Source organism: Vidua chalybeata, chromosome 1 (genome assembly GCF_026979565.1).
Source record: "Vidua chalybeata isolate OUT-0048 chromosome 1, bVidCha1 merged haplotype, whole genome shotgun sequence".
In the NCBI taxonomy this organism is placed as follows: domain Eukaryota; kingdom Metazoa; phylum Chordata; class Aves; order Passeriformes; family Viduidae; genus Vidua; species Vidua chalybeata.
The window spans coordinates 142,749,515-142,893,693 of record NC_071530.1 but is presented as its reverse complement, the minus strand read 5'-3'; the positions used below and the strand labels follow the sequence as shown (position 1 = coordinate 142,893,693).

Genomic DNA, 144,179 nt, shown 5'->3' with positions numbered 1-144,179 from the left:
GGGCATTCACAATCTCCCTGGGCAAAGGCTTCCTGTGTCTCATCACCCTCACAGTAAAGAACATATCCCAAATATTTAGCCTAAATTTCCCCTTTAGTCCTTGTTCTATCATTACAGTTCCTGATGAAGAGCCCTTCTCCAGCTTCCCTCCAGGCCCCCTTCAGATACTGAAGGCTGCTATGAGGTCTCCACATAAACCTTCTCTTCTCCAGGTTGAACAACCTCAACTTTCTCAGCCTGTCTTTGAAGGTGAGGTGCTCCAGTCCTTGTTAACTTTGTGGCATCCTCTGGACTTGGTCCAACAGTTTCACGTCCTTCTTATGCTGTGGACACCAAGGTGATGTCTCATGAGAGCAGAGTAGAGGGGGAGAATCACCTCCCTCAGCCTGCTGCCCATGGCCCTTTAACTGCAGCCCAGGATTTGTTTGGCTTTCGGAGCTGTGAATGCTCAGTGCTGGTTCAGGGTGAGTTTTTCATCAGCTATCACTCCCAAGTCTTTCTCCACAGGGTTGCCCTCAAGCACTTCTCTGCCCAGCCTGTAGGTGTGCCTGGGATTGCCACGACCCAGGTGTAGGACCGTGTGCTTTGTTTTGTTGAACTTAATGAGGTTTGCACTGGTTCATCTCTCAAGCCTGTCAAGGTCCCTCTGGTTAGACCTTGGACGGCATCCCTTTTCTCCAGCATGTTGACTGCCTCACACAGCTTGGTGCCATCAGTGAACCTGCTGAGAGTGAACTCAATTCCACTGTCCACATTGCTGACAAATATTTTATATTTCCATTTTTTCAGTCATTGGGAACTTCACTTGATTGACAAGATTTTTCAGCTGGCAACTTCATCTGCCATCTCCCTCAGGACTCTATCAGGTCCCATGGACTTTTACACAGATTCCTGAATCTTAAACCTGATCCTCTCCTGCAGTGGGCTGAGGGTCTTCATTCTCCCAGTCTCTGAGTTTGCCTTTCCCATGGCTAGGGCATTTGAAGACTGAGGCATGGGAGTGACTGAGAACCTCAGCCTTCTCTTTCAGCACAGCCAGGTCTCCCATTTCCATCTGGAGAAGACCCACATTATCCCTAGCTTTCCTTTTGTTTGCATGGAGGCCTCTATATGGAGGCCAGACTCAATTCTAACTGGGCCTTGGTTTCCCTAACCTTATCTCTAACTTCCTGTACAATTTCCATGTATTCCTCCCATGTCACCTGCCATCTTTTCTGTCTTCTGAAAGCTTCTTTTTTTTTGGTCTGAAATTGCTCAGCAGCTCCTTATCCATCCATGGAGATTTTGCCAGATATCTTCCTTGTCAGGATGTATCATTCCTGAGATAGGAGGAGGTGATCCTTTAATATCAGCCAGCATTCTTGGGCCCCTGTGCCCTCCAGGGCTCTATCCTATGGGGCTCAACTGATTATGTCTGTGTAGAGGCCAAAGTCTGCTCTCCTGGGGAAGAGGTCCAGGGTAATGAGCTCACTGCTTGCTCACTGTCCTGAGGAGCTCAAACTTCACCATCTTGTGGTCACCGCAGCCAGGGCTGCCTTGGAGCACTACATTCCCCATCAACTGCTCCCTGTTGGTGAGCAGAAGGCCCAGCATGACACTGTCTCTTGTTGGCTCCTCAACCACTTGTATAAGGAAGTTGTCATTGACACATTCAAGGAACCTTGAAGATTGCTCATGTCCTGCCATGTTGTCCCTCCAACAGATATCCCTATGACTGAAATCCCAATGAGGACCAGGGTTTGTAGGTGTGAGGCTGCCCCTAACTGCCTATAGGGGATTTAATCCACACCATCCTCCTGATTGGGTGGCTTGTAGCAGACCCCCACTATGACATCTCCTCTACATGCCCTCCCTTTAACTTGACCCACAAGCTCTTGGTAGGCTTTTTGTCCTTTCCCAGGCAGAATTCCATACTTTCCAGCTGGTCATTGACATAGAAGGCTGCACACTCTCCTTATGTCCCTACTTGTCTTTCCTAAAACTTTTTTGCTGCAGTGCTCCAGTCATTGGAGCCACGATACCTTGTCTCCATGATCCCAGTGATATCATATCCACCCAGGCATGTGCAAATCTCTAGTTCCTCTTGTTTGTTCCTCATACTACGTGTGTTTCTGTACAGGCATCTGAGCTGGGCCCCAGATAAAGCCAGCGTGTTGGCTGGAGTATCTGGAATGCCTTTGCACTGTTCCAGGCATCCATTACAGGTGTTGGCATCTCACTGGCAGGAGTGAGATAGATTGGTGCCCCCTTCCCTTGAGAAATTTAGATTAAATTTAGATTTTAGATTGTTTTCACAAGGAGCAGGGGCCACAAGATGGATAACATTTGGCAAAGCATAAATTTTCTTTTGTTTGCCACTTCCTCACCATCTACTAGTCTCTGTGATTCCACTCCTGAACATGGAAACAAACTGAGTATGGGAGGCACTGGGATCTTTATGGTCCCGGGGCCTGCAATCTGTACAGGTCCTTATCTCTTGCGGTTGGTCTAATGAAAGATACTACCTCAGCTTACAGCCCAATTGTTTACCTGATCTTTGTCACTGGCACCCAGTCACCAAATCACCAGAACGTTAATTTTTACAATACCCGAGATAGGAAAAGGTGTTTTGTCTGTGTTGAAGGAAAGAAGGTGTCACGTTGTCATTGCTACACCTCAGCTGGTGCCTAGAGTTGCCAGGAGTGCCCAAGGTGGGTGCACTGCCCCATTGCTCCCCATTGTGGCTCCAGCTGCCTAACCCAGGTGATGTGACTGCTTCTTCCCTTTCTTGGTACACAACAGGTGGCTTGAACTGCCTGGACATCATAGGTTCATGATGCTTAATCTTAGGCCCTTCTGGTGCATGGCCTGAACATGGCCCTAAATAACTGGCAAAGGTCACACAGGAAGCAAGTCTTGTTTTCCAGCTTCCCAGACAGATTTCCTAAAAATTGCATTATTTCATTTTTCATTGCTGTTGAATTATGGGTTATGGGATGAGTTATGGGATGTCAGAAAGGAAGAGATGTGATTACTGCTTATTTTCCCTTTCCACCTGGTTCTTTGTCTTTTTCAGTGCTCAGTTAACTATTTAACCAAACTGTAAACAAGAGAAAAACCAGGTCTGAAATTCAAGTGTGGAGAGGATTATTTTCTTAAGGCTGCAGATCATCAAAGACAAATAATGAAAAAGCAGAACAATCTATGTTCATCTCTAAATGTATTCTATCAAAAAAATGTTTACTTGACATTTTGATCTAAAAGCCAAAAAAAATGGAAAGGTAACTACTTGTCACTGGACAAACATAAAAGCTCAAAAGGTAAAAAACAATCAAATAGCAGTACTCAGGCAGTCTCAAGATACCCAAACTCTGTCTCATCATTCCATACATCTTGTTTATGTAGCTCCACACAGAAGAAATCATTGGCTTGGCACTCACTGGTTTAAAAATCCTTTTTTGTCAAGACGAGGTTTGCTGTAAGGAAGAATACAAAGCATGAAGTCTTAAAGACTGTTAATCTCATCTAAATGGCAAAAAACCTTTTACTGTGTGCTTGAGTAGCCCTGCTTACATCTGGAAAAATATAGACTATTATCTTGTAATTTTTAATTTCAACCTACAAGTCATAAACCAGCAAGGCTCCTATGTCAATCCCAAAAGTCCAGCTCAAGCAGAGGACCTGGGTATTGAATTGCTTGATACTACACTTGTACTACAAATTCAGTATTCATAGAAGCAGTATTATACTACAGATTCAGTATTAATAGAAGCAATATTTATTATGAGTCTTTCTTTTTCTAGAAAGTTTATACACGGATAGACCAAGAATTGTCAAATTTCTGTAGGTGAATTTTGAGAAGAGAGGGACATTTTCAATGTAATTTTGGGTTAACTTGAATTCTTTAAATTCTTGAATTCTCTTGAATTCTTTAGATAGTTCCAGTTCATTCACTTCAGGTGAGTAACAGCCTCTAACTATTTCTTTCCTGGGACCTACCTTGCTGAATGTTCAAGGTAATCAAAGTAATGACCAACTATTCAGCACTTTGTCCTGTTCTCCTTGGATTCTCTTTATCACACTATTCAGTGAAGTCTTCAGGGCTCTATACTGCAGTCTGGGAGCATGCTGACTTACTTGTTTTCCCTCTGAAGGCAATCCTTACCCTACCAGAGCCCCTGAGCTGCCTGTTCTCTCTATTGTACCAGTGAAGCTGCAGAAAGGACACTCACGTTGTACTTCCCAGAATATCAGCTGGTTTACAGAATCCCAGGATCACAGAATGGGTAAGGTTGGAAAGGACCACTGGTGGGATCATCTGGTTGAACCTCTCAGCTAAAGCAGAGTCTTCCTAGAGTACATGGCACAGGATTGTGTTCAAGTTTTTCTTGCATATCTTCAGTAAGGGAGACCCCCCCAACGTCTTCTCTAATCTGTTTCTTCTCTAGGAATTAAGCTTGGTCTTTTATTTCCACAGTTGGTTTGAGGAAAAACAGGATGCGGGAGGCAGGTGGGAAGAAATCAAGAGCAGGAGAGATGAAGTTAGCATGAGCTGATTCCTCACATTTCTCAGCTCTCATGGATGTAGCAGAGAACATGCTGTGAGGAGAAGGAAATATCTTGTCTCAGTCTTACTTGCAAGTTTCCTCGGACAGCAGTCTCTGGACTTGCAGGCTTCGTCAGCGGCCTCTAAAGGGTTGACATGATGAAATTTCAGTGTAGTGGTTGGGGGGTCCAAATATAGCCAAAGCCTTAATGTCTGGGTTTTGTGACAGTATGTTGAAAAGGGTTGTGAATTCAACTGGTACGTAAAGATTGGACACTAAAGCCCAACAGCTGTAGTTGAGCTCAGATAAGGAAGAATCTTTTATTCATTTGTATGAAGTTTTGGGGATGTTTTGTAATAATCTGGATACAAATTGCTCCTAAGCTGCATAGACACCTCTATACAAATGCTACCCTCAAAAGATGTGTCTGGGTTGTAGCTGGAGGGCTGGCTGGGGCTCAGCAAAGACAAGTGCAATGTCCAGACCTGCTGAGGAAACACTTTGGGTGAGTGGTGCAAGCCCAGATTCTCATAAAGATTAAGATTTTTTATTTTCCCTGTGCTACTTGGGAGCCCAGAATTTAAGAGACTTTGAGCTCTTGGGCCTTGTTTTGGCCTGCCTGAGCATGCCAGCAGTTGTATTTTGAGGGAGCAATATTTGTATTTTGCTTCCACATTGGGGAGGAGCAAGGGGAGTGAGGACTAAAGCTGACCAGTGTGAAGTGCCGTCATGGTGTCTCAGCAATGGTGGTGTGCATGCCATGTATAAGACTGGTGGAACTCTCTGTGATGGGAGGCGTAAACCAGTGGGCTGAAATGAATGTTGTTGGCATGACACACTGAAAGAGAACGGCGTTGATACCTGCCCTGCTCTTATTTTTCCATATCTAAGTTGTTCTCTAAATGGACTTGATGTTAATGCTCTCACACAGACAAGGCTCCACCTCAGTGGGTTATTCACATGCATAAAGGTGCTCCTGTCACCAACCTTCAGATTCTGACAGGAAAAAGTAACCCTTAAGTATGAAAGAATGTGGGTTTTTTCAATTCAGCTGAAATTCCTGCTTGAGATTTTCCAGTCTGGGGCAGGGATCTTTCCCTCTGTTTCTGTACAGTTTTGAGCACAGAGGTGCTTGGGATGGGGACTCTCAGCTATCCTGGGCTATAAAGTCTAGCCAGGTTAGAGCAACAAAACAGGTTAATGAACTGGGTTTTAAGCCTTTTCAATGCTTTCTCTCCTTAACTAACTCAGCCTATGAAGTTTGAATAGAATTAATTCTGTTTGCTCAACAAAGCAAAGGTTAGCGTGAATTGGTCTGTGGAACCAAACAAAAGAAACCAAATAAATCTAGCATGGATTTATTGCCAAGGTTAATTTGGCCCACACCCCAGATCAAAACTGATCCCATAAAGAAAAATGACAGGTCATTGTTGTAGGAGACTCCCTTCTGAAGGAAACAGAATGACCAATATGCAAACTGGACCCACTTCTTAGGGAAGTCTGTTGCCTCCCTGGAACCTGGGATAAAGATCTGAAGAGAGCAGAAATAGTCCTGCTCTGATACAGCTCTCAAATTATTGACCATTACTCTTTTTTTTAAGTAGGTGATGAAGTGGCAACAAGTAGTCTGAGGTCAGTCAAGAGAGTCTTCATTGCCTTGGGAAGACTGGACTAAGGATCAGAAGCATAAGTAGTGTTCTCCTCTGTTCGTCCAGTTCCAGGGAATGATGAGGGAGGGAAGAGGAGGACCCTGAAGATCAATACTTGGCTCCAAGCCTGATTTCACTGGCAAAATTTGCAGTTTTTTGATTGTGAGTTGGTTTAGACAGCACCAAGCCTGCTGTCAACAGATAGACTACACCTGTCTTTAAGGATTTTTGCACAGGAGATAGCAGGGCCTGTCAAAATTGCATTCAACTAGATTTGAGGGATAGAAGGGATAAAACAAGGCTCACTAGAGAAAAGCATGGGGGCACTATTTGTTTGGGGAAGTTTTACTGTCTGAGCTTCACAATGATGTTGAAAAGGTTTATGTTAATGAATAAAAATGAGAGAAACAGGCAGATATCATGGTAGGAGTCTGTTATAGATCACCCAACCAGGATGAAGAGGCAGACAAGATATTCCTTAAGCAGCTGGGAGAAGCTTTACAATCACTGGTTCTTGTTCTTGTGGTGGCCTTCAATTTAGTAGTTGTCTTATGGAAATACAGCACAGTGTAGAGGAAACAGTTCAGGAGGTTGTTGGAAGAGATCAACAAGCTGCTCTCCATTTACCAGCGGTCCTGGTTAAGCAGGGAGGTTCCAGAATGCTGAAGTTTGCCAATGTGGCATCCATCTACAAGAAGGGCAGGAAGGAAGATCTGGAAAACTACAGGCCTGTCAGCCTGGCCTTGGTGCCAGCAAAGGTTGTGGAAGCTTGGGTGCCATCACATAGCACAGGCAGGACAAGCAGGGGATCAGCCCAGCCAGCACAGGTTCTTGAAGGCAGGTCCTGCTTGATCAAAGTGTTCTCCTTCTATGACAAGGTGACCTGCTTATTGGGTGAGGGAAAGGATGTTGTCCACCTGGACTTTAGTAAAGCCTTTGACTGTTTTCCATGGCATTTTCCTGGAGAACCTGGCTGCTCGAGGCTCGGGCAGGTGCACTGTTCAGCAGCTGAATGGACAGGCCCAGAGTGGTGAAAGGTGTTGGGCAGCCACCAGGGGTGTTCTCCAGGCCTCAATATTAGCATCAGTATTTTTAGTCCAGCAGAAAGAACCTGTGAGTGCTGATCAACAACCAGCTGAACATGAGCCAGAGTGTGCCCAGGTGGCCATGAAGGCTGGCCTGTATCAGAAATAGTGTGGCCAGCAGGACCAGGGCACTGACTGTCCCCTATACTCAACACTGGTGAGACCACACCTTGAATACTGTGTCCAGTTTTGGGTCCCTCACTACAAGAAATGTTTTGAATTGCTGGAGTATGTCCGGAAAAGAGTGACAGAGCAGGTGAAGACTCAGAGACACAAGTCTTATAAGGAATGGCTGTTGTTTAGCCTGGAGAAAAGGAGGCTCAGGGGAGCCCTTATTGCTCTTTACAACTCACTGCAAGGAGGCTGTAGTCACGTGGGGGTCCGTCTCTTCTCCCAGGTAATAAGTGACAGGGCAAGAGGAAATGTCTCAAGTTACACCAAGGGAAGGTTTTGATTGGATATTAGGAAAAATTTCTTCGCCAAAAGCATTATCAAGGATTGGAACAGGCTGCTCAGGGAAGTGGCTGAGTCACTACCCTTGGATGGATTTAAAAAATGTGTACTTGAGGACATGGTTTAGTGATTACTTGGGAGTGCTGTGCTAAAGGTTGGATTCACTGATCTTAAAAGATGCTTTCCAGCCTAAACAATTCTGTGTTTCTATGATTTTAAGACCAAGTCAATTGCAGTAGCACTGAGAGTCACTTAAATGCCCTAAGAAAAGTGTCTGTTTTACTTAAGAACATAATTCAAAATGATGCCTTCATCCTCAAAGTACCATTCCTGAGGATGCAAAACTGTGGGTACAAAAAAATTTGGCAGCTATTGGAGCATTGCGTGAGCTAATAATTAAAGGAAAAAGCATATGCAGATTAAGAAAAAGCACTGCTGAAGGAGCAGACATTTTTTGGCAGCTTGTCAGGGATTATTCAAGATGCTTTTTGTGTATTTATTATCCCCTTACACACATGGTTGAACTTATGCAGCACAGAGGGTCTTGCTGAAGATCACTGAATGCTACTGTAAAAGAGAAGGAGTGGAGATCAGTGTCTCTGTGCCACTTCCTATCTCTGAGGGGAGGCAGCTGGCCCGGGTGGGAGCTCTTTATACATTTTTTGACCCACAGCCTACTTTCTTTGGTACATATAAATATGGCTATGTATCAAATTGTGTCAAAACAGTTTCCTTGTCTTTTTTTTTTTGCCAGACTTTCCCTTTTTAGACAGGGAATTAATTAATGCTACCTCTGAGTGTCCTGAACTAAGGGGAACAAATGAGAAGGCACAGATTTCTTTTTGCAGTTATGTAGTGCTTTCAGCTTGTGGTTAAACATAGATGGTTCAAGAAAAGCTTGTTAATAATAAATATGTTAAGTAGGTACCAGTGGACTGGGCTGATTGCTAAGAACAGATCTTGCAGTCATAAAACAGTTTAAAGCCTGAAGCACTTGGGCCAGAGCACTAATTATTACACATTTTCAGCCTATTGTCTTAGCTCTAGGAAATGTATTATTTTTAGTGATTTTCATTACTTGTTGGATTTAAAAATAGACTGAGTTACGGCCAGTCGCTGTTCTGCTGGAATGAATTACAGTTTGTTGAGGCAACTGCTTATTTTGTCTTGTCCCATGACATTATGTGAAGCCAGACAATAAAAAAAGGAAATATGAGTGGCATTAACCTTTTGAAATAGAAGGGAAAAGGAGCCTTAATGAAATAGAGCAATCAGGCAATTATATTGCAGCTCTTAGTTATCATATAAAAAAGGAAACTGTGTCCTATATCATTTAACCCTTTACCTCCTGCTGTGGAGATTAGGGAGATGCAGTAGACACACAGATGGTTTTTCTGCAAGTAACTGATTAGGAGGTGCTAATTAAGAAGGCTAGAAAGAGATATCTTATTTAGGGATACACAAAGGAGCAGAGTCAAGATAATACTGAGTGTCTTAATTTCTTCAGTTATTTCTGTCTGATAATGCAGCCCTGAGTTATAAAAACTGACTTTTTCCCACATTTCTCTCCCCCTACTCTGTTCTTTCTTTTTTTTCTAAAGGAAGGCAAGAGACTTTTTACTGGGGGCAATATTCTTCTCTGCCCATAGTTACTCGATTTTGACTTTTTCATTCTGACTGGGCGGTATTTTAAAGACTCAATTGTTTTTCAAGTATGTTAAGAATACAAGCTCAGAAATAGGTCCCACAGGCATTTAAAAATCCTCCTACTTCTTTTGCTGAGGGCATGATCAGATGAACTGCTCTGAAAAGTGCTGAGCCAAATGAAGCTATCTCCCTGCTGGGCCTTCCCATCCTGCTCTTTGTGAAGGCTGTCTCCAAGTTTGCAGGTTTAACCATTTGTTTGATTACTTCTCACCCAGTTCAGTAAGGAACCTGAGTTAAAAAGCAAACCCACCTCACTTTGACTTACTTGTTGTTTTTTTTTTTTTTTTAATGAGTTTTTTTTTTCCTTTTATGAGTATTTCTCTTGATTGAGAAAGTTTTACAGATCTCTGTTACTGAGTGAAGCTTGCAAAGTCCCAGTAATTACTTCTTGCTATGGCAAAAACCATCCTAGTGAATAGGGACACATATATAAACTAGGTTACCCTCTTTTTTTCTTTGTTAAAACACCACCCCTACCTTAAATTGTTCTGCAATGTGAGAATTAGGAAGCTGTAAGTCAGAGTTTCTTACCTGTTTATGACTTTGTAAAATATCCCTTTGTGTTTGACAACAATTAAATTGATAGCTACTAAGGAAACTGCTAGTCTACAGTGTTTCACTGAGGCAAAAATAATTATCTTCCCTGTGTCTCAATCCTCCCATACTCAGACTAGATGTAATTTCTATTGAGCAGAGTGGATCCAGCTTGACTTACTGCCACTGTGGTCTGGCTTGTGAAGCAAAGCTAATCTCCAGGATGCTGCTCCCCATAGTAAGTGCCACAGCTGTGGACTGAACACTGCAATCAGGCTGCATTTTTGCACTTTTGCAAAAGCTTCTCTTAATCACAGTTGTTCATGTCTTTGGTGCCCTTCCTGTGGGGAGAATGGCTCTTGGTTGAGAGGCTGAGGAACCAGCTCTTCAGGAGGAAGCTGAGAGAAAAGAGACAGGGTTTTCACTTCTAGCCTCAACTCTGATAACTCTCCAGCATGAACTGCACTGAAAGCAGATTTCTTGGCTGAGGAATGGAAATTGAGCATGAATTTGAGGTGATAATCAGTGAGTTCATGTTCAGTGAAGGAAAATGCCTTGATTTAAGTTGTTGGCCTGGCATTTCTTTTTAATAAGCAATCTTGTTTCAATTTTCAGCTCTTCTGTTTGGCCTTGGGCCTCAGTTTCATGCCAGAAAAACAAGATGGTGATTATTTCCTTTGCCTGTCTTGTAAACTGTTTGTGGCAAGACCTGACTCTCCTGTTAACACAGTGCTTGGCAGGAGAGGTTGATAATCTACGCTGGGGCCTTTCGGCATTCCTATGGTTCAACTGGAAATATGTAATTATGTACTTTAAAATGTGGATACCAGAATAAGGCCCCCTAAATCCCTGTTTAGATATCTTTGATAGATATAAGTTGTTTTGTTTCCTGAACAGACGAGTGCTTGTCTGCAGTTCCTACCACAAGGCTTCTCTTGACTCACCTGAGGTGAATGGAGAAATGGTTTCATTTTTGAGACTTTGCCTACAGCAAGCTCTTCCCATTGGAGAAGATTAGGCATCCATCCAAGACCTGTATCTGTGTGTGGATGCATGTTTCATGTGTGCTTCTTCTGGATTTGTTCCAATGCAAAGGCTTTCACAGAACAATTAAAATGCAAATGTAGATGCAAATTGTGACAGGCTAAAATGGCAAAACTCACCTGCAGAAGAATCATAATATATGTCATCTTTGGCATTTCTCTTCCTCTCTCCTTACTGTTTTTGTTTCAGCAGACTATAATTTCCCCATACAATGAGGTTCTCAAAACCTTGTCAAAACACAGGTAGCAGTCTAGTTTCACAGTGTTGATTTCCCTCTCAGACAAACATTTTCTCTCTGGAGCACAATCCAGCAGGCAAGTGTTTTGCATCTACAGCCTACTGTAAGGATGGAGGGATTTATTGGCAGCAGGTAGTAGTACCTCTCATACCTGCCTCTCACCAGGGCAAGGATCCTGTCTGGTCCCAACCACATCAATATATGAGTGATAGTGTTTGAAGGATGACTTACTCTGCCAAGTTTAACTTTGATAGTTTACTGTGTAAATTCATACTTGTTACAAGGTAAAATTATATAATTTTTGCAGCACTGGAAGAGCTGCTGTGTTTACCAGTGCGCACACACACACACACACACACATGGAAAAGAAGTGCCTGTCTGATTTCAGACAGTCTGAAGGACAGAAAGGGAAATCAGTGAACCTGCCTGATTCATCCACAAGTTGTTGAGATGAAGAGATTTGGATCCATGCATTCCTTTAGCTCTTAATTCAAAAGCCCCACTCTTATCTTCTCCCTCCCTGCCCAGACTGTGTCACTCCAGCTTTTGGGATTGCTGCAAACCACAATGGTATTCACTGTGATTCCTGATGAGCTTGACCATATCATAAAGGGGTAGCTACACTCTGGGTTTGTGGTTCTAGCATGACATTTCTTCCAAGCCTTCCTCCATCTTATCCTCCTCACTTCCTTTTCAATTATTTCTCTGGACATCCTCTAATCCTCAAAGAAAGGGATAAAAATTAAATAAGCTTGGGATCTGGTTGTGGAACTAATAGCAGACATTTGCTGTTATTGTGTTATTTGCTCTGCTTGTGTGTCTTATCCTTGCTCCTGCTTGTTTCAGGTTTCCCACTTCCCATGCTGTTTGCTTTATGGTAATTAGGAGGTCTTCTGCAATAAGGCCTGGATCTCTGCATAAATGTTCCTGGCTCTTCAGTGACCCTAGGAGACAGTAAGAGTACTGGGAGGCTCCTTGTACTTTGAGGACAAACCCCAGCAGATATGACTCAGCAGAGCAGCAAATTTGATTCTTCGTTCCCTGATAGGAATCATCAATATGTGCTTTTGTGACACAAAAGCCTATAAGCTCCTTCCTGATAGGTAGATGGTGGTAGACCACCACTTGTGGTCTAGGAGCACTGATACCGCAAACGTCAATTTTCACAGCAATCCGAGATGCTGCCTGGATCTGCAGCACCCAGGCAAGCAAAATGCCTGTGGTGAAAACATAGGTTTGTCTAAACTGCCTGTGTTTAAATGTTTCAGAAGCTAAATAATATGGAACATCTTTCTTTCTTGTATCTTGGTAATAGTGCTAGTTTTACTAATTGGGAAGGGGTTTTTTTAATTTGACCAGAGATATTCTCATGGGAGTTTGCATTACAGTATTGGAATGGGGAACAGAGATTAGATGACTGAGTGTAAAAAGGATCTTTCTGCACTTTAGACATCTTTCAGATGTCTGAAAAATAACACTTTAAAATGTCTTAGATGATTTCTTTTGTAGAACACTTTAGGAATTTAAAAATCTGAACCTGTTTTTTGCTACTGATTATTTGCTTGAGGGTCTTAGAGCATTTCCTTTGTCAAACCTTCCACTTGAGGCTTATAAAAGTGAATATAATTGCTCGTTCCCGATGCTACATCAGTCTCAAAGCTACCTCAGTATTTGGCAAAAGAACACTTGGATCTTCAGTTGTTAGAGTGGGATGAATCAAGATGAGACACTATTATCTTTAAAATCAAAAGGAGGCAGCCAACTCCCGGAGCCTCTGTGAGGATGGCAGCTTTCTGTCTGTTTTCTGAAAACAGGAAAGAAAGAAACCTAAGCTTTTATTAATAGTTTGGTTATACACAAAGGGACACAGACAAATATTTCAGCATCTACTCTACACAAATACATGAAATACACTGCACTAATTGCACCAGTCAGACACTGGTTGAAGGACAGTTAATTGGTTTTCAGAATATCTCAATCAACCCAGACAGCAAGACACACATCCAAGGATTTGAAAAGTCAGCAGTAATAGATGTCTGTGAATTCTCTGTTGCAAAGTAAACCTTTATTTTCACTACAGCGTGTTTTATAGTGCAATAAAAAAGAAGGAAGTCAATAGCTATATCTAATATAACTGTAGCTGAAAAGATACTTTACTGATTCAATATTGCTTGAAGGGCAGTGTAATATAGGTATTTGACCTTTACCAAGGGCTTACATGCAGGTGTTGGGTTCAGACTGAATTGTTGATGAAAGAATCTGAGCCCAGTTCAGACCAAGAACATATTAAAATGAGTTAGTTTTCACACTATTTTTACAAAATCATATAAGTCATCTACTAAGTTTTCTCTGCTTTTAATCTTGCTTAGGCCCATCTACTCCTAAATACCTAATACAGATATATTTTTTTTTTCTTGAACCAGGAAATTTGTTGCTTTTTGGTGAAATTCAGCCTTAAGTGTACTTGGTCTTTCAGTTTGGTTCTTTTCCTGTTGTCTTAGTTAAGGTTTTTTTGCTAATGATAAAAATACTTTATCATCTTCTGGTGAAATTATTGAAGAGAGAAAAAAAAAGGAGTGTGGGAAAATGTCTACACCTTACATTGTGGCAGACTCTTTTCTCCTCAGCTCTGAAGCAGGGATGTTCCACAAATACTCTGAAATTTCTATTAGAATTGCTGGGAACACTTGTGGTGCATAAATGCATGCATTTTACAAGACTGTTACCTGATTCATGAGCTGTTCTAGCATCACTGTGAGTTCATCAGTGCCTTCACCATGACAATCAGAATTATGTTTCCACCACTATAGCTATGTTTTGGAGAGAAAGAATAAAGTTTTACAGGTTTGCAGGTGCAACTGCATAGGTTTTCAGGTGTGACTGCATCCTCTCTTGGAGCAGTCGCTATAGTATGTCCAGACAAGTGTAAGCTTGCTCTGACTGTACTGTTAGCAAAGTGGAAGCCCTGTAGGTCTCCTCATCATGTTTCCGAAACTGAGCTGAGTTGTCTGCACATACTGACTTTGCACTGAGTTATTTTGTCCAAGAGTCAGCTTGTACCTTGGCAGAATAAGCTTATATCTGCCTGTAGAAGGTTGTACAGCTATCCCTTGAATATTTTCCTGAGGTCTCCTAGAGCTTTTTAAAGCTGCCCATGATGCTCCCACTGATTTCAGAAACAATGAAGTTAGGCCAGTGCTAAACCCCAAACTAAAAGGTCTCTCCTTTCCTTCAAGAGTGAAACAATTCCAGATCTGTGAATACAGACTGGGACTTTGTGCTCCCATTTTGAGCTCACCTAAAAGACAGCTGATGACTTGGTTGTACAAATCTACTCCAAGATCTTAGGCAATACTTAAACAAATAATTTCAGATAGTATATAAAACAGGTAAAGGGAAGTCTTAGCCTGGATCTGACCTGTGAAAAAGACTTACTGTCTCCAAAAATGTAGAAAGTAGCAACAATTCAGCAAAATATCCTGAGTATTTGCTACAAAGTTTAGTTTGTTCAGAGTTTAATTTCAGGAGTTTAATTTTGTTTTGTGTTTCTGGCCATTCCTTCCATTTGGTTTGATGCAGTTCTTCAGGTGATTATATGTTGTCCTGGTCCTGCTCAGCCAAGCACTTTCCCCATTCTTTATGAGTCGAAACTTGTTTAGTATGTTGGAAAATAACTCATTTAAAATTTGGGCAAATAATTTCAATTTTTAATGATTCTGAGGGCAAAGCATTGTTTTGGAGAATCCAGCTGTTGCTACTGACTGCTAACAGTGACTATGAAGATCATACACGAGTTTCAGTGACATTATTGATTTTCTGATTCAAAGCTTCAGGTTAAGAGTCAGCAACAAACTTAGCAAAGCATCAGGAAAATGTACCTGATGTTTCTGGCATGTCCCAGTATTCTTTTAGCTCTGCTATTCTCTTCCAGATTCTGCAGAAATTGTGATAAAGCAAGATGATTTTCCTGAAGAGCATTCTGCTTCATGGAAAAGTTTTCTTTTGGGAGAAAGCAGCAGAAATGTCATATTTCTTTCAGAGAGTGATTGTTTAGGATTAAAATTAGAAAATAATTAGTCAAGTCTTTTGTAAAATGGTGTTGACTGGACTTCCAGAGAAGAGAATCCAGGATTCAACATAATTTGAGAATAAAGTAAGGTATTTCACCCCTTTTGGGCAACTCTCTCAGACTTTCTGCACATACATCTGGATGTTGCTGTATATCAGATCTGACTTTGACTCTCAGTGTGGACTCAGTGTTAAAAAGTGGTGTGGACCTTAAGCTGGTGAAATGCAGGCTGGGAAGGTAAATGGCATAATGAGCAAACTGCAGTATTGCAAGTGTTGGGTTTTCAAAGACTGTGGATTAAGGGAAGGGCAATGGGCATGGAGTTTTGCCTTTTTCAAGTCTATGATATGAGGGTGGATTGTGAGTTTTTTTTTTTTTTTTAATTGAGGAGACACTCACCACCCCTCTAGAAAAGCAAAAAGTTCTTGGCCATGGGCCAGCTTGAACGAAAGATCAAAGATCCTTCCTCAGCGCTGTTATGCCTCTGTGTGTGTGACTGTGGTATTTTTGCTTCTTGATAGTGTCTCCTCAGGCTCTGTCTCCATGGGTTTACAGCCTGAAATACTGGTTCCTCGCTGTTCTTCCTCAGAAAGCTGTAAAGCCAGAAATGCAGCTGGCAATTATATTGTAAGCTTATGTGTTTAAAATTAATAAAGTACAACAAGATCTATTATTTATCCAGTTGGCCAAATTATTCCTTGGTATAATTATTTGGTGATTGCATTTCATGTGATGATTCCCTACAGAAAGGACTAATAATTAGCCCTAAATGTTAGAGGGCTGTCACAAAACAGGGCATTAGCAGAGGTTTGGAGACTGGAACTATGTGGTCTTCAAGGTCCTTCTCATTCCAAATAATCCTATGATTTTATGATAATTTCAGGAAAAAGCTAAACCAGCCTTTGGAAATGTGCTTTGCTGACTTTTGTCTGTGCCACAGTGTTACCCCATAATGATGCAGAAAGAAGGTGTCTGCAAACTCTGATATTGTGGGCTTTATGTGGCCCACAGAGAGATTTCCTGTCATTTACAGGCCCAAGGCTACAGAAGTATATGGTTGTCACACATGTCATCTGTTGGATCACTCAACACTTCATTCCTTATTTGCTGAAGTGGTTAGTACCACGTTTACTCTCTAGAAATCATAGATGGATTATCTTTGAGAAGTGCAATTGAATTCACAGGTCAGGCTCCAAACACAAGGAGGTCTCAGTTGTGGAAAACTGTCAGGGGGATGGAGACACTTCTGCCCAGAGGAAGCCACAGGTTCATCACAGGACACCCTGTTAGCAGCAGGATCTACCTGAATATATTGGGGTGGAGGATCAAATGCTGTGCTCCCTGGGAGGGCTCTTGACAGGAAAGTCTTCTAGAGGGAGAACAATATGTATTCATTTTATATACTGCAAGTTGAACTTCCTATGTTTTCATGGTAATTTTGGATATAAATCTTTCTGTGTTCATGTTAATAAGAGTTAGTTTTAGAGTTAAAGAAGCTTTTTGATTCTAGGGCTTTTGCTGGGAGCTGCTGAAATTACAAAAGATTAATCTCCTAATTTAATTGACTCTTTTCAATTTATCATCTTCTGAAAACATCCTGATGGCAAAGAATTCAGAAGTATTTGTGGGACTTGGAACTGAATTTACCAAGGGAACTGTAATCTCCCTGGTAATTTTGCACAGAACAGAAAGACAAAAAAACCCAAACCAACAACAAAATCCCCACATGTATGAAATTTTCAAAGAATAATAAAAAAAAAATCCTAATCAGCAGAGCACTGTACAAAAATATTTTCAATGGCTTTTGGTTAAAATATCTTGAGATTAAATTTCAAGCTGACCAGGAAAATGCTATTCTGAGAGTAATTCTTTTTATATGAGACAGCACTAATCCTCAAGTCCTGCGTGAAGACAAAAAGTCCTGTAGAAGGCTGTGGCTTGGTAAAGGTACAGAAATGACCAGTTTATTCTGAGAACAAGAGAGGATTATGCATTGTAGAATTTCAGTACATAAGAAAGGTAGCTTTGCAAGCCTGTGAAATGTGTGGCATGTGTCATGTCCCAGTAGTCTCAAAATGAAAATGAAATGTTATCAAAAGATTATACCCTGGGCCATAGGCTGTATCTTTGTGGACCTTGGGAAACATAAACCACCTTGCTATTATTGCTTCCTTAAACAGAAAAAAAAAAAAAAACAACAAGGAGCAGAGTAAGGGTTTCCCTTTGTTTGTCATGTCTCAAGAGCATAAAGGTAAAGCCATGTGAGACATCAAAGAATTCCAAAGTCTGGTCATTCTGTAAATGCCAATATTCATTACAGGTATGAGAAAAAAAAATTCCTAGGTACCCATGTATATCATTGTTCCTTTTCTTATTTACCAAACTATTATTATCAAGGTTGGTTAGAATTCAGAAGGTGAATGCATAATTTACAAATATGACAAGATTTTTAATTGTAAAATTACATCAGGCTTATGCACAGCAGATCAGTACCTGTGGTCTATTTTTTTATAACTACAACACGTGAATTGTTTCCAGAAAGACTGGAGGTGTAAGTGTTTGCAGTGCTGAGGAGAGCATGAAGTGAATGGTGTTGGAGGTATCTGGAGATCACATGTGAAACTTTAAATTTGGTACAGCTTCTCTGACTATGCTGTAAAGTCAGGATGAGTTCCTATTGAGAACAGCTTTGTAAAAAGAGTGGAAGCAAAGAGCATAATTTCCAGTAGGTCTGGACAAATATGTACAGTGTCATACAATGAAAAACAATGAATGCAGGTAGTTTCTGCAGCATGAGGACTGTCCTGGGAAAATGTAGGTCTTGGAAAGGCTTATGGGTCATATAAGATCACCCATGGACATGAACTACAGCCACTTTACCAGAAATGCTAATTTAGAAATGTAAATATGAATTGCAATGTTTTGGTATGAAGTGAAAAGCGTCATTTGCTTCTGTACTTGAATGGTCCTCTCATCATCTACAGCAATTCTATGTCCACTGCTGTATTTCAGGACTGACCAATAAATTAATAAGTATTCTGAGAAGAGAACTGAGAAACTTTGTGGAACCATGAAACATGACTTATTGAGAAAATTTTAAGGAGCATAGTCTGGTTAACTTATTGAGGGCTTTAAGGGTGATTTTGCTGGTCTGTGAGTACCTCCTTGGAGAGCAGGAACATGATTACAGAGAGTTCTTCAGTTTGACAGAAAAAGATACAGCAGATTGAATATCTGGCAGTTGAAGCAAGGTGTAATTGGACTACAGATATGGCAATTGAAACCAAGATAGCATTAAGTGACTCCTTGATGTAGAAGTGCAAAATTTCAGGTCAATACTGGGAGAAGTTAAATAGATTTGTGTTGTAGTTTTGTGTAGTAGACAGCCTGTGGTCTCAGGCTGTCTTTGATATGTGAACCCCTGTGGATTTCCCAAGGGGAATAATAGAAGCATAAAACTCTTTGGGCTGGAAGGGATCTTAAAGATCATCTAGTTTCAGCCCCACTGCCATGGACAGGGACACCTTCCACTAAACCACATTCTCAAGGTCCCATCTAACCAGGCCTTGCACATTTACAGGGATGGGACATGATACACTTTTGTAAAGTGTATTTAAAAGGTTTTTCTAATGGCAAGTTTTGTACTTTCTAGGGACACAATTCTGCAAGATCCATGGACCACAGACTGAAAAACTACCATTCAATCCTAAATCACGGGCTTGAAGCAGAAATCAGCCAAGCAAGTCCTGTGGTCTGTGGACTACAATGGTCAGGCTAAGTAATAAACATATGTTTCCTCTAACATTGTGATCTAAGAATGTAAGCCCAAAATACAGCTGCCTCCAAAGAACACTGATGCTTTAGCCCTTACTCAGCTATTCTCTCTACCCTGCAAAACCCTGGTGTGCAGAAGATGGCTTGATGGCTTTAACCATATTGCTTACAAATTTTACAGCACTGAAGCCTGAAGCCAAATCCCTTCTTCACTCAACTACTCTGGTTCAGTGGTTTTCATTGTCTCTGTTTTCTCTGTTGTGATCACACATTAAAACGAGGCAGAAAGGTGCCAAGACAGACAGGTTTTTTATTCATTTACAATAGCCTGGATTCTGAAAGCTGAATGGGCAATGGGTTGCAATATTAACAGATCTGCTCTGCACAGGCACTTGTTCTCAGTCCCATGTTATCCTCTTCTGGCAAAAGCATGAAAATAATCGGGCCACCAGCTCACAGGAAAACAATTTGAGCCTTCCTTCCTTCCTTCCTTCCTTCCTTCCTTCCTTCCTTCCTTCCTTCCTTCCTTCCTTCCTTCCTTCCTTCCTTCCTTCCTTCCTTCCTTCCTTCCTTCCTTCCTGCCTGCCTGCCTTCCTGCCTTCCTGCCTTCCTGCCTTCCTTCCTGCCTTCCTGCCTTCCTGCCTTCCTGCCTGCCTTCCTTCCTGCCTGCCTGCCTTCCTGCCTGCCTGCCTGCCTGCCTGCCTGCCTGCCTGCCTGCCTGCCTGCCTGCCTGCCTGCCTGCCTGCCTGCCTGCCTTGCCTGCCTGCCTTCCTGCCTGTAATTCCTTCCTTCCCTTTTATTATGTAAATTTCTACCATGATCAGTCCCTGAGCTGTTTCTCTCTAAGAATGCACAAATATTTGCCTACTCAACTTGGCACAAAATCGAGGGAAATTTTAGGATAGAACTGGGCATTTGGGGAATTTAATGACAAAACTAACCAAAACAAAATCAAATACAACTATGTGCTGTAGTTTAAACTTTTGCTTATCACTGTCCTCATATGGTTTTTCTTCTTTGACTTTATTCCCTGGATATTAGGAAATGTCTTGCTGATAGTTCTACGAATTTTTTTTTGTGTATAGAAGATGATGCAATCAGATATAATTTTAAAGATGCAAAATATTTAAAGTAGCTAATTATTTCCTTTAATCTTGGGTTTGACAGCTTTCACATCCAACTACTTAACTGTAACTCCCCAGTCAGTTAAACTCATTTTGATGGATTGGATTGACACTGATATCCATTTACCTCCATTTTTATTCCAGCTTCCTTTTAGCAAACAATTATGGAACAGCAATAGCTTCCCGCTGGGCAGACAAATTCTTTCTGTCTTCCTTTAACACAGCTGTGCATTTTTCCAAGTGATGAATGCAGTAGAACCAAATCATATGGATCTACGATCTGTTCCAGCTGCTGTTGGAAAGAAATGATTAAAACAACAGAAACAAAGTGGAAAGAAAACTCCCTGCTTTTTTCCCTCCAAGCCAGCGAATGTTATCATTGAGCATAAGCAGCAAAATGCATTTTTAAACTCAAGAAGCAAATGTGCATATAAGCAATAAGAGGCTAAGCAAATAATAAAGCAGAATGACATGACACCATATCACAATCCTCAACGAGTAAGTAGCACAGTTCAACCTCAAAAGCTACTGAGTAAGACGAAAATGTCTCTTTAACAGTATTAGGGGACAATTTATTATGTGTCTCCTTCGAGTGCGGCACAATGTCACTGCAGGCCCATTGCATTTGCATTATTTCCAGACAACGGCAGCAGCAGAAAAGGACACTGATTTATTTCAGAGCAGGCACAGGTGATTTTTATGTCTGTTGGGACTCAGCCAGATATGGCTTAACCCATTCTTTCCTGCTTATACGAAGAGGCGTCTTTTTGCAACATCCTTATCTTCCAGCTCAGATTTCATTTAAGTTACTCAAGGAAAAGATGGGGATTTTGAAGTCCTTTGCTCTTTCAGTTACTACAGCTTTGTTCAGTTCAGAGAGAATGAGTGCTCGGCAATAGCTTAATCTGTTTAAAATAATTCTAATGATCATTTTCACTGTTCAGCTTTTAACTTACTGTGTGACTTCCACACCCTATAGTAGCCAAAATCAAATGATTGCCTGAAAATGTTATTCCCTATTGCATGTAGCTAATTTGCCAGGATCAAAAAATAACACACAAGAAAGAAAAGTCACTGTCTGGCTGTCATAATCCAGTCAAAGATGTAAGCTTTGTTTCTGCTCAACTGGAGAGCCTGAGGACTGCCTGCACCTCAGTTTTCCAGCATTATAGAAGAGGAAAATCTGGCATCTTGCTGAAAGTGCCACCTTACAAAGAGATAAAAAACTGGGGTTGAGACCAAGTGCCATTGCTAATGGCAATTAGAGAGAAAGCAAAGATATTAATCCAAAGCAAGTATAGCTGGCTTCTGATAGTCCATCACTTTTATTTCTTCTGTTAAGCACCAGTATTTTTTCGCCCTTCTGAACAATTGCCTGGGATTGTGTGGGTATATGGCTGTAATTCTGCTGATGGCTGAAAAAGATACAGAAAGACAAAATGTGAATTCATGTCCTGAATGAAGTGACTCCTGCATAACTGCAGTGATGTACACTGTGCCTGGCACTACAGCTAAGAAAGGGGATTTTTTTCAGGAGTTAGCTACAGGAATTGTTTAATCCCAAATAGGAGTAAAACTGAGTATTCTGAAATTTTCTCAGCGGAGTTTTGCAAAAGTTTCCTTTTAGGTCCATTAAAATACTTTCAGCGTAGCTTGGGGTTGCCCCCAAGAAGAGGGATTATGAATCTGATTGAAAGCATCAGAAGAGAACAAAGGAAAACTTCCCACATGATAGAAATTTTTAAAAAGGACAGTCTTTGGAATCAAATATTTTGTAGTCTACTAAAAGAATGTTCTGGTAAATTAGCCGAGTTTTGTGAAGTTTTCATTTTCTCTGCATTCAAAGCATCTGCTGGAGCACTGCCCTGATGGACTTAGCTCTGATCTGCTCTTCTCTCCTTTCTGATCCCTCTGGCCCTGTGACTACTGAAGAAAAAAGAGATTGGTCAGTATACAAATAAGTGAGCACAGTCCAGTGAGTGCAATATATGTAAATGCAGACTTTTAAAAAATGTTATTCAGCATGTTTTGATGCCTCTGATGAGTGAGGTACTTGTAGAAGTGGAGAACATGCCCTTGATCTAGAAAAAGCAATCATGGGAGGCAGCTAAAACAAATCACTTTTGTGCTTGTGGACTTGCTGGGGAGTGATTCTTGCACTCTGTCTTCAGGATGAATTGCTGCTTTTACCTTCCTGCAGGAGGAAAACAGAGCTCAGTGGCTGTTACACACTAGAGCAGCAGCAGGTTCTAAGCCCAGCTCTGTCACTGGGCAGTCTTGGCAGGTTTCTGTGGCCCATTCCTCCCCTCAGTAACATTGTTTGCTCCTTTTTAAAGCATTTTGAAAGCTTTTGATAACATGCACTTCTGGCATGGCCGAGGGTAGTATTACAGCTCCATGATTTTGATAGCACTGAATGGACTCATGGGGAGCCTGGGTGTTGATGGGTCAGGCACTGTGCTAACTGCTAGGAAATCTTGATCCCAGATTTAAGGAGCTTGCAAAAAGAAAAAGTCACCACAACAACAACAAAAAAGCAATAACTAAAAAGAGCAAAGTAGAGGAGGAAATGATCCCAGGGACTCATACAGTCCCATAAGTTAACAATTTGCACAAACTCTTCTGAGTTTAGTTTGGCTTCTTCCTAGTCCAACAGGCTGTCAGGCCTCCTAGCTATAAATCACATATTCTGAATAGGAATTACCTGGTGTTATGGTGAATTATAGCAGATATCTGCTCTCTGCAGTGATGTTTCAAATGGGCAGCTGAAGCCTATGTAATATTAATAAAAAAGTCATTGTGTTTTGACGAAAATATAGCAATGCTGCTTCTGCTTTATAAAGAAAATAGTCTCATATTAAGCACAATATACCTAGGTGATGAATCATGTGGACTGAGGAAAAGACAGATTTTTAAAAATTAAAATAGTATTTCTTTTTCCTTTGTTCCTTCATCGACAGTTAAAATACCCTTTAAATATCAGAGGACCTGAATGCTGCCTTTGTTGATCACTCAGTTCAGACATAGCTGAAGTCAGTATTGAGAAATTTAGTAACAATCTGTACTTTTTCCTCACCTCAACTCTAATTGATGAAGAAAACAAGTAAAATATAACACAAATTCTTACAGAAAATAGATTCAAATTAGCATATGAATTAAACCAATTAAACCTATCCCCAAAGAAGCTATATAAAATAAATATGACAAAGTGCTTCTTAAATAGCTTAAATCAGTTTTTAAAGCAAAATATGCATTTCAAGGGTGATGGGTAAGGAATGACCATTCATGACTGCTGTGCTTGACACTAATCACAGAGGTACTGGGGTACAGAGATATCAACAAGCAGCATCATCAGATGCCCCCTGGAAAAATGGCAGTTCCTGATGAGAATAGGGCAGCCATCATCTGCTCATCACAGTCTTTTCCCAGCCCATGTTCCTGATCCACAGGAAGGGAGTATGACCTTCCACCAGCTACACAAGATGTGTTGTTTTATTTTTTCACTGCCACCAGAGGTAACTCCAGGTCAGCTTGTGCCTCAGGATAAACAGGGCTGTGAGTGCCATGAAGCAGGCACAGATCCTTTTGGTTTAAGGCATCCAGATTTCTCAAAGGGTCTTCACAGGGCTGGCAAACACCATCTCTAATGTTGGTTTAGTTTGATTTTTTTCTCTTCCTCTCTTGTACCTACAAAACTTGCTCTGCTGTCTTTCAGCTTAAGCCTTGCAGAAATAGCTGCCAATAAGTGTCATCTGGGAATCATGATGTGTACGTGTCCTGATGAAGCACCTCCTTTTGTGCATTGTTCTTAATACTACATTTGATTTTGGTACTGAGTGTAATATTGGTTCCATCTGGCAGTACATACCCAGCTCCTGATCTGTGAGGAGGACAGGCAGGGCACTAGGGACTGGCCTTAAATTGGCCCAGGACATCTGATACCTAATTGATAAAAGATAGTTTTAGAACCAATGACACACCAATGCTTTAACTGACATCACCAAGCATAGTTGTGGCCTTAATGATATGTATTTAGTGAAACTAATGCAAATACACAAGTAGAAGGGGATAAAGCAGATGATGTTAGAACCTGTAGAAGGCTGCAAAAGAAATAGATTCCGTTGTGCATCATGCCTTTCTACCACATTAATATTACACTTTTACTGCCCTTACCATGCACAACCTGGATGTAACCTAGTGACAGCAGCCAAATGTTTCTTCCAAACAACAAAGCAGAAGTTTGGTTGCACAACTGCTTTTTATAATAGAGCAAAAACATTGCTCACATAATTAACTGTAACTCATGTCTCCAGGCCAGAGCTGAAATGGGGGAAGTGATGCTATCAAGAAGCATCTTAATCCCTTTTCTAGGAGCCATTAGGATGTCCTTTTCAAAAACAGGTGACTGATGTGGGGCACAGTAAAACATCCCAGCAGGCCCTTATTTGCTGTGGTTGGAGGCTACTGCAGCTTTCTGCATCCATGCCCTGCTCATAAGGACTCCTTGCTCTAATGAGTGCTTGGTTGTTTCAGTGGGAGCTGCTGCCAGGGGATTCAGGGAATCTGCTGGCTGAGGGTGACATTCACCCCACAGCCTCTGCTGGCTCTGCCGTGGGGTATCAGCTCTTACTATGTGGGGTCATGAGTAGATGGGACTTTCACACCTTGAAGAGCTCCAGCCTTTTCCAAAGCTGAGTTTTCTGCCATGAGATCAGCCACTTCCAAAAACATCTTTGACACTAGAAAGACAAAACTTCATAGATTTTCAGGTGTGATTTCAAAAAGGCAATAGCTGTTTTTTCCCTCCTCACTCCAAGGAATGCCACTTCTGATTTTAAGATGTCCAAGCTAATAGTTAAATCTCTAAAGCACTAGTATTCACTGTTGTTAAGAGTACATTAAATTTTCAACCCTGTTGTTTATTTTCAAAGGTATATTCTGGTGACACCTGTTGAATTGGATTTTATTACTGGGTTGAACCAAGGCATTTAATGTTCAGAGAATTATAAGGATTACCTAGGAGCAATCACCAGAGGTATGTTTTCTTGAATAATAGAGAGAGACTAAACCTAGGGCTAGTCTTACAAATCTGTTTTTAAGAAAGTAAATAAATCTGGGGGGAAAAAAAGTCTGAACTTGTAACTTTCCCAAAATCACTCTGTTGTTACTATTATTCATCAGGTCCCTCAAACATTCCCTGATCTCATGCAAAATCATTCCCGCCTACCTCAAAGGACACATTACCAAAATGGGCAACAAAAAGTCAGGGAAGGGTCCTATCAGTCTTACAGTCTGTGCCAGCCCAGCTCGTCACGTGCCTGTTCAGTTCCCTTCTGCTCAGGCCTTGGCTCCCCTCCTGGCACTGCAGCACTCCAGCAGTGCAGGGTCAGGGATGGGCTCAGCTGCAGTAGGAAGGAGTCACAGAGTTTCTGGCTAAGTAAGACAGAGCAAATAAAGTTCTTTTCACCATTGGTGGCAACATAATCAGCTGCTGCATGCATTCTGTTGGTGTAGCACTGTGAGCTGGCATGTGGAAAAGCAAAGCCACTTATTTATAACCTGAGAACTGATAATGTGCATGGTTTCAGCTGAGGAGCAGCAGCAGTAGGAACCAGCCCTTGCACATCCAATTGGTAGTGACTAAGCAGTTTGACTTAGTTTTTGTTTATCACCTAAAAGGAAATGGTTAATTATTTGGGAGGGAAGATTGTTATATAAATCTCTGTGTAAGCCTCTGTGTGTCTGTACAAATTCATACGTACAGTAACAAGTCATTAAAGGAAGTAATAACTTTTTGTTTATTTTGAACAGTGAAATTCATAGATGTTATTTTTTTGTGGGTATTGTTAGATGGTATTCTACTGGATGGCAAAACTCAATACCAAATCAGGGTGAAAAATCAAGCAGAAAAATCTACAGTGTCATTCTACTCACATATATTCAGTTTAGGCAATAAAGATCCAAAAAGCTGATGAAGTCAAGCAGCATTAACAGGCCTGTTAGTTTTGTTGTATGTCTTTGATATGAAATGAACTGGTTAAAAATGTTCTTGCAAATGATCACTGGACATTAAAGGAAATGAAGAACTGTGAAGAGAGTTTTGATGCATAGGCTCAAGACTTTGGGGTTCTGCTTAACATTTTAGGCATGGAGAGACTATTCTGTCTTCTGCACTAGGAAAATTCAAACAATGAGCAAGAAGGTTGTAGAACTACATGCCATATTTGCAGATATACTTTTCTGTTTGCTTCCTTACAGTTTAATGGACTTAACAATGCATGTTGAATATCATTGGGCACAGAGGATGCTAGTTCTAAAGATGTGCCCTAACTTTGTACAGTCCAAATCCCTGCTTTATGGACTGCTTTTCCCAGAACCATGCAATGATCTCAGCTAAAAAAACCAATCAACCAACTAACCAACCAACTAACCAACCAACTAACTAACCAATCAAACAAACAAACAAACAAACAAACAAACAATGACTCCCTCTGACATTAAAGGATCCCAATAAACTAAACTTGGATATGCAATTCACCACCACACCAAGATGTCATCTCCATGGCAGTCTAGAAAGGCTGTGTATGGCACAGGAAAGCTCTTCGGTGGATAAATGCAGGTAGGAGAGTAGATGATGAATTACCCAATTTTCTGGTCAGCAGATTTTTTTTTTGTTTTTTTTTGTTTTTTTTTTTGCTCCTGGTATAGGCACAGAACAGAGATCTGTGTTGTTCCTCATTTGTGCATTTCTTCCATGTTTTTGAGCTCATGTGGCTCTTCAGAAGTTCTGTATACATGGACTGAGATGCAGTTGTTCACATCTGGGATCACATGCAAGGTTTACTTTTTCCCCAGCTATCAAGAAGTCAGGGAAAAAAACATGATTTGGGAAGTGCCAAACTCTTCCCCAACTTCCTCCAACTTTACTGACTTGCAGAAAATAATGAATTAAGAAAGTGTGATTTTTTAAATAATATTTTTTGGGTGACAGTTTCAACATGCTCTTATTTCTCTTGAAGCACAATGATTTCTCATTAAGAAATGTTCTTAAATTTTATTAGAAAAGCTGCTTGCTACCAGAATGAATTTGGGTTGGAAGATATCTGGGAAAAAATTACTTCTGTGGTGACTTCAGAAATGCTAGTGAACTAAAAAATATTTGCACAGTGGTAGTGATCAGACCAAGATGCTTTGTTCTCAAGGAAGTTGTAGAAAACCCTTGCAATATGCTGATGTGAAATAATCTGCACTGTCAGCTGCATGCTACAAAAATGAAGACACAAAGAACTTCTCTGCTCTTAAAGAAGAGATTAGCTTCATCTTAAAACCAGGCCATTCAATTGTCTTTCTAAAATTTGCTGCTCCTTAATCTTATGAAGTTCCAATCATTGTTGTTAGTCATATAAATGTCCAAGCAAGTGGGGCTTTTGCATTTTAGGTCTCAAGGCAGACCTGCAGACTTGGACCCCATGGTTTGATTGCCCATATGATATGAAAAGAGGTAGTTCTCTGGGTGGTTTTGAATATCTTACCTTTTAATTTAGTTGAGTGCCCTTTGTTCTTTTCCTTTCTCAAGCACGTGCTCATTTCAATCTCTTTTCGCATGAAAGGTTTTCCATCCCTTTCTTTTGTCACCTCCCTTTCCTGAAAATAGATCTGTCTTTACCAGCATTTGCAAATTATCCCAGTCAAAGGCTTCAGTCTTTTGGCTATCTTTGTTTATTTCCAAGAGAGATATTTTCTTCCAAGATTATCCTCCTGTGCCTAAAATCTTTAGGCAAAACAGAGCCTTTGTAGCAACTTCTGTATGTCTTCTTTACTCCTTTACTCTTGTGGCTGCTTCTGGCAGGGCTTATTTTGGCATTTTTATCCTTTGAGTGTGAGACTCAAGGAAACCTGCCTTTTTCTCAGTTGGGTAAACATACCTCTCATGAGACTTAGAAAAGCACAACACAGAGCTGTGGTTTGTTCTAATTTCTACAAATAAAAGAGCTTAGCTGTTTCAATTCAGGTTTAATTTATTTAGTTGGAAAACATAGTTTTGTCACTGTTTGTGATAATATCAGTATTATTATTGATTCAGGCATCCTTAATTTGCACGGGGAAGTGCTGAAGAGCTGAGGTGAAAATGTGCATAGAAAATGTGCAGACAAACAGATAGCTTCCATGGACAGCTGGTTTCTGAAGAAAGAATTGGCCACTTTTGAAGCTGTTTGCTTGTATGAAAGATAACATTATCATGATATTTTCTCAGCTGTGCTTAAGCAAAAGGAAACCACTGGCCTTTGCCTTATGGACATTGATTTCCTCCATTAGCCCACCTCCTGATTCTTCCTGGTGGTGAATGGTGTCACCAGTCGTTTTAAATTTAGTTCAATTCAAAGTAACAGGGCAGAAATTTTTATGTGTTTCCTTTAATTCTTTAGCCTGGAAGTACTTCCTTGTGTGTTTGGATATTTTTGTTAACCATAAGCACCACTCTACTACTTGCTTATTTTACATAAAATTCACACTGGAGGACTATTTTTTGGGGTAAAATTCCCTCTTAGACATAAAGAGCAATAGGCCAGCACATCACCTGAGGTGTTGTCTCACAGGTCATGCAGTTGGTCACCTTTTGGTGTTAATTTGTCTTACCCCCTGATTTGTCTATCTTGATGACCCAGAAGCTCCCTTTTAGCCTTCACCTGAACAGTTCTGTCATATTTAATTTACAGTTGACAATTCCTGGCAAATACATATTTTAAAGCCAGAGGGGACCTTTATATATAATTTAATATAATATATATAATTAAATATATATCTATTACATATATATATAATTATATATATTAAAGATATAATTTATATATAGTATATATAATATATATAATATATATATATATATTATATAATTTAATCTGATTGTGCAATCTGCTCTTTGCCAAAGGCTTTCATGTGAACTCTGCAAAATTTTTTAATTCCATGGAAAGCAATCACATTGAAACCTCCCACCCATGATTTTAAATTGAAAAAAAAAAAAAACAGATGAAGCTTATATTCAGTGCTAAAAGACTAAACAAGCGGTTTCCAGAATCTGGGAGTGAGAACACCTTGGTTTTGTAGGATACCATGATATACCTTGGTTTTGTTGATACCATGATAAGTGGTTTAAGGTACAAGTGCCTTGCACCTCTCTCTTGGATAAACTGACAGCCACTCAAAACAAAAAACATCTAAGATTGGTGTGTAATAAGTTTTAAGACTGTTTCAATATCATGGTTGGATTGATGGAAGTATTTCAAGTCTTGAAAAAGGAACTGATATGTAAGAAGAAATCCCTGCTAGGCTAAGCGTGATCCCTGATGTCCTGTCATGATTTTCCAATAAAAGAGTCACACTAGATACTAGAAATTAAATACTAGAAATTACAACCTTAGAACTGCTTTGTTTTTGTTATGAATTACAGGAGGAATTTGCACCAGCTTAGGCTTGTCTTCTTACAGAAGTAGTAAGAAGAGGAGGCAGAGACATTATTTGGTTAACATTGCAATTTTGTGCAAACATGTCCCAGCTGTCACTTAGACACTAAAGAGGTGAGCACTGCTGCTCTTCAGTAGCAATATACTGGACATCCTCACAGAATCATTTGTGTAAATAATGCTAACTTCAGCCTCTGTTTCCACACCTTAACCCTCTTTGGTGAATACTTCTTATACCATCCCATCTGCTCTCTCTAGATGAATTCTTTTGGTTTTGCTGTAGGTCTGAAAAGCAGGGAGTGGAAATGCCTTATGTGTTTGATAAGGAGAAGGAAACCTTGATTTACAGATTTCAGAACAATAAATAAATCTGACAACCTGCATGGGTACAAAGCCAACACTGGAAAATTTTATGGATGACTGCTTGTAGCTATGGAAGTTATATAGGTATATAAGCTATAATCCCCAGTTTTAGAAAAGGAAATAAGTAAGACTCAGGGAATTACAGGCCTGTCAGTCTCACCTAAATGCTTATAAAAGATCATGGAACAGATCCTCCTGGGAACTATAGTAAGGCACATGGATAATAAAGAGGAGATTGGTGACAGCCAAATTGTGCCTCACAAATTTGGTGTCCCATCACAGGTGTACAGCAGTGGTAGATGAGGGAACAGACATCATCTGCTTGAGCTTGTGCAAAGCATTTGGCACTGTCCTGCACAACATCCTTGTCTCTAAACTGGAGAGACATGGATTTGACAGACGGACCACTTGGTGGATAAGGAATGGTATGGATGGTTGCAGTCAGAGTGTAGTGGTCAATGGCTCAATACCCAATTGGAGACAAGTGATGAATAGTGATCTTCTGGGGTCAGTACTGGGACTGGTGCTGTTTAAAATCTCTGTTGGTGACAGGGACAGTGGAATCAAGTGCACCCTCAACAAGTTTGCTGATGACACCAAGCTCTGTGAGGCAGTAGACTCACTGGATGAAAACCATCCAGAGGGACCTGGACAGGCTTGAGAGGTGGGACCTGTGAAGCTCATGAAGTTCAGTAAGGCCAAGTGCAAGGTTTTGCATCTTGCTCAGGGCAATCCCAAGCACAAACACAGGCTGGGTAGAGTATGGACTGAGAGTAGCCCTGATGAGAAGGACTTTAGACTTTAGTTGATGAGAAAGAGGGCCACAAAGATGATCAGGAGGCTGAAACATCTCTGCTGTGAAGACAGACTGAAACACTTGGGGCTGTTCAGCCTGGAGAACAGAAGGCTCTGAGGAGCCCTTATAGCACTTTAAAGCACCTAAAGGGCACCTACAAGAAAGCCAGAGAAGGACTTGTTTTAATAGGGCATGGAGTGACATCTAGATCCCTCTGAAGTCTCATCAGCTTGCACAAATCAGGATTCAAAATCAGGAATCAAATTGAAGCGAGTTATCTTTCTCTGTGTCCAAGGATGCAGGGACTGTGTGCTGATGGTCAGTATTGGAAGTTTGGTTCACAAAGGCCAAATCATTTTTATCACGTGCATATAGTCCTGGGGTGACAGTTATTATACTCTAATATTTTTTTTCAGCTGTTTAAACAATAGGGTTTTCCTTGAAGATGGCAATCAGAAGGGAAATGTCACCATGAATACATCCTGAAAAAAAAAAGGTGGGTTGAGTGAAACCAAACCATGTTCAGTCTTGGTTATATTCAAACCCATAAAACTTTTGCCTCTGGATGTTAGATCAGATTATAGAGAGAAAAGCTATATAATCTGGAATAAATCCTCCAGCAATGGGTGCATTAAAAATAAAAGAGATATCTTAAATAGATTTATCCATCTATTTCAGACAGTAGGAAAAAGTAGATATTAGTAACAGAGGAACTGTTGGGGCAAGAGGGCATATGGACACTGAACTGCCTTGAACACTATGCAGCATCTATGGAAAACAACATTGAAGAAGACTCTGCAAGACTGGATTGGTCCTGAGTTTCTATCAGACAAATCATTGAAGGCATGCCAATTATTCTGTTTCAACATGAACATCAGTAAAACCTCACTTTTGGTCACAAATTCTATTTGAAGATGCTTCATTTGCTCAGTGACCAGTTCTTCCAGCTTTGGTGCCCAAGAGTTGCTCTGAGTTGTCACTCTAATTCATTGAAAGTCAGAGGAGGAGAGGAGGCATGATAAAAATTGACAAAGTAGGCATGACTAAGTAAAACCCTTTATTTCTAAATTACTTTCCAAACTCCAATGGTAGCAGTCCCAGGCACCCCTTCATCTTTGCTCTGCATCCCACAGGACACAATATCCTCCAGTGTCAGCAGATATTGAGTAAACAAGATATGGTAATATAGACTTCTTATCCGTACCTCTCCATCAGCCTAGAGCTAAATATCCCCCTCCAAACCTTCCAGAGAGCCATCTCTGCTTTGCCTGTTTGCAGATGGTCTGCCTTGATCAGGAGGGTCTCAAATACAGAAAGGAGCCTAGCACTGGAATTTGGCAGCTCTGTTCATGATTTCTGTTTTCCTCTTCCTTTTTCTGTAACATCTTTCCGAACCGCTTGCCAGAAAAGATGCATTTTGGGGTTGGTTGCTGTTCTTCATATTAAGCTCTGTGCGGTTCAGAGGAAGGACTCTGGCTTTTTTTTTTGTTTTTTTTTTTTTTTTTTTTTGTTTTTTTTTTTTTTTTTTTTTGTTTTGTTTTTGGTTTTTTGTTTTTGTTTTTGTTTTTGGTTTTGGTTTTGGTTTTGGTTTTTTGTTTATTTACAGCATACACAACAATATCTATAGGTGTAAACAACTACAAGGTAATAATAAAGTTCATGGTGAAAACAACATATTTATGGTTCCTTGTCCCACTTTTCAATCTACCCTAAAACAATCCTCTTCTGAGAAAAATAATGAAAAAGTCTGGAGGGGATGTGATTTCTCTGTTAAAATCATGTTGCCTCCACTGACTAATCACTCAGAGGTTTGTGTTGGTACTCTTGTCTCACACTGTTGTTCTCCTCTGTAGGTTTTTTGTGGGCTCAGATTATAGAGTTAAACTTCTGTTTTAACAAGTTGCTGCACCTTTGCCCAAGGCTGTGATTGAAGAAGTGGGCAGTCACTGTAGTTCAACTGACATTTGAGAACTAATTATGCTGTGTTGACTTGATTCTGAATTTGCATCTTGGGGGGTTTATTTAACACAAATACTCATTTTTGTGGTGCCAAACTGAATCAAAAGCTCCAAATTTCATACGAGAAGAAAAATCCAAATCTATGGAAATTCCATCACAAATTGATAGTGCTAGGCAGTAGGTAGGAATGCTTTTAAAAGCTCTGAAGGTTTTAGTGTAACTGTTGGGAAACAGTGTCTAAATGCCAAGCTTGTATAGAATTAGAATATTAGAAAATTTATTGGAATTTTATGTTATGTGGCATATATTTCACAGCAGTTCTGTGCCATCCTGGCTCTGTCTACCAAAGACAGTTTCATTTATTTTCTTGGTCTACCAAAATGCTTGTGGGAGGACCAGAGTATGAAAGAATTTCTAAAACATCTTTGGTGCTGGTCATTGCTGACAGAATGTCTCTGGTCTGATCTGGTCAGTCTGTTTTAATACTCTCCATGAGCATTTTCCCTGGCTGGGTGGCAGGTTGTGATCCTCCTAATCCTTGTGAGAAGGGTCCCATGTCTGATGGCACAGCTCCACTGATGAAAGATAAAGACTCAAATGCTCATTCTGCATTTTAAAGAATTCCAGCTGTTGAAAATATAGCAAATATTTTTAGAGATTATGTGCTTTTCTTCTAACAGTGACACCTTTGAAATCACTACTGTTTTACCTAAAAACATTGTCATCACTGCTCTAACATTTAAGTGATGACTCTCAACAATATGGAACAAACAAAAACACAAATCCAGGATTTTATCTGTTTGATCAAGGGCCCTAATTGCCTCACAGCCTTTGGCTTAGCCAAGGAAGTGTCATAAAAAATCCACTGTGACAGCATAGGCCATAGCTAGAACTATAAATATTTTCAGAACCAGCACTGTAATTATCTCTGGCTACTAAATACTTTCCCTGCCAAAGAAAGAGAACATTTTTGAAAAAAAGGAGTAAAAATAGCTGTGAACATTCTGATGCCAGATCTCCATCATTAGAACAGGCCATACAGACATACAAAACAGAAGGCTTTGATAGGAAAGGTGGGAGTAGCTCTCAGCCGCAAGGCTAGAACAGACATGGTCCTTCCCTCAGGCTGTCTGGGGTGAGGCTGCAGCATCCTTTAGCTCCTTCCCCCATCAATCTGCCCCTGAGAGATAATATTTTCCCTTCCCCCAAAGCACTTTTAATCTGAAAAGTGAGTGGGTGACGCAGGAGTGGAACGTGGAGGGCAGATGAATTAATAGTGGCAAGGGCATGTTTTCACATACACTAACGTATGTGTACAATTTGTAGGAGTAATAAGTCAATCTCTGTCTAGTGGGACAGAGGGTTTTAAAGGCATCATGGCTGAGACAGAGCACAGAGGTAGAGAATGTGGAGGGAGTCCACATTCCAGCACTTCTTGTAGAATCTATTATTAGATTTCTCTCTTGCCTAAAAATGTTAAAAATAAGGTGGTCCTGCCTGGTAAAGAACGGGGTGCAGTGAAAGATTAATTATGCTGCTCTGGATTTAATTTTGGTATCCTTACACACCTCATTCTTATGTAACACTCTTACCCTACAAAAGAGAAATGTGAGGGGTTTTAAAGCTTAATATGTTTTGATTTCTCATGAAATCCAGTTCTTGATGGTTGAATAGGGAAAATTCATGTTCTGGAAAGCCACTTGCTGTGTGTAAGGAAAGCAGCATTGCACCATATTGTGACATGAAGGTATCTGGACCAGGCACATGCCCAGAAAGGGCATGCCACAGCTTCTTGATGACATGAAATACATGGGAACTCAAAGCCTCTGATTATCAGCTGATGTAAATTACCAGAACTTCTCTGGCTTTACTATAAAGTTAACTTGATTTCAGTGAAGATTTGTCCATTTGTGTTCAAATTATTACATGCCAATATCTGAAGAATAACAGTAAAAAATCCCTGCTGGACCTCAGGCAACAAAAGATGAGAGGACACAAACACTGGTAGGATACACCTCAGCATTTAGAAAGTATTCTGAAAAATTAGAAAGAAAAATCACAAAGTATGGAGGCTGGAAAATTCAGAATGTATTTACAGGTTCCTTCAATTTAATGTCATTTCATTGCATTGCCAAAATTAATCACTTTCTTCAGCTTCAGTCTTGGCTTCTTATTTATTGCCAGATTGATCTCCTTGGTGAATTTTATTGCTCCCAACCATGCTCCTTTAACATAAGATCCAATACAGATTGCAAGGAAAGGAATAATGTGGGAACTGAGCAAATGGGAACTTATAGATCACATGTGACTCTGTCAAATGATACACCTATTCCATTAACTACATAGTATATGTACATGCTCAGATGGTTATGTATAAAATAATTGGATTATGTGTTGTTAACTACCAAGAACAAGAAGCATAGATGTAACGGGTAAGTGATGTTCTTTATCAAAACAACAATCTGAAGAAGCCAGTGGTTTGCCCTCAAGCCTTCCTGCAAACACAGCACCGACAGCGGCTCCCAGCTGTTCCCTGCTCTGCCACTGACAAGTGGCACAGAGTTGGTTTAAGTTTGAGAAAAGCCACCCCATTGTGTCACTTGGGGAGAGCTGAGTGAACTCTTTTTCATTCAAAACATTGAATTGGTTTGGATTAGGCCTCTGAGGTGCTATATAACTGCAAAATACTCCAATACTCCTTACTGTGTTGAACCTCTTCCCTTCCATGACCTTTTTTTTTTTTGTTACTCCATTACAGTTTCTGAAGGATGAGAAAACTGTAATTAGTTTGTGTATATGGTGTCTAGCACAATGGGGCCCTGACCCTAGCTGGATCCTTTGAGCTGAAGTCCATGTTTCTTAGAGGATCTCTCTAATAAAATGCTAGGATGTAATAAGGGCAAATGCCCCAAATGTCACTCCTTCCTTGACCTTTGGAAGATCAGACTAAGCCCAGCTCATTAAATGAAAAAAAAAAAAAAAAATCATCAAAACCCCCTTGATGAAATTAATAAGAATTCAAAATACTTTGAAGTATTTTGAAATAGATTGTGCATGTGAAAAATGTGCCAGTTGCTTCTGCATGTCTTGACTAGACATATCACACTGGTAAGAAAAATGCTCACACAAGGAGGAAGAGTTGTAGTGAATGAAAGCCATATGGCTGAATCCTTCAGAAAATACCCTCCAGTGCATCAATGGGAAAATGGGAGTTAACCTGGCTTAGGCAGAGAACTTGTTTTGATATCATAACAGAATGGCTAATGATATTTAATCTCTTTCTTTCCCCATGTCAGCACTACTCCCTCAACAACTTCATTGCCTCTGATTAACAGCAACCCACTTTAATCGGATAGTGATGATGAGCCCCTCTGACATAAATAGGTGCAGCTCCAAAGAGCAGTAAGTTTGTTACTATTCCTTTTCCATACCACAATCAGAGCTGTGTGTATAATTGAGTTTGGGACAGTGTCATTCTAGGTACTAGAAATGTCATATAATAAAAGATAATTCTCTGTCCTGGAGGACAGGCCTAGATGAGAAAGCTCAAACAGAAGTGTTTTTTTCAATGCTAGAGAGGAAAGATATGGAGATAGATCTTTGAAACCTCAGTTGTGTCCTTTGCACTCAGTTCAAAGTCAGCTTGCAGGCATTAGGGTCTTCTGCAGGAGCTTTGAGATCCTTCAAAGACAGTCTATGGAGGAAGGCCAGTGAAAATACTCACACTGCAGGTTTTAAAGGGAGGGCACTATTGGAGGGACTGTTACAGTGTGAGCCACCTGATAGCAATCTTAGAAGATATACTTTGGGATGATAGGTACCACCAATCAGGTCATGCAAGAGCATATAATTATTGTGTAATAATTTCCCATTTGTCATGTAAGGTTACATGCTTTCATAAGGCGTGGAGTTGCTTTTTACACAGCAACCACATAGCTTGGGGCACCTAATCCCAAGTGAAATTGCTGCACTGTAGAATACAGTGATCTCTGAGTAGACAAATGCTTCATTTCTGTTACCATGCAATGATCTTTTTTATTGTCTATGTATCTTAGGTCCCGGAAAGCTCATGAAGATGCTAATTTTGCCCTTTCATTCTGCAAGTGAACTCAAGCAATTAGGAGAAAAGTGTGTCTCATAGTTGGATATTTTAACATTCTGCTGATTGTAACATGTAGAAGATGGTAGCTCAAAGTTCCACAAGTAGCAGACCAATGAAGTGGCCTTTGATTGAGCCATGATACCTTTTTCTCAATTTCATTTTTCTTTTCTGCAAAAAACAACAGATGTTACAAATAATCAAGATCTTTATGGGTGACTGAGCAGCCAACACTTTAGAAAACAAGCTAAAATAAATGCCATGTTCCTCTGAAAGTGGTGGACTGAAAAAGTGGCTTTCCAGGCTACATGCAACCTCAATACATGTTTTGTACAGGCCTCTTGTAAAAAGTAATTTCCATTAAGAGCTATACCCTACTATCAGATTTGGGTGAAGCTGGACAAAATCATAGAATCATAGAATTGTCATCAAAATGCATTCAAAAAGTTAGCACAAATCTTGTTTCCCAGCAAAAAAAAACAGGAAAAGCAAAAATCTCTAAATTGTATGTGAAGTTTTCTTCAGTCTTCTTGAAAAACTTGCACCAAATCAAATGTTTCAACAAAGGAAGAGGATTAAGGAAGGTGTTTGGGAAGAAGGACTTGGTTACTCACATGGGCAGCTGATTCAGCTTTAGGACATCAGAGAACTCTTAAACAGCTCCTGGTGCCAAAACCAAACCTGTGATCTTCCTGCCCTATTTCTACTCAATGTAAAACCTTCCACTGCTGTTACTGCTTTACTGTACTCCCCTGCCTCACCAGGGCAGCTGCCATTTGTCCACTTTGTGACATTTCAATTTTCTCTTCAAGGCCAGGATGCTGAAATTCTGCAGGAGGTAAGAATCTTACATTTCTAAATATGGTTCAGGTTTTTGGTTTGGGGTATTCTATAGAAAACATCTTGACAATATAGCTCAAATCAATCCTAAAACTTCAAACATAAGTAGTAAGGTAAAAGGCCCTTGAATGCATTTGGAGTTGAAGGAGTTATTTTCAGCTGGTAATGCTGAAACCTGAATGTTCATAACACCTGGTTTGCTGGTGTTATATACTTACTGACTGAGATTCTTGGCATATACAGTTTTGGGTAAAAAAGTAAAAATCAACAGAAATGCATTGACTTGCACCCACTGGTGCAATGGGCTTGCTGTCTCTTTTATTGTCATCTGCTGACATACCTTCTGGTTTGCCTAAACAGAACAAATGAAGAACAAAGAAACTCTAAAGCCATTATGCTTCTCAGCTTTGAAAGAATGGAGTAAATATTGGATGCTCCATTTCTTCTAGATACATCTGGGCTATAACCCTAACATCATGGAACGCTGTGTCTGAACACTTTGACTTCAATGGACTTTGTTCCTACAGTCTCACCCTTTCTGTTCCTGTCCAGTATGGCCCTGCAAGTCACATCTTTGCTATGCTCTACTCCCACAACTATGTTTGCCTTGTCTGTTTACATTGCCATTTATTTTCAAAAGGCTACAGCTTTTCTGTGTTTGTATGTAGGCTGTCAGCTGGGCTTTGAACTGGTGCTGCCATAGTTAGCAGTGTTACCTTGAAGATTCTTTCTAACATAAAAGTATATGCAAAAGAGATATTTGCTCCATTTTTAATGTAAAAAGTAAATGTAAAACTCTTATGGCATTGAATAACTGTCACTGGAATGTAATTTGGATAAACACCCTACGGTGAAGCTTTCATCTGAATTAGAGGTGAGTCTGAACTTATTAGGAGCAGTATCACAGTTTTGAGAGCTCCATATTTGCATCCATGAGCCTATCTGTGATCTTTAGAGTCTGCACATTTTGGCTGGAGACTTTCCAGGAAAGAGGCATTGCACCTCCCACTGTAAATTTTGCAGGAAAATCTTGCTCTTGAGACTTTGGAGGGAAGGTCTATTCAAATTCCACAGAATTTGGGCTGGATCTTATTCTGAAGGCAAAGGGAAGTGTTGAAAGCTCAGTTGGGTATGTCTGCATGCACTTCCATCATACTTTTGATTAGGATGAGATACAACCTGAGCGTTTGGCCTGTCATAGCCTGTGGTTTCTAGTCAAACAAGTCACACCTTTGTGCAATGCAGACACATATCCCTACAAGGATAACTCCACTGTGGTTCAGCAGTGCTGAGTTCCCCTCTGGGCACAAGCTAATGAAGGTGAATCACAGTTTCACGCTGACTTGAAATGTGCTAACAAACCTTTCCAGACAATGGGCTACCTTCTTTGCAAATGGCTTCTTCTAGTTCTGTCTATGTGTCCAGTGTACCAGAGATGCCCAAAGTTCCTTCTGTATTTTCATCTGGTGCATCTGCATGCCATTCTGGGAACCCTTCCTCATGCTGAGCTTGCAGAAAAGGTGTCCAATATGGAAAAGGTAGGCTTTGCAATAACAACAACAAATTCCATTTGGTTACAGGATAATCACCTAAAGGTACTGTTGATACACAAGATCCATACTAAAAACAATTAACTCCAGAAAGAGAGAAACACAGTGAGGAAGCATCATGTCACCTTATCACATCATGAAGCAAGATACTATAATAAGAGAAAAAACAACTGTTACTCCATTTGTTTTCAGTGAATTTGTGTACATATTTCTGTGTATTTTCTGGTATGTTTAATTATTCCTGTGCAGCTGTCATGGGAAGGAAGTGCCATTCAGTGCTAGATGTCTGAGACATATAATAAGGATTAAAAATAAATTAATTCCTTCAACTTTGCCAAGCCAAAGTCTAAAAAGGTATAGTTCATTCTGTAATGAATGTTGTACTCTGCATCAAATTAATCTTTCAGAGCTCCCTAACCATAAGGAAGTCAAGATCATCTGTCATGATACACTTTTCTTTCATTATCTTCAAACACAGAGCAACTAAATATAAAGGCCTAATGCTGACTCATTAAACAAAAGGATGCTTATTTCCACAGTCACTGTTCTGTTCAAATTGAATGAGTTTTAACAGAAAAATAATGTAAGTAACTTAGTCTTCATCAGACAGGAATATTTTGCAGACATACACAAGTTTGGCAACACTGTAAATCTGGGGCAGAGCAAAAAGCAGAAAATAATGATACAGATGACAGAATTAAACAACAAAAGAAGGGGGTCCTGGTAGCTCTTGTGAGGACAATCTGGAAGATTCTGTCTGTAACATCTAGAGCACATGAAAAATATTTTTTGTCTGTTCTGGAAAAGAAAAAAAAACAAAAAAAACAGAAAGACAATTACTGCTGAACTAAAATGTGACATTTCCAAGACAAGGGCAGATACACCAATGATGATTGCATTTGGCTTTTTTCTCCTCAAAACTCAGATTTTATAAAGTCAGCCATAATATTGTCATTTAATGATTCAAGACAGTTTTCTCTCCTCATTAGCTGATGGCATACTGCAAATTGCTTCAACCCATTTGTATGGGGGAGAGGGAGATGGGGTCTTTTCTCATCAGTCATTCTGGCATACAGAAGTTGTGACTTCCTTGGAGCCAGTTGCAGTAAAGCAGGAGCACAGAGATAATGAAGACAGCTGCTTCTGATCCATGAATCAGATTCCTGGTCTCCAGCTCCCCTCCTAACACTCCATCCTTCAGAGATCTGAGCTCTCCCTCCTACATCAGGCACATCAGGCACATCATGGATTGTGGGGTGTTTGTGTGTATGTGTCTTCTCTCTCATTTGCTGCAACATTGCTACACATCCAAGTGTAAAACAAGCTCCTTGCTTCCTCTGCCTGGTCACTGCGTTTACCTACCTTAGAGATATCTTAATGTCTATAATTCCCAAGGTGAAAAATATGAAAATAGCCACTTATTTTCAGATATAGAAGAATTGTTAAGATGTCTATTGCATCACATTAAATTCACTTGTGTCTGGGATGAAATATCCAGGAAAAGGTCCACAGATTTAAATGGAATCCTGTCAAAATGAAGAAGGCTTGGGAAATCATAGGTCCTGATGGAAGTAAAATCTGGCTGTCTAGAAAGCATGAGAGAAAGACATTGGTGTAGGGGTAATTTGGGGCACAGAAAGAGACTGGGAATTATTCTATATCAAAACTCTAAAATGGAGTAAAAATAAAAAACACCTCCAGATTTAAGGGTGATGTTATTTTCTTTTTCTAGAAAAGAACCTAGTCCACTATGAGCAGGAAGTGAAAAATTCTGTGTATTTTAAAATTCTTTTACAACCCAAAAACTTGCACGGAAGTGAAACAGAAGTCAACAGTGACAGGCATTTACAGAGCAGCTACATCAGTGGCAGAATATTTTACTACAGCTTTATTAAATGGGTATTATCACACTTTTAAGAAATAGTATAGGACCATAGATAGGTTTGTGTTGGAAATGATCTTAAAGACCATCTAGTTTCAACTTCCCGGCCATAGGCAGCAACTTCTTCTACTGGACCAGCTTGTTGAAAATGCCATCCAAATTTGCCTTGAACTCTTCCAGGGATGGGTCTACAATTACTCTAGGCAGCCTGTTCCAGTGCCCCAACACCTCTGGGTAAATAATTTCTTTGTAATATCTAATCTAAATCCTCTCACTTTCACTTTGAAGCCATTATCCCTTGTCTATCACCATATAACCTTGTAAAAAGTAGATACATATAAACAGAGAATCAGCTTTTGTTTTCACATTGTAAAGTTGAGAAAACTTCTAGAGACCAAATAAAATTTGGATTTTTTTTTGTGAGAGCATCTCAGCATTTTTTTAAAGGTGGCCATTGCCAGGTCCAGTGGTTTTTTTTAATGAATTCCCTTTTGTTTAAGGATTGTGACTCTTTGCTTTCCAGGAATACTTTAGCAGCTGATTTTTACCGGCAGAGACATTTTTGAAAGTCAATTTTGGTTATGGAACTATCTGAGGAACTCAAATTTAAAGTGTGTATGTGTGCCAAGGGGTTCTTGTATGCATCTTCAATCAGGGAAAAAGCAGAGTCCCATCAGATTTATCTGGCCAACCCAGTTCTTACCCATGCAGCTCCACTGTATGTTGGGATTTTCTCAGCAAACTGCTGCAGATCTCCTGGGACTGCATTTTCTGCCAGGTCAGACTCTTTGGAAATTCCTTGGAGTGTGTATTTTCCAAGGCATAATTACAGACTATTAGCTGTGCTTGCTCTACACCCATACACACAGATGTGCGTAACTGTGTTATGCAAATGTTGACCGTAACACAAATCACGTACTTTGCTTCATGCCTATTTGCATTTCCTGGTAGCTTCAAAAAGTCTAATTTAGAAATAGGCCTCCAATTGACACCCTTGCTGTGGACCTACCTCCTGCCTCCAATCCCATCAGAAATTTGGACAGAGTTTAGATACTTTTCCAAATGTTGGAGGTCGGTCCTAGCACTGATTGGACTCCTCATTTGCTTTCATTATCTGATGGGTGACAAGCCTGAACGGCTCACCGTGTGTAACTAAATCCACCACAGGAGCTCACAAATCCCAGCCTTTTGGAAGTGAAAGCTTCCTTTGGCTGCAGTTCAAGCTTTCCTGTCAGGACATTTCAAACACTCCCATCACAGGAGTTATTGCTCATATGGAAACAGGTATGTTAACACATTCTTGGCAAACTACCAAGCAATGGAGCACAAGACTCAGTAAAGTTATGGATGTATTTGTGTCCAGTGTTTTTTTGAAAACCCCTTTTAATAATGGGTGATCAGTAGCTATTGAGCACATTTTATGTCTTGCACATTTCATGTCTTGCACATTTCATCTGTTTATACATGGAAGGTTACATTAAGGATTGATCACATGCATATTGGTGGTGACGAACATGGGGAGCAGTTATTTGAAAACAAAGGGCTTTTCAATCCAGCATTCAAATGTTTAATGGGGTTTGAAGCCTGAATGTTGAAGCTAGACACATTTAAAACTGAATATAATGAACACATTTCTAACAATGATGGTAATTCAATAAGAGAAAAAGCTTCCTAAAATTGTTGTGGATAGCCCATCATTAGGAAGCTTTTAATTAAAATAGGAGATATAGAATTATTGAATGTTTTGGGTTGGAAGAAACCTTAAAAAACATCTAGTTCTAACCCCACTGTCATGGGCAGGGAATCTGCCACTAAACCAGGTCATTCAGAGCCCCATGCAGTCTGGTCCTGTACACTTCCTGAAATAGGGAATCCACAATCTCTCTGGGCAACCTGTTCCAGTCCCTCACCATCTTCATAGTAAAGCATTTCCTCTTAATATCTAATCTAAACCTGCCCTTCTTCAGCTTGAGGACATTGCCCCTTGTCCTATCACTGCAAGCCCTTGTGGAAAGTCCCTCTTCCATCTTCTTGTTAACACCCTTTGACACAGTTTATTAGTTTTTTCCTCCTGGATTTGAATGACTGCTGCAGGTAAATGGGCTGCTTCAAGAACATTACAAAAAAAGCTGATCTAGCAGTTGCTCTGATTTTCTTCTATTTAGAGGACTACTCCTGGGAACTTTTAAATGATTTTCAAATAATGATAAAGCATATTTAAAACAGTTGTGAACAGCTCTACTTTCACAAATGGACATCAAGCAGAAATTATTCTAGAGAAGTCCTGTGGTGTGTAAAGGGTGTGTTCATGTGATTGCAGCTAAACTCTTGTCCCCTTAAAAGCTAGAATTTACAAATTTGTCCGAGCATGAAACCTAGAATTTTGTTTTCTTCCTTTTTGTTCATGATTTTGACCATAACATGTCTGTTCTGGTGAAGAAAAAAAACATGTAATTTGTATAAGGAGCTGGAGGTGTTTGTCAGTTTTCAGGACTGGGAACCTACTCAAGGTTTATTTACTATATTTAGTTACATATTCTTTGTTTCTACACGAGTGACAGCACAACATGAAAGTGTGAGTGTCTCTACCTACAATTATTATGAAGTTCTTCAGTTCTGGCAGTCCAAAAATTATCTATAATGATCTTTCGGTGCTCCAAACCTGGTTTTCTCCCTCATATAGTTAATCCCCTATTTCTGCATTAAAATTTTGCCATTTTTTTGTTGAGAAAGTCCTATTTGAATGAGATGATATGCTATTACTGCATGGGTGGAATAGTAAATGATAATAAAACAGTGTAGTCCATATCAAGACACATTAAATGCACTGAAAGATCATCATCAAACACAAACTCAAACAGTAAATGAGACCAGTAGTAAGTGGAGCCACCTCATGTATGTAGCAGCACTGAAACAGGTGCTGCATAAACAGAGAACAAAGGGGTCTGTCCCCACCCTTAAAAGAAATTTATTGTTTCAAGGAAATAGCTTAAAAGCAAATGTGAAAACAGCATTTTTTCCTATTCATTTAAGTCTTTTGAATGTTCCATAAGTCAGACAGAATCACAGACCAATGCATGAAATTCTCGAGGGACCAGTTTGTCTCAGGAACCATCACTGTCTGTCAGGACTATCTACTTCTAGCTACGTGACATAAAAAAATAATGCAGAACAGATGACTGAAATGGTTGTAAAATATCAAAATTACTACCTAAGGTGTTTTTATGTTTTTATTTCAAAGGATGTCATTTCTGTGTGGAGACTACTGAAGTCCTCTTTGAAGCCTGCTCCAGGCTTGTGATGACAGAGGTAATTTTGTTCTAGCTGAGCATTGAAACATATTGGAGTTTTTAAACTCAATGTTTTATTTCAGGTTCAGGAAGAGTGACAGGAGGAAGAAGCACAGGAAGGTCTGGGCTTGCCTCCTCTGTCCCCAGGGACTCTCAGGCAGTAGGTGGGCTGAGTGACTGCAAAGAAAACCTTGGGATATTTGTATCCTCCTTGGATTGTCCCAGGTGATTAGGTCTTGGTGAATCTTGGAGAGCTGCATCCAAGCTTCCAGGAGACAGGGAGGCTGGCTGCCACCTGCAGAAACCACAGTGCTGTTGCAGGTTTGACATTAACAGTGAAATTAGGTGATTTTCCCCTTGCTGAAGTTCAGAGTGTTCCTCGGGTTCCCGTGGTAAACATGTGACATGCTGACATCAGTGCCAGGTGAGAGATGCCATGTTTAATTTTAGAAGATAATTCAGAACTCATTGCGAAATGTAGGCATTTATAAAAGCAATGGTCAGGAGAAAGAAGAGGCTTGTACCGTCATGCTCTTTCTTCAGAAACAGGAATCTGCCCAAACACCACACCAGGGATGGGTCTGGCCAGCTGCTCTCGCTGCATGGAGAGAAATCCTGAGGGCTGCAGCACACAGTGATGGGACCTGGGAGTTGCTGCTTCATGGACCAGGCACCAACGGGGAGCTACCAGCTGCTCCAAGCCCTTCCCACCCTTCAGCTGTCTCACACCCTTAAGGCTGCGCCATCTCCAAAGCCCTCAGGGGCACAGATGGGACTGCACAGGATGGCTTGTGGACCTGTCCCCTAAAAATACAGCTTGCTGCAGAGTTACAGAAATTATTTTAAAATTAAATCTGCTGATTAGTTTCAGCTGAACAAGAAAGCAAAGAGATTTAGGCAAGATTGATACATTTGAATTTTTCAGTTTAAAACAAATGAAAATTAGAAAATTGGAAAAAATGTAAAACTAAGAACATAAAATAAAATGTAAGTAAAATATTAGCAAAATGAAGTAAGAAGTTTTGTTTCAAGTAGAACATGATGTCTTAGTTGTGCAACTCCTCTCCTCCCACTGATACTTCATTATTTGATTTTATTAAGCAATTACACAGGCAAATATACTTGGGGTTCATGTGAGACAACTGTGCAAAACATTAAAGTTCAGCCTTTGAATCAAAAAGAATTAAAAAGTCCACAGTCTACACAGTTCTGAGTGCAACTAACTGTTCTTTAACACAGTTATCTGGAAGGACATAGAGACAGACAAGAATCCTGCCCTAAATTATTGTAAGCATTTTTAGTAACCACCCAGATTTAACAAAATGACCGAGTTCCCTATGTGCTGTGTCAAATCCTGTTGTATAATGTTACTTACCCTGATACATATCAGTCGCAATTACTGTCTGCTTTCAGGTAGATGTTACTATGTCACTTGGAACAATAACAAAGAAAACAAATTCCTCTTCCTCTTTGAGTGAAGATTGCATCTTCCCAGCATGGGAAATGAGTCTATCATATGCTTCAGGACATTCATCTTCTTCATTTAGGGAGGTATCCTGGGCACGTTTTGCCACATTCAGAGAGGCAGTTTTAAATCCATGAACTCTTTCTATGCTTGCTACTGATATTAAAGAGACCAGACCAATGTCTGTTGATGAAAATTGCTTTTCAGATGAAAATACTATAATGAAGGTACTAATGGGTGCTAAAAGTGAGAAGCTGACTGCTAGTTACTCAACTGAGTAACTAGCCAATGGGAAAAAATAAACCTTGTATTGTTGTGTGTTTTCTGCTTCACATTTTATGCAGCTTGGAGGAATACAGCAGTTGTGTATTTTACTCTCTTGAAATGCAACATGTGGTTGGCTTCATACAAGAAACTGGATTTGAGACATCTCTGATGTCTGTGTGAGGTAACCCCACACTGTGGCAGTCCCTGCATAGCTCACAAAGCCTTCCTGGCCAGCTCCCAAGCACTGTGCTCCTTCTCATCCCTTCTTCCACTTGTATATCCAATTATTTATTTATTCAGTGGCCCTCTATAGAAGGAGCTGTATTATATTTTTTCATTGCTAAGCTGAGTGATTCTGCCTGTCATCTCTCAGCCATGGGATTCCTTGAGATCCTTAGAGTCCTCTGGGAAGCTGTGATGGACTAAATCATCTGCTCTATAAATAAGATTTTGGCCCTGCAGGCCAATGAAAACCCTCTTGAAAATCAGGATATGTAATTTCCTGCCAAGGTAAGTGTAGGTACCTGGATTTTCGAAACTACTGCTTTCTGTTCCTTTCTGAGACTCCACTCCTGGACTTTAAATATGTGTTAAAATTTTCTTTCTTCTATGCAAGGTAGAAATAAGTACTTTTTTGCTGTTACCCTTAAGAAATTTTTCACCTCAAATTTTCATAAAGGCTTAGGGAAAAGACTCCTCTATCGACTAAAAAGGTCTTGGATAAGTACCTATGAAAGAGTTAACAAGGTCACTTTCCCTGTGTTGCTCATTAGCTTTGTATCTGTCACAGCCATAAATTGTGAAAAACACTGCTTAAAATACTTCCAGGATTCCTCAATGTTGCCCACAAGCTCTGTTGCATATGTAATAACACACCACTCAGTACAGAAGAGTAATTCAGACTGTGGTTTTAAGCTGTCCATCCTTACTGGCAGCATTGCATGTGGGGCAGCCTCTGCAATTGTGTCCTTCCAAGGCAATATCTGTTCATCTTGAGTTTCCACCCTTTTCATTTTAAAAGGACACATTGCAATGATCTCTTTTTCATCAGTTCTCTACTGCGTGGCTGTTTCATAGGCACAGAAAATTGCTGCAATCCAGCACGTGAAATTTATTTTGAAGAGCCATCTGTAAATTAAGAGATATTAGAACACAGCTGAACTGGAGCCTGTTTAAGAACAGAGTTTCTGTCTCTTCAGAGACAACCTAATAATTGTTTGTGCAGTGCCTTGCACACTGAAACTCCTGCTGGAAACATCTCTAGCACTAAAATCCTGCCTACAACCATTGTCTGGCATGGATCCCCTGTTATTAAACTATTTTCCATTCTGAAAGGGGGGGTGGTTGCATCCAGGCTGCCTGTTGGAAGTAGGCAGTGGGCTCTACTAAATCTCAGAATGTTTTACTTGTCACAGGCCAGAAATGTGCCAGGAGTTGTTCCATAATCAAATGATAAAGATGATGGCTTCTGGTGTCCAGCAATGCTCCATGGGATTGTTTAATTTACTGGCATAGACACAGGCTTTTTGTCTGGTACCATTTGGAGTTAATATAAATGCTAAATGCTAATAGGCAGACTAGTGGTAGCCTTACTTACCTTGCAATATATTTTACTCCATGAACATTTAACTGGGCTTGTTAAGATTAACTAACTTACAGCCTAGATTATTCATGGGTTTTATTGACAGACTACCCAATAGAAAGCAGGGTCAGAACATAATGAGCCCAAATCAGTTTTTTCTTCTCCCAACAGCACACTTCAGAGAATCATAGGATGGTTTGGGTTCGAAGGAACCATGAAGATCATCTACGTCCCACACCACTGTCATGGGCAGTGACATCTTCCACTAGACCAGATTGTTCAAAACCCCATCCAGCCTCACCTTGAATACTTCCAGGGATTCCACAACTCATCCACATGGTTGCAAAGTCACAGTCTTTCTTGTTTATTCATTTCATGCTGCCAATTTGGATGAGCCATCTGGGCTACATGGACAGGAGATATGCAAGCCATCAGTTTGCTTGGGAGGCTGGTGATCAGATCATGCCTTCGAGAGGTGGGAGAAGAAGGCCTGATGCCCCTCAAATTGAAGAAGGTCTGGGACCCTCCATTCCTAAGAGTGTACTTGAAACATTAAACTACCATACAAAAAAAATGGATGGAATCTTTTCTGCAGGATGTTTTGTTATTGTTTTGGGATTTGTGGGGTTTGTTGGTATTTTCCTTTTTAATTGTTTTTATTTCTTCTTCTTTTTCTTTACTCTCAGAAGATGAGTCTGTACTCTAAAACTTTTGCTTTTTTTTTTTTTTTTTTTTTTTTTTTTTTTTTTTTTTTTTTTTTTTGGCCTGGAATAAGGCCTCCTTGTCCCCACATTGGAACCATTTCCTATTTCCTGTCCAGGAGCTCAAGCAAACTACTCTTGGCTTAGCATGTAGGAGTCCTGAATTGCCCTCAGGTGGTGTCTGATCTCGTTCTTGCTTGTGTTGGGAAGTCTGGGCATCTGAGCTATTCTACTAGAGCCAATTACCTACTTAGACATCAGGGGAGATAAATCAGGCACCTGAAGATGGATGGTGTAACTCAGAACCCACTTCAGACTTTACCTTCCACCTATACAGGTTTTTGTTAGACCTGCATTAGAACACCAGTGGTATAAACTGACAGACCCTGCTCTGAAGGATTTATTCTGCCCTGGATTCAGATGGATATGAGTGAACATGGCTGTGGGCGAAGCCTGATATCACCTCTAAATCATGCTGGTTTCCATGACTTCATACAGGCCATCAGTAAACGTGCCCTCAGACCTGCAGCTCCCAAACTGACCTGTCAGGCAGTCAGTGGGCCTGCAAATTAAATGTAAAGACAGTCCTAAAAATAAGGATCATAAATGTTTCAAGCTAATTTATTCTGTAAATCTAGATTAATAAAAAGCTTCTTCTCTGTTAAAACATCATCTGCTATGGAGCAGCCCACAAAGAATTACAACAGGCGATTTTTATCTCTTTCCCACTCCTTCTCATTCCACCAAAAAGAAGGATTCATGCAGGAAAGTGCTGACACATCCTTAATCAAAGCTGTGTGAATTGCTCACATCAGTGTAATTTTATTATTCTGTTGCCTGGATACTTTAATAATAATTATAATAATAATAATGGTGATGATGATGCAAAATCCTATTAAATCATTGAAGAATAATGCTTTGTTTTTCTACATTTATTTTTTTAATTTATTGAGGAAGCCTGTTAACACTACAAGAAGAGACAGTATATGTATTCTATAAATGGGCAGGGAAATTCATAACAAAAATATCCCTGTGGTTGGTACATTAAATGCCCTGTGGTTCCAGAAAGGATCCAAATGCTATGAGCACCTTGGAAAACATCAAACAGAGACTAGAAGGAAGGGAGTGTGTTACAAGAACATCACTGACTGTTGGAATATGGTGATAGATCAAAATCTAGCCTGCCCTGTGGAGCCAGGTTTGGGAGGGTTTTTGTATGCCATTCTCTGTCAAGGCTCAAATTTGGCAATTATTAGTTTGAATAAATAAACACAGAAAAATACCACTGTTCAGGAATGGGACATCATGTAATTTTGGCTTCAAATGCATTGCCCAAAGTGGTTTTGGATCAGTTGACTCCTAAGGCCTTTTCTTCCCTATTTCTGTTGTGATAAAACAGCAGTGCTCCTGCTCATGGCCTCTGCAAAATTATGATGTTTAATCTGTTTGTTCATGTAAATTGACTTTTGCCTGCATATAAAAAAGCTGTCTGGAACTATTTTTATCCCATTGACAGCCAGCCTCATAATTACTTCCTAAAGTTGCTACCCAAAGCAGCCTCTTTCACCATGTCACAATTCAGGTGTTAAAAAAAACCCATTTAGAACCCAAATTAAATAATCTCAATGTGATATTGCAGAGGTTAACCCTTGTTCTCTAGATATTCTCTAGACATGAGCTAGTGTGGGATTAATGAACATTGATGACCAAACTTCAAAACCATGTATGTCAGGTTTAAGTGAGTGTAGCTATATTGGGAATTTCATCTTTAAAGTACTTTGTGATCCCATACATGGGCAGTTATGGGGACAAACTCTGTAGAAATAAATCATCTCTCATGAGGAGCAATTTGAATTGGGTCAGAGGAAGAAGTAAAGCTGGCTGGATATCAAATGCTACAAGGAGGACAAGCATAGTGAGAGAAATAATCCTAATGGCAAAATCAAGTATTTTGCAGCTGAAATGGAAACGCTTTGGAAAGAGAGAAGATAATTAGAGAAGTTTAGAGAGGTTGATATCTTTGTATCTGCAATCAAAGGCTCAAAGAAAATGAAACTGATGAAAACAAACCAGGGTATCTGTCATGGTTTGACATGGAAGTGAATTTTTTTCCAGGAAGTTGGGTCAAACCAATCAGTGGTCAGGTTTGGATATTGGCACCTGGAGTGACCACTGAAAGTATGGACACGCCTCTGAGAACACAGGGGGTTAAAAGCAAGGACTCTCAGGAGATCTGTCTCTTTGGTTCCGATCATCAGAGAGTGCAGTGCAGACTCTCCCCTGCCCAGCCATGGGCTAGGTGGGGGAGGGGAAGCCACGCGGCCTTGTCCAGGTAGGCCGAGGGGGCTGAGGGTCTGGAACCCAGCCAGCTCCTGTGGACGGAAGGGTGGAGAGAAGCGGAGATGCCTTTGTCCCCCGCCAAGAGGGAAAGAGACAGAGAGCCTGACAGCACCTGGAAATTTGCCGGCAGAGGAGAAGCAGAAAAGGGGGGGATGATGCCCAGCGTGGGAGATGGCATGCTGGACAGAGATTTCAGCTGTCCAGGGAGTCTGAACTTTTAACCCTTTCCGGGAAATGAGGGCTTTGTAAAATATTACTCCTCCTTGATGTAGTGGAAGAGAGACAGTCCGGGACCTGAGATGTTAGAAGAAGAAATATTTAGGTGGGAGGAGATGATGGAGTAGCTTTTGGCTGGACTTTTCTTGTTAGCCATAGACTGAACCAAAATCTCCTGCAATAGAGACTGCATTTTAGGGGGATGCAGTGGTGACCCAAGGAGACCTGCTTCAGCAACCACCAGCGAAGGAATGGCAAGAACAGAGGAAAGTTGAGGAGGGAATGGTGATGCCCTCTGTCTTCAGGAAGAAGATGATCTCTGTTCTTGGACCCTTGGCCCCAGGGGAAAATGGGGGGGGACTGTAGTCCCAAGATGAGAAGCTGAACTGTTGTATCTTTGGGTCCGTGGCAAAGCATCCTTAAAGGAGGCCTATGAGCAGTCTATCCATGCACGGTGGTGAGAGCACTGTGACATGGAATGAAGAGTGTCAACTGGCAGATTTTCTCCGGGTGGTTGCCATGTGTGACAGGGAAACACAGGAGGTGGCAACTGTGTTTCCTGGGGGGTCTGTGGTGCAAGAGAGACTTCTCTCTCCCTTGATAGCTTGAGTATTGATTATCTGAAGGGTGGTAATTTGATCAGGAATCCCGGGTGATGTTTCATGGTGGGTGTTTTGGAAGGAGGAGGGGTGTTTTGAAAGGTCTTCATCCTGGATTTAGTTCATGTGTTTTCTGTAGTAGTAGTTTAATAAAGTTTTTTTTCCCTTCGTTATTAAGCTTGGGCCTGCTCTGCTCTGTTCCTGATAACATCTCACAGCATTTATTTGGGAAGGTGTATTTTCATGGGGGCGCTGGCATTGTGCCAGTGTCAAACCATGACAGTATCCTTGCCACATTTAATGCTTTTGGTTAATTCAAGTGGAGGAGTATAGGTATGAAATTGTACCATAAAAAATGTAAGTGTATAGAATTCAAACCCCAAAAATTGAATTCAGAGAAAAAGAGTTTTTAGCATTTGACTGACAAAGGAAAATTTAATTTTTAAATTTTTAAATTTTAATTTAAACAGATTGTGACTTTAATGCTGAAAACCTGTTTGGGGGGAAGCTTCAGTGGAACTCATTGTAAGAAACCAAGATACACTGAAGTCATAGTAAAACTTTGACAGAGACTAATAAGAGATCCAGAATTAAACCAACAAGGCTGTTTTGAATTTGCCAGCCAAATGAAATTGAGTCCACTGTGACTTTTATAGTGAGCAGGTGGTGATCTGGTGGCCTGAATCTGATGGAGAAGGCAATATGCCTCTAAATAGTTCAGAGGCAGGAAAACATGTGAATTTGACTCAGGGCAGACTATCCCCAGACATTCTTCATGAACTTCAATGCAGCAGAACACTCCAGGGGTGTCTACCTAACACAGTCCATTGATTAACTAAATTTTCACTAGGCACCAGTACATGAGCTGTGGCTTTGCTGAAAAGACTGCATTAAAATAGGAGGTGTTGTGGTGAAAAGTGTTTATCTTTATTGCAGTATATATTTGCATTTCATGTGTAAGAAAAAAAAATAATCTTTAAATTGAAACACTTTTAACAGTGGTGTGAAAACAAGTGCCAGGTTAGAAGTATGTCAAGCACTTAATTTTCCAAAGAAGGTGCTTTGTTGGAAGAAGCAGGAACGAAAATCCTTTAGGACATGCCTAAAGACATATTTCAGGGGATGCAGAAGCTCCCTACAGGATACAGGTGTCAGGGAATTTACCATAAATCTGGTTTCTTTCAAAAACTAAAAGAAAAGATAGATAGATAGATAGATAGATAGATAGATAGATAGATAGATAGATGATAGATAGATAGATCAGTCTGTTAAGCAGTAGAAAGAGTAAAAGAACATAAATGGTAGAAATGAAAGCTAAAATCCTCTCCTTGTGTACAGACACGTAAGACAGGAGCATTTGCTATTGCCAACAAAGAGAAATGTGTTTATTTGTATGATAATAATTTTTTACAGAATAACAAGGTATTTTTCTGGGTGGATATTCTGGCAGACTGTGTTGCAAGAAAAGAGAACATATCTATGCTCTTGGAAGACAATACATTTTGAGAGCACTGTTTACATACTGAAATGCTTTACCAGTAACCAAAACATAATTTTCTCTGTATATGGAGTGTAAACATTTATAGAGATGACATTTTGTTTGGGAAAGAGGAGTGAGAGTTCACAGACAAAGACTCTAGGCAAGAAAGAAATTCTGGAGCTGACAAAAGCTAACAAAAAAAAAAAAAAAAAGTGTACTACACAGTAGAAATAACACTTCCTTGGGAGAAATTGAGGGGTAGGTTATGGGGTATAGACAACTAGACTACTGCCAACATGACTGTCCCAGTAAAGAAGGGGGTAAAAAGGCTGTACAGAGCTTTGCAACTATCTATAGATGCATCTTTTCTCCTCAAACCATCACCCTGAGAGTATTTACTACAGCATTGGCCACAGGAGAAATTTCCACATGTATAATTTTGGCCTACTTGTAATATATAAATAAAAACATTCAAACCAAAAGATCCTCTTTAGGTTGGTAGCAACATACATAATAGATGCATAACAAAACAAGTTTACCCAGAACTGGCTCTGTACCAGATAATCTCCCTCCTCTGGCCCCCATGCTGGGTAGGTGTCCTACCTCTGACCCCCTTCTCTCACTCAATTTGTTCTTGCTCCTCTCAGTCTCTCCTCCTGTGCTGATCCACCTCTAATTTTGTGCCAGATACCTCTGGGTGCAAACCCCCCAGCATTTATTTTTGAGGCACAATATCTCTGAGGTATATGGGTAAACTGCACAAGAGATTAAACTGAGGATTAAAAAAGGATGCAGCCCTGAGTTACTGCCATAATGACCCTGAAAGCCAGGAATCTGGGGGACTTCCAAAAGAGAATTTCACGCACTTGTCAGATCAGTATAGTCAAAACTGGAGGCCGCTGGCTGGCAAAAATAGTAATGAGTTTTCAAAACTTCTATAAACTTAAAACTGATTTTGAAATTAGTAATCCTGGAGACAGAAAAGGACTAGAACAGTTTATTTTCTCCGCCTTAAGATTTTTTTCCCTTTTCATTCATATTGGGTTTTTTTTCTTTTTTTTTTTTTTCTATTTATTTTATTCTTTCCTTGTTGTTTCCTTTATTCCTTTGTTCCCCTTGTTTTCTTTGTCTTCTTTCCAAAGCTCAGTCTGAATTTTGAATACTAACTCAAAGGGATTTTTTATTTTCTGAATACTGTCTCTAGAATATTTGCTGACTAGTCTCTAGAACATTTTGCTGAGTTCAGTAAGACTTAGGCACCATATGTGTCAAAGTTATTTTAAAAGAACCTTGTCTGCTTGCACGAGAAGTGTAGGCTGGAATTATTGTATCTGTAGTTTGGGCTGAGGGCCTATAGTAAATATGTAGGTGATTAGCATACAGTGGCCCGAATAAATATGCTCAGGTATCTGAGAAATGTGTTGGAATCACATTATGCCATCTAAACACACCCTAAGAAATCCTGGCAAAACCACTCCTTAAGCCATTCTGTCTTGTGGTTGCACTATGCAGCTCACAGACACAAGTTGTCCAGAACTCAATACATTTTCTGACTCTTTGAGCATCCTACTTTTATTTGTTTCCTCCTGGAAGAAGTTCCTTTTTATTTTCTCATGGTTCTCCTCAAGATTTACTATCAATATTTTGCCTACTCTTTCTACTGTTTTCTCACAAATCCTGTTATGTGGAACAAAGTAAATTTTAGGTAGAAAAAAAAGCAATAATATCTGCAGGGAATCTCTTGAAATTAAACAAATGTCCTTCTGCCCCAAAGTCTTCTCTGTGCACTGGCCTTTGCTATCACCATGTCCTTGTCTACACCAGTCTACATCTCTGGGACTCTTGCTTGCCATTGCCCTGGGTTTCCCCAGCTTTTTACTTGCAGTATTTATATAACACCATTATTATATATAATTATATCTTATTAATGATTAGTCTGCTAAGTATTAACATTTACCATCCAAGGAGGAAGGAGCTCTTAAAAATGTACCTTTCATCTAGCTAAAATTAATCTGACATATATGTATTACACCTCAGAAAAAGCTGACTCCATTGAAGTTATCTTATGCAACTCCATCATGCAATCTGTATGACACTTCATGACTCTACAAATATTACCTTGATCCGACAATGCTAGGGAGGTATTTTGTTCTAGGATAAATCTAGGTTACACCAGGATGACGAAAAGATATATCCGCTCTCTTCAATTTACCACGGGATCATAACTTTACAGGCTCAGTTGGCTGAACGTTCCTCTTACTTGCACAATCAAAATCCTGTGAATTCATTGTGATTTGTTATACATCTCCAATTTCTTCTCCTCTTAAACAGGTAGTGCCTGTCGAGGGCCCAGTACAAATGATGTGGGGAATTTGAGGCCTCAGGCACCAGGGTGAAAAAAACAGTCCAAGAGTAATGGTGTCAAGGAGAAGGTAGTGGAGAGGAAGCAAGGAGAGCAAAAAGGCCAAAAATCTTGTTGGGAACAGAAGGAAAAGGTCTTCACAGCCCCTCTATGCTGCATAGAGATTCTGCAGGGTTGGTACAGTCAGCAGGCAAAGGCTGTGACAAAATCACACAGAATCATGGAACCATGGAATCACAGAATCACAGAATTAACTAGGTTGGAAAAGACCTTTGAGCCTAGCCCTGGGTCAGAACCCTCTGCTCCTCTCAGGACTCTCTTTTCTTTCTTCATTACATGCCTCTGATATTTTCAAGTTTCCCTCTTCCACCCATTTATTCATCCTGTGGCCAAATCCCTTGATAGTAGTTAACAGTCTTCTCTGAGGCTTTGCTAGACAACCTGCCTTACCATGGAGTGGGCTGCTGCAGAGTTTAAAAGGGCTCTTTGTTAAAAGGCTCTGTGCAGATTTTAGGTGTGTTGTAAGGAAAGCTGAGGTGTGAACAGGATGAAGAGCCTGGAAAAATGGAGAATCAGTTCTCCGGACAAACCTATGCTCTGTCCTTCTAGGCAAAGGGGAATCTCTTGGCTAAGAGAGGTAATTTTGAACCTCAGTTTGCAAGGAAGACATCTCAGCATAATCTTCCTCTTTGTCCTGATTACTGTAGGATCTCCTGCCTGGAACTTGGTGTTGGGTGAGAATTTGGTGGATAATTTGTTTGGTAGTAAGTTTATAAAATAGATGATGACATAGAGGCAGTTAGACACCACAGCTCATGTGAGGGCAAATTGTAGAAAAACTAAATAGTCCACAATCTAGTAGATGAATTTGTGCTCTGTAGGCATGTGCAACATTTTTCACACTGCAAATTTGTAGCCAGTCAATAATGTATTCTTGTGAGTTAAGTATTTCACTATTGACTCCACCAGGCAGGATCAAATCCCACTAATGCATGAACATGTTAATACAGTGGATTGTTGATTACCACTGATGCACTTTCAGATGGAAGTGCTTTACTCTGAATATTAAGGATGAGAGTCTATGTCTCAAAGTAAACACTTTCTTAGTAGACTGACTGCTGTGAGAAGTATTAGCTGGAGGAAGAGCAAGTTTCAATAAATGAGAGGTCTACTTTGCACAGTAGCCTTGGGAGACAGAAAGATTTTTAAGCCTACTTGTTCTGAAATCTTTTTGTCTCTGAACGCTTTGTTCCTAGTACTAAATAAACAATAGTTTGCATAAATAGGTTTCTGATCACTGCCTACACCATTGATCACAACTTGCTTCAGGGAGAAACTGTGGGTGCTGGAACTGAGTCACATCTCGGGGCTAAGCACACCTGGTAACCAGGCTCTTGTGGCCTCTGGGGCTCAGCTTTTGAGCAATAGGAGCAGCAGTGACTCAAAGCCTGATGGCTGAAGGAGTACAGAATAGGCAGGGATGTGGGAAGAGAGAAGGCTGTCCCCCACACTATCATGTCCAGAAACGTCTTTGGTTGTGGTTCACTGGTGTTGCTGATTGTGCTATGGGTGAGGGAAAATGATGAGTGCAGTTGCTCATGAGGCTGCTCATGTAAATGTTTAAAATGTTGGCATTAAATATTGTAGTTACTAATTAATAATATGCATTTATATAGCACCATAAATGTCCATGGCACTTTACAGATAACAATATTTCTAACTGTTGGGAATATTAAGTCTAAGTACTTGGAACAAAGCCAAACAATATAAGGAGATAAGGTCTACTGTTTGTATCTGTAATTTGGTGCATTCTTTTGATTTTCCTTCTAGATGGAAAACACTAAGGGCAGTGCTTGCTTGCTTCCTATTTCTAGGACCTTTGAGTGACTGAAGTAAATGCATATAAACACACTAGGGACATTGTTTTTAAAACAATTATGGATGATTTTGTGTTAGCCTGATTCTGGGTATCACTACAATCCTTGTGCACAGTGGGAAAAGTACCAGTGGGAAAGTGCTTAGCTCTAGTGATTTTGAATGAAGAGAAAAGTAAAAATATCTGTCTCTTGTGGTGCTATAGGTAAATATGCTCATTTATGTAACAGATCTATCCAAGGGAAAACAAATTTTGGTGAGAGGAAAACTAACTCTTTAAACACCATTGAGCTCGAACAATAGTCCATACTGAATAAAACACTGTATTAGCCAGGAGGTGTAACTTTCTACTATGTCTATGGCCCCTGGAGCAAAGGAATGCATTTTTGGCAAGAACAGCAGCTAGCTCTGGCTTAATGACCCTAGACTACCTGGGGCATAGGAGTGAAACAGGCTTAATTAGGCAGCAGGTTTAGGGAAGTTGGGAGATATGGCACTGCACATAGATGCTGCTTTTCTGAGTTCTTGGAGACTTGGTGCAAGAAAAAGACATGTCCTTTGCCAAGCCCAAAGGGGAGAGAGCTTAGCACAGGGGTGGAGACTTGGTCTCCCCACAGGTGGCAAAGATTCAGGAGCACATGGCATCTGTGCAAATCCCATATCAGACACACACACTCAAATCACAGGGAGAGAGGTGAGCTGGTTACTCCTGTCCACCCTCTTGCATTTCAGTGGGCAGAGGACCTGCTGAATACAACATACAGAACACCTTGAATTGTCCTCTTCATCCCTCCTACAGATTAACTGCCAAGGGTGTGATGACTTGGTAAGCTCCTGGAGAAGAATTTCATGGTGAGCAGGACTGTTCCTAAAGCTAAAGGAAGCTGGGAGAGCTTGGCTCTCCATCTGCTGCTATAAAGAAGAGAACTTTCATCCTTCTCCTTGGCGGGACTGCAAAACAGCATTGCACCATCATTTCTGATGGTTCATGAACTCTCTGGTGAGGTATCTCTCTCTTGTTCCCACCTATTTTTGCCTCTATGTTAGGCTCTTTTTCTGTTTTCTCTAGGCTGCTCCTCTTTTCTCACTGCTTCTCCTTAGAGTGTTTATTTTGAAAGCAGAATGAATTGTGCTCTTGGTGCTTATGATTTTCAGAGCAGATGCCCCATATACATGGAAAACTAGTCAGGAGATATAATGAGCTCTAAATGCTCATTATAAACTAAATGCTAGTAGAGAAAATCAATGAGGGTGTTTCTCTAAGCTTGGCCAGGTTTAGAGGCTGCTGCATCATAGGAAAGCACTTTTCTCCTTTGAAAGGCCATGTTCACCCTGGTTAGCAGATAGGATGGACCTTGACTGATGATGTGATGGGACCTGCTCTTGCTGAATTTGAACTGGGTTCCCATCTGAAATACGACCAACAGCACAGCCAAACAAACAATTTCTCACATTTCTTTGAACTTAAATCTTTGCCTTATAGACATCTAAAATGTTTGACTGTTTTTTCTTCCCATCTGGTTTTATGCTGACCATGAACCTCATGAGAAAACTTGCTCCTGTGCATTCCAGTGGTTTAAGCAACTATTTTTTAAAAAAAACCTTCTGAGGTCAGAGGAAGAATTCCAAGTCTTTTGAGGTTCTGCCTCTAAAAGGCAATTTTTAAAGAGAAGAAAATTCAAATTTGAATTTTGTCTTCAGATTCTGCTTCAGTAAGTCTCCAGGTTCAAGGCCCAGGCCCACATTAAGGGTTTTAAATACCTTTCTTGACTATAAAGAAATTATGCAAAGATATTACTTCCTTACCTTCCAGATCTGGGCTCTGTAGGTGTTCATACTGATGACTGTTTACTTTATTAGATACAAATAAAGTGGTTTTTGTTTACTGTGTTTTCCTTTTTGTATTTCTGCTGCTCTTGACATACCTCTAGAGGAACATATTGGATTTCACTCTTGTTCTCTCATCTCATCAGCAGGACCCGCAATTAAGTTTGCACATTTGTTCTGCAGAGCACACCTTCTCCTTCTCATCCTGACTGTGGTACCCCTGTGCTACAGTGCTTGTTGCACAGTGCATTTCTGCCTGCCTGAAGGTTGTACACTACCCCCAGGTAAAGGGGCTGAAGACAAAACCATAAGATCCAAGGAATCATGCGAATGGACATTGAACCTCAGGGGTTAATACAGTTATCTTGTACAGGTCTCTCCTTAGTTCTTTCATTTATACTGCATTAAGAGTGTAATGACATTTGAAATAGCACCTCTGTACCTTTGACAGGCACAATGAGCCATGGATCACTACTGAAAACCTAATATGCCTGGGAAAATAAATGGTGTAAACTGTAAACAAAATATGTTTCAATGATGCATTGATAAGAAAAAACTGGTATTGCAGCTTTCTGGGAAATAGATATCATTCCCAGTAGTGATATTTTGCATATTTCAGTCAGGACTGGGAACCACAGAAGATACAGAGCTTTCCTGTCAGGACTTGATTGTAGAATTTGTACATAGTGAAGCGTGCCAAACCCTACCCTTATTAACTGTTTGACTATTCCTACAGGCCTGTACATATAATCTATGTGGTTGCAAAACAGGAACAATTGCAGGACAAAGAACATACTGTTAAATTAAAGAGTTTCATAGTTATTGCCTGCAGTATGTAGGGGGAAAAAATGTAGCAGGAGATTGTGAAGGCATGTATATAAAGCTGAAAGAAAAGAGAATGCTGAGTTCAAGGAACTTGCCGAGTTCCTGTTCTTGACACTGAGAAAGTAAATGAACAGCTGCTTTAACCTACTTCCTAACTGAACTATATTGTGTTTACCTTATTAGTTGGCAGTATGCTTTGATTTAGAACAAAATATCCATTGAAGAAATGTTTGACATAGTTTGACGTTGTACCTGTTTGCTTACCCCAAGTCCCAGTGTTCGAATGAACTTTCGCTCCTGCCTGATGGCTAAAGAGATTCAGGGATCCCATTTTGTTCCTGTTGGTGCACAGATACCTCAAGACATGAGAAGACAGTAACCTAATTCTCTTTCCTGGATGCTTGCTATTTAGACAAGAATACTGTCTGATCAAATGCTCCATTGTCTCCATGTCTGTGATTGCACCCAGTTACAGGTAATTTTTATCACATTTGTAGCGTTTTTTTCCATATTACTTTCTACCATTTTTGTAGTGCTTTGTCTGCCTGCCTGGCTTTGGCATTAAGCAAGCAGATGATTTAGCAAGCAGGAACGAGCTTACCTCCTACCCCTGTGCTGGGAAATATTTCGGCTCTGCCCCAGCCCTATGGCAGAGTCAAAATTCCTGTTTCTCTCAATTCTCAGCTCCTTCTAAATTTGTACTGTGGTGGAATTTGGGCATTAACCACCTCTGCTGGCTCTGGTGGCTCCAAGGGATTGTGATGCACTGTGCAGCTCTCAGAAAAATGGAAATCCAAAAGGCTGGCATTGAACTCCCAAAAGCAGAACTCTAACATCAATAAGGATAATACTAGAAAATGGGAGTTTTATGAATGACCCATAAAATCTTTGTTTGATGTCAAGTTCAAGCTACATTTCTTAAAAATTTGGGCTAAACATCTAAGAGGAGAAAGCCATGTTCTCATTCCATTTAATATACACTATTATTCCTGCTTTGCATGTAGTTTATGATCTTTATCTTAAAAAACCCTACTCCTGATGTCACCAAGTAGGATTAAATCTGACCAGGTTCTGCCACTGTAACTTTGCCCTTATATCTTCAAGTAAAACAGTGCAGCTTGCACCACCAGTTTCCTATGAGGCATTTTCAGAAGACTTTGATCATCACTGATTTATTTTACATTTAGTTGCATCCGTGACATAAAGATGAAAGTCTTCTGGTCTCATTGCTGTTCTTTCAAGCTGTCTGAACTCTCACTAGCTGTGCACAGCAATTATAGTTTGGCCTTCATTTAGTGTCACCTTTGTTTGGCCGCTGATAGGCATAAACTTTATCTGCTGTGGAGGTTTACCCTAGTGGAAGAACTGGCCTGATGCACTGACAAATGCTCCAGTGGTCATCAGGAACCAGAGTCCAAACTAGAAACTTTATTATCCACTGACTCTGTTGGATAGTGGTCAGAAAGGCTCTTTCCCCCCCTTTTTTCAGCGTGGGTATTTTCTCTGAAATAATCCTGTATTGCCAAAATAGGTACCTGAGATTCTGCCAAAACACTGAACTTCAGGGAAGTCTGAAAAATTATGTATTTGGATAACACTGTTGTACATGGGTGTTAAGTTCCTAGTAGGTTCCAGCTGACTTAAAAAGAATCTCAAGAATAGGAAACCTCCTGTGTGGCAACAGGAAATTTCATTTAAGGACAGATCATATGACTGTAGCACTGTAGGAAGGAGATAGAACAATAATTAATATAGAAATTAAAATTGCAATTTTATGTCACATGATTTGATTGAGGGAAGAAATTAAGAGTAATTTGAGATCTCAAAGGCCCATCTTTTCCATTTCTTGAATTCTTATAATCTCTAGAGAAAATGGAAATATGAAAGAAACCTCCATACCATTGGATAGTCCAAAGTCCCATTTTAGATATTCAGAATTAGTAGCAAAAGGGAAGTCAATAAAAATACTTGACCTCCAGAGAAATGAAGCAGCATAGACCTATGATTGTTTATTTTGGTAAACATCTAAATATACTGCCAAATGAGAACTGTTTTTAATATAGAAAAAGGTGACCAAAAAAATGGAACTTTAAAAAATGCAGGTTTTTCCAAGAAATTAGACAGAAATGAAACAACTGCTGACATCTTGAAAAGGGATTTGATGGGTTGAGCAACCTGATCCAGATTTGCTATCAGTGCTGCTTTGAACAAGGAACTAATGGACCTCTAGAAGTCTCTCCTGACCTCAATTTTCTATGAATTTATCAACTGACCCTGTCAGGAGAGGGTACTAATACAAAACATCAGGGATTGCTCTAGACACACGTTGCCAAATTTTTCATTAGTGACCTTAACATAAACAGGAAGAACATGGTAAATTAAATTAGCTGTTGACACAAAGCTGAGAGGCATCATCAATACAGCAGAGAATCAGAATATGGAAGGCAAGGGAGAATTTTGATGAGTGAGCTAATAGAAATGGGTGTGTGTAACTACATGAGGTGCAAGGTCATGTGCTTAGTGAATAATCACAACAATTTCCATTATAAACTTTGTTTGCATCTATTGAAAATGACAGAGAACAAAATAGTGTGCACTAGTCAATCATGGGCTAATTAGGTGTAACTGTTGTGATGTGGCTGTAAAATGAGCAAATGCCACACAGCAGATAAGGCATTTTGAGTAGTGATAAGGAGGAACTGATACTATTGTTCTTAATTTAAAAAACCACAAATGCACAAACAAAAACCCTGCTCCAAAACCAAAGCAACAGCAAAACACAAAATAAGCCAGAGATGAGAACAACAAAATCTTCAAAAATAAACTTTTCAAGAAAAGGCAAATTTTGTCATGAAAACAAATGGTCATCAGCTGCCAACAGATAGAAATTCAGATTGACAAAGAACATACCTAACTTTGAGACTTCAGGATGTCATTAGGAGCAGCAAGAGCTATGGATGAGAGAACAACCAGTGTTAATGTCAGCTCCTAACTTATCCTTCTTTGTGGAGCAATGATACACTTTCTGCTCCCTCACTTCCCTATTGTTGTTATGTGTTGCTTTGTGATATTCCAAAACCTTACAGGCAATATTGAAATCAATGAGTCAAGCCTGCTAATGGTCCTTGAAAGATGGCTTAATAATTCTCTGCCTTTTGCTCACAGTTATCAAGTAAATTCAAAAGGGTTGCATGAGGTCACTGTCAATAGAGAGATCAAAACCAAAGTAAGTCCACTCCTCCAGCCACTAGACTGTATGTTTTCCCTCAAGAATGGGTATGACTGCCCATGGTTAATGGAAGTATATCAGACTTTGCCTGCAGCAGTTTGCTATCTGAAATAATTACATATCATCAAAGTGTGAGCTCTCCTTTTCCCAGATCCTTATTTTTGTATAGTACATCTGATAGTGTCTCTATGAATTATATATGCTATGGCACATCAAGGTCACATCCTGAAATGACAGGATATAGAGAGCCTGGTAGAATGCAAAGAAGCTATGGAAAAGTGAAATAATTTATTTGCAGTTAATTAATAGATGAATCTATTTGTTGGAATCAACCATTAAACTAACAGGGAAAAAAAAAAGCAGGTTGCAGTAATTTAATATCTATTAATTGCCAAAGAATATGGGTTTGTCCTAACTGAAATTTACTTATGAAATTTGAACACATTCAAGCACAGATATACAGTGTGGTCAGATCTGCAACTGTGGTGAAGAGCTATTGGCCAAAAATGTCTCTGACCCAAAGCTTCAGAGATCAATCCAAGCAATCTCAGACAAAGTGAGCAATTGGCCACAATTCTGACTTTCCAGGCTCACAGTCCATGAGAAGATTTTGGAGTCACCAATGTTTATTGTAGCCTAAAAAAAATCACATAGCCTTATGGACTTGATCAATTTTCTCATGCACAGAATTTTATCTCCATTTCATTTAAAATAAATGCAGATCAGAATGTATGTTCTATATCAGAATGTGAATAATGTCAGTAATATCCCCGTCCCTAAACCTACCATTCTTGAACATGGGTTTCCAAAATGTGGATTTAAATTTTTGTCAAGGCTGGCATATTCAGTCCCAGTTTTCACCTTTGGCCTTCTAGTATGCAGTCTGTATCATAAACTGAGGTCTATTCCAAATTTAAGTCCATATCTACTATTAGTATTATTATACATATAGAAATGCACTGATGAATTGAGCATTAATGTAGTATGAATCAGATTAATTAAGATCAATCTGAGTATGCTCACAGATCAGAATTAAAGGCTGATTGCTGGGGGCACAGAGTAATGGAACCCAAGGAATGCTGTATACCCAAATGGTACAGTCCTGTGAAATCCTGTTATTGTTGCCCAGCTAAAGGAATTTTGTATTCAATTTACTTTCTTCTACAAAATACATGAACTACTCAGCATTTCAGACTCAGCCCACATGTCACAGCTTACCTATGGCACAGTGACCTGGGCATTTACTAAAAAGAGAGATAGCCCAACTAGCCTCTCCTGTTTCAAAAACTCAAAATGTTGCTTGTGTGACAATTACGAGACATTAATCAGGATGAACAGTCTTAAGGAATGTGGAGAAACACAATTGCTTCAGTCTCTTGCCTATTCTCCTGATTACTGAACAAAGAGGTTTTCCTAATTTACAGAATATAACTGCCACTTTTGGACAGTTTTGTTCTGTAAATCTCATGTTTTCTGCATTTACTTCAACTTCCAGCTAGACTACAACCATAGGTAATATCATGAATGAAACAGTAAATAGGATTCCCCACAGCTTGGATGGAAAAATGTAAGAAAAGTAGCATGACTTCTTTTGTATGAAAATATTGTCTAAGATCCATCTTTAGGAACTATCTACTGAGTCTGCTGTAGACCGATGAAAGCAAGTCCTGGCTATGTTTCTAAGTAGCAGGGCATGAATCAGCTGTGATCCAGAAGATGTCTGACAGTGTTAGCATGGTGCTGAGTCCAAACTCACCTTGGGCTTGGCCAGACACAACTGCAGCTACCTGGTGGTATTGGACAGTGGATATATAATTACACTGAACCCATTGCATCAGATTCTTCCCTCATTTACACCAGTCCAGCTTCTTGGAGGTCAGTAACTTTGATGTGGTAAGAGAAGTATTTGGCTGAGTTCCTCGGCTTTATGCAAATGTCCTATGTAACATCAAAAAAGGAAATTTTAGAGAGGAGCTGGAATAGCATTTAAACCAGAAAATGTCTACCTGTTGTTGAAACAGGCAAACTACAGCTAGTGTAGTTTAGCTGTCAAAGGAAGTTTTCCCTAAAAGGTATTTCAGAGTCTGATGTTCAAGGAAACCATCCCAACTTTCCTGAATTTATTTACTAAGAACTGAATGCAGGAGTTTCAGTGCTTGAACAAGCTGCTACAATTTGCATAAGGGATAAAATTCATGTTCAAACTGCTTTTGTGGACATCAAATGTAAGTATGATAATGGCAGCAGTTACCCTATCCATCAGGGTGTCTCATGCCACCTAAGCTGGGCATCTAGGATTCCCCAAATGGACAGTGGGCAATTTAGGTGCTCAACAGAGGAGCCTATTGCTCTTTATTGCCAATACAGGGAGTTTACTGAACACTTATAGGTGTGATTCATTTCTGAAAGACACCGAGTGGACATCTGGCTAGGTTCTGGGAAACAGCAGGCAAAGCTATATGCCTGGACAGGCTCTGGAGTCTGGTCTTTAACGTCCTGACATATGCAGGAGTCAGAATAGCAAATGTTGTTTTTAATGCTGTCAGTATTAGGCACAGCATGAGCACATTTAATAAATCCAGCCTCTCTGAGGTAGCATGCAGAGCCTCATTGTCTGCCTCAGAGCTGCAACAATTTAGATGCTTAGTAAAGCAAACCTGACTGTTCCTAGTAGGAGAAAAGGTTGAGCACAAGAGGCTGAATTGATTTTTCACCACCTTCAATACCATATGGTCCTGAATACTGGTACAGGCCATCATTTTGAACCTAGAGGCTGTGTTCACAGATGTCCTAAATTCATTGTTTTCTCTGCACCTACTGGGTGAGAAGTGAAGTGATTCAGAAGATGTAAGCAAGGCAAAGAGGGAGAGCTGTTGACACATGTCAGTGGGAAAAGAAAGTACAAGAACTTGGGTGCAAAGGAGGTGATGAGCATGGTTCTAAGCACCCAAATTCTACCAAAGACAGATGTGGCCCAAATTTTCTGGCAAGGAGTGGTGGCACATTCCTACACCCTGTGACCTGAGCCCACTGGCACTGCAACATATGTGCTACCAGAGGTAAGGGAAGTGGTGGACTTGCAGTGACCCTGGCCAGAGGTCAAGCACTAGTACCTTCTTCCTGCCTGCCTACATACTGGGTGGTTTCACCTGACATTGAACATTACCAAAAAGGAACCCTCACAGTGCAGGGTGTGAGGCAATCAGCCAAACTGTTTCTCCTAAAATTGGATTTCATTGTACAGGTCTTTTTCATTCCTTCAGAGCTCATGCTTGAGAATTAATATGGCAATTATCGATCCCTTTTGTATGCTATGGAAAAGGAGGTTCTAATCCTCAGAAGTGGATTTGCTCTGATGACACATAAACAAAGCCCTGGAGGGAGGAAGGTAAAACATAAAGAGGTGTTGACAAGCTGAACACCACTTGGTTATGCAAACACAGATGTGGTAAAGGGCAAAGAGTAATAATTTTGCAGAAGTTGAAAGTGTGGGAACTGGCGGTTGCTCTTTAATGATTATAACACAAAGGAATGCTAGCAACTTCTCTCACTGACTTACATTATCAAACTGAGTCACTGATGAGTAATAAGATATACTATTGGAAGTATCCTTTAAAGTACCAGCTCTTCATATAAAAATGTAAGGCTTTCTATGAAATATTGTGGTGGTCCTAATACGACCAGAGAACTCTTGTTTGCAGATGCAGTGCATCATTGTTTTCAGATCAGACCCATTGGCTGCTGCCTTACTTGCTTATAAGTGAGCTGGGATTAGGAAAGTAAAATAGGAAAAAGGTAGAGATCTCATGGGTAAGCTTGTCAAAAGTGTGATTTATATAGTTTCCCTTTCATGGTTGCCCAGTTTGACACATCTGTTTTTCATCTTCTAAAAATTATGCTCTTTGAAAGGGCATTTCCAAGCTGACATCTATAGTTGTGCCTGTTTTTGTGTTTCTCAGGAAAAAAGGGAAGACTTCTAATATTTTCCCCTCTAACTTTGTGTGTTTGTGTGTCCCCAGCACTTGTGTGATGGTACAGGTCCTGTACTCACAAGCCAAAATGGTTGTTTGCCAGGCAAAAGATAAAAGATTTCTGCAGCCACTCAAACACATTCCTCATCTATTGATTTCTACCTCTGCAGGCAGATCAGAGCCTGGCATTTGTTGCAGACCCCATCAGATTTGCACAACCTATTTTTATGGCCCTTGACCTTACATGCTCCGAAGTGCTGATGCGCTAAATACACGTCCTGAACACGAGAATATTGTTAGAACAGTGCATGTGAGTACACATGGCAGAAATAACACAGGGAAAGGGTCTGAGGGAACATTTGCTGTCCTTTTATGACCTATCCAACAAAAAGAGTAGATAAGAGCTTTTGCTGTCAAATTTCCTTCAGCTCTTGGTCAGTCTGCTAGTACAGTGAAACTGGTTAGTTTAGAAAAACTTCTTTTAGAGAAACTGGAGTCAGATTTGCCTCTTCAGAGATTTAAGAGAAAAGGATTTCTCTTCCCATTTTTCTGTGACTATTCCCATGCTGGAGCTCAGTAATTCAAGCCTGGACATGCAAGGAGCATGTTCCTTGAGGTATGGTCACAACTACACAGCCTGTCAGCAAGTGAAAATCGTTGCGTTGCTACCTCCACCTGGGCAGAGAACTGGCACACAAATAGGGGGGCTTCCATGCTGCTTGCTCTCCAGATTTTTCTTTGGATGTGGCCTGGAGCTCATCCTCTCTGCTTTGCCCTGTAGTATGCAGGGACATCTAGTGGCTGAGCAATCCTGAACAGAGTTTTGGATCATGAATTACATAAGGAAGTAGAGATTCCTCATCTCCTGATGAATTTAGCATGTCCTGAGAGTTGACATCCATGGGCATCTCCTGGGAAACTGGTGGTCACTGCTGTGGGTCAGGCCTGACATGGCTAATGTTGAAGAAAGTGTGATATTTTATTAAATTCAGACCAGTTTAATCTGAGTGTGCCCTTCTTAGTCGGCCAGGCCTTTGAGCAAGGTCTATCAAACCTCTTATCTGTAGACCAAGCATACCACTTCACAAAAACTGGAGATACTTTTTGGTAGCACTTTCACTGCCTTGGATTTCATTCTTTCGTTTCTCACAGGATTAATCTAAGAGTAACTTCAACTATGTTCTATCCCATGGCTGCTCTTTCCCCTGCTGCTTTGATGGATGTTCTCCCTGCTGCATCCCAGCCTCAGAGTCCTCACTGGGACCCTTGAGAAGTCCTGAGGAAATGTGCCTCCTAATGCTCTGCTGCCTGCTCTGCTCAGTCCTGCCATGGTCTTCCTCTTGGCTCCTGCTCTGCTGTACTCCAGACCTTGGCTGAAGTCCATACCTGAGTGTGTGCTATCCAGCGAAGAGAGGACTTCAGGTTAGCCTCAAAGCTACACTATGGTGTCTGCACAGGTGCACACAAATGGCAAATAGAGTTGACATTTCTCACAAGTCTCTGCCCAAAATTGTTCCAGCTGGGGCAGTGATGAAAACATGGAATGGTGGAGCTTATGAGACCTTCAGGCTTGTGTTGGTATGATTTTTGCAAAAGCAGCAAGGGAAAGCCCAGTGGTAAGTGTCCTACCTTCTTATTTCTTTCATGCACTGCAGGAGTGATTCCCAGTTCCTAATAAAATTCCTAACGTGATTGACTTTAAAGAGCTGGGAGTCTCTATGACTAACCACAGGCAAGTGTTGAGCCAAGGCTTTAATGGCAATAATTTGAAGGCTTTTCTCATGAAGATCCAGGTAAAAGGATCTTCATCAACCTATTGGTCTGTATAATGCATATTTTTGAGATGCAACAGCTCAGCTAAAAACCATGAACTTCTAGAATTTCTTTGTGAGACCCTCACAAAAGCTTCACCAGCATCTGTTTGTCCTTTTTTTTGGGCTGGTTCTTAAGGTTTTACCCATAACATTCTTCAGTAACAGATGCTGAGACATCTCCTGAGATATTTTTTGAATAGGAACTTCCATCTGGCACTACATCCTTAGAAGCTGCGACTTGGCTTCTTTGTCTGCAGGGTGGTTAATCCTAATGAGGCAAGCACAGCAATTTGCTGAGCAGAGATATATGCTTATCAGATCCTATTACTGAGCTGATTCTCTTTTATAATTATTTATTCTGACTTCAGTAGATGAAGCAATGTGAAAACACTTAAACCCAGGGCTTTCATCAAGAAGACACAATCTCACACTCTTGTGAACAACTGAAAGCTGCCTGTATGGAAATGGCTAACTATACTGGTGTAGCTGTCCCAGTATATCCTGCCAGTCAAACTTCCCATTCTCTTCTTATCTCAAGATAAATGCCCTGATTTAAATTATATAGAGATGAGCACCATAGAAAATAAGTATTTTTTTTACAGGGACAGCAGTGTCCACAGAGAGAGAATTTTACTGGCATAGCTAAACTAGTATAATTATACTGGCATAATTATGCTGGTAATTTTCCCTGTGTATACAAGCTATGAGTCTCAAATTGTGCTTCACTGGCAGAAGAGCCTCCTTTGTTGGAGAGATTCTTTCAGTCTGAATCAGGTCATTAATAAGTGCTTCAGTACTCAAGTCAATGCCTCACATTTTATAATGAGTTTTACTCTTTGCCTCCCAGAGAATCCCAGCTCTTGTAACAGACTCTACATGAAACCTCAACCTATGCTGAGGGAAAGCCAACACAGGGGAGAAGTGTAGCAGTTACTTCCCATCAGCATTATCAGGGGTTACAAGGCCTTGTGGAGAGAGCTCACACACCATGAAATAGCAGCAGACTGCCATATGTGTGGCTTTGTTTCTTTGCCTTTCTATTTCTTCTGTTTTATATTTCCGTGGCCTGTTTTTCTCCCTGCTAATGAGATTTCTGTTCAAAGGGGGACCCCGTGTATGACTCGTAATACATATGAAAACAAAAGCTGTACATGATGGTTGATGAGAAGACATGAAAGCTCATAAAGTAACCATGTGAAATGGCTTAAGTAATTTGAACAGAAATATCTTCAATGACAATGAGTCATCAGGACCAAGAGGGGCTGTCTCATGTGAAACATAACCATGTCAAGTGAATGAGGCTGTAATACAGCCACAGCCTTTGATAAATATAGCCAGATACACTTATCAGTTGAACTGGAAGTATGCAGAACAGCAAAATAAATGGCTTAAACAACCATTAGACAATAGAAAGCTAGACAAATACGGTAATAATATTTTCTATAAATAGCAAAATAAACTCACTAATCAGTGAGTTTTCTTTATTAGCAATTATTGCAGAATGAAATGAATGAGAAATTATGATAAGTTTTACAGAATTACAGAGAAACTGATTGGAGCTAATTGAGATCAGCCTCCTCTTATACAGGACTTCTGCCAACACCTGCTGTCAGCTGTGGCTTTGTCTAGGCAAGTTGTGAAAACTCCCATGGATGGTGATTTTGCAGCATCTCTGGGCACCTCCTCCACTATTACCCTCCTAGTAAAGCCTTTCCTTATGTCCAAACTGAACCTCCCCAGCCACATCTTGTGAACATTATTCACTTCATTGTCTCCCCTTCATTAGATAAAAAAGCTTCTTGCTTTTTGTTATGTCAAAAGATAGATGTTATGTTATGTATCTTCTGGACTGTTTTGGTATCTTTCTGCTGGGTCTGCATCTCTTAATTTGGGAGTGGGGGCATCCACAGTGGAACACAGTATTCCAGGTGTGCAGAGGTGGATTGCAATTTGATCTGCTGGACACACTTCTCCTATTACTGCTCAGGATGTGGTTTGTCTTAGTTACAGGGAGAGCTTTCTGTTGGCTCCTATTCAGCCTGGTGTCTACTTGTGCTTTTCAGGGGGCTTCTCCCCAGCAGCCAGTGTTGTTTGGATGCCTGGAGCTGGCTCAGCCAAGTGCAGAATTTACACTTCATTGATATTCATAACATTTTTTGTTATCCTGTCTTCAGGTTTAACAAGGACTAGCTTGTGTGAGGCTCTGCTTTTCAGTGTGTCAACCACTCCTAATTTCCCAGCATCTTCAAAATTGCTGAGGATTTATTCTATTGTATTGTTCAGATCATTGACACAGTTTGTTACTGGCCAACAGCTGCTTGATGGCTACCAATCAAGATATTGATTGGTAGCCTTTGAGATCAACAGTCCAGGCAGCTTTCATGACTTCTGGTGGACTATAAATCCTCAGCTTCCAGATGAGAAGATTTTGGAGATGAGTCAGAAGTCTTAGTGAAATCAAGTATACTTTATTCAATATGTGTTCATTATCAAAACAAAACATTTCATCCCTGGAGGCAGTCAAGTCAGTCAGGCTAGATTTGCCCTTGGTAAACCCACACTAAATGTTGCACTTAGGACTTGTATCAACAGGACCACACTTATTTTGCAGTGCAAGAGAACACAGTGTGTCCACTAGATCTGTGAAATTATTGTTGGCCAGTCTCCCCAGCAACTGATTCTGACCCTGCAGCCCAGACTCAGGCCCTTCACTGTGGCTCTTGAGAAGAGCCAAGGAGAAGGTCTCCTGGTCCACTTTGACCTCTATGCTTAATCTTGCCAGGTTTCTCCTCTTGGCTTTTGCTCTACTGCACTCTTGACCTTGGCTTATATCCACATGGAGTGTGTGCTTATGTATCCAAACAGATCAGGAGAAGAGTTAAAATCTGAGATTAGACTCAAATCCACACTACAGTGCCTGCATAATTGCACCCACAGAGGGCAAATAAAGTTGACATTTCTCACAAATCCTTGCCAGGTGTGCTCCCAGTTGAGATTTTGAAGCCTAAGCCCACCAGGCAAACAACTTTGGAACTTATTTACTTGCAATTCATCTCCCTCCTGGTTGGGCAGAGGTTTAGCAGTTCTTAATCTTAGATTCCCAGCGGAGAAAGCCATTAACCACAGGCAGGGTCTCTGTCTTCTTCTGCCATTAGGATCTACTAGACCATTGTACATTGTAAGGACTGTACATTTCTTTCAAACTCAACAAAATCAAACTATCAGTGTATGTCATACAGGTTTATTAGATTTAAGTAGACATTCATCTGTGAATTCACTCTTGTGTTATACATAATAATAGCAACCCATCTCTGTGCCCTTAAATTCTTTTTCTCTTGTTTTTCCAAGGAGAATGTTAACACATATGGCTAAATGTAATCCCCAGTGCTTTAGGTTTTACAGCCATACAGTCCCCACAATTCTTACTTCATAAATTCCAGCATTGTTTTCTCAAGGAATTCCTGTCTAAAGGGTGTCAAAACTCTTTGTGATTCTTCATGCTACTCTTTTGTCTTTCAAGTCAGACTCCATGCATGGAGCGGATAAAAAAATGGATAAAAACAACTCTAGAGTAAATGACAACTTTGCCTCATTTTCCCATTCTGCACTGGATAAGGAGAATGGATTTCATCCTTTAAGGGTTACCTACCAGGGGAATAAAGACTTTTAATTTAGCCAGTAAATTGTCTTCCAAAGTTAATTTTTTATGCTGTGATGAGGAAAGCCATTGCACATAGCAAAATTACTTTTTTTCTCTCTCCATTTAGCCTGTTATATCTGGCTTTCCCTAGTGCTTCTTGTGATACAGAAGGCTGAACAGTCTTCTCAGATCAGGTCCAAAATGCAATTCCCACTGGGTCCTAAAGCTGCAGGAGGTGTGGCAGTACTTTAGTTAATCTGTGTGACATTACCTGAGCCAAGATTGCAGCATCTGTACTTATTAATGAAATAAAACTGTGTGAAAGGTACAACAATTGATCTTTTCCAGGGTTAGGAACAGTGTTAGAGAATTATAAGCCTCTGTAATGATGAGAGAATAGCTCCATTACCAGACCTAACTCTAGACCTTCCCAGTAAAGGAGATGCCAATTCTTCCATAATATTTAACAATAGTTTATGGTTCACTCACTGGGTCTCTTTAAGGCTTGATCATGTTCTCACAAAAGCCAGTGTTGTGTCTTTCTTCCTTGTAATGGTTCCTCACATCATTTTCATGACTTCCCAAACTGCATCTGTTCATCATTTCTGACTGCTTCATCAGAAGCAGCCAGAAGTGATGAGCTGAGCCAGTCTGTGCTGGGAAGTACCAGGTCACTACCCCAGGTCATGGGCAGGAGACCCACCACAGATCATCATTTGGATCAACTTAGCCCTATTTTAAAACTATCCTGCCTAATTTTTCTGGGGAAACATTTTTAAGTGGAGAATTTTTAGTTCAGATTAAGTCTGAACTTTCTAAGCTGAGTTTAGAAATGTAACTTGTTCTGGATAATAAACAAAAAGTCTCAGACTTTGTCCTTTTATGTATCATTTGTCAACATCTGCTCCTGTAGCCATGATCAAAAAAAGGAAGGAAAGGAAAATAAAGAGAGTTAAGAAGAAACAACTCCCTCAGAAGTCTGAGTGACCTGTTAGCCACACACCAACATGCTTTCAAAATGCACAAAATTCAGCATGTTCACATACACGTGTGTATGTACAACATTTTTACTGAGTATTAAATAAGGGGAAAGAAAATACACCTCTGGTGAAGCTGCTGCCTGTGTTTATCACACAGTATAGATCTCTCTATCCAGAGGTTTAAATGTTTGTTTCAAGTAACCAAAGAACAACCCATTTCAACAGCCACAGATTGCATTTGAGCTCTCTTTCTTCCTGTAGATCCAAGATGACCTCTCTCCTTTTCTGTTTATGTTCGCAGGCAACTATCAAAAAAGATTAAACAGACTAATACCATCAGAGCAGTGTAGCTGCACAGAATTTCTCTTGTCAGCTTAACAGAATGTGTTGATGGTGAATTTGCTTTGTAATGCTACAAGTTCACTTGATATTTCTATCCAGGATAATGATGTCCTGCCAGATCCATTGTGCTGAAGGAAAAAGTGTTCTTTGCCCTTCCAACACTTGTGATGGAACAGGACTTAGGCAAAAATAATTAGCTAATATTTGTCTAGTGGCTTATCTGCACAGAGAAACCAGGCAAAAGGGACATCATACTTCTAGGAAAAAAATGCCTGAGAAGAAAAGAAGATTTCAAGACCAGAATTGAACAAAATGTTCTCAACTCTTCAAAAAATAAAAAGTCATGGGAATCTGTTGATTTTGATAAAAGCAAAATGCTACACAACTGAAAAGAGTAATTTATATTTTTCATTTTACTTCAGTACCTCCAAAACAGTTCCTCAGTTCCTTCAATGTCAGTATGTTAAACATAAGAAGTTATAAGTTATTTAATTATGTTTACACAGTCGTGTTAAGATGAATAAATAACTGCATAGAACCATATATTATACTTCATATATATATTTATATATATATTTAAATATATATGTATATATACGTACATATATACCTACATACATATATACATATATATATATATACATATTATATATACATACATATATATATATATATTAGCCTTACACATGTTATAAAAATGTTTAGTAGCTTTTGTAACCATGTCCTACAGTCCTGTAGCCTCTGTAGCCTTCCTATGTCCAGAGGTGTCCCTGGCATATCAGGTAGAAGCTACAGCATCCTGGAATGGCCAGAAAGAAGACTGCTGCTACCAGAAAAATTGCTTAATCTTATAGACTGCTTCTGGCCCACTCCCAAGAAATGTACATGTTAATCAGCAACCCAAAATATGGGTGGATTCTTCCAGCAGGTTCTATAGCCCTTTTCTGCCTTAGTGTTCACAGTCTGAAGACATGAAAAGGTGAAGATAAGAGGGATGAGGTGACTCAGTCAGGATGGCAGATCAGTCTGGGCTAAAGCTCAGGTCTCTGGTAATCTGTGGTCCCTCTTAGTGATGCAGTGCTGGCTTTAATTCTACCTGTTGACTGCAAAGCCTGAAGCCTGCAGTACAGGTATGCTACTGGTAAGGAACTGCAATGCATGTACATAATTATTTCCTTTAGATATGGTGTTAATGACCATTGCCCATTGAGCTCTAAACAATTCTGAATTTTGAAGAGGAAATTTTGCAACATTGAGCCCGAGGCCTCTTAACCAAACTTGATTCTCATTTGGTTTGTTCGTCAAGAGAGACTTACAGGCCTCATAATGAAAAAGTGGGAGTTCAGGGTGACTTTAAGATGAAAATAGACAATATAGTCATCATCTTGGAAGCAACTGACTGAGGGTAGCCAACATTCTCACTATGAGAATAATCAGGTTAATAGTTATCCCCTGTACTTCACTTCTTTTTGAAGTGGCAAGGAAAGTCCCCAACAGATTTTTCAAGAAGATCATGGCAGTAACAACTCACTGAGTACTTGGCATGTTTCATAGATACCTTGTTCTAGATTTCAATATGTATTTTCCCTAGATAAAAACAGTAATTCCTTCAGGCTGTGCCGACCAATACTACATCTCCTAATTTTTAACTTATTTCTCTTAAATAAAGCTTAAGGACAATTAAATTATTTTCAAATAATTTTAATGTGCCATTTTTCAAAATGTAAAACTGAAGTTGGATGTATTTTCAGAGCCATAATCAGAGTGGTTTCATTTGCAAATCACTAAGGAGACTGAGACCTCCAGGTATTTAATTTATTCAAATCACCCTGAGAAGTTCATCTTCACCTGCAGTGTACTTTTTATTTTATTCTAAATCTACTACTGAATTCTCAGCAAACCCTGATAGGATTTGGCTTCTGCAGTCAACTTTAATCCCTCCAGAGCGGCCAAACCAGTGAAAATGGTCAATAGCTATTGCATTCAGCAAGGGGATCTAAAACTTATCTCCAACTTTGTGAATCTATAACTAAGAAAGAGCATAACTGAAACCTACAGTCCTAGCAGTAAAAGCAACTATACAGGTTCGGAATCTAACACGGATTCAGAATTTCATTTTTGCTATTTATTACTTAATATTTTCTTGTTCAAGTAGGAAAGCCTTGTTGTACTGAGCAATTCCATGTTGTCTCATTGTAAATGTTTCTAATACAAAGTCCATCTACCATTATTAATCCCCTTCACAACCACCAGGGAAATACAGATATTAGTGGGTGATTCAGGTAAATGTCTAAAAAAGAAGAACCTCAAACTCTGTAATTGCCAGTTTTTTCCCCATTGTTTATAAAAGGATCTTAGGAACTCACTCAGATGTAGACATCTGCATTATGGATGGCTCACTTCAGGTGAGAGAAGTTACATTTCTTTTCAGAGGAAACCAGTTCTGTTCTTTTCCTTGCCTACTGGAAAGAAGAATAAGATAGCTATTTCTCCTCTACAGGATAGCATCTGGAGATAACAGTTGAGCATGTACAGATGAACAAAAGAAACAGAGAGGCAGGAAAATTTAATTATTGCACGATATGCTGGGATCTTTTCTTCTGTCTGCCTGAATTTTTGCTGAGCAACATGGAGTCCTGCTGCTCTGGCAAGCAAACAGAGGTGAAACCCAGCCAGAAGATAAAATTGTGCTGTGTTATAATTGTGCAAACAGAGGTGGTTGGATATATCCAAAAGGGAGTATGACATTTCACCATGAAATTTTAAATGTAACTTTTGTTTTGCAACACATATTAACAATTTTAAAAATTTTAATATTTATTTTGTATAGCCACAAGTGTCAGAAATTTGAGGTATCACAAAAAATGGAAAACCTGTTCAGCACCACTTGTCTTGCACAAGGTGACTTCATTATGATTTCAGATATGTCACAGCTGAGGAATAACTTCTTACTTGTGTAAATGAACGTGTGTAGGAAGAGAATGCTATTGGTGCACTCCCACTGCAAGCAAAACAATTTGAACATATTAGCTTCAGCTGTAGTTGCTTTTTAAATTGCTTTTGTCATACAGAAGGTTGACATAGAAGGAGATTTTACAGAAAAGAATAAGAAAGGGAACAATGAAATTATACTGAAAGCAAAGAGGAAGAACAAGTATATCCAGGCAGTTTTGTATTGGAGGTGAAGCATTGTGAACAATCATGGTTGAGCAAAATAGACAATTAAAGGGATTAGGAAATTAGCCATGGAGTGATGGAATGGAAGGACAATTCAATAAGATTATAAGAATGAAAGGTTGAAACTATTTAATGCAATACTTTAATGAGGGATTGCAATAGAAAATGTTGGAGCTCTACAAAGATCAGCTGTCTCCTTCCTCCCACTTTTAATACCCAAATCTAAAATTCAGGTACTCAGGGCAGTTGAACTCTTTCCAACCAAACCTGGAATTGTCTATAGCCTCCAGGTGCCTAATCTGAGGTTTTGCTGTGAAAACCCAAGGAGCTGTTTGAATAGATATTTGAAGGAGGGCATCCTAAGAACCTCATAAGTCAGAGATTTCTTTGCCTGATACCCAGAAAACTCACAAAGTATTTCCTGCAGGTCTCTCTTGATGGTCACAATCTGGTGATCATTCTCAGTACATGGTTAAGCCTCATCTAATGTGACCTTAGAGTGGCTTTAGTTGCTCATGTTCTTCTTTGTACTAAATACCTGAATGTGAATGGGGTCTGGAAAGTGAATTCTCATTTCCCTTTCCCTAATTCACTGACCTAAACTTAACTGTGGCCCAGAGACCCATCCCTTCTCTCATCTATTTTATCTCCTTTCTCTTCCAATGAACAAATGACTTTAATTACTGTCCTTTCCAATTGCATGTGTGGAATAACCACACTGTCAGCCTTTTCCTAAGGGCATCTTATGTGACATGGGAAAGGCAAAGGCAAGTCCCATCAGAGAGGTGCAGTGGTGGGAAGGTGGGATGGGTAAGAAGCATCACAGCTTCTAGGGAACTGAATGTTTTTCCTGAGTATTTTAATGGAGTACTGAGTAGCCTGACTTGACTGTTTTTGTTTTCAAAGGACTGTGTTTATTTGGGCAATACATATGTTTGGCCTTGCAAGGACAAACAGACCATTGGAGCTGGTGAACACTCTGCATGCACAGGGCTTTTTCTAATGGACTGTGCTGGAGTGATCTGGCAGTTTTGCCACTTCGAGGGTTCTTTGCTCTCTAGGTCACCGGCACAAAGAGTATTTTTGATGTCAACATAGAACAAAGTTCCCTGTGATCAGCTGCTGTTTACTGCAAACTCACCTATGGCTAAAGCCTGTTTAGAAGTAGAAGAAACTCCAGTACAGCAGGACAGTGAACTCTCTGGAGCAAAAGTCTGTAACAAGCCTTCTCCCAGGCAGAAACAATGGCCTTGTCCACATAAAATTCTTTCTGCCAGGCTCCTAGGCACCCTGACTGCTGAATCTCCAAATGGATTGATCAAGGAGAAGACTATTTAGACTTTATTTTTATTAAGACAACAAATACTGTCTTCCTCACAAATATCTGAAAATCTGGCATGGCTTCTTACACAACTCTGCACTGTTAATTAATTTGTGTTTCACTAATGCACATATTGAATACAAAAATCAAGAAATAAAAGACCTGCCTTTTCTCTTAAGAGTGTCTTGTTGGTTAAGCTTTCCACTGTCAGGCTTTCACTGCTTGTGCTCTGTTTGAGGAAGCAACTAAGCAAGTGCAGCTCTTTCAGTGCCTCACAGCAGTATGTTTTATGTAATTTTCACATGATTTTGCTGGCTCTTCTTTTTACTCTCCATAATATTTTTTAAATATGTTTTTTTTTTTAAGTGGACATTAAAGATAGATAGGGTACCATGGCAAAATCCTTTTCATACTCCACTGCTCATGCAATACATTTTCTTTTTTTTTTTTTTTTTTCTTATCTGTAAACTTCTCCTTCTTACTATGATACAATTTCAAACTCTGTCAAATGCTGAATTGGATTCTGTTTTCTATAATTCAGAAATTTTCTTTCTCTTCATTGCACAGAAATTTTATCCATGAGAACCAGTCAAAGTATTTATAACAAATAATTATATTAGTTTAATTCTATCTCTATTTGTTGTGCATTTGTTTACAACTTTGGAACTGTTTGTTGCATATATTATGCATGAATACTTCAATCCATTTGCTGTGCACAGGCTACTTGTGCCAACTGTGTCTCTGGCTGTTCAGTTTTCTTGTTCAATCTACTTGTCATTTTTAAGTGAAAAATAGACCTTGTCATGGGATTGTGCACTGAATCAGACAGATCTTTACTCTGATCTGCTCTAATCATTCTTTTATTTGTGCATATTTATACCCCAGAAAAAGAAAAAAAAATCAGAAGTAAAACTTGTGATGTTAGATTGTTCAAAAGAATCTACAACAGTTAAAGAAAAAAATGTTGATACACTCCAAATTTTCAGTGTCCAAATGGAACACTTCTTTCTGTTATTTGCAACACAGTTTTCCACTTCAAAGCTTCAGTAAATGAAAATAAATTATTTTTAAGGGAAATCAATAATTATGGAAATTTTTGAAGATTTTTTTTTGAAAATTATGAAATTTTGAAGGGTTTTGTCATGTTTTAGGGTAGGTGTATGTACCACACAACTCCAGCTCCATTCCAGAGACATGACTGGTTATTGGAGTCTTGGTGCTTTGTTTGTATGGCCAAAACTATTGCATGCAGCAGATGAGAAACAAACTTCAGCATTAGATTTATGTGATCATCTTGGTATCCTATGGACATAAGAAAATATTCCTGAGAGCTTTCATGGAAAAAGTGAAAAGTATTAAGATTTAATAATTTTCAGTGTTTTTCTGAAAGTGGAAATAAATCAATTGAATGAATTCTTTTTTTAAAGCATTTTCCAGTTCTATTGTTAAGGCCACTGCCAGAGGTGTAAGCTTTTTTTCATAAGTAAAATTCTGCTTTCAAATATCATGATCAACACCTGGGCCTGTCTCCTGCTGTCTGGCCTTGGGGAGATCACCTAAGCTGTGTTGCTCATACTCTTTGTATACACAGTGGGTTAAAAAAATTCTATCTTCTACAGTTTTTCTCTTTTGTTATTTTACTCTACTCCCTTCTATGAGAAGGAAAGCTCAGATTTATCGTACCTATCTTTCAGCCGTTCAGGTGTCTGCACTATTTATGTACAGCCAAGGCAGAGAATCACCTCCAGAGGGCAAGTGGCTGACAAATGTCTGAAGCATCCTACATAGTGTCCCATTGTTTATAGGAGAAGTATCAAGTGATTTTGGTCTTAAATTAGATTTCTCAGGTAAATGTCGCAAGTTAGGTCAGCTGAATCCAGGCTGGACTGTCTTTCATTAATAAGCCCTACTTATCACAGAGGGTCCTGATACAGGGGCTGCAAGTAAAATATGAATACTGACAAAAAGCAGTAATGCTTTATCCAGCAAATGACAAAGCTGGTGACAAAAGTTCTTAGATATGTTTTCCTTTTTTAATAGCATCTGAACAGAGACAACAGTGCAGGTTCTTTTACCATCAAGACCTAATCTTTAAAGTACATCAAATTTACTTAAGTAAAGCCTAAAATGTCAATTTGACTGTAATCAAAGTCAAATAGACTCAGTCAAAAGGTTATTGTCCACTTGTGTTTCTAAAATGCTCTGTTCTTGGAACTGGAAAGAAAAATTATCAGGAAGGCTTCCCCAGGTGACAACAGTTTGTCAACTCTTTCCTGCCCTTTTTAGGACTGTAAATCGTATCTTTTACAAATGAGGCTTTCAAAGTTCAAAGAGCTGCTCTTCAAAATTCTGTGAAGTCAGGTCATCTTATCAGCACTCTCCTGTTTGAACCACTTCTACATGGTTTACTGTAAAGGTTGAACATGCAGGTTCACAGCACTTGATTTATTTCTCTGTCCCTGCCTGCCCTGGGCTTGCAGGACTGTACAATGAAAGAGGATGATGGCAGAGCTCTTTTCCAGAAAACGTACTTTTGAAAGTGTCCCTGTTAGGGAAAGATTCTCTTGCAAATATTTACTCTATTTTTGACTGAAAACTGAAAACAAAGGTTCCAACTGTGCAAGCTGAACTGGCCAGAGGACACCCTGAGTTATCAGCATGTGTGTACTTCTGGGAGACAGGACATTGCAATGTGAACACATTTTTACTCCAAAATTTGGCTTGAAAACTCAGTTTCTCTCTTTGTCTTGAGGAATAGGTGATTTTCCTTTCTGTTTACTTGAGGTCAGGGCAGTTTCTTCTCGCACTATGGAAAACAAGAACAGCTCCAGTCTCATACCAGACTGTCTCCCAGTGGTGGATGACAAACCATGTTGGATCATCACCTGTGGCAGAGACCTTCCCATCCCGCAGGCATTTACATCTTTGAGGTTACAAGTCCCACAGCTATATGTGAACATACATAAGAACATAAGAAAAACACATACATACATAAGCAATCTCAGCAAGGCAAAGGATGTTTGAGTTCTTGTTTAAGTTTGGCCCAGTATCAAAGAGTTTAAGAAAATGCAAATGAAGGAAATCCATAACCAAACCTAAGCCCCAGGCTCCTGAAATCTTTGAGCTGAAGTTCTCAAACTTCACATAAGGACTTGGATGTTTCCTATCTAAAATCAAATTTCTTCCATCAAATCCCTCCCATCCCACCTGTCTAGACAAGGCCCACAGAACAGAAATTCATTCTGTCCTACACAAAATTACTGTCCTGTTCTTTTCCATATACACATCAACTTGCATCTAAATTCTCTGCCATAATAGCCAGGTCATTTCCCCTTGCTATTTTCAATGTCTGTGTGTCACTACATAGAAGCACTCATGATGCAGGTGGGTAGGAGAAAGAAAACAGTGTGACTGAAATGGACTTTCCCTGAGCAGCGTTCAATCCCAACCTTTATCATAAATTGATCTACTGGTTGTAACTAAGTATCATTGTCTGGGTGTTGGAGTCCAATACTTAGGGAATAACAATAGCCTTCTTATACTTTGTCCAATATTTCTGTTCATGTTTTAAGTTTTGAGGGTTGAAGGTTGGCTTGGTGTAACGGCATTTGTATAGGAAAAATCAAAATCTAAACTTTTCAGTGACAGAAAGGTGATCTGTTAGAGCTGTTTGGATGTTTATTCCATCCTTCTTAATCCTTCTATTTTCTTCTGAAGTAATGCAAGAGTAAGAGGATGCAATTTTATGGCATCTGAATAAGGTTCTGCTGTCCTTGAAAATTATTTCTTTATGTGCAAATTGACATAATTTCAATGGCTACTTATCTCTTTTTTTCTCTCTAACTAGAAACTGAAATACTGTTTCTGTGTATTAAAGAAATTCTGTTTATTGGAAACCTAAGGTACTGTTTTTCCAGAAAGAAACCACTTTTAAACAAAAATGATGTATGAGAAAGAACTTGACCTCTGCACAAATATCCTTGTCTCCATCTAGCTTCGATAAAGCTGGTGGAAAGAGTCTAAGGAGAGCTGAGTTGGATGCTCTTGTGTGTAAACCAAGATATATGGCCTCATAACTTTTTCTCAGCATGTCTTATTTATTCAGTGAATTCCATTGTCTCTTTCCACAGGGACCCTTGCAGTCTCCTTTGTCAATAATGCCAGTCATCAAATCCCAATGGCCAAATTGCCGCAACCATAATTGTCACCTTCTTTTTGCTTTGCTGTGCTTCCTCACCTGCCAGTATCAATATATTTAAGATATAGCCTATAAAAATAACCAGGTAGCACACAGAGAATAACCAAGTACTCTTTCTGCTTCTCTTGTTTTTACTTTTGTTCTCTCTTTTTTTTAATCTGACTTTGCTACATAAAAACCCAGTGATGAATTATAGAATAGTTTGGATTGAATGGAGCCTCATTCCAAACTCCTAGCCATGGTCAGGGACAGCTTTCACTAGATCAGGTTGCTCAAAGCCCCATCCAGCCTCGCCTTGAACACTTCTGGAAATGGGGAATCCACAGCTTCTTGGGGAAATTGTGCCAATGTCTCTCAACCCTAAGAGTGAAGAATTTCTTCCTTGTATCTAACCTTACCCTCTCTAAGTTTAAAGCCATTACCTCTTGTTCTATCACCACGTGCCTTTCTATAACAAGTCCCTCTCCAGACCTCTTGTAAGACCCGTTTAGGTACTCAAAAGCTGCCCTCTGGTGCATTCTCTTCTCCAGGCTGAAAAGCCCCAACACTCTCAGCACTCTCCTCTCTCTATAGGAGAGGTGCTCCAGCGCTCTGACCATCTTTGTGACCCTCCTCTTGACTCACTCCAGCAGGTCCAACATCCTTCTTATGTTGGAGGCTCAGAGATGGATGCAGTACTTCAGGTGAATTCTCATGAGACCCCTCTCAACCTGCTGGCCACACTTCTTTTGATTCAGCCCAGGATATTGTTGGCTTTCTGGGTTGTAAGCGCACATTGCCAGATCACCTTGAACTTCTTGTCAACCAGCACCCCCAATTCCTTCCCCTCAGGGCTGCTCTTGACCCATTGTCCATCTAGCTAGTAATAGAAGCTAGGTGTCATTCAACTGAAGCAGAATCCAGTCAGTCAGTCAGGCAAGGGATTTTTTTTTTTTTTAAGTGCCCAGCATATTTTGAAGGAAGAGTTTAGGATAATGACTGTTGATGTTACCACACAGGGGAAGACGAATTGTTATCTGTGTCTTGCAGTTATTTTTTTCCACATTGCAAGCAAGAGCAAGGAATGTGTACCTATGTTGTGTGGTACAATAACTGCACAATCAATTATTTGCTCCTTGCATTTCAAATGATAGGCAATTGTTGCACACCCACTCCTTTGTGTCTGATTGCTCAATTCATTTACTCAATTAATTTAGGCAGAAGAGTCCTTCATGGTTCCAGCTGTCTGGCTTTCTAGGCTAGTGGGCAATCAATTAGCTCTACCAGTCTGAAAAGCAGAAATGCATGCATGCAGCCTTCTAACCCCACTTATAAGGGTGGTGCGAGCCATTTGCCATAGAATACTACTCCCAGCCAGACCATTCTAATCGCTTTCCAAAACCATACTTCCTGCCAGGGATCTGAGAGTTATTTCTCTGATCTGTAATAAGAACAGAGAGTGTACAGAAGCTAAGGCGAAATGACTGAAATGTGCTCTGCAAAGGTGTGTGCAGCAGCTTAGATAAGGTGGCTGTTTAGGAGCATCCTGGCTTGCAGGGTGATCCATAGAATATCTTGAATTGGAAGGGACCAACAAGGATCATCAAGTTCAACTCATGGTACTGATAAGGCAATCCCAAGAAGCACATCATGTGCCTGAGAGCATTTTCCAAATGCTTCTTGATCTCTGTCAGACTTGGTGCCATGACCACTTCCCTAGGGAGCCTGTTCCATCTCCCAATGACCCTGTTGGTGAAGAACCTTTTCCTAATATCCAACCTAAATGTCTTCTGACACAACTTCAGGCCACTCCCTTGGGTCCCGTCATTTGTTACCAGAGAGGAGATCAGCACCTGCCCCTCTGTTTCCCCTTCTGAGGAAGATGTGGACCACAATAAGATTTCCTTTCACTCTCCTCTTGAAGGAGCAAGAGGAGCTAAATTGCATTAGACTGATCCCTGAAGGGCTTTCCATCCCGAGTCACATTACCTAGCCAAGTCTGACCACACCAGGACCTGTGCTTAGAGTGACCCAGCATGACGTAGAAATTTGCCACTCCTGAATTAAAGAACGTGGAAAGTTTTTCTGAGACATATGGCAAAACATTCTGGAGATGTTGAGGAATAGCTGGTCCCAACCTAAAGAACCACTGTTAACACTCCATTTCTAAGGCTACTCCAGAGCTCTGGATAAGGATGACCACAAAAGTTTACTTGTGTGCCAGCACAGCAAGTGTATTGGGTCCATGCTGAGGGTCTGCAGTGGGGCTGCAGGGCCCTCTGTGGGGAGAGGCTGGGGATGCCCTAAGCTGGACACAGCTGGCTCCAGCCAGCTCCAGCAGCCCCTCTGCAGGGCACCGCTGAGCCCCTCGGCCAGGCTGGGACCACGGGGGAAACAGGTTCCAGAAAAGGCCAAAGGTGGCAGTGGGAGAAAGGAAGAGAGGTGAAGAGGTGAGGAGGGATAAACAGCACACAGAGACCCTGAGGAGGGTTGGAGGAGGAGGAGGACAGGAGAGGCTGCAGACTGGAGCAGAGACCCAGGGGATATTCCCTGCAGGAGCTGAGGCTGTGGAGAGTCTGGTGGGAGCAGCTGTTCCTGAAGAGCTGCAGCCTGGGCAAGGGCCCATGCCAGGGCAGGGAGACACTTTGCCGGAGTTAATCCACTGCAGAAGGAAAGTGGTAGAAAGTCTGGAAAGCAGTCTTATACTGAATACCAATTGTGTCATTACATCACAATAGGCTTGTGTCAGATGCAAGACAGTGTCATAAGAGGTCCTGATGTTGCTCTTGCTGACAAGGAAACCCTGATGGAATGAATCTCTTGCAAGTTTTCTTTGCTGCAATCTGGCTGTACACATGACAGGCTGGGGAGTGGGTGCTAAATTTATCCCACCCCATCATGATCACGTAACTGAAACGCTTCTTTTAAGCTCCAAGACTGACTTGATCTGGGGCTTGGCGATCCCAGGGTACATGAGAAGATAGTTCAGGGAATTTAGGTACCTACAGAAGGCAAGTCATCATAGGTGTGAGCTATCTTGCCCTTTGGAAATGCCTATACGTCTCCACTGATTATAGAGGACCTCCAATCTAGACAGGGTTGAATCTGGGCTACCTCTTGAAAACAGGAATGGAAGGCCATTTGGAACTTACTTTCAATAAAGGGGACCCTATGTACATCTCTTTACAGCTTTGACTGATTCATAACAACTTAGCCCCAACAGATAAAGGACTGTACAAAGACTGGAATATTCAAGAAAAAAAAAAGTATTGGAAAGTGTCAGCATTTCCACAGAGTTTCTGGCTGGCTGATGGGAAGGAGTTCTACTATAGCAACTCTGTATTGCAGACATTCATTGCATGTAACTTTACAATTTCAGCAAGAGATTTGGCATAAGAGAGTCACAGCCCTCAGACATTGTGACAAGGTAATACCTCCCACTTTGAAAAGAAAAGCCTCAGATCCTTTGTGATGCATTTTGGAGATTAATGCTTCAGAATTTCTGTAGCGGTGGGGGACCAATATCCCATGGCAATTCTTTACTTGATCAGCCCAATCTCTTTAAGTGTGTGTATTTGATAATCTTTTTTGGTTTGAGTTGGTTGCTAACAGCCCATGGCTGTGTGGAGAACACCTTACAATTATCCAGCACCTTTCATCTGGAAGCCTTAGGGCTTTGCACATATTAATATTATATTAATAATTAATTGTGTTAATAGTAATGCCTCTTGCTTTTTCAATATGGGAATTGATATTCAGAAAGGCAACTAAGTTTTTAACCAAGGATATCTAAAGCTGGGTTCTGTTTAGATGAAGGGAATCAGTGTTGCATTAATTACTGCATAATTGTATTGCTGGAGACACCCAGTGAAGACAGACAGCTCCAGGACTAAACAAAGGAATTGTTTTACTGGACTAATATAACTAATGTCAAAAAACCCCACAGGTTTCTGCCTACTTTTCCCATCTGAGTATGTGCCTAAATAGTCAGAAGTTGAGATCATTCACATGCTCCAGTGAAGCTGATAAGACAGAGCAAATTCCATAAGTCATAAGCCTAACTTGGGGCTAAGCGAGGACTGTATTAAAGTGACTGCTAATGATAGTAAAGCACCGATTACTGACACACAATTATCCTTGGATCAGTGAGGATCCCCTGCAGTGGTGACTTCTGTCTGCCTCCCTGCAAATCTGCTAGGAGTTCCAGCACAGGCACCTGAGGAAGAGGGGAATGGTGGACTTTCAGTTTATTGTTCCAAGGATAAAAGCCCTTAGGCACCTGTGAGGAAAGCTTAGCAACAAAGCATTAAGCATGCATCTAAGCACCCTTTGAATAGGCAGTCATGAATAGAAGTGTAATTTGAGGGTGAGGGGGAGAGGGTGAGGTTCCAAGTATAAACCACTGCCAAGGGCATTGCAGAAAAACCCTCAAACAAGGAAGCCAGGCTGGTCTCTTCAGCCGAGCCAAGAGGGTGCTAGTGAGAGAGAAAGTCCTGGTCATATTGCTTGATGCAATAGCACCTAGAGAATGTGAAGTGTTCCTGAAGTGCTATGCATTTATTTTTATTCCTACCCACTCATTATTGTTACTGACACCAGTTCAAACAGACATTGTGGCATGTCTTTATGCTGTCTGTCCCTTTAAGAATTTGTCTGTGCATACCCCATAATCTTCCCATTCCCAAGCAGTCCTGTGGTGTGTGTGGCTAAGCAGCACATGATTGTAATAGGCTAAAGAGAGTAATTAACAGAGACCACATCAGAGCTCTTGCAAAACATACAATGTGTTTATTCAGCATAGTGTCGGCTAATTCCTAATGAAAGGGCACTGCACAGCAGAGTGCAGGACCCCAGTGGTCAGAAATAGTTCCACTTAAATGTTATTTACCTATAAAGAGCTCAGTTCTAATTAGGGGCGTGGGAGCCAGCGAGGGTGAAATCAAATCCTTGTCCCAAGCATATCCTCCATGCTAGTGCCTAAAAAAGTCTTTGAATAGACACACAAATGCTCAGTTGCTTTTGATTTGTATGCTTTTCCGCTCATCTAAAGTTCCTGCTTTTGCCTGAGACTGGAAGTAGGACAGAATGAAAGATCATGACAGGATTTGGCTCTGTGGTATTTGTAGAAACCTCATGCATACATACAAAATTAAAAATTGCCCAATCTCACAGGATGCTGTAGAACACTGAGAGCTAACCAAACTTTGTTCCCTTGTGCTAGGCTGGAAGCAGTAGAAACCAAAACCTCCTTTGTTTTGCACAATACATTAGCAGTCTATTTATGGTACTTATATGGAGGCTGCATCATATGGAATCTCACCATTAATTTTTTTTTTTCATAAATATTTATTCCCCCAGCATTCCAGTAAATGAGAGGAATGTTATTATCTCCTATCAGAAACAGGGAACAGAGATTCATAAAAATGTTAAAATACTTTTGAGATGCAGACAACCTTAAAGGCACCCTGGTGGTCTTGAAAATTAGGTTTAGCTGGATAAAGGTTTTGACTCCCAAGAGCAGTATATTTACATGGGGACAAATAAATGGTTTTATCACCTGACTACCCCCTTGCTCCTCTGCTGGATGTGCACACTCAGACCACTGAAACAGACCAGTCTAGGGAGCACATCCCAGCTCATGTTATTGTGCTTCTGGCCCAGAGACAGTCACCCTTCAAGGAAGAACCTGGGCACGGCACATCTCTCGGGTTATTCTGTAAGAGGTGGAGAGCTGGAGAAGGGTCATGTTCCTACAGGGAACCAGGGTGGAAAGTGTTAAAAACGGGACCACACTCCTGGTACTAAAAGTGATTTCAGCATTTATTATAATAAAAAGAAAGGCCTAAAGCAAGAGGGCCCACGGGCTGAGCAGGAGCGTTCCCGTCCCGGCGCTGGATCTTCTGAGCAGCAATGTCCCCGATGTTCCAGGTGGAGCAACATCAATTCACTGGGTCAGATGCCCCCTTTTTATCCTGTTTTTTGTCCCTCTGGATTGGTTTCTGTTTGGATACTTTCATTTGCATGAAGGTTTAAGGCACCTGATTGGCCCATTACAATTCTGTCCAGGCTGGCTCGTTTCGCTTAGGGGGGTGGTGCACTTTACTTAGATGTAGTATGGTACACTGAGTGCTGTATTTCATATAACTACTCTTTTAACCCCTTTACAATGTCATAACCAAACTAACAGTACATGCTTAACAATTATCAACTATTTTATAACAGTTTCTAACCTATTTTTAACAGAAAGGAATAGGTAAGGATGCCTTCACCCCACTATTGCTTCAGTCGGTTTGGTACTGCCTGTATCCTGTTGCTGGCTGCACTGAGCCTTCTATTTCTAAGACAGACCTTCAGGGTCTAAGCATGTGATTTCTCTGGTGAATGACCTAATCAAAATGGATCCCACCTGTTACTACAGGATTTATCCGTGGAGATGAATCCTGAAAGCAGGGCAGGCTGATGAGAGTCATCTGCCAACTGCTTGTAATCCTCAGGGTGAGAATCCTTGGGCCAGACAAAAGTGGAGGGCTCTTCCAAGCTGTCTGGAAATTTGGCAGGATGATGACAGAAGTAATGAAAATGTACAAATTTGTGCTTGCACTTCAGACATATCTTTGAGCATGTTCATCAAAAGGTTCATGAACTAGGGTTTGAAGAACACTTTTTTGTCTTCTAATCTGATAATTTCCCTTTTATAAGCTTTTCATTGTGTTTCTTTTTTTTTTTTGTGCTGGAGACAGGAATGTGTGAAACCTGTCAGTTCTCCTTCCCAGGATGATGCATGAACTTTATCTTCAGTTAGTTATGAACCAGGCTGGTTCACCCTCAGGTTTCACTTTGAGTGTGAAGTTTGAACAATCCTAGAAACTCAGCACAAAGTCATATGCAAATGAAAGTGTAAACTGGTATGAGTTAGCCAGTATTTTGTTCATGCAATGACATTCATGAATGTCTGGGAGTCTGTGCATGCACTGGCTGTCCCAAACACTCTCTGTGCACTGAGGAATGCAATATCTTCTAACTCCTCCCAGTCCCTTATGACCACGGAGTCAGTTTAAACCCAGCCCAAATTGGCTACATGAAACCTGTCAAGTTGTAAACTGCAACGGGACTGCTTAGCCCTGTCGGGATCTGTCTGCTTAACCTGAGAGTTCCCAAACTCCCACTTGGAACCCTTACACGTGCTCAGGAGGATCTTTCTGAAGAGAGATGAATGACAAGCCCCCATCCAGACCTCTGTGGTGATACAGAATTAGGTGTTAGCCACCTAAATTCTTCCTACAGTCTTAAAAAATGCCGTGAAGGGAGATGAAATGTTGGTGTGACTTAGAGCCACCCCTGTAATCTCATATTCAGGTAGGGAGAGATGGGATGTGGCCTGATCTCCTCTTTACTCTGTCTCTCTTGCAAGGTTGGATGCAGAGCATCCTGACCTCAAGGAACTTTTGAAAGATGATATTACACACACACAAAAAAAACCACATTAAAAAAGTGGCAATGTCCAATTTTAGCGCTTCAAATGTTTCTCAGTTTTCTCAGACAGCAATTTGACACGTGCTCTTTTACCCTTGCCTCTAAGAAAGTCACCCCTGGACCAGAGTCCCAGACCATGAGGAAGTGCATCCATCTTCCCACACTTGCTAGTTTGCAGCAAAGTAGATTTTCTTTGGTTGCAGCAGTGAAACTTGAATGCAGCAACTTCAGCTGCAAATGCTTTGACCAGAAGGGACACAGGCAAGTTGAGGATGAGCATCTGACAGACCCACGCCAGTTTTCTGAGCATTTCCAGCACCAAACCCCTTAAACTTACCTGTTACCATTTTTTTTATTATTATTTTAAATTCCAAAATAGTTTCCATCTGATTATTAACTAGTTTGTCTTGGGTTGACAGTTTTTAATTTTTAAACATTTTATTATTTTTTTGAAGATCCCATTTATTGTAGGTAGACAAGTGGAAATCTCTCAGCAATGTGTGAGTAAGAAGGACTTCAAGAACTTGCAAATTGTAAGCCAAAGGGACAGAGGTTTGAGTGACATATAGAAAACCTCTGCCAAAGTTCTCTTATGTGAAAAATACATCTTCACACAGGACAAGAGAAATGTGTAGTTAGTCTGATAAAGGCATGGATGTGGCTGTGTGGATTCCAGGGGGATTTTGAGTGTATATCTCCAGATTCTTATGATCCTGTGCTTCAGACATTCATTTTAATTAAACTATAAATTGTAGATATTTAAAATTGTCACTTCTAAGTGGACACACCAGCACTTCTTACACAGATTTTATGGTACTGAGAGTTAGCAAATGTTGCAGCAATATTGAAATGGTTCCTTCTTGTTAACCATTATCTGAAAATTACTGTCTGTGCCTTCTTATTATGCCATAGGAAGAGATTATGTTGCAGGAGTTTGCAACAGTGAAGTTGAATATTTTTTTTCTCAGATATTTGTGTTCTCATGGCTAGTACTGCTAAGCTCATCTGCTCATTTATTTTGTCCTCCAAAAATCAGTTACTCCAACTATTTTTCCCTGCCTACCCTGCCATCAATAATAAAAGTAAAAAAATGAGCATCATAAAAAATGCTGTTTTGATTTTCTTCTGAGTTAAATCTTTATTTCCTCTCCCTTTGCTCACCTCTAGCTTTCAGGTGGTCTCAGCACAGAATCATTGTGAAAGGCACATGGTTTCTCCTGATGTAAGAGCCATGAAGCCAGCCAAAATTACATTCTTTAAAGCCAAATAGAAAGAAAAAGGCTTTGAAGCACAGGATAACATGAACTTTCAGTGGTTCCTTCCACTCCTGTGGCTTTCAGTGAGGCACTCCCAATGATTTCTAAGGTATTATCTTTTGACTTTTGAGCTTCTTCATTGATTTTTTTTTCCATCCCATTTGTAATGTGAAAACTAAGTTCTGTCATGGACTTTCTATAAAACATATAAGAGAAGAGAGGATTATAATAAAACCTTTTACTGTTTTAGTCCTGACTAAACAAGGGTGTTTAGTCAGGAAAAACAAGGGGCGATGATTTAGCCAGCAATGAGCAGCAAGTCGTTCAGAGACAATTTGTCTCTTTGGCCATTAGGAATCAGATTCTTTCTGTCTAGCCCTTCTTCTGCACATGCTCTTTTTTCTCCTGGTAGAGGTAGTCTGCTTGAGAAGTATGAGACTACAGACTTATGTCCTGTAGCACTTTTGCACTGTCAGGGCCTTTAGGTTGGTACTTCTGTAACAAGTCCCCACAGATGTTACACACAACATTTTGAACATTAAACTCCCTAAACATGATTTTGAAAAAACAGCTATAAGCTTATAGCATTAGATCCTGGAGACCTCAGCTGAGGATTCCTGCAGGCCTTTATGCTCAACTAGTTAAGAGAAAGGGTGAAAGAACAGAAGAAAGGAAACCACATCATCTCCATATTATAGATACATTGCTCATATATGTGAAATGCACAAGGAATGAATGGCAAGATCTGAATCACCCATTTGGAGGAACAGTCCAGTAGTTGAAATAAAAGCTTCCAGTTTCCATTTTTCCTTTTAGCTGGAATAAATCAAAGTAGCAATGGAAAGCACAGGCACAATCTCAAAACCCTGTAATGGCTCTGTTTGGAGAAGCAGGTGTAGAAGTACTTGATTTTTCAAATGAAAATTCTGTTCTGCAGCTCAGTTCCCAAAGAGATAAACATCACTGTTCTGTGGAATTAAATTGTTTAAGAAAATAAAACCAAAACAAGTGAAAGTGATATTGTATTACACCAAGATAAAGTGAATTATCATGGGGCAGTATGATATCATGGGGCAGACTATGCAACTTCAGCTTAAATCAGCGTGTTCTGTGGGTGTTCAGCACCCTCAAAAATCTGTCCCCTCAGCATCTTTTCCCTTAATTCGGAAGCCCTGTATCATTGCCAAACACTAAAATGTTAGGCTAGGCAAAAGAAAGTTAGTTAATTTGTTGAATCAAGAGATTTCTTGTAACTTGCTTTAGAGGGAGGCTGTTTTGTTCTGAGGGTAAGCCAATGGTTAAATGTACTTTTAGAATTTATATATACCTAATTAGCAATTAGAAACTTGATAAGGCAAAAGGAATGGGGGAACATTACAGCTTCTAGCATGTGAGAAATGATTTGAATTTTTTGAGAAAGGAGGGAGATAGTCTGGAAAAAATATTTTCAAAATTAAAGAAAAAGCATTCTATCTCACTGATGAGGAGGTATTGGTCTGTAGAACTGAAAATTCTCAGATGCCTTTCTTCCACATGAAGAAAACTGATGTGCTGAGATAGGTAAGTGCAGATTTTCTGCAGAATTAAGCACAAGTTTTCTTTCTTTCAGCTGAAAGTCTCCCTCACCTAGAAAGTTTCCTCAAGATGGCATAGAGCCATTCCTTGTTCATCTTGAGGTATGCCTCAACTCCAGAGTCCAAGTGCTTCATCTGCAAGTTTTCTGCTTCAGCACCTGTCTGGACTACATAGGAATCCCTGTGCATGTTGGATTGCTGGGAGAGAAGATAAAGAGAAAGGGAAAATTTTACTCCTCATAGTTTTTTGTGGTATAGTCCTCTTACAAGAAACTTCACACTAGCAATATGCCAAAATTCTAGGTTTACTTAAACCTGGGTTTTATTTTTTTCAAATATTTGGTAAAACAACCAGGGACGGTAGAAATATTTTGCTTTTTCTGGAAGAATTATTCTGTGTAGGAATCTAATAAAAGACTGACACAAAGTATCCCTACTTTTTTTCTTCAAAGCCCTAACTGAAGGTATTTTGGAGGGGGTTAGATATTTCAACCTCAAATAAGGCAGAGATTTTAAACATGATGCCTCATTTTGTAGGTGAACAGTGGTGGACCATAAGTATTTTGGGCTAATGCTTTATCTTCCACCCCCACTGAAGGGCTTTCAATTTTATTTCAATATATAAGTATTCATTTACAGTTATATACATTTACACTTACATTCAAGAGAGTATCACAGCCTGTCATAAGGACTCTTTCCTGGAAAAAAGTGGGTTCCAGCAGTTCTTCGTGTGACTTTTTAACCAAAAAAGAGCACCACTTCAGAAGAAGTGGTGGACTTCTAAGTCAGCACCTTTTCTGAGAGAGAAGAAGCCTTTGACTCAGGTAAACTGAGCAGAGTGAACACGTCCCTTCTGCATTGCAGTGGGCTACCCTACTGTGGTAATGCCAAAACAGGATCCCTCATCACACAGATGGTTTTGTGAACAGTGCCCATGTCTCTTTGTTTTTTCATACTAATCTGAGCCAAAACAGCCTGATTTAGCAATGACAGGACAAACCCTTTTGACACCTAATGAAACAGTTCCTTGACATTCCCATTTATCAGACTTGTGCATTTTATGAAGTGGTCACCTGTTGTACAACAACTGCCTAAAAAACACCCTGTATAGTGAAAGAACTTTGCCCATATCTATGGTAGCAGTCAGTTCCAGGGTGGTGTTTTGTTTAAACCTTCATGCCATGGCACTTTTTGTTTCATACTTGCAATCACACTAAGCCAGGGATGAAAAGGAGATAGGTGAAGAGATACCTTCAGCCACAAAGCCCAGTATAAGTTTCCATAGTGTATTTTCTTTCCTTTCTCTGTCTTGACATTGGCAATATTTTGGGAAAACTAAAAAACAGAAAGTGATAAAACCTGCATAAACTGATTTTCATATTACTCCTCACACTCTTGACTGAGGTTATCTTTCCATTTAATATTGCAGGACGTATTTCTGAAATAAAGAACCTGTATGGAAAGAAAACATGATGGAGTCAGTTAATAATTAAACAACAGCAATTTGAAATACACCCATGGAGGGATCTACTAGATATCACAAGCCTTACAGAGTTGATAATTGCACAGGCAAGCTTTGTTTAATGAATGGTGATACTTGAGGGGAAAAAAATCATGTTAGGAATTGTTATGAAAGGTTTTATTTTAAGAAAAGAATGTATGATCACACAAGCTGTTATATTCTTTCCCACACAGGCTCTTGCATACTTCTGGCAAAAGCATGACCTGTTTACATTTGCTTTGTTTTCACTCTAGCAGCCTGTGACTAATCCTTGAATGCAAGTGCTAAGGTTGACTCTGCTGAAAATGGCTTTGGAGGGGTTTGCTGTTTGTTGACAATGATTGAGAATAAGAGAAAATCAGTTCCTCTGAAATGTAACATAAATAAAAGGGCATCAGACAGGCTGTACAGGGTCAGCCCAAAGGGCTCTACAGCCCAGCATCTTGTATCTGAGGTTGGATAGGAGAAAAAAGGAAGAGTATAAGCTAGAAAAGAGAGTACAAACAGGGTAAGTAAGCAGAGATCCCTCCATCCTGCTTTCAAGGATTTTTGTCTCAGGCTTTGTTCAAAGATAAAAGCTGGTACTAGCACTGAAGCCGACTATCTTGGCCTGATTTTCTAAAAGTTTCTCTGTACTTCAGCCACTTTGCCACTCCATTGTCATGCTGCAGTTTCCAAGCCCTTGCAGTGACCTCATGTTTACTTCGTTTATCAGGGAAAAAAAAAAAGAAAAATGCTATGGAGTCAATCCACTAAATTAATAGGTCCTTAGCATAACATACCTGGACTTGTGCAAAGCTTTTGATACTGTCTCACAAACCATTCTTGTCTCTAAACTGGAAGGACATGGATTTGATGGATCACTCGGTAGATAAGGATTTGGCTGCATGGTCACACTCAAATTCCAAGCCAATGCCTTGATGTCCAAGAAGAGAAAGGTGACATTCCTGGGGGTCAGTATTGGGACCAGTGCTGTTTAAAATCTTTGTTGGTGACATGGACTGGGCCCAAGTGCACCCTCAGCAAGTCTGTTGATGTCACCCAGCTGTGTGATGCAGTCAAGAGGCCAGAGGGAAGGGGCACCGTCCAGAGGGCCTTGGATAGGCTTGAGAGGTGGGACCTGTGAAGCTCGCAAGGTCCTGCCCCTGGGTCGGGGCAATCCAAACACAAATATGGGCTGGGTGAAAAATAGACTGAGAGTCGCCTTGAGGAGAAGGGCTTGAAGTTATTGGCTGATGAGAAGTCCAACATGACCTGGCAATGTGCTCGGGCAGCCCAGAACACCGTGTCCTGGGCTGCAGCAAAACCATTGTGGGCAGTAGGTCAAGGTAGAAGATTCTCACTTCTACTGTGCTGTGCTGAGACCCCACTGGGAGTGCTGTGCCAGCTCTGGAGTCCTCAGCATAAGAACATGGGACCTGCTGGACCTGCCTGAGCAAGTCCAGAGGAGGGTCAGGAAGATGATCAGAGGGCTGGAACACCTTTCCTGTGAAGTCAAGCTGAAAGAGTTGGGGCTTTTCAGCTTGGGGAAGGGAAGGCTCTGGAGAGCCCTTAGACCGGCCTTCCAATACCTAAAGAAAGCTACAAGAAAGCTTGGAGAGGAAATTGTTTTACAAGGGCAGGTAGTAATAGAACAAAAGGGACTTTTAAGTGGAAGAGGGCAGATTTAGATCAGATATAAAGAAGGAATTCTTCACTGTGAGGGTGATGAGACACCAGAACACGTTGCCCAGACTGGTTGTGGATGCCCTATTCCTGAACATGTGAAGGCCAGGCTGGATGGGGTTTTGAGAAATTTAGTCTATTGGAAGGTGACCCTGGACATGACAGGAGGTTTGGGACTTGATCTTTAGAGCCCCTTTCAACCCAAACTATTCTATGATTCCCTGATTCTATGATTAACATAGCCCTGGGCATGAATTAGAACTGAGGAGGAGGAAAACCTTTTCTAATTCCAAATAAAAATAGAATTCATATATTCCTTATGGACTATGAAGATAAAAAAAAAAAAACAACATTTTAAATATTTTAAAGAATAGAAATAATGTGGTAGAAAAAGAAAAGTATATATAAGCTGAACTTCAATCATGCTTTCGGGTTTCTATGCTCCCAGTTTCCTATTAGCCCTGGAGAGTGTTCTCCTTTGTCAGGTTGCCATCAAGATCTTTGAACAAAGTTCACTTTTAAGGACTTCTGCTTTGCTTTAGTAGTGCTGACACCCAAACCCTCAGATGTTGCAGGAGATTGTGGTCTCCCAAAGATGTAGGGCTGGTGGCAGTCTGAGAGCTTAAAGATCCCAAAGCTAAGGAGGGCATCCACCAAAGCTGTCTCTTCACAGGTGCAGCTTAAGAATTCAACTCTGTAAGAGAGCAGAGTCCTCACTTTCAAACCTCTGTTTTAACCAGTTGTTTTTTTATTAATATTTAGGTTCTGCTATCTTTATATCAACAATGCTTTTCTTTGGCCAAATCTCAGCCATCTCCCTTGAGAGGACTCAATTTCTAAAGAGGACCCTAAGTTTGAACCTCTGTGTGGATCACTTGCACACCCATATGTATGTCTCCTTGTAGGTTTGTCTCCTACACATTCTTAGCAGAAGGGTATATGGAGGCTTTATGTCCTTGCAATCATCCATTGAGGACCCAGCTGATGCTTCAGAAGATGAGACCAGGAGAGCAAAAGACCAAAAGACCATTCAAATTTGAGGAATGTACATGCTTTTAAAGAACAATCTGAACAGAGATGCAAAATACTTGTTCTCATTGAATGCCAATTTACTATCAGACAGATGTCTTATTTCAAACTTTAAGGTAATGGCTAGCAGTAGTATGAGAAGAAAACATTATTTGGGTAATTTACTAATTGGTATGTTTGTGTTTTCCTTCATTTTATGATCTTAGAACTTAAATATATATTTTTTGCTACTTTGTTTTTTTGCCAGTATGAAATGGCACAGTCAGAAGCAAATAAGAACATGATGATTTAAGATTATATTTTATTCTGACACTGATCTTTGACATGTCTTAGCTACTTTCTTCTCCTATAATAGTTTTCCATGTTTTTTGTTGAAATGGTGTTTTGAGAACTAGAGTGTGGAAAAAGTTATGGAAGAACTGAGGGTCTGACTAATCACTCTCGAACAGAACAGGCAGGATTCCAGGATTCTGTCCTTGCCCTGCCTTGCTGCCATGTGTGAACTTGGCTGAATCCAGCTGATCTTTAACTTAGTTAGAATGCTAGAATTATAATTTAATGAAAACCTCCCAAATAAGAAAATATGTTGTTTATAAAAGCATCTACCTCATTCACTCTTTTAGCTTTTTTGTTAGCCTACTTCACCCTCCACTGTCGGCCCAGGAATATCTACACGCAAACATTTTAGCCATATGATCTTCTCAGGTGGTGACAATGCTTTCTGTGTCTACTGTGTGTAAAGGTAATTACTTCCAGAGACATTGGATTTCCTGGCCCAGAAGGTATTTGTGGTTGTAGTAACAAAAGAATTAAAGCACAGCAGGAGCAGTGGGGCTCAGAAGGCATCCCGGTAACAGCAAAACCACTCTGGAAATCTTGTTTTCCCTTTTTTTGTCAGAATGCAATTTTAACTGCATCCTTTCCTTGACAGCTCACACTGCCCAGAATCTCTTAACCATGCAGTATAGGGACCTGATACAAAACTCATTTAAATCAATAGAGATGCCTGCAGACCTCTCTGATTCTGTGTTTAGAGGACTGCAATGTGTATGGCTCTTTCTTCAACATATTAGCACATCTTGCTTTGCTGTAGATGCTTTTCAAGCAAAGCAGGTTAGTTCAATCCTAATAATGTCTTTTGTCTCTTCTGTGTCTCTTCTTTGATGTATTACTAGGCAAAGTAAAAATGTACTGTGTGCAGCTTCTGGAGTGGCCTTATTGCAGTGATTTACACTTCTGTCAATCCTAGCTGAGCAGAGTCCAGATAGGGGAGATTAAATTAGATGTAAATGAGGAAAGGATGCGTTAGTAGCAGAGGTTTTATCTGTGATTTGAGCTGCTTAGAGTTCATTTTGCCAGTTATCCTGTGCAATCTCAGGCAAAACATTTTGGATGGGACCCGAAAAGTTACTTACTTGCTCAAGTTCCAAAGGCAGATCCCCAGAGTGATACACAGATTTTTTAAACTGCTATGGTGCTTCATAATGCAGAGATGCCTGCTTTTTTCCATATAGGCTTGCCAAAATGCCTCAGGTCACATGTGCTCATACTGTAGATGTCCACAGGTGCCTTGCAGTGAAAGGAAGTGCTGATAATACATAGCATCAGGTAACACAAAGGAACCTGCCTCTTCCTGAGAGAGAAGTAAGCCAACTCATCTGGACCTGGAGACAGTACAGAATAGCAGGACAGCAGATGAGGCATGGCATCTTTTTAACTTACTGTGATTTCATTAAATCCTCAGGGAAAAAAATGGACAAGAAAACAAACAAAATCCCAAACAAGGCAAACATTTCAGGACTGAGGCAACCTCATCTGTCAGCATCGATAACTGCTTTAATTTTCAGAGGTGCTGAGCACTCACCACCCAGGTGGTACATATATCCTGGAACCAGAGGATGCTTTGTCCTGCCAAGATGTCATAGTCACAGGATCCATTTTTACTCCTTAAAATATCTGGCTTGACTTGACAGTTTGACCTTTTTTATTTAACCTTATCACATTTTCAGCATTTTTCTTTCACTTGGATGTGGTTTTCTTTAGTATGTAACTTTCTTAGAAGTTGATATTTTTTTTTTTTTTTTTTTTTTTTTTTTTTTTTATTATCACAGCTTGCAATTTCATCTCCTCAGAAAACTCAGCTTTGAAAAGAATGGGTACTCCTGTGCCTGTTCCTGGGCAGTCTTTCAGGAAACAGGGAGGTTGCTCCGAGAGCAGAGCACTGCTCTTTGGACCTAGGTACAAAGCCTCCATCAGGAGCAGTGGTTTCAGTCTACGTAGAGGGAAGGAGCTGTGACAGGGCCATGATCCCAAAGACAATTGAAAGGTAGGAGTAGGACCTCACACCGTGGGTGGAGACAGGAGTAAAAGAACTCTTGGCTAAACGGGCTCCAAAATAGGTGTGGAAAGATAAATTACTGGTGTTATAGTGCTGTCTCAGATGTTCTTTAAAGAAGTTCTGGGAATAATTTCTATGAAAGACATTCACCCACAGGGCACAGTGAAATTGCTGATTTGGGAAATAGGGATGATTCACTTATGTAAGAGACACCCATACTATTAGCATACAAGATGCACTGCTTATCATAGCTTTTTTAGTGGCATTGTGCCTAATTAATTCATGACACCTTAATTAATAAGTATACAAAGAAATATCCTCACATGACCTAAGAATTATGGAGGAGATTGTGCCCTACAGACTCTGTCTAATGTGGTTGTGGAGGAACATTCCCATTTTCTATGTTCCATGTGTGTATGAAGTTTAATTCTAACTGGGATTATTTTTTCCTAAGGGTGATTTGAAACTACCAGACTGAGGACCTGAAACCAAATAGTGTTCAAGGACAAAAGTATCCTCAAATTCTGAAGATTATTCATTCTACACCCTAGCTTAACAGATGGTTTCCATCACTGTAAAGGGCCACACTGAAACCCAGAGCAGAAAATTTTCTCTGAACATCAGCCAAGAGGTATCAAGATATTTGTGTCTGAATACCTGGATGTACTGGTGGAAAAAGCCACAAAATGCTAAAGAATTTCTTACCTCTAAACAGCTTCATAGCCATGGGCAAAAAGAAAGTTCTATTTCATTAGGCTAGAAGCACTTAATCACGTCAATTTAGGAGACATTTCAAATGCAAATGAGACAGGAGAAGTCATGGACTTGGAAGTCACAAGACCACGAATATTTTTTAAAAATGTGATGAGTACAGTGGGGATAAGTATCTACAAGATGAAGGTTAGACATCACTGCAGATATTTTAGGCTGGTTTGCTCCCAAATGCATCTGATTTGCACCACGAGTTCCCAAAGTGAGCACTATGGATCATTGCTTTTAAATCTCACTATCAATCACTGCAATATTTACTAAACCACCAGTTTGTGATTAAGATGTGCATATTCAACTTAAGGGGTCTTAAATACATAATTTATCATTATGTTTTAAAGTATTGACATAAATATTTTACTATCTTGTGCATTAGACGCTTAACAGGCCCTCAGCAATGTGAGCACTGAGATGTCACCTTGGAGATCTGTAAGTTCTTCTAGCTCATATTTCTCATTGTGCCTAGAATGACAAATCTCAACCTTGTTCTGGGTAAGTTAAGGTTCTCGCCTGAATTCTGGAGTAAATTTTCAGCAAATCTAGCCATTGTTATGATACAGTAGGAAAATCAGACTATTTGGTCTTGAACTAAGGACAACAGTTCTGGGTAGGCTTTGATGTACATCTCTGAGTGCATTGAATTTAGAGCAAAACTTCAGAAATATGAACCCAAAAATCTGAACACATCAGGTATGAAAGGCTCTTTGGGTGAGATTTGGTTATTTTTCTTATTTACAAAACATTTGCGATTTTTTTTTGTATTTGGTCAGTGTACTCAAAGTGAGGGAAAACAAATTATTCTGTTCTCCAGGGATTCTCTTAAACTCTTATGAATTCTCCATCTAGGCCCAGGATTTTAGTTTCTATCCCTCAGGCTAAGGAAGATTGGATAGTTCATCCATGGAATGTATTAATACCACTTCTTAATCATCCAGAGCAATCACTACAGGTTGTGCAACACAGAGCACTCCTTTTTTCTTCAGGGCTGTGCTTCCTGACAGCCAAGGAGAGAGCAAGGCTGCAAATTAAATCCTGGTCCCCTTGTACAGTGGTGCTATCTCTTACCTGAAAATAAGAGTTCACTTTGGCATATTTTATGATCACAAGTAGGAGGTAATAACTTAGAAGCAGACCAACAGAAAATACTGAGGTTAAAAAGTTTCTTTTGTGTCAATCAGGAGAGGGTAGAAAAAGACACTTTGGATGAGGAGTCCAGAAATGTGGGCTCCATCCTGGCACCAGTACAAAATTCCCATATTGCCTTGGGCAAGTGACTTTGAAATTCAATTCTCAGTTTGCAAAATGGGGTAATAAAGACTCATAGAAAAGTTGGAAGGGTAACTCCATTAATATTTATGATGTGCTTAGGCACTCCAGTGCCAGGAACCTTTAGAGCTATCTACCCTACTAAAGGACATTCAAATTATCGGTTATTTTGGTGAGGACACACACCAGAATGCCAACAGGAATTTGGCACTTTTTTAAAATTAGTTGAAAAAATGGAATAATTGCCTTTTGAAAAATGCAGGTATATCAGCACTTGTCTTCATCCTAAACAAAGGTAAAAAGTTGAACTAAATGCACATTATGTAACTGGCTGTTACATGATGTACCACAGTCTTCAAAGATGTGACTACTGCCTCCTGGAAGGTGACAAATGACTACTGCCTCCTGGAAGGTTCTATGACAAATAAGTTCATGTGGAATAACATGATTATAACAGATCATGTTCCATGGCTGCCACAAAGCCCTTCAGTCATTCAACTGCATGTAGGCACTGAGACTATTTTAAAAGACGCTATTTTATTTTATTTTGAGTTTCTTGTTAGAGTGTTCTACCAAAATCTCTTTACTGGTTTGTTTACAGTCAGTTCCTCCCTAGTGTAGGTTTACTTTATGTTAGAGATACTATATTAAGGGAAATGACATGTTGAGGAGGTTTTTTTTGAGCAGCTCTCAATCCTTTCACTAAGAGTGTTTTTTGAATCACTATCTTTTGGCATTGGGAACTTTGCTACCATCATATCAAGACCTGATTTGTAGAGATGAGATCAAAGGAAACTCTTTCTCCTTATGTCTGTACATTTGAACTAACACTCCATAGCAGGTGAGGGTACATTTGCCCCTGCCCTATGCTACTGAGAGATGTTATGAAACCACCCCGTATCTTTTAAAAATTTTATCACTGCTTGGAACAGTGCTGGGTCTTGTGTTTCAGCATGTTTATTTTCTGTGGGAACAGTGATCTGATTGCAGTGCACGTGTGTGGGTGGGTAGATTACAAATTACAGACTCTGAGCTCAGGTGCACATCTTGGGAGTGACTTTTAAATAGTTGCATGATTAACAAACCCTTCTCCTTTGTGGAGTGGAAAGCAACTTCTGTCTCAAAGATCACTGCTTTACTTCAGAAATTATACCCCATGGAGCCTGCATGACTTGATGCTGGAGGGGAAATATTTGTTGTGTTATGAATGTGAAGCCAGCTAACTAGTGAACTATGGGATGATTTACAGTCAACAGAGTTTGAAGGTAGAAAGAGGGGGAGCTTTAGAGGAAACATGTTCATAATTTTGGAGGGAGGTGGCATGTAGGAACGAATGAGACAGCCTTTTATGGATGGAGTGGTTTAAGAAGGTCTTGTTGCCAGTTCCTTCTGGTTGTCCTTTGTCTGGAAGCTGTCCTTAGCTGAGCAGCACATTTGGCTTTGACAAATTCTCCTTTTCCTTCAGTGCAAAGCCAGTGAGGTTGTTTTGAGCAGCCAGGAGCAGTGGATGCAGAGTGTTCATGTAATTATTCAGGGTGGCACAGCTAGCTGCCCTGGAAGGCCAGCAATGAAGAGCCAGTAATTAGGCTGGATTCAGGGGAATTATATGACCTCACTCTTGGCTGTCCTAAGATAGGTACTGCAGTTTTTATGGAGATGGATGCTATATAAAAATCTAGATAGATTAACGATCTAATGGAGGCTTTTTTGTCATTATGACATCTTGAAACTCACTACCACTGTTAGTCCATCTGTGTATGGATTGCAGATGCAGGCCAAGAAATACTTAAGCAGATGCTTAGCTTTAATTTTAGAAGCAGGCTTATTGATTTCAGGGAGAATACTTGCTTTTTTTTTTTTTTTTTATTTGGCCATGTGTTTAATGCTTTCCTAAACACAGACCTAATCCAATAGTTTCCATAAAAAACAATGCCCAGCATGCCTCAAAATAAAAGTTTGGGGAAAAAGTGGAATGGTTTTAGTACTACAAAAAAAGAGCAGCATTCTGATCAATTCTCCTTTTTAAGTGATGTCACAATTTTACTGCATAATCCAGCTGGGTTGTTCAGACAAAAGAGATAAAGTCAAAATTATGGAGTGTTTCTATTTAATGTTCCAAGTATTAGTCTAGAGCATATGTACCTGATTCTAGAAATCTTCCGTTTGTAGAACTTTAGGTGATTTTCACAGTCAATGTGTATGCTTCCTCCTCACAAAATGGAACCAAATATTTATTACTGTTGGAAATAGACCATTTATTTTTATATGTGACTTTTCACTGGCAGTGTTCATGGAGAAAGTACATATGGGACGTACTTCTTAAAAATCTTCTTTTGATACTGTTTGCTAGATCTCATTCATTTTAGGGTTGAAAAAAAATAAACAAATTAAGTGACCAAAACAAACTGGACTGAATTTAAAGGGTCAGTACCTCAGGGTAGATATGACCTCAAACACAGAGATAGTAGAAACATATTTGCATACAGGAATTTGCCAGTATTAGTATTGCCAGAGGTGGCTTTCATGAAAAAATAGATATATCCAGGTAAATAGCTTCCTATAGGATATAAATTCAAACAGTATTGACCTGAGAAATTGCAAGTTTAAAAGAAAATGACTGGAAGTAAAATAGGATCAAGATAAGGGCAGGATAGACAAGGGCAAACCAATTGATTATCAATAAATGATATACAAAATATTTAAGTCTGATTGTAGCAAATTATAGTCAATAACAGAAAAGTTCTATAGGATTTTAAGGCCATATATTATATTCACAGTACATAGTACTCTAAAAGAAAATGCATCATTTGTATATGCATAAAAATTTCTTTATGTGTCTATATACACATACCCCTAAAGAAAAAAACCCACATTGGTTTAAAAAAGTAATATATGCATTGCTTCCAGTAGTTTAAATTTTTCTTGGCTAAACAATGTCAGTTTGAAGAAGCTGGCAAAGTCTTATGTAGATAGTAATTCTTCCTTACTTCATATAACTTTTGGGAGAGACACAAAGTCACAATAGCAAGGGAAGAAGGTATAGCTTAGTCCAAGGTACAGGGCTTGAGAACAGCTCAGTCAGGAAGAAGTTAAAAGGAACATAAACTGTTGCTGATAACAACTTTGTGGTACTTGCTTCTCTGCTAGAAATTTCATTGAACAGACTGTTAGGTTGTTCATAATTTTCTTATAATTTTTTTTTCAATCTTTTTCTTTTTCTTCAATGTTTTTTCCAGTGTAGCACACACTGTATAATACTTTGAAGCTGAAAATAGCTGAAAAAAATATTTTTATCATATTAGAATTAAAATATTCACAGACCAACTACGAAAGAAAGATTTCCGGGGCAGATCTAGCAGTTTTGTGTCAGGTCAATATACATGCGTTTAAGTGACAAATTTTTAAAATAGTCCAGTTTCTGTCAAATTATAATTTTGATTGCACAATATTCAAATATGAAAAAGACTGCTACATGATTGGAGGATATATTTTGTTTCCTGTGTCCATAATGGATTGGGAATGGGCTGATGGGCTTTCATTGGAAAATTGCAGTCTGTGGCATAAAATGTGTCTCTACCAAATCTCTGAGGTAAAAGGTACAAAGCGGTGACATGAATTATATAGGGGGAATGTGAAGACCCTTAGAAAGGAATAAAGATTTTGGGAATGGCTTTGGCTTTGACATTGGAGGATATGCCTGACAGAGCCTTGGAGAACTGGTTGGTTGTTGGAGATTAGAGTGTGGCCCATCTCATCAGCACACATCTGACCGGACAAACTGCGTCCTAAACTCTACCAGCCAAGGCTCCACCAGCTGCACTGGAACGAGATAAATAGCTTACATACACCCAAAGGGATGGAATGGGGTTTGGTTTTCCTGGTTTTAAACTCTACAAGGTTGTACCTGCACCTGAGTTTTTGTTTGTTTGATCGTTTTTTTGTTTTGTATGTTTTCAAATTCCAGACTGATCTGTGGAAATTCAGTAAGCACAGTCAGTGGATCCTCACAGTTCATCCATTGCATCCTAAAATAAAGATGGGGTTGGGGTGTACCAGTTTTTCTCTAGATTTTATTTGCCACAGAGATTAGAGTTCCTAAACTAATGAGGGATCAGCTTAGATGTAGACATCTTTGTTGTACATACCTCAGCTTGGGTGAAAAATACACCCTTCCAACCTGGTTAAAGGTGACCTTGCACTAAGACAAGGAAGACTGGTTTGACACTTGAGGTCCTTCCCAGATTAGTTTTATCCTTTCAAAGAGAAACTTTCAGGTAAAAACTCCCACCAGAGGTAAAGTTAGAAGAATGTTGCAGACTTTCAGCTCCAGGAACAAAGTGTTCTTGAAAAAAATCTCAGTTGAAAATGTGAAGCCAACACACCTGGAATTCTCGGAAGTGCTTAAATTTTTCAGTTATACTGTTGAACGAGCCCTTAATCTTGAGTTTTTACCCTTTGGCACTAGTAGCATTGATATCCCTAATCTTAAAGATTTAAAACTTGGCATACAACTGTGGGACATGAGAAAGTGAAAAAAAATGGGTATGGGAGATCCATGGAGGCCCAGACTAAGGCCCCAGGGGATGAGTGCCAATGGTCTGCTCTTTGGAAAGCAAAAAAGAATCATAGAATCATAGAATATCCTGACTTTGAAGGGGCCCACAAGGATCATTGAAGCCATAGTACAACTAGGGAACAACAACTCTTCTTCTTTTGTTTCTGTATGAAGGTGATGGCAACTGCTGAGCTCTGCTGTTGAGGTTTTTGGTGCTAAAATATTTTAGCAATGTACTATCCCCAGGGTGGGAGAGAGTCTTCTGATCATGCAGGCAGAAAGCTGGTGCTATTGCTGTCCATACCTTTTAGGAATTGAACAGGGGACTCATATCTTTTCCATCTAAACAGCCACTGAGGTGCCAGCTGCTCTTTTCCTTCTCACTCAGATGCCTAGGACACTGCATAAAAATAGATAATTCACTGGGCTTGTCTGGCTTTAGCACAGTAATTTTCCATTTGAGAATGTCAAGAGATTCTTTAGCATCAGTAGGAACAGCCTTGTCAAAATGGATATAAATCAGACTCCTGGAAAATCCTGATAGAAAAATGAAGGTCCCAGCTTTCCTTACATCATTAGTTGAATGAAGATTTTTTTTTCTCTCTTTCTTGGGAAACCCAAGTAAGCACTAATCTTGTTACAAACTGCCCAGGAACAGTGTATGAAAACTGGACTCCTAGAAAATGACCAAAATTTTCCAAGGAGAGAGTGGGGAAGTTGTAGCAGTATAGGAGAGGGATGGCAGGTTGGATGTGAGATAAGAGGGTCTTAGAAACAAAGGAGAACATTAACCAAGGTCACTTGGGGAGTGACATAGAAGGGAATGAGGAGCAGAGGGTTGCCACAACTGTGCTGCATTAGGTAAAGTCCATCTGGAGAAGTGACTGTAAGTGGAATATAGGATAGAAACACTGGAACTGGAAATAGAAGACAACTGTGAGAGGAGATAGGAGCCCTATCATGTCTGGCTGGAGCAGGTGTAACATGAGGAATACATAAAAAACCATGTCACTTGGAGTGAAAATGGGCATTAGGGAGACCAGGAGACAGTGGAATAGGTAAGAGCACATATGAGAAACCTGTGTGACAATGAGGGAATGAGTGAGGCTCCTGTGGGGTAGAAGCAAGGGATGTAAGATGGGAAAAGGCATTTCTGATAAAGCAGGAAAGGGCTTGCAGGAGTCCCAGGAAGCAGTGTGGTGAGCCTGGACAACAACATTACAGAGCCACAGTGTCACACATGGAACACCAGTGATTCTGATTAAAGGGTTACAGCTGGACAAGCCCCTTCAGGTCCATGAAAGCTGCACAGCCAGTGTCATAGTCCATCACACCCTGCCTTGCATCCAGACTTGGTGGAACTTGCACAGCTGAACCCATGTTCCTCACACGGAGAAAATGTTGCAACTGGAAAAAGGTGACTGAATGGAAGCCCAGGGTACTGAGGGTACGTGAGGACAAGCAGAGTTCACTGAAGGAGAGCAGCTCTCAGTGCATGGGCACCATTATGTAGCAGGAGGAACAACCAGGGGAGCAAGCGAGGTGGAGGAGGCTGAGTATTTCTTCAAAGGTGCTGGCTGCAAGGCATGGGAGGAGAGCCAGCAAAAGAAGTGGGAGAAAAAGGAGCAAGGCTAAGAACTTGGCATGAAGGGAGGAAAAGCTTGAGGGGAGATTTTTGTGCTGTTAGGGATCCTCGGATAATAAATCAGATTCCTTTTAAGAAAAGGCAAAGAATTATTTAGGAAAAGAGTAGCAGTGCAAGTTGCAGAAGAAAGAAAAGTCTGAGGGTGAGCTTCACAGTGTGCTCAGAAAAATTAGCTGTGTAACAGTGCTTATGCCTGCCACCCGGCTGCTGCAGGTGAGTGTGGAGCAGTCCCTGCTGTCATTTCTCCTTCTTTTTGTGGTCAGCAGTGGATCAGATGAGAGCATGTTCTTGTTTCAAAGCTCATAGAGAGAGTTACTTACAACCTTCTGTCATCCTCCTGTCTCTGTTTAAGAAGGCCAAAGGAAGATTTATCCTTTCAGCTTCCCAATGGTGTTTCTTAGCAAAATATTTTTGCAGCATCAAGGTTTTCTGTAAAGAATCGTGGTTTAAATTTTCAATTAGAGTAACTGTTGAAGCAAAAAAGGAGAAATACAGGAAAGCTGAGCAATTGCAGTCATCAGGGAAGCTTCCTTTCCTACCATATTTTCTCTTCAAAAGAGAAAAGAGCCACAAAAATGTAAGAAAATATTATGTCCTAATCTTTTTAATGACCAGAACATTCTTCACTGATGAGTCATGCTTCTGAGAAAACCTGAATTAGGATATGACGAAACTTTGATAAAATTTATGGAATTGGTGGAAAACTGTGAAGTAGGACTAGTCACTGTTGGGCAAGAGATTTCTTGATTGAAAAATATATTAGCTCAGATGGAGACAGAGAAAAAGAGATTTTGGCCCTGATAAAGAGAAAGAAAAAAAAAAAGATGAAAATATCTTAGACCTTATTTGTAATAAACTCTAAAAATGTAAACTTCAGCTAAACCAAAGTGACTAATCTAAGCTGGTTCTGCAGGGTCCCTGTCCAGTAAGCAGAGGGAGAGGCACCTTGAGAGGGCAGTTTGTCCTTTTTTTCACTGCTTATTTGAACACAAGGAAGAGTTTCTCTGGAGCGTCTCAGGGGCCTTGGCAGTAGTTCTTGTGCAGCCTCATGGGTAGTAATGCACTTGAGCTCACCTGGCTTCACTCTGTGCTATTCAATTCAGTTGTACCATATTGATTATTTAAATAAATATTTTCTGAAGATTCTTCATGTCGTATCATCTGCACAAGATTTCTAATGGATTCTGAAAAAGCAAACTCTCCTTCCCATGCCTTTAACTGACTAAACATGCTACAGCCTTCAGTGCCAGTTTAGATTATTTCACAAAACAAAAAATATACCCCCAAAAAATTTTAAGTCAGCATTGTCTAAACATTTATTCTTGGCCTCACTGAGTCAAAATCTCCTTACAGGAGGGCATTGTACCCCTTTGTGTTCCCACACAGCTGTAGCAGTCAGAGCAGATTAACTGCACTCTTCAGCCCACCAGGTCTATTGTTAGTAAAGTGGAAGAAACAACCTCTCTTTGCTGATGAGCAAAAAGCTTCTAATCTGTTGCACAAAGAAGAAAGATTGTTTTTTTCCCAGATGTATCTTGAACTCACATGAACTCACACGTCTCAGTGAGAAGTAGGTGCACAGGTAAAGCAAAGGAAGTGCAGTGGCTGCTCAGTGAGGTGGGTTGTTAAGTGCGAGGGATCCAACATCAGCTTTTTTCGTACCATTGTGTGGCTGTTGTGCAACTCCAGAATGATTTTTCCACCTTAAAGTGAGAAAGTGCTTTTTAGATTGTATCCATGGGCTAAATAAAGGATGACTCAGAAAAATAAGACTTTTATCAGAGAAAGAATATTCTTCCTAGAAGTAAGTTTCTTTACTGACATTTCTTTCCTGAAATCTTTATTTAACTTGTAATGAAGGATTTACTAAAAGGAAATCAGCTGTGGTGCAGAGTGGCTGACTAGCAGGGCTCTCCCTAACATCCAGAGCTGATGTGACTATGATTATAAGTAGAATGAGAACCTGGTATATTGCTGCTGTTACCTTCTGAGAATATATCAGCTGCAAGAGAAGAATGCAGTGCCTGTTTGCATGTAGGTGTAAATAAGGAGTAGGATGGAGAAAACAGAACGTTCAATTTTGTATCTATGTGCTCTGAGTAGATGTGTTATCTCCAAGGGACTGTTTCTCCTGTTGTTCTGATTTGTATTTGACATGGTAATTAGCACTGAGGATGTTTTAATTCAGTAAGTCTTTTCACCATGAGAAGCTTAATTGATTTAAAGTACCCAGGTGGAAATCAACGGCTGTTCTGCTTAATTTCTAGGATTGATAGATACTAAATAACAAATACCTTGTATTCCTCTCCTTTCCTATATTAGTATAAAACTCTGTTCTGCAGGTGAAGGATACAGTTAGCATATGATCTCCTCACAGTTATGTCACAGTTATGAGGAAAAACTGCAGAAACTTATATACTCTTAAAAGTAGGATCCTACACTTACTCATTATAGAACAACCTTGTCAGGGCTAAGCAATGATGTTACTCAGTTGTCTGCAGCAGCATTTTCCAGTTATTGCCATACTCAGGTAAGACTATTCCTTAGGGACAGGTATACCCTGTTTTTCCAGTAGCAGACATGTGAGAATACATTATCTCTCAAACCAAACTACCAGGAAAGAAAAATATATGTCAATTCAAGGAGGAGCATAGTAAAGGAAGAGGACTGTAGAAAAGATAAAGTAGGAGAAAATGCTTTATTTCTTCAAGGCATATTATCTTGACCTGGGAAAGTGATGCCTTTGTCTATATAAAGACAATTGCAACATGAAATTTCCTGCTTGTGAGCATCTGTCCTTACCTTTGGGGACCACTTTAGGAAGCAAGAGATTTATGGCAGTTGTAGGGCTTCTATTTCTGTTCCTCTGGCTTGGAGGAACCCTTTCCACACAGATTTTACAGTGCTTTTACAAGGTTTGATCTTTCAAATACGAAGCAAGTTTTCTTAAGCTATCTAAAAGTGTGCATCTGTTTCCTATGTGCAATTCTTCAACTCTGTTTCTCAGTCCTTCAGTGGAGGCAGGCAATGTTTGCTGCTGCCTGCTCCTGTTTCACCTGCTACCTTTTCAGCCAGCTGTTAGTCACTTCTCACTCTGCTGTCCCACAGTAGGTTTACAGAGGTACCTGTTGGAATGAGGTATCTTCACTGATCAAAGAGAGGCTCTCAGTACATTGGTGCAGTCACCACCCAGAGTTACAGAAGTGCTATGAGGGATTATTCATCCTGAGAAACAGGAAAGCTATCATATCTTCTCCATAGCGTCATTCAGCCTTCCTGAAGTGACAAAGGCCCTCATTTTGGGCTGGCAGCCACTGATCTGTGCAACAATCACACTGAGAACTGTCTTTTCCCTGTGTGCAATCTCTCACCAAATAACATATGCAAAGAATACAACCTGGCTGTTGGATTCCAGCTGTCTCTCAGCTGCCTCTGCAAGTCCTTTCCAGCCTTTGCACTACCATGGCACTTTGCAAAGTGGGTTTTTATTATGCAGACCTTGCATTCACTGGAAAGCAGGCTGAACCTATAGCCTTACAGCAAAGGGCAGCCTGTCCTCTTTACCAGGATCCTGAGCTGCATCCAAAGTAAGAAGTGAAAGTGGGGGAAAAGCACCATGAACCCTGGGCATTTTTGGCGGTCAGCTCATCGGCTTCTGCTGAAGGAAATGCAGGGTGCTGCCACTCCTTAATACAGTGGCAACAGTTTATTGCTGTGGGAGTGCCCAAAAAATGCTTCCTGTCTCCCATGGCAACCTTGAGTTTGCATGGAACAAATTGTGAGCAAATCCTGCTGTACTCATTCACGCTCTGTGAATTACAGCTCATGCCTGCTACAAAACCAACAGCAGAGAAATGACAGTGGAGTGCACAGGCTCTGACTGATGCACGTTTTTATCTCCACAGTTGTTATTCTGTTGTTGCCAGTTCCTAGCAGTTGACTTTGTGTGCTGCTATCATGTATAAATCTCTAGTTCCATTCAAGGGTGGAATTTGTAGAACAAGCACTAACTGGAAAAGAATTGGTGACTCATAAGTCTAAACATCCTTCATATTTAGCAGGAATAAATATTGATGCTAGAAAGATTTAAATTTAATAATGGTTAAAAATTGCAGTGTGTTGATGGGGAAGTCAGTTCCTTGCGCACCCATGACTCCTATTGACTTTGGAGGTAGTTGCAAGGATGCAGCAGAAGTTGACTTCAGTGTTTCTGAGTTGTATTCTGTAATCCCAGGGATTTCCAGACAAGGGAAAAATGAGGAAGAGAATTGCCTTTGGAATTTTCATTTCATTCTAAAGGAGTAACTAACAAAGGGAAATATTTTGCCATGGTGATACACTTTCTTTTCATGAAGTTAAGATAACCAGAGTGACATAATTTTCTGTTGACTTTGATCTACAAAATTTTTTTACCATATAAAAGGGTAGATCACTGGGCATTGGTCAATGGCATGCTAGATCAAATTCCACACGTGCATATATGCATCCTGACCAAAAACTATGCACTTTTTCAGTGGGAGGCATTAATATTTGTGAAGAGCAAGCCTAGGGCTGGTGAAGGACAACCAAAGACTGGTGTAGCTCCCCAGCTCATCTTGTTTCGGCACTCATGCCTGTCCCTGTTGTGATGCAATCTGGCAGCTCTCACATGTCCTTGCAATAGGGATGTACCACTTTGAGCTTTTTTCAAGAAAGGAAGGAAAACCTCAAATTATGATCTCAGACTTGCAATGGAAGATGGAAAATACAATTTTCAAATGCCTGATTTGTTTTATAAATTGGAAAGGCATTTGTGCTTTTCAAAAGGAAATCCTTTAAATCCCAGTTGTTCAAACCATGGGGTGCAGTTGTTAGGGGGAAAAGGTCCCAGAAGCTGTGTAAGTTATGCTTAAAAAATGTGATATTTGGATCCAATTTGAAGTAGCCATTGGGAGGGAACTCATTAAGAATGAGCAGAGCATTTCTAAAACCATCAACTAGGGGATGCAGTTTGGCCATAATTTAACTGTTGAATTTCAGAATATGCAGAAATTGTATAAGCTCCATGCATTAAAAAGAGATGTGTCAGATCCTAAGGACTACTTGCAGGAAGGCTCACCAGGGAAGCAGTAGGCAGTGGATCAACTTATTTGCAGAGCTGGACAGCTTTTGCTCCCAGTCCTGGGTCACATCACTACCAAATGTACTTTGCCTCATCCTTAAATCTTTCAGCAAAGAGCTGAGCTGCTTCTAGCATTGATCTGAAGCCCAAATGAGTTCTAATGTAATATAAATAATAACAAAAGCCATAATAATTGCCATTTAACTTTCCTCCTATTATTAGTCACCAACAAAACCCTACCATTCTCCCCTAAATTGTACATAAACAATCCAGTGTAGCCTTGAAACATAAACATCCACTGACAGCTGAAGCAGATTTCATTAGCCATTCCCTATATGATAAATATCCTGGTGTTATTAATGTCCTGCTAAGTAAACATTGGCAGTGTTAAAATGAATACTTAAAAAAAAATCATTACACACTACTATATTAACATGAGTGGCAATATAGTTCATCTATCATAATCAAATACTTTCCTGGGGTCAAAATCATCCTGAGATGAATACATATGCTGAATTTCTTCCTCACTTTAATATCAGTTTTCACATTTTTGCGTCTACCTAAGTATTTTTTTTGATATTCAGAATAGGAAGCAAAGACATGAATCTTCTTTCTGCTTAGTTTTTCAACTAAGTACAATCCATGCAACAGGCTATAAGTATTCCCTGCCCTGAATAGCATAAAGTTTATATAAGACAGAGAAACAGTATTGGTAAATCCCAAAAATAAATTTATGACTTAAAAAAATATAATTAATGCTTTGTACCTTGGATACCATTATTTATACAATTCTACCATATTAAGCTATTCTAAATCCCTGAAGTCAGACAAGCCTCACTTCAACATATGCTTATGTCTCCTGTCTGGAAAGGCTTTCCTAGAAAGCCCCTTATTATTTTTACCATCATTTACATGATGGAGAATGTCCAGATAAGGATAATGAAGCTGGTGAAGGATCTGGAGCACATGTTCTGGAGTGGCTGAGGGACCTGGAGGTATTTAGCCAGAAGAAAAGGAGGCTCAGGGGGACCTCATTTCTCTCTGCAACTGAAAGGAGGGTGTAGCCAGGTGGGGATCAGCCTCTTCTCCACAGCAACAAGTGATAGGACAGGAGGAAACAGCCTCAAGTTGCATCTCTGGCAGTTTGGGCTGGATATTAGGAAAATGTTTTTTACTGAAAGGGTTATCAAGCATTGGAGCAGGCTGCCTAGGGAAGTGATTGAGTCACCATCCTTGGAAGTGCTCAAAAAACATAGATGTGGCACTTGGGGACATGGTTTAATGGTGGATGTGGCAGTGCTGGGTTAATTGTTGGACTCAAGGATCTCAGACACATTTTCCACCCTTAATGATTGTGTGCTTCTCAGATTCTATATGATTTACGCATCCCTAAATATTTCACAGAAAGAGAACTTACTTTGTGTTTTGGTGGGGATGAGTTAAAAAACTTGTGAATCCAGTGGTGAGGTGGGTGGAGCACTGTGGGGAGCGCAGAGAGGCGCGAGCAGCGCGTGATGCTGTGTGCGACTCTGCCGGTCCTCGGGCCACTTTGTCTGGTGTCTTCTCTTCCCCCAGCCCCCACAGGACTGGTACATCTTTGCTACATCCCAGAGGGCTGTGAGGATAAAGCCACTGTGAATGTCTCAAATGCTATGAAGATACACAACAACCAAGAACTGGGTATACAGCCAAGTCTACAGAGCACCCCTTAAACCCTTCTTCAGTTTACTCTGGCAAATGTGTCTCATACTCATTAGGCTCCATCTGATATATATGTTGGTTAGCTTTGTTATTTTAAATTTAGATTAGCTCTCGATATCAGAACCTACAGAGTTACAGGCAGTCCTGAGTAGCAATATGACAGAAAAAGGCAGGAGACTTTCAGGGTCTTTCCTGCAGAGACTTTCAGAGAAATTACACTGAAAAAAATCAAAATTGCTTCTCAGCATTTCAACCCCATTGAGCAACACTAAGATGAGTTGTCTGAAAGAGGAACCTCATTTAGAAACTGCAGTTTGCAGAAAAAATCTGTTTCTACAGATGCTTTTGCTGATCTATGAAACAGTCCCTCAATTCTAGTAAAAATGTCTCAGTCTACCTCCATGACAGGAACAAGAATTTTGCTCCTTACATTGACAGAAGATAACTGGGATCTCTAAGAACTTCATAGGTTTGTACCAGATTAATTATCATGGCATTATGCACAGTGGTTACTGACTCTCCTCATTTTGTACTTTCACCTTCCTGTTAGAAACCAAACGTTTGTTCTGTGACTAAAGTGTAATGAAATTGACATGCACTGGATAGCATTGCCAGGGCTGACCGGATGTTTGCCTTCTGTTAAACAAGAATAAATATCGATAGGCCTAATCCTAAAAATCACAGCTACAGTAGAAAATAAACAATATGACCTAGTTGTTAATGAGTTATTGAAGATCAAGTACATTTATACAATTCAGATATAACCTGCTTCCCTGTATGCCTTCTTTCCTGCTGTTTCTAGAATCTTTTGCAGTTTTCCTTTAAATTTTTTTTCTGATAAATCACAGTGAGAAGCAATTAAATGTTTTGCAATAATATTAATTTGCAATTTAATGTAGCAGTAGCTCTGCTTTTCCTTGTCCAAGTCTTTCATTCACACTTCTTAATTTAATAGCCAGAATCATCCATCAGAGTGAAGTACAAAGAAGATGTTGCATGCAAGGACCAGCAAGACACCTCAAATTGCACTTGCTGCATTTGCAGGTGTTATGGGATCCATTCTTTGGCTTAACTGGGACAGACTGGTGTAGCTGCAGTAGAAGACTGGAAGGCTGCAGAAACATGTGCTGTGATATGGGCTGTAGAACCTTCCCCTTAGGAGTGCAGAAGGGTGGCATGGAGAGTCAGGACATGTATGCAGGAAATGAAGACACAGTAGGAAGATGCTGCTTTTCTTGGAGAGGCCAGAAGTGCTGAATTGCAGTGGTTTGCTTCTGTGCTTCTCCATGCAGCTTCCTGACCCACCCAAGAGCATGCACCCATGCCGTGCCCTTCAGGAAGCTGACAGCAGAGCCCGATGACTGCAAGGGAAGGTGTGTGGGAAACTTGCATGACAGGCTGGGAGTTTGCAGCAGGGACATAGCAAAAACAGGCAGCAAATTCCAGCCTGCTGTGTTTTCCTGCATCCCTGGTCAAGGTTGGGACATGCTGCTTCATGTAGAGGCAGTATGACGTTGGCGGGGCTGATTGGGCAATATCCTTCTGACAGACAATGCTTTCTTACCAACAAACTTTTATTTGGAGAGGAAAGCTATGTTTTGACACAGTGATCTTGAAGGATTGCCAGGATCTAAGGGGAAATCTGCTCTTTGGCATCCTGTGAAGCCTCAGGTTGTGCGGCAGAAGTGACAGGGTGACGTCAGTGTCAGTAAGCAAGGAGCACTCCGTAAGGATTGGCCATTCCAAGAAGTGACACAGATCAGAGCTCTCCCTTTTGACACTTTCTCCATTCATTCCCATTGGCCCAAAAATACCCACCTCCTTCTAGAACTGAATTAGTTATTTTTAGAAATTCAAACTCATGATTTATCCTTGGTTGTGAGAAGTGTTAGGTTTTGCAGCCTCATCCAAACCCTCTTGTATCAGCACTGAAATTAAGTAATAACTGCATATTATTACACACAAATACTTACATAAATTGCTTAAGCAGAATATGATGCATGCCATTTCTGAATCTGGCCATAATGGATTCTCTTGTTTTGACTGTTCAAGCAAAGAATTGATCAATTACCTTTTGGTGGGAAAGGGTTATTTTTCTCTTCATTTAAGTTTCTGTTTTCTATGAAAAGGTACTGAAAACACTTAGAAGTACTGCTTAACAATGCAAATGAGAACACTTACCTTACTGACAGAGTGTTTCTAGTCTTAAATGGAAAAAAAGAAGACTTAATGAGAATACCATTTTTGAAAAGCTATGAGGTTTGACACCTACAGACTTCTGTGGTTGATCTGAAAAAAAAAAAAAAAAAGAGTAAAAATGTTCTTGCTTTGCTCTTTTCCGCTCCTTATTTGTGTGCACAGGCCCCAGCTGACTGAGGCCGAGATAAAATGTTATCAAATGTCACTTCCATTACATTCCTTGTACATGTAGAATATGAGAACTTGCAGAAACTAATTGGGCTGAATTCCAGGTGATTATTCCATTTTTCTCACACTGGATCTGTTTCATAGTAACTATTTTTTGTGGGAGTGCCTTTGCTGGAACCTGGGCCAAAACCAATCTGCTTTTCCTTCAGTGTGTACTACCTCTTGGCTTTTGCATCATTCACATAATCACCTGTTTGGGAATTAATCCCAATCACATTCTTTTTTGTAGATAAGGCATACATCAATTTATCTGTTCTGCTGACTTTGGATAAGTCATAAATTTTGGCAGCAGAAAACCTATCTCCTCAACTTACATGGTCCAGCAATAATCCATGAACTGAAAATTTATTTAAGTCTAGCTTCTACTGATTACAGATACTATTAAGCTATACATCACACTGAGCACCATTTTTAATATTACTGAGGTGTTTTAGTCATATACATGAAAGTAAGAAATTAAGTGCAGGAGCTGATTCTTTATTTCTCAGAGAAATATTTCCTTGGCCTCCACTTGTCCTTGACTTTCTTTTAGTTTCTTCTCCAGGGCACCTCAAATCCCTAGACTTGTAACTGTGACTGCTTAGTGAAAGGAGCAGGCTTTCCAAATCATAACCAACCACATTACTGTTGGAAATCCAACTCTTTGGCAGTTATGCTTGGATTTATGCCACATCTAACAGCCCACACTAGATCAATTCCACTTTACTCAAGGTTAGCCTGTGGTGGCAACACTCTGATTGGGTCAGGGTCAATTTAAACCCCAGATTTTGTCAGCAGCATGCTGACACCCACCTCAAATCCCATCGACAGGCTGGACTGGTCAGGAGTCTCAGAACACTCAACTCTGTTGACTTAGCCTAGAAATTGCTGTCTCTTGAAAAATGCAGAGAAAAGACAAACTTTCGTTATCTGCATCTTCCTGTCTTTCCACATAGCCATATTAATATCAAAGCAATCAGACCAATTCAAGGGATAAAGAATACCTTTTATCAATGCATTAGATAGTATTGTCTCACAATGGAGAACACTTCATGCTCTAAAGTCAACACAGGTGCTTTGGAACCTTTTTTACCTAAGCAAATGCAGAGCATTAAGCATTCAAGAAGCTCAGTTTCTTCTTCAGGTGCATAACTAATTTCTTGAGCAGTGGTCTACTTCATCTGCTCCTAACGGGATATCCATGGGTTTATGGGTCAGTTGTTAAATATCTTCATTAAAAATACTCAACCAACTCCCCCCCCCCCCCCCAGTTATGTTACATGAGAGCATATAGTTATGTTATGCAGGAGAAGCTCCATTAGCTTCCAGTAGTGAAAAGAAGCCAATGTCCATCACTTCTCAAAATCATGCTTAAAACACACACACACACACACACACACACACACAGATGTTTACATGATAGTTTTTATGTTGATCTTGCATTGTCTTTATTGGCACGCTGAATTACACTGCCAGAGAACAGGTAAAAGATGGTTTCTGACTTTATAAGGAAAGTTTTTACACCCAAATATTCCTGTTCAATACAAAACTTGTACTGCTGTCAGCAGGAGCAGGACTGGTGCATGGAATCTAGCTATTTTTTAATTCTCCATGCTAATTAACTTATAAAATGGAAAAATGAACCTCTCAAATACACAGTAATTGCTTGTACTGTACAAGCAAATATTGATCCATATATTTATTTTTCTTTTCATTACTGTGTCTCAGTGTCAGACTAAATTTAGTCAAAGTAAATTAATGAAATGCATTTTTCAAAAGATTATCATCTGTGTAAAGATCCTCATTTTTAGTGCTCAGCAGCCAGTTACAGACCAATCAGATTTTCAAATATGAAGTGTGGCACCAGTGTTGGGTATGATTGGAGGTTTGGTATTTTGAGAAGATTGGGACTTGCCTTTAGTGCATCCCAGCACAATCTCCATCCCCAGACACTGTTTGCTGGGGTCACAATAAAAGAACTGTGTGCGTAGAAGAGCCAGAAGCAAATAGAAAAACCTTCAAATCACTTTTGAGTGCTGCATCAGGGGAAGAGCATCAAGGCAATCTGATGTGACCTGGAATTTTTTCTACCTGTATGGAGCAAACACTGTAGAAGCCATTCATCTTTCCTTAGTTTCCAGGGTTTCCATACACAGGGATACGGTTCATTAATTCTCTGTGACTAGCTCTTCAAAGAATGACCTGACATATGAGTTGGGGACCAAAGGAGTAAGGTGGTCCTGATGTTCATCTTAGAATGAGCCCTCTTGCAAGATGAGATGCAGAATGAGGGTGTTGGGTGATGAAGATCACAGGTCATACTTACAGCAGTTTGGGTTTGGGGATAATGCAGCAGAGTTCTGAAGCTTAAAGGCTGAAACTGTGGGACTGCTGAGAAACTTTTCTCTGAGGAACTCTGGCAAGTAAGCAAGTATTGGCTCACCCCTTATCATTGATAACACAAACACTGCTTCCTCCTTCCCTGCCACAGCTAAACTCTGAGATGAGATTGGGAGCTGTTTTTTTGCTGTAGTGTGCTTTTTACTTTGGCTTGTATTTACTCTCCAAATCGCTCACAGGCACACTGCAGAGAGCCTGCCTCAGTGCACACCTCTGCAAATGTACAGCTGAAGCAGAAGAGGTTTGTTTCATGTGAGACACTCAGAGCTGACCGTGCAGCATCACCTGCAGCCACAGCGAGGCTGGTAAATGTGGCAGACACCATTCCTCTTTCAACATCCTGCGGGTGCATCCTGCTCCCCTTAACCACCAGCAGCTGTCTGTGTGTCTGCAAAGCTCACCTTTGTTCAGTCCTTGGCCCTCCCAAATCTGATGTGCCCCACACCATTTAAGAAAATGTGAAGGTCCCTGAAAGTATCCAGAGGAGGGCAACAAAGCTGGTTGTAAGGCTGGAGGGCATGTCGTGTAAAGAGCAGCTGAGGACTCTGAGCTTGTCTGGTTTGAAGAAAAGGAGACTGAGGGGTGGCCTCATTGCAGCTTTCCGAGGAGAGGAAGGGGAGAGGGAGATGCTGAGCTCTTCTTCCTGTGTACTGGGTTTGTGTGGTAAAGTTTGGGTAGTGGGAGAGCTACAGGGGTGGGTTTCTGAGAAGCTGCCAGAAGCTTTCCCCATGTCCAACAGAGTCAATGCCAGACAGGTCCACGATGGACTTGCTGCTGGCAAGCCCAAGCCCATTAGTGGGATGTCTACCACCCAGAGTGGTACCACCTCTGGGATAATATATTTAATAGGGTGGGAAATAAATTGCTCAACAACAGCAGAGAGAGGAGTGAGAATATGTGAGTGAACTGCCCTACAGGAACCTGAGTCAGTGAGGTGGAAAGGGGAATAAGGTGATCCAGATGCTGCAGCAGAGATTCCCCTGCAGCCCATGGTGCGGACCTTGGTGAGGCAGCTGCGCTCCAGAGCCCATGCAGATCCATGGGGGAGCAGACATCCATCTGCAGCCCATGGAGGAGCCCATGCCAGAGCAGGTGGATGCCCAAAAGAGGCTCTGTGGGAAGCCCACACTGGAGCAGGCTCTTTGCAGCACCTGTGGCACCATGAAGAAAGGAGCCCAAACTATTGCAGGTTTGCTGGCAGGACCTGTGACCCCACAAGGGACTCATGCCAGAGCAGCCTTTTCTTAAAGGAGTGTGCCCCGTGGGAGTGTCTCACACTGGATCAGTTAATGAAGAAGTGCAGCCCATGAGAAGGAGTCATGTTGGAGAAGTTTGTGAAAGACTGTCTTGTGTGGGAGGAACCTCGTGCTGGAGCAAGAGAAGAGTGTGAGTTCTCCTCCTGAGGAGGAAGCAGAGGCAGAGACAATGTGTGATGAACTAATCAGAGACCCCATTCTCCATCCCACTTCTCTGCTGGAGGGAAAGAGAGAAGTTAGGAGTGAAGTTGAGATGAGGATGAAGGAAGGAGTAGGGATGAAGGTGTTTTAAGAATTTGGTTTATTTCTCATTATCCTATTCTGATTTGATTGGGAATAAATTCAGCTAATTTCACTAAATCAAGTCTGTTTTGCCCATGATGGTGACTGAAGCGAGTGATGTATCCCTGCCCTTATCTCAACCCATGTGTTTGTTATGCTTTCTCTCCCCTGCCCAGCTGTGGAGGGGAGTGACAGTGGCTGTGGTGAGCACCTGAAATTCAGCCAAGGTCAACCCACCACACCCTGGAATCCAGTGACAGAACACATGGGAATGGTTCAAAACTGTGCCAGGGAAGTTTCTGAAGTTTTTAGTTTTTTAATGAAGACCAGTTTCTGGTGCATTCATTTGGACTGTTTCCTCTCATTGAACAGCCTCTCAAATCCCACTAATTTCTGTTGAAAAAAAAAAAAAAAATCACCCCAAACCCCCCAAATAAAACCAAACCAACTCAGCAACTGGCCTGTTATGTCTAAAACTATTAAGTGATGTATAACACATGATATCTCTTGACAACCCCACACCATTCTCTGTTGCTAAATAATATCTGCTAAGGAATCTTTGACACTGTTTTTTTTTTTTTTTTTAATTCATATTTGCAATCTCTGCTCTGAAGAGACTTTGTGGAAATTTGCTCAGCTTGCAGGAAGAAAATGCATGAGTTGATGAAAGCTAAAAATAACTCAGCAGAAGGCTGTCCAATAAGTTAGGTTTAGGTTGAGTCATGGAAAAGCCTAGGAGTATTGTCAGCATCTGAGTTATACAGCTTTGGACATGCTTGTGAACTGTGTGAAACAATCTCATGAAAAGCAGTCACTGACTGTATTGATATTGTTATACATCCTTCAAGAAATTTGGGGACACTTATACTTCCTTTCGGGAATTAATTGTGCTTTGCCTTGCAGGAACTGAAAAGAAAATAAAGTTGAAAAAATTATCAAAGCCTTTTGAATTTCTTCCATCTTACAGTAAGGTACTTTGGGAATAAGGGCGAAGCAGTAAATATTCTAATTTCCTAGTAAGACCTTTTACTCTGACTCATACGCCCTTTCTATGGATGAGAGAGGACTAGAAAATAGAAGATAGATACCATATAGATAGTGCAAGATAGAACTGTAGTAAGCAAAACTATCTGCAATACTGTTTTCAGAAAACAGTTATTTATGATTTATTTCTAAATGGAAAGCTGTACTCAGTGTGTTTCTACGAGGGGCTGTTTTCTATCTTGTACTGTTGTCATGTATCTTCTGCAATAAAACATACTTACTAAACCTCCAATCTCAGTGGCCAGAAGAGGCTACAGGTGTGATGAAGAACAAGAATAAAGATGCAAAGGATCTTGCCAAAGTAAATATGATTCTATTTAAAACCAGAGAAGTGCTGTGTTTTGCACTTTGGAGTCATCCCCCAGGAACTGTCTACAGCATACATCTAGGAATATAAAGCATACACTGAGAGGAATAACTAATCAGGCAGCTGCAAAAAATCAGTATCTTTGAGCTAGACTGCATCCTCAAGTGCACACAAGATGACAATGCCCTGATGTTGGGGGGGGGGGGGGGAAAAGGAAAAATAAGCTTCCTCTGTCTCATAAGGATTTATGATAAATCTTCTACCTACTGAACCTTCAGTGCAGAAATGCTCTTTCCAATATGACAGCACAGTCAGAAGGTGGTAGACTGATTGTCTAGCTTCCAGAAGGAAGCTGTGAAAAAAATCCCATTATTTACAGCCAGAGACCTAGAAAACATGAACTTGTAAGAGAAGTTTGAGACAGTTTGAGCTTTAACCCTAAAGAAGAGAAAACTCAGGTGTAATGTAACAGTCTTCAGTTATGTAGAGACTGCTACAAGGAGGAAAAAAATTATATTTTCTGTGTCTGTGGGAGACAGGACAAGAAGTGGTGGGCATAAATTCAGGAACATAAAATTAAGCTGATCATTAGGCACAGGGATGTTGGACAGTCTCATGGTGAAAAGAATGAAGGCTTGGAATGGATGAGAAGGAGAGGCTATGGTGATTTCATCTCTGAAGATATTTAAACAACCAGCTGAGGAAAACCTATGCCTATGCTATGAAGAAAGGTTGTGGAGAGGACATGGCCATGTAACTTCCTTTGTGGGAATTGATTTTTCATGGTAAAATAGTAAATTATGGGATACCAAGCATTTCAGCTGGAATCGACCATTCTTACTCCAAAAAGTTTACAGTAATGAAAAAGAAAATTAAGAGTCAACCTGGGTTAAATAGGGCAAAGCTATGCAACTCCTGGGTCATTTAGGGCAAATTACGGTTGTGAGAGGTCAACACTGGCTTTTTCTTGAAAGCTCTTTGAAAGCTCTGTGGTAGAAAATTATTTTAAGGGGAAGCTGAGAAGGAGGAAATTGGAGGTCTGAAGAACCTATTTAAAATTATTATTCCACAAGTCCTACCAAGATCGAAATCCCAGGAAAGGCCCCATCTCTGAGCCAAATGTATGCAAACAGTGTAGGGATCTCAGCATGCTGTAATCTAGGATGAGCATCTATCACAGGCATATTGAAGCTGCGGTTTCCTGAAGAGCTGTGCTGAATTACTGGTTTCTCACAACCAAAAGGAAGAGATTCTGTGGCCATCCATCTCTGGCCTCCTCCACAGCCTTGTGTTGGTTCTGCTTTGCAGTGCCATCTCTGAGGGCTGACACAGCAGAATGCTGCTGGGGTTTATGCTGTGATGGTTTTGAGCAGACTGTTGAGCTAACGAGGTCACGGGAGGAGGTCTGCTAAGTGCCAGCCTCAACATAAGCAGTTAAGAGCATGAAGCCAATCTGGGAGAATGGGGCAGCTGCTTCAGGACCTCCTTCCAAATCAGTGAGTGGTTAGGCTGGCTCAGCAAGTCTTGTGGAAACCATGGCTTTGCTTCCATGCAGAGAAGTTCTTTTTGCAGATTGTAAGAAAGCCAGAAGAATTAAAAAAAAAAATAAAAAAGAGAAAAGTCACTAAGAAGGCTTATGTTGTTAAAAAATAGTTAATGCAAGGGGAAGAAGAAAAAAATATATTGGGACCTAGCTGGACAGGAAGGTGGAAATGTGCCCTTGATTTGATGTTCTTTGTTGCCCTCCCTTAACTGCATGGTCATGACTTGGCAGCTGTTCAGGCTCCAGGAGGCATTGTACAAGCCTCTGATAGGAGGGGTTTCCTCTGATGAGCTGGCCATTGTGACTTTACAAGAAATTGTACAGTACTTCCTCTTATCCATTAGAAACCACTATTTTCTGAATGAATTTTTTCCTCTTTTGTTTTTAACAGTTTAACCCTTAACCTTTCTGACTCATGTTTTCTATTCTGGTGTAGTGTGCAGCCCAAGGTGAAAATGGGGACAGCCCACACAAATGAGACTCCCCTGCTCACGGTCTGACAGGGAAACCAAGCGTTGCACAGAACAGTATTTCTGCTGAAGAGCACTTTGCAGGCCTGGGAGTGTGGTATGAGCAAAAAAAAAAAAAAAAAACAGGCCTCTCTTGCAAGTCAAATGAGGAAAGTCAGGCAGTTATTGAACTTCTGGGTGATTCATCTGTACACTCCAATTTGTATTAATTTCTAAACTGTGAAGATGTGGTGTGGGCTACAAGGGTAAAATGGTAAAATTGGGGAAATGACCCTTTCACAATTAGTGGAATGAATCAATCTGAAAATGAGAAAGAGGATCAAGCGAGTTATTCCATTGGTCAGATTTACTGGACTAAATTCAGACATAGAAATACATCTCACATTAGAGTACCTACTGGGGAAGAAACCCTTCCTGTCCAAGCCAAGCACAGGATATTGTGAAATACAGAAATACATGTTACATAAAAAAAGCCAAGTGAGGACAGAAACGGGATGTTCAAAGTTGGAGTTCACCTGGGGGTCACTAGTGAGCACTCTGAAATTAGATTGGAAATTAAGGCTGTGGTGCCTTAGAAAGGGTGCACCTTGGGTTATGAAAGACCTTTGAGTATTTCCTTGTGTAATCAGCATAAAAGTCATAGTACGTGAAAAGCACTGGCTCTTACCTTCCCTCATACCTATGTTCAACAGAGAATGAGATATTTCTCACTCACCCATGATAATGGATGGCGCTGAGAATCCTGAGCAATGCCTGAAGAGCTGGAGTCTTCCCAAGACCCTCTCAGGAGATACCTGGTCTCAGTAAGCTCTCTGGCGTCCTGTTCTGGTTTACTGCCAAAAGGATGAATCATTGTGTTACAGAAAGGCCAAGGGGATGCTTGACTTCCAGCTTATGGAATCAGTTCTCCTTTTCCAAATATGTTCCATAAAAAAGTAAAATGTATTTTTTCTAAATAATAAATTAAGAAAAAAAAAAAAAAGGCCCCTATACATTTTCCACATTCCATAAATGTGGAAAAGATCTGTAAAGACTGTGACCTCCTTCACTGTTGTCCCGCAATGTTGATAAAGTCTGTGTTGATCTGGGTCCTTGGACCAAAGAGATACTTGGTAGAAAGGAAGAACCACTTAATAAAGATATTGTTGGAAACAGGACTAAGAACTTTAAGTGAACTGATGGCTGAATCCAGGCCAGGAGGCTGGTGGATGAATCTGACAGGTAGCAGACAATTCTTTCGGGTAAAACATCCTTTTGCTCTCAGAAAGGGATTAGAGCTTTAAGTCCCTCTCTTTAAAATGTCACACAACAGCCAGGATGAAAAGGCAGCATAAAACCTCTCCTGTAACACCAACAAAACTTTCAAAAGCAATTTGATACACTGCTACTTCAGCTTGTCAGGCTGATATCACCTTGGTCCCTCTTGGTCCATCCATCTGAGCTGACTAGTTGTGCCTCATCTGTGGGAAATGATTCATTCTGTGCCTGTGAAGTGCCCACGTCAGGAGTTGCTCTCCTGGGGCTCGTAAAGGTTACCTCTGTCTAAATCACAACCCCACAGGGCTGGGTGGCTGCAGTACCTTCAGAAAGATGGGAAGAGAGAGCAGGAAACGGAGTATTTTAATAGATGGTATGGAAAATATCAACATATTTCAAGCAAATCAAATACCTTCACACATTTTTTTTGTTTTCTTTCTTGCAGTATTTTAGGTTATGTTTGTGATCTAATTCTGTCTTTTGTTTTGTTTCTCTTCCCTATTTGGCTGCTGTCACTTTTCAGCAAGGCACAGTGATGCTCCACCAGTGTAGTCATAACAAAGCCTAAAAGTTCACCCTTTTCTAGATTATATTCTTCAAAGGAGGAGAAGATAGGCCACAAAAAGTATGGGCATTTCTATTAGCACATTAAGTCCTTCAGCTACTACTGTGGTTTTAATTTTGAGCAGTGCTATATGCACTTTAGTCAGTGAAGTGGAGCTATCATTTATCAGAAGGAAAAAAAAGTCTGAAAAAAAACAAAAACAAGCATCTTTTCACTCAGTTCAGTATTTGACACATGTATTTGAGTCATAGCTTGTTAGAATGATGAACAAAGTACACTCATGATATTTTCTCCTCACAGAGCATCTTTCCTTAATGAGTTTCAGAGGTCTTCACCAATTGTCTTTCAGTCAGTAAGTAGACGGTCAAGTTGTGCACCATTGCTGATTCAATGCTTCTGAAAAATCAAGAGGACCCAGGGTGCCAGTGAATAAAAATGTCTGGGAAAGGGACAGCATAGACCAGTCAATCAGTAATGTTTGAATGCTCACATGGTGTGTAGCATGACCTGGAAATGTGCCAAACTGCACTAGCTTGAGTGATGTCTGGGGGATGGCATATGTTCCAGATTTTCCAACAGGCAGCGAAGACAAGACTGCACTGGATTTGACCCCTTGTATGGCCCTGTGCATGGTAGATTTTGCACCTGCAAACCCTGATGTTGCACTGCAGGAAATTGACATTCTTTGTTTCACATTATAAATTGTCACATTAGTTCACAGAAGTGGAAAAACCCCCACATCCAAAATAACATTTACATTTGAGGGTTACACAGGGCAAAGTTCTGTATAGTTCAGCTGGGGCCACTGTGCTGCTTGGCCATACAATGACAGAATGTTCCTTGCTCATCTTTTATTTAACAAATAAAAAGCCAGAGAAGTGTAGTGCAATATTATTCCTCATTATTACCACTTTGCACAACTCTGTAGGTGCAAAAGGAAAGGTTTTAAAATCCATCTGTAGATGACTATAGCCTCCTTGTAGGGTAGTCAGTCCCCTGTTGCCTTCAAGCACTTTCATTGCCGTACTGCGCAAGAAGGAAAAGCACCTGGCCGTGTAATGATTGTAATGATACCCCACTGGCCTTACTGAAGTTGCTCCTGGTTAACAGAACTCCATGGGAGATGAGACTTCAATCCCCATGATTCAGGTCAAGATGAAAATGAATAGAACTTAATGGAATATACTGCCTAGCCTTCTCCCAGTGGGAGAAAGTACAGCTTCTTTTCATCCAAGGAAGTAGCTGCTACACAGCAGTAAAGTGGACTCTAGTAAGACTATGGATGTGGAACTGGATCCAAAAGGTTTGAGAGCCAGACATTGGCTACACCTCTTTTGAGATAATTTGAAGACAGCAAGGAGGCAGAGTTTTGTTTCAGTAAATAAGATAAATCCCTGGAAACTTAGGAGATACCCAAGTTTGCATACAACTGGCAAATACTGCTCTGTAGCTCCACGGTGTTGCAGTGCCTGGATTGATGGAGAAGGACTCTGGCTGCCATGTCCAGCTCTGTTTAGCACAAGCATAATCTGGGGAAGTTCTTTGACCTGAGAAATGCAGGAGGGTCTTGAACTTTGTATCTTCTTGTCACTCCTTTTTCTTCTCCAGCTTCTGAGTTCTGCTACACTACAACCAAGGACCATTCCAATCCCACAGTGAGGAAAGTGCTTTGGGAGAACTGTGTCCAGCCCTGCCAAACAGGAAACGGAAATCACAAAGGGTAGGAGACCAGCAATTATGAAGGTTCAATGTATTTGAATGATTTGATTTGATGCAGGAACTGGGAGGAAACATAACAGAAAGTAGAAAAGAAAGCAAGAAAGTTTCTCTTTTAAAGCCATTGTGGCTTAATTGACAGGACTACTGGCTGCAATAATGTGATGCACGTGCTGCTGTTACCGAGGGCTGTTATGTTACAGGCACGACAAAAAACACTACAATAAGACGCTCCATGGCGTAACCCTGGTCAAGTGAGGAAAACAAAACAACCTCTTAAATGTGCAATTTTTGGGCAGGAAAATTGTATTCCATTGTTTGGGTATTTTAAAGGTGATTTGGATGAAAAATACTGCATTGTGTCTTTGGTTTTTGGTTTTTTTTTTTTTTTCTGCTTTGTGGCATTTTAAGGGTACTTTAATAATGTTATAATTTTTTCCCCAGGTTTTACTATATTAAACAGTGGTATTGTGAACTTCAGTTTCCTCTTTGCTTTTATTGACTTTTTTTGGGGTGTATTTGGTTTTCTGCATGATTTTCTTTGTGTGTCATTGTATAATATGTTGTTTATTTTGGAAAAGTCAGATTATGAGCCTGGGTGCTTGTTGCTTGTTTGCCACCATGTCTCTTGTGCCAGAAAAACTTGTTTTGAAGGTCACAAAATAATATTCCTTACTGGAATAATGCTCCATAAAACAAAAAGTTAAGCACCTCTTCTGTTTCAGGTAATTGCATCCTTAGAATAACAGGTAACACCTTAATGAAGGAGCTGAGCTTTTAAAAGAGATTTCTTTCTCTCCAGGGTATAAAATGGCCATTTAAAGTAAGTAGCTGCTGAATAACATTTAGTGTTTGACTGAATTTCCCTGTTTTCCTTGGAAACACACGCTTCCCTTTTGCTCAGGGCTGTGTAGGATATTCTCTCATACACATGTATCCCTATACACAACAAAGAATAGTGCCTATGAATCTTCCAGCTCTCAGCCTCTGAGCTCAGACCATAAAACATCCTTCTCAGAACATGAGGGGTTAAGCCCTGGCCATAACTAATATGAGATATAGGATGACTCTGTATTGAGGGTACAAACCAGATTCAGTTCCCTTCTCTGATATGGTCTCTGAATGAATTTATCAACTGCTGTCAAAAAAAAAAGGCAAACCCATTCCTTCTTTCCTTAACTCCCCTTTCTGCACCTGGAGCTTTCCTCATCTTTACATGCTTTGGTGCTCAGCTGATGTTTGGTTGAGCCAGTTCAATTCATGCAGAAAAAGATTCACACTTTTCCCATGTTAGTTGTCTGCCAGGCTTGTGAGATGAATTGAATTCAGGAAACAGTCTGATGATCATGAGATCTGGCAAAGCAGAGGAAGATGGTTTTGAGAGAGAGAAGAGCAAGATCTCTAGCATACAGCTTCCTCCTCTCTATTTGAATGGAAGTCACTTCTCCTTCTGTGAATGAATAAAATGTGGAATAACCTTTATTTTCTTCCTCCTAGGGTGGTTGTGTAGCAACATTAAAGGAAGCCAGATTGCAGCAGTGAAGGGGAAATGGATGCAAGGTTTTGCTTTATGTCTGTCCTTTATTAACTATTAATAAAAACTTTATTATATCCTTTGGTGTTTTTCAACATTCTTTTAATAATGTTTATCTAGGAAGGTTTGTTTTGTCTTAGGAAATACAAAATTTGTATGCACTGTCCCATAAATATTTCTAGTAGATGAACTCACAATTTTGGTGTCTGGCAGGAAAGAAACAGATAGAAAACAGGTAGAAAGCTGCAACCCTGTGTTGCTTGAATCCATGTCTTTAATATACTTTCCATTACCTTTAACTTGTGGTGATGGATTTTTTTTTCCATTATGATCTCTATTTCTGTGGGTTTTGAATAAAAATATCTTCTCCTTGGATCTAGATTGATGCCATTTGATGGTGAGGTTTTCAATCAATTCCTTCAGGGATGCTGCTGGTTGTGGACTGACAGATAATTGAAAAGCAACCAGACGATCAAAGTTATGCAGGGACAAGCAGAGATTGTCAAGAGTCCCTGCAGGAACTGACAGAGCTTCTCTGTGTTAAATAAAGTTGCAAAACTTCCCCAAAATACAGAGCCTGCACTGAGCAGATCAGGCAGGATACTGTCTGTGGATGACTTAAGCTCTACTAATGGTGTCTATGTTACAACATGCATTTGAAAGGAGGAAATAGACTTAAAAGACTAAATTCTGTAGTTGGTTGCACTAGGTATCTCTTGGTGTAATGAGGCTGCAGTTGTATAAACACAGTCTGGCTCTTCAGTCCAGAAGGGAGTCACAGAATTACACAATATGCTGAATTGGAAGGGACCTACAAGGATCACTGAGTCCAAATCCTGCCCCTGCACAGGACCATCCCCAAGACTCACACCATGTGCCTGAGACCATTGTCAAAAAACTTCCTGAACTCTATGAGGCTTGGTGGCTGACCACTTCCTGGGGGGACTGTTCCAGCTCCCAAACACCCTCTGGGTGAAGAACCATTTTCTAATATCCAACTTAAACCTTCTCTCTGGATATTTTCTAATATCCAACCTAAACTTCAGGCCTTGGGTCCTGTCACTGGTCACTAGAGAGAAGAGAAGTTGTATCTTTCAATGAGGTCTCCCCTCAGTCTCCTCTTCTCCAGGCTGAACAGAACAAGTGACTTCAGCTGCTCCTCACACGGCTTCCCCTTGAGGCCCTTCACCATTGTTGTTGCCCTTCTCCAACAGTTTAATGTCTTTCTTACATTGTATCACCCAAAACTGCCCCCAGCACTCCAGGTGAGGCTGCCCCAGTGCAGAGCAGAGTGGGACAATCCCCTGCCTTGACTGGCTGGCCCTGCTGCCCCTGATGTCCCCCAGGACAGGGCTGGCCCTCCTGGCTGCCAGGGCACTGCTGGCTCATGTTCAACTGTCCACAGACCAGGAACCCCCAGGTCCCTTTTTATTGCTCTGCTTTCCAGCCTCCCATTCCCCAGTCTGCCAATACATCCAGGATTGTTCCATCCCATGTGCAAAATCTAGAATTTTTCCTCGTTGAACTTCATATGGCTGGTGATTGCCCTGTCCTCTGATTTGTGAGGTGTCTCTGCAGGGCCTCTGTGCCTTTGAGGGAGTAAACAGCTCCCCCATTTTGTATAATCTGTGAACTTGCTCAGCATCCCTTCCAGTCCTTTGTCCAGGTCATTCATGAAGATATTGAAGAGCTCAAGGCCCAGGATGGAGCCCTGTGGAACCCCACAAGTTAGAGGTCCCCAGTCTGATGTCTCCTCATTCACCACAACTCATCGTGCCTGATCCCTGAGCCAGCTGCTCACACATCTCAGGATGTGTTTATCCAGTTGTGTGCTGGACATTTTGTCCAGAGGGTCCTATGAGAGACAGTATGGAAAGCTCTCTTATCTTATGGAAATCCATAAAGATAACATCAGCTGGCTTTCCTTGATCAGCTAGGTGGGTTACCTTGTCATAGAAGGAAATCAGGTTTGATAAGCAGGACTTTGCTTTCATAAAGCATGCTGAATAGTGTGTGCAGTCCCCTGGAGCTGGGTGAGTTGCTGTGCCTGAGTGCACCAGGTCCTGGACAGCACACGTGTGTCTGGTCACTCCACTGGGCAAGAGCTACAGCTTGCATAAAGCTTTTGGGTGGCACAGAGGATTCCATAGTCCAGAACCAGATATCTGACAAGATAAGCTCTCTTTGGGAGTCTTGCAGCTGGTACTTGACTCCTCATTTGAAAAGTACTGACAGCTGTTGATCCCAGGAGTCCTTCTCTTCACAAACCATGAAAAACAACAACCCTGAGTCTGTGCAGAGCTACTTCCATGACACAAGAAGAAAAAGGAATGCCTTGAAACACCTTCCAAAATGCCATGCCTCTTATCCCTGACTCAGTGGAAAGGTAGCTGGTAAAATCCTATAGAACTGGCTTTGTTTCACGGCTGGTTGGTTGACTCATGTCATGGTTCTCAGCAGAACTGCATTAATAGGAAAGCAGTAAACCAGCTGAGAGACAAACCCTATGGCTCAGAGCTGTCCTGTGCTCTCCCCACCAGAGGCAGTAGGTCAATCTGTCACCTAAGATGCAATCTCTGAGCTACTCATAGGGTTCCTGCAAAGGAAATCCTACTAGTTCCTGATATCAATGAGGAACTGACATCATGGCTTCTAATCATGCAGAGAAACACACTGTGAAATTTTCACAGCTGTCTGTTAGGCTGATTCGTTAGGCTGGTAAATGCCCTTAAATATATTCTTCCCAATGTAGGAAATGGGGTTACAAGTTTTTCCTTCCTCACAGCCTTTTAGTCTGTGGCTGAAGACAAGGCTGAGCCCAAGGCAGTGGGGTCACAGGGGAGGTGAAATGAAAATACGGGAGGAAAGATGAAGACGCCTGGTCAGAAAACAACAGTATTACAATTTTGGGGTACTATCATTATACATCTGATTGGCAAACAGATTCAAGAGGTCTCAGGTTTTTTCCTCAGCTTTATTATTTTGATTTTTTTTAAAACTTTGATCATCTCCAGCAATGGAGTGCTCAGGTTACAGAAGCTATAGTGTGTGTTTGTGAAGCAAGGTGAAGGTACAATTAAGCCCTTGTTGTCCATGAGTAATTTCTGATGTCCATGTGGCACACTTTCCTGCATGGAGCTCCCTGTCTTAGCTCTGCAGCATGTGCTAAGGGCAGAGTGTGGTGCTGCCCTTGAGCACAGGACGTGCACTCAAGCAAATCCTGAATGCTCACTGCACCGAGCACGTGTGCACAAGGGATGAATGAAGTAATGATTTGGTCCCAGCTGTACTCTAAGTTAGGTTATTCAGGGCTCTGGTCTCTAGCACACAGATGCCAATTCCAAGGACTTAACTGTCAGATCCTGAAAACCCAGCTCACAATGCATCACATCGTGCCAAAAAATCAGAGCACTCTAAGCCTTCCTGTTAGTGCATAGTTGGCTTTCTGCTTGCTCACATTACACAACACATCACTGAAACAAAGACAGTGCAAACACGAATAAATGTGTTGAAAAACCTGGCAGCAACACAAGTATAGGTCAAAGTTGTCTACCTCCTGCTTAACCCAGAAAGCAGGAATGGAGTGTGGGAAAGAGTAAAACCATGGAGTTTTTTCTTCTTTTGCTGGAGCGTATCCAGCAAAGGAGTTTTTGGCACTCAAAGTCTATTTTACAGGTGTGGACATTTGTGTGAGCTTGTGGAGGAGAGGGAACTGGCATTCTCAGTGAGGGTGGCTATGGAACAAGACTTCCATTTCACAAAATGAATCCAAAACACAGAGGATTTAGCGGACTTATTTCCCTACATTCACACCAAGTTATTGGTTTCTGGTTAGGGCCATTCAAGAGTTCACAACTGAGCAGCAAGCAGAGGTTCAGCTTACTTTGCTTTCCTTATGCTGGCTGCTTACAAAGTGGCAAATTCAGTCTAAATTAACATGGCTTTCCAAAATTTATGCAAAGGGAACTGGCTCTGATTTTGTGCAAGCCGTGCTGTCTGTGACTTCATAGGATGGGGCTTGTGTTCAGGTGTTTGTCAGAGCTTAAAATCCCCTGCCTTGTGCCTGAAGATGGAAGATATTAATATGTTATTTATACAGGCCATAATATTGCTGCTGTTATTCCATCACAAAAATTGAAAGACAGCTCTCCCTTTTTCAAATCAGTTTTATGTTATGGTGAGATTGTTCACAAAACCAAATTTAGGGTAATAGGAATGTTTCATATTACAGGTCAATGTGTGTGCCTTTGATCACCGGCAGAGGAGATGAGCAGCCCACAAGGACAGCTCAGATTGCCCTGCAGCTCTGTCCCTCAGCCAGGATGAAGCTCACTGCTTCTGTTGACTAGAGAACACCTAGGGAAAATTCAGTCCTTGGAGCACACACAGTACCACCTCTTGCCTCCGCTCGTACTGGGGCTGCAGTCTGTTTCTTCTAATTGATCTGTTTGCAATCCTGTTGAGGTTACGGTAACTATGTTTTGCTACGTAATAATTACTTTTAGTGTTGCATGGAATGCACTACACACATTTTGGGAGGCGGGGAGAAGAAGGCACAAGTGTATTATCCTTCCTTCTACTAGACATATGTTCTTTTCTACCCTCATTACTTTTCCTGGAAGAGGCACAGAGCAAACATCTGTCTCTTTCAACAAAAGTTGGTACTCCATAAGGCTGAAGTGGTTTTCAGCCATTCTCAGTAGCTCATCCACATTTAAATGTAATAGCAACCTCTCTATTCAGATCTTTTCCTCATGAGGACTAATGGTAATAAACCCATAGGAATAATAAGCCCAAATTCATATACATAATTTTTTTCTTATTATTTCTTTTTTTAATTCTTAGCATTTTCTTAATTCTTTTCCTCCAAGGATATGAATGTACCTCTATAGGGAAACACTGCTTTCTCTTAAGGTATAGAGTTTGAAACTAAGTTGAATGAGAGAAATTAGTTCTCTATACATTGGTCAAAAGGATTTGCTTGGTAGCACTAAGCATGTGCTACAGCATAGACCAAATTCTGGACATTCTACTGTTGACTTCACCAGGAAACATGACCCTTCCTCTAACATGTGGTTATCTTGCTTCATAGAGAGCATCTGAAAAAGCAGAACAACAAAAATGTAATTCTGTCCACTAAACATTACCAGCCTTCAGGAATTAAGAGAAAGTATCTATGGAGAAGAATGATAGTCTTGTGGTTGAGACACGAGTCTCTGACTCAGGAAATGGGTAGAGTATGCTACCACAAGCTTCGAATGTGAACTGATGCTGCATAAACTCTGCTGCTTCTGTTTCCCTGCATCAGTAACATGGGATTAGTGCACTCCCAGTATTGTTTTCCCATTAGTTCTCCCTAGAAACTCTTTGATGCTAAGTCTTCTAAAATTTAGACTCCTGGGGTGTCAGTAACAGGCTGAAACAGGAATTAGAATCCTTAATTAACTTTTCATAGGATTTCCTCCTTGTTATTAAACAAAATACATTTTTCACTTTTTTGTTATCAATGTTTGTGGTATAAGCACAGCCAAAGACAAGCAAGCTTTCTTATATCATGCAGTGATTTAAATAAAAGTTCTGCAGTTCTTCAGCTGGCTGCACCCAGTTAATTTTTAATAATACAAGTTTTCATATTAATTTTTGAAGGGATTGTAAGTATCTGACTTGTGAGTACTTTGAAAAATGTCACTTTCTTGGTTATCTGTAAAGGCTTGAATGGCTCTTGAGCCTTACAGCTCCTCCTCTGGGTGAAAACATTTTTAGTAAAGAATGGACTTAGGGATCCCCTGCTTTGCAAACCTGGAAAGCTTGAAGCCTGAGAACTGGCATGAAACTGGCACAAACTGATAGGGAAACAATGCAGAAATTTCTGGAAATGCTTTCTCAAAGAATTTTACCTTCAATGAATCAGTGTTTTTGCCAATAAAAAGGCTAGCCTTGCAAGCTAATTTTGTGGTGTTCCCAAGGTTTTGGCATGTCTCCATTCCCAGCCTTTCTTCAAGATAAATCTCTCAGACCTTTTATGGTTGACCCATTATTCATATTTGACTTTTTTGTTTGTTGAATAAACAAGCTTTTTCTACCTGATTTGGAAGCCCCAGTGGTCAGGCTCTCTGCATTCTCATAGACTCAATAGCTGTAAAGAAGATTCAGTAACTCCATCCTCTATCCACTAACACAGCAAAAACTTCTTTGACCACAAATATGAAGGATAAGGTTGGAGAGATTCCTCTGTAATGCCCTTGACCACTGTGAGCAAAAAGGAAATTCTTTTGTTAGAAGAGTCAGTCCTGAGTATTTATCTTGCTATGTACTTTAAGGAATGAAGTATATTGAACTTTCCGCTGTCATTCCCAATGTGTGTGAAAGGTCAGCTTTGTACCCCTTCCTGCTCTCTTTCTTGTTACACATTAAACCCTCATGTCTTTTATGCTGTGAGTCACTCATGCCTTCAGTATGAGAGAACGGGATAGTTTTGAGGTAAAGAGACCATTCATTTCACTCATCCTCTACTCTTCACTGTTTTACAAGAGCTGGAACATGATGACTCAAAGTTAAATCAATTTCAGAAAGTCTGCCTTCAGTATCTTTGGAAATTTGAGAGTAGTGTGCTTTAGAGTCCAGTGATCTCTACTTTCCCCACACCCAATTCATGTTTCCTGACTCAAATGTGGTCTGAGTGACTTATCACATTTCTTGTTCCCATTCATTGTAAGAATCAACAGTTTTCTCCCTCCATATCTCTTCCCTCTGTGTAATCCTTAGTTCTTTTGCAATAACCATATTTGATTTACCTGAGCCTTATGAAAAGTCTTTTTGAGGTCAATGGAAATAAGCCCGCAGTATTCAGCAGATTGTGTGAACCAGGCGCATGCTAGAATTGACTGGCAACCTTCCAAGGAAGTGGTGGAGGATTTGGCGCGTTTTCTTTCTTCTTTTTTTTTTTTTTTTTTTTTTTTTTTTTTTTTTTTTTTTTTTTTTTTTCATTTCAGTGAGGAATGTGATGATTCATTGTGGCTGAAATTTGTCTATGACTTACATTGGGAAAGAGCATGTACTCCTAGCCCAATCAAACTTCCTGCTCAACCCACTTCAAAACAGAATGTAACCTCATTTTTTTTCTGTCTTGGATGTATACTTAAACCATGAGACTCTTCTGCATCTTCCTCAGGCCTCTTTTCAGTTTTCCAGATTTCAAAAATAACATTTTTTGCTCTGTAGAGAAATTATTAAATTGTTAGAGCTCTAATATGTAATGGATGAGAGTGAAAGTTCCTGCTCTGAACTATGTAAAGAAGACCATGAACCTAGAATTTTCACATCACAGGGAGATGTTCTCACACTGAAATGCTGTGGAATAATTTAATATTTTACCTATGCATGAAAATATTGTAAGCTCCCTGTGTCTCACTGCAGAGCAGAAAACTTATAAAAGCACACCTATTTGCATGGGTTCTAATCTTTCTCTGTTGTTCTGGTCCTTGTCTGGTGCCATCCATTCTGCTAATAAAGTTACTGTCTACACAAGCACTGGAGAGAAATAAGTAAATAATATTTTAAAATTAACTTCCCTTTCACTGTCAGCAGAACAAAACTTTCACCCAAAATTTTCTGGTGGAAACATGGCTGAAGTGACTGACAATACATAACTTTTGACAGATTAGAGAGTATGCTGAATTACATTAACTTCAACTGTATTTATAGGTGTATCTATATAATATATCCAGCTATGGAGTTCCAAGAACATCCTACATCCAAGGACTCAAGCAAGCTTTAGGACACAAAGGCCACAGCAGAGTGACATGCATCCCTGTTCATACACATCCCTGTTCATGTTCATCTACTGTAATTTGCATGTGCAAAATTACAAAAGAATTTCTGTGCTTGATGGGACCTATTTATGCAACTTTCCAAATGTCTCAAATAACATTAAACATTAAAAGGCATTAAATTTTTTCTTGAAAAATATCTGCTCACCTGTCCTTCACCACCATTAAATAAAAAGTTAAAAATCTCTAATGATATTCTATATGATCCTTTACAAAGGTCACTTATATAGATGGTACCTAGTGCTTAATTTTTTCTTTTGCTCAGGAAAGTGTGCTAAAGGATTTAAATTTAGTATTTCATGCTTTAATGACATTATAGTTCTTCTGAAAGAAGCATAATAGATATAAGTATACCGGAATATCACCTAGCATTTTCCAGCTGATTTTCTAGTATATTACCCCTCTATCCACAACCCTATATACAAACTGGGTCTGGCCTTCCCTGTTTCTGTATGTACTGGGTTTTGGTCCAGCTTCAACCTCATCAAACTTTCAGTTTCCAATGTCTTTGTGCTTTGTTTATTAAGGGGGACTACAGGAAAACATGCTGGAATCTTTGTGGTTTTTTTTCCCCCAGATTTCAGTGTTTAGTTGAGCTCTCTCACTTTAGTTTGGTTATTTTCCAGTCTTCAGTTTCTTCTCACTAAGAACCACTTTGGGCACGTGCTATCGTAATTACAAATTGCTCTCTACAGGCAGACCGTGGTTACCGGAGAGTCCTGCCTCTATCCTCAACAAATCTGGGGTTTAGCCTGTGCAGCAGACCACCACAATTCCCATGTCCCCCAGCTGAGCTTCGGGTTAGAACTGGGAAAATGAATAGAGTTTAGTTTCAGGCCAAGGGTTATTTCTTACCTAAAAAGGGATGCGTCTCAGTACTGACATCTACTGCACACTGACAAATTAGTTGAAATTTAGGTGAAAATACCACCTTCCCAGCAGTGTGCACAGCATGGGGTGTAACTGGGTCACAGTAAGACTCAAGGGTACGGTCCGGAGAGGCACGGCCCCACATTTCCATAAGCAAACATGTTCTACAAATGATGGAGAGAGGAGAGTGGGGAAAGGAAGTCATGTTGTGACCTCCTACTTGAGCGATGCTTATCACTGAGCATCAGGCGGGTAGTGGTCTCATAGTTAGTGTTGGTCGTTGTTGTTGTTGTTGTTGTTGTAGTGCAATTTGCCAAAGAGCAACCTGGAATAATAAATCCCATTACATGTGCTGTAGAAAGACACAGAAATATTTTCCATCTCCAGTTTGTTTAGGGCAATTGTGTAATTCACCTTTCTTTGGCATGAAACCAGCCTAGAAGCAATTGATGGGTTGGAGCACCTTGGTAAATTCACGGCTGAAGGGGGAAAATTTGTCATAGCAATAAACTTTAAATAATATCCTCCAACAAGGACGTCATGCTGCCTACTTATCTCTTCACCCCAAACCACATCACATGCATTCACATGAGTGTCGGAAGTGAAAGTAGCTATAAACAGCATAATTTCTCCAGGCTGGTTCACCTGAGGTGTTTAGGCCTCATGCTAGTGGACTCTGGTAAAATTCAGCAGTAGCTGAAAAATAATAGTGTGATAAATCTGGTGTAAGTGAGAGGAGAATTAGGCCACTGGCGGTCTGAATGCTCAAATAATGCTAAAGCTTATACTCACATCTTAATGACAGGAAACGGTGTGTGTAGGTACTTCTGTGGTTCAGGAAGTACAAAGCTCAGAAAAAGCAGTAGAAAATATATACAGGAAGGTGAACTGAGTGGTTTCAAAGCCTGTTGGTAGAAAACAGAACTTATTTTATCTTTTACCACTGTTTTTGCTAAATGAACAGTGGGGAGGGGAGGGGAGCATGGGACATGGTGGGGGAGGGACACCAATCTCGTTATCTCTCTTGTTTTTCATAATTCAAAACAAGGGGATCTCCTTGTAACGCTGGCTGATTTTCCAGCGCTGAAGACATCAGTCCCTGCCAAGACTCATCAATGTGACTGATGCTGTGACTGTTGCTGTGACTATCTGGGGACAGTGGGAAATTCTGTCTATTTACTGGAAATAAATATTTAATGGAAGAAATAGAAGAAACCAACCTGTGAGCTTTCAATATTGCACCCACAAATTCCTAAAAGCATACCACACCTTAAGAAAATGAACTGGTTTTCCTCAAGAAGTAAACACCTACTTTATAAGAGAAGTGACATGGTATTACGGTTAAAGAGATATTGGTTTATTAACTCCTTATTTTCAGGTGTTTTTATCATGTCACCAGAGACACTCTTTGGAGTGATAGTGCTTAGGCATGCTGTCAGACTCAAGGTGAATTTTGTTCCTGCAAATGGTTTTGTGATATGTTGTTGGATATTTACATCTACCTAAGAGGATGAGAGATTGCAAGGAGGTAGAACTGCTTTCAAAAGAAACCAGGAACATATACTTTGAAAGAAGTACGTGTTTTTTATAAAAATATGATTTTCAATAATTCCTTTGAGCAAGATAAATATAAATGTTGCATAGCTGAGTAAAAATTCAGTTGTTCAAATGTTTCAAGTAGGGTGGAATTTTTTTTGGTTAAGTCTAACTTTCAGATATTGGTCTGTACAATATATGCTAATACACTACTTAGAACAATGTGTCCTAATCTTGCCATGAACATGCAACCACTGGTGTGATAAAATAATATAGATTTTCTTTACAGTCCTACCATAGAATTTAACGGAGAAGTTTATCTCAGCTATGGAGCTTAATGAGAAAACTCATAAAATGTGGAGATGTGTTATAATTCTCTATTACAATCCCTTAGATTTTATGTAATTTTTACTAGGGACTGTTTTATTTCTTGTTTTAACTATTTATTTAACTATAGTTAAAATCTATTGTACTTCTCTGTGAGGTAGATCATTTGACATTTCAGCATTACCATCAAAAGACTTGCAGGGAAATTCACCGATGCGAATTTACCAGTTTCAGCAAATTTCAACCAACCAAACAATGAGTTTCAAAGATACCACTGGGTTAACTGGACCCAGTATTTTACCCTGGTTTTGATACGAGAATGCCTTATTTCTTTGAATATGAAACTCTAAAGAAGCTGTATAAATGTGACCCTATGCAAATAAAAAGAATATTTTCATTACATTCTGTGAACTGAAACTGCTGAGTTTCACATCTCTTTAGATTTTAAGCTACTAAACCAGGGGATTTTCCTGTGCAGGTAATGAAGAAAACTTGACATTTCAGCTTCTGAATTACTTTTTTACACTGTCAATTCTGTAAGTCTGTCATTTATCAAGCCTCAAAAATCATGATTATTTGGCACTGATGTTAGGACAAAAAAACGTGAGAAATTTATAGAAAGGAAAAGTCACAAAAAATCTTTATGGAAAATGGTCCTTTTCTCTCTCAGATCAGACATGAACAGAATGCCCTGAGCTTTAATAGCAGTCTTATGCACTGGAAACTCTTCTTTAATGTTATGTCTTCTGTAGTGTTTTGTCTTCAATGAGTATTTGAGATAAATTTCATTTGACTGAAAACATTCCAGTGTCTTTTAATGGCACAGTGAGGGATGTTCATATCACTAATTTTGGGAATTTAATTATTTGGCTACTCTCTTTTCTTTATATTTGAGGAGCACAGGGTATAAGTAAAGTATGAGTAAATCTGTCAGGATTGCCCAGGTTGTGGCAAAGGCAGTTCTCCCAAGGCATTACTGCCTACCTTGAACTCATATCCTTCTTTCCCCATAAATTGCTATTTTTCCTGGAATTCTTAGCCACTAGACATGACCAGTAGTTAAAAGGAAGTCAAATTCCTGTCTAAATCCTGAGTAATCCTCATAAAATTTCAGAAATTCTCTGGTAATTTTAATACATCAACATTTTTGTCCAAATCATGATACAAGAAGACAGGAAGTGGAATGAATTATGGTGCAATGTCACTTCAGGACCACTCAGACATTTACATAACCATAAAAGCTTTCTTGGAGAGGATTCTGGAAATCACCTGTCCAACCTACTGCTTGAAGCAGGAGTGTCACCAGCACAAGAGCAGGCCAGTGGTGGCTTTATATCTAAGGCCAGAAAAACTTTATTTACAGAAGTATCATTTGAAATAAGAAATGTAGTTTGTGTACATTGTACTTCAGTTTTGTTTCCTTGGTAGGCTTTATCATCCACGATTGAAGGGTTGTAGAAAGTGAAAAGATTCAATTCATCAAGAATGATCATCCTAAATGGAACAATAGGAAGTTAGACTCAAAGAATTGATCTTAAGCTGAGCAGCAAGAAGAAAAATTGTGCCCTGTCCAAATGTTTCAATTTTCTTGACAAACAGATGTCCCTTGCAGATTTTTTTTTAAATAATGTTTTCTAATGAAACTATTTTCCATGCACTGAATTCTGCACTGCACAGACTAAAAGGCCAGTGTTACTGCTGAACAATGCTGTTCAAAATTAAAATGGTGGGGTACATCAATCTTAACACAGACTAACTAAAAAAGTCTGAGCAAGGAAATATTAAAAAATAAATCAGGTGAACAACTAACATACTGAAAGTCAGCAAACAGTCAAGGACAAAGGACTACTACTCAGGCACATTTAACTGATCACGATGACCATCTGCTATTTTTATATACAGTAAAATGTGGGAAACTTCCTTGGATGCACATGAATGTTGGCAGGGTCTTGTTGGGTTGGGTAGTTTACTCGGTAGTTTATTCAAGTTTACCTCCCTTTACACTTCTGCTTGCTAGCTGGATTGCGGTGTCCCGCAATTTCCTATGCAGAGCTGTTTCAGATCCTTTTAATTTAATGTGAGAAGTGAAAACCCCATCACCTGACCCAAATACCTTGTGTGAGTCGTTCAGGTTGAGTACGTGATGACACTTGGTCGCGGAATGTGTGTGCAGAACAGCCCTCCCCTTGTCCTTCGCTTCACTTCCCCACTCCCCCTTTCCTGATATATTAGTCATTGAATCATGAGTGAGAGATATTTCCAATTTGTGATGGTTCAGTCATCTAGCACCAAGGGAAATGTGAAAATAATTCCAGTTTGCAGCACCTGTGGCTTCAAAACCACATTGCAAGTTGTCGAATAGTATTGTCTCCCTCTCTCTCTCTATGTCTTTTTTTGGACAAGGTTACAAACTAATGAGTGCAAGACTGCCAGCAAAAGTGCTGACACAATCTTCACATTTCATGGGCTAATGAGGTAGAAAATAATTGTTTGATGACATAAATTAATTAGTAGTCACCAAATTTTGAAAACAGACACTGTATATTCCTGTGATTTAATCAGGCCAGGGTGACCTCTAAGCATTTATTTTTTGAAATTAAAGGGTGAAAAATATGGGAAAGCCAAACCACTGGCAGAACTTTGAAGCAACTTTTCCATTAGTGTAATTGGCTGAGTTTATCAGGGCAGGCTGCGAAGGAGCTGACAGACAGAGCTACCTCTCTGCATGCAGCCAGTTCTTCACCCTGCAGAGCCCACTGTGTTGCATCAGAGGCTGCAGCTTCTCAGTGTGGCAGAGAGTGAGCTGCATGTCACCTTCGGTGTCACCTGAGCAGTGTCACTGTGCAGCTGAGTCTGCAAACACATCTGTGATGTTTGGATAGGGACAGCTCAGACTGCAGCTCTGACTCTGCTGGTGGAAGAAGTGAGTAGAGGGAAGGACAGCACAAGGACCTACAGGAAGCCTAGACTCCCAGATATTTATGCTCCTGTTCTCAGGTCACTTATGATGTATCTACTATAGTTATTTGCCAGCTGGGAGAGGAAACAGAATACTGCTTGCCCTAGAGGGATGTAATGGAGATAAAATTCGTAATAACAAGTCCATGTAATTGCTTAGGTACCTAAAAACAGCTTTGGAATTGAGAATGTCATGCAGAAATCTTTACCTTGATCAAAATTCAGTCAGCTTCCACCCTTTCGGTTTTCCCTAATGACCTATTTTACTTCATGTACAATGTATTCCTGCCAGCCCAAGTCAGATACAACTCACTGTTAACAGAGGATGATTTAATCCTTGTGCAAGTTATAGTTTTCTGTACCAGGCTGAGTTAGAATCCTGTGCCTGCCACCTGGTTGTTTTCTTGTATTTGGGGATGAATGCACTACTCACATCTAAAGCTAGCTAAACTATCTGTGCATGACAGCCATAACTTTCCTAAGCTGCAGTCACTCACGTGATATTGATGTGGGAAAAAGGTACAGCAGGACCAGTGGGCTGGAGTGCATTCTCAAGTCCAGAAAAAAACTTCAGATGAAAGCCTATTGTAGGGAAAAGGTTGGAACAAAATTTCTTTGCATGTGGGTGTAACCCTTCTATTATGGCTCCAGGATGGACCCAGGGTTCCTGTGAGAATGAACAAGAGCTATGTTTGAAGTGCCAGATTTAATGTCAGGTGGAGACTGAGTCACCTAGTAGAGTTTTTTTGGTGAAATATTCTTCTAGTATTAAAAGATGTGCTGAAAACCTACAGATGCTTACAGCTTTGATGTATTTGTCTGCAGCATCAAGTTTCAGGATACCTTAAATGCTCCAGAACCTGCGAGGGATAAAAATACTGACAGATGTAAGGTCTTGGAATATTTATTTGTCTGTTTATTTGTTTGCTATTTGTCACCATACAGAAACTGGTATTCAGTGGAGCAGAAGATGCAAGCCTGGCCAAAACATTCACAAAATGTTTGAAGATGAGCTTACCTTAACTATTTTCCTGAATAAGCTTCTTGGAGCTTTTTAAAGCCATTGGTGTTGCTGTTGCTTTCTTGATGAAAAAATTTGTTTCATCACATCATGTACAAGGAGTGTGTTCTGCAGGGAACAAATCTGATCTTTGTGTGTCATCCAGCATTCCCTTGGCTGCTCCTTAACGCCCTTCTCTCACTCACCATAGTGGGACTGTTCACTGCACATGAGCCCTATTGGACACTGAGCTGTGTATTGTCCAACCCAGTGGAGGAATGGAGACTCTCACAGGTCTTTCAGTGCGGGCATGTTTAATATTTCAGATAATTTCTAATTAAAAATTGGTGTCTGTGGGCATTGTTAGGATCTTG

General features: G+C 40.3%; 1 long non-coding RNA gene across 2 annotated transcripts; it reads left to right on the top strand.

Moving 5' to 3' along the window:
* Positions 1-67,626: 67,626 nt before the first annotated feature.
* On the top strand, positions 67,627-129,362 carry LOC128800746 (uncharacterized). Of its 2 annotated transcripts, XR_008435035.1 has the most exons (3): positions 67,627-67,798; positions 68,335-68,798; positions 127,644-129,362. It is a non-coding gene; the product is annotated as an uncharacterized LOC128800746 (long non-coding RNA). The 2 variants fall into 2 exon arrangements; XR_008435034.1 differs by lacking the exon at positions 67,627-67,798 and having other exon boundaries at positions 67,828-68,798.
* Positions 129,363-144,179: the final 14,817 nt, after the last annotated feature.